Raw genomic sequence first — 144,179 nt, forward strand, 5'->3', positions numbered from 1 at the left:
GAGCCTTCAGTGGGCAGTTGGTGGCAAAGCCATCAGCAGGAGCCAGTAGGTTTGTGAGGTATGACCTTCCCTTCTGACTATTCTTGAGTAGGGTGAAGTAAATCACAAAAACCTTTAAACACCGTGGTTGAAGTAAAAACACAAAATGCTGGAGAAGCTCAGCAGGTGAAACAGTGTCCTTTATGTAGCAAAGGTAAAGATTCATATCCGATGTTTCGGGCTTGAGCCCTTCATCGAAGTATGAGAAAATGCCACAGATATCCGAACAAAAGAGTGGAGGGGGGGAAAATCCAGGAGAGACATAGAGAAAGGAGAGAGGGGACAGCATGAATGAGGGGTAGGAGGGATAGCTTGGTAGGTGGATTAACTGGAAAGATAGATAAGGGGGAGAGGAAAGAAAAGGAGAGCAGGTTTCGTGGAATGTAGTTCATGCCATCTGGCTGGAGAGTGACCAGATGGAAAATAAGGTGTTGTTCCTCAAATCTGCAGGTGGTCAGGGTAGGAGTAGGATGGTCCTTGAGTAGACAGTATTTCTCCAAATGCTCATAGATCATATCCTTAAGAATCCTCCCCAACAGTTTGCACACCACTGATGCAAGACTCACCTATCTATAAATCCCAGGATTCTCCCTATTACCTTTTTTGAACAAGGGGACAACTTTTGCCATTCTCCAATCCTCTGGCAACCCCCTCCTCCAGCATGGCCAAAAAGGACTTAAAGATCATAGCTATTGCACCAGTTAGATCTTCCCTCACTTCCCATAGCAACTTGGGGTATATTATGTCTGGCCCTGGGGGCCTATTAATCTTGATGTTTTTAAGAAGATCCAACACTTCATCTTCCTTAATCTCCACACCGTCCAGCACATAAACCTGTTCTATTCCATCCTCCAAGTTCCTTTTCACTTGTGAATCCTGATGCAAGGTATTCATTTAGGACCTCCTCTGCATCAGGAATTTTTCACCTCCTTTATCCTTTAGCAGCCCCACTGTCATCCTTCCATTCTTCACATACACTTAGAACACCTTGGAGCTCCCTTTAATCCTACATGCCAAAGCCTTCTCGTGCCCCCTTTAAACTCTCCTGTCCTTTTTTAAGCTCCTTCCTGGCTACCATACTTCTCATGAGCCCTTCCTGTTTCCTATATCTAATGTATCCTTTCTTCTTCCTCTTGAGTAGCGGCCTCGCCTGCTTCATCAACCACAGTTCCCTTTCTCCTGTCCCGGTGGGACAAACTTATTCTGAACCCAACACAAGTGGTCCATAAACTTCCTCCACATTACATCAGTTTCCAATTTACTCTTGCTAGTTCCTGCCTCATCCCCTCATAATTAGCCCTTCCCCAGTTAACCACTTTCCCATTTTGATTGTTTTTATCCTTTACCTTTTTTTAAAACTTTATTTATTGAAGAATCATTAATAGTAATACAAAATACATTCCATGAAGAAAATTTTATATAAGTATATATAAATAAATAAATGAATAAATAAACCTAGTCACCCCCACCCCCCCAATCAGCCAACTCTCTTAAGGAAAGCTAAAACTATATAAACAGAAACTAAAAGTATATAATAAATCAAAATATATCTAAATGTATATATTCCAAATATGGTAACCACTTATTAACAAAAAAATAATAATTGTCATGTAGATTAAATGTAATTTTTTTCCATAACAATACAAGCTTTCAATTCATTATACCATTGCATTATATTAATCACTATATTATCTTTCCATGTACTTGCCACACATTTTCGAGCTTCAGACAATGCTAAATATATAAAAGTAATTTGAAATTTATCCAACCCTAATCCCCTTAAAGGAATCATATAACACATTAAAAAATAAATGGATCTAATGGTAACTTAAAATTATATAATTTTTCCAAAATTAACTTAATTTCATCCCAAAATGGTTGTACATGCACACAAGACCAAACAGCATGTAAAAAAAGTTACAGTACATACACCACATCTAAAACAAAAATCCAAATTAGTAAAACCATATTTTTTCAATTTCTCTGGTGTTAAATACAACTGATGTAGAAAGTTATAATTAACCATTCCATACCGCACATTTGTCAATTTAGTAACACTATCATGACACGTATCTGCCCAGTAGTCTTCAGGAAAAACAAAAGCTAAATCTTTTTCCCATTAGACTTCTCCCATTCCGACTTATCCATATTGTCTTGTAATACTTGGTACATAACAGAAATATAACCCCTTTTTGGTATAGAAGAAATCAAAGACTCAAATTCTGTTAATACAGGCAAAATCATCTCTCTACCAAACATATTTTTCACCAAAGATCGAAGTTGATAATAAACAAATAAAGAATTTTCAGCAATATCGAAATGCTCTTTCAATTGATTGAAAGAAATAAACTGTCCTTCTACAAAACAATCCTGAAATGTTTTTATACCCTTAGAATCCCAACTCTTTAAGTGACTATTAAACATTGAAAAAGAAATAAGCTGATAATTATACAATTGGAGTTAAAATTGACAATTTACCTTTTAATCCTAAAATCTTATTTTTTTTATCCATAATTTTAATAAATGTTTTAATATCAGCATATTATATTCCCTCAACAAATTTACATTCCATTGAAATATAAATGGATACACCTCGACTTCAGAAATACAGGCCATCTCAACTTTAGCCTAACTCAGGGGCTGGTCCAAATCCATCAATCTACTAATAAATTTCAACTGGGCTGCTTCATAATAATTTTGAAAATGAGGTAATTGAAGCCCACCTAATGCATATTTCCAAGTAAGTTTATATAATGCTACTCGTGGTAATTTACCTTTCCATAAAAATTTTCTCGTAACTTTATTTAAATCCTGAAAGAAACTCTTTGGAAGAGAACACGGTATTGATTGAAATAAATATTGAATACGAGGAAAAATATTCATCTTAATACAATTAACTTTACCAATGAAAGTTAATGGAAGATCTTTCCACTTAATTAAATCTGCTTTAATCTTTTTTAATAATGGAACATAATTTAACGTATAAAGATTGATACTCAGTATTTACAATTATTCCTAAATATTTAATTTTATCAGACCATTTTAATATACTCTGAATAATCTCCTTCTCTGACTGGTAAAAATTCACTCTTATCCCAGTTAACTTTATATCCAGATAATGTTCCATATTTTAATAAACATTCCCGTAAATGTGGCAATGATTGTTCTGGGTTTGTTAAATATATCAAAACATCATCAGCAAACAAATTAATCTTATAATCTTCATCCCTAACTCTCATCCCCCTTATCTGTTCATTCTTCCTTATTGTTTGAGCTAACGGTTCAATATCCAATGCAAACTGAGCAGGTGACAATGGACAACCTTGTCGAGTTGAACGCATCAATTTAAACAATGATGAAACTTGACCATTTGTCACCACCCTAGGAATTGGGTTCATATGTAAAGCTTTAACCCAACCAATAAAAAAAGGCCAAATTTATACTTCTCCAATACTTTAAATAAAAAATCCCATTCGACCCTATCAAAGGCTTTTTCCACATCAAGCGTAACTATGCATCAATGCATCAACCAAACTAATCAATTGAAGAATATTATCTGAAGCATTTCTATTTTTAATAAAACCTATTTGATCAACATATAGAAATTTAAGTAAATATTTAGCAAGTCGATTTGCTAACACTTTTGCTATTATTTTATAATCCACATTAAATAAAGAAATAGGTCTATATGAAGACACTTTCAACGGCGCTCTATCTTTTTTTGAGATTACAGTAGTTAAAACACTAGACCAAGATTCTGGTAATTCATACTGTTCAGTTACTTGTTGTAATACCTCCCCAAACACCAAAGACAAATCTTCATAAAAAGTTTTATAAAATTCCACTGAAAACCCATCATCGCCTGGTGACTTCCCATTGGACATTTCCAACACAGCCGCCTTATTCTCTAATTCTGTAAATGGAACTTCCAAATCCATAACATCCTCCTCTTCTAATGCTGATGTTAACTTAGATAAACAAGAATCAATAGAACCACTATCCTGTTTCCCCTCAGAAGTATATAATTTTTTATAAAATGAATAAAACTGGTCATTAATTTCCTGAGGTTTATAGGTAACTGTTGAATTCTTTTTTAACACCATTAATAATCCATGAAACCTATTTCTTCTTTAACTGCGATGAAAGTACCTTATGTGCCCTCTCACCCAACTCATAATAACACTGCTTAGATCGATTAATTAAACATTCAAATTGATAAGTCTGCAACATATTATAACACAATTTCAATTTAGTCAAAGCCACTTTTTAAAAAATCTTCTGTCACTTCCTTCTGAAATTTATTCTCCAATTCATCAATTTGCTTTTCTAATTCAAAGCTTTCTGCCATATACTGCTTCTTAACTTTAGTGGTATAACCAATAATCTGTCCTCTTAAATAAGCTTTTAACACATCACATAACACAAAATGACTTTTTACTGAATTAACATTTTCAGAAAAAAAGTAATCTGTTCTTTAACAAAAATAACAAATTCTGTTTTTTTCAACAACATTGTGTTAAATCTCCTTCTAGAAGATGAACGTACCACTTGTGAACTTAAGAAAAATATAATAAAAAATGATCTGATATAACCCTACTTTTATATTCTGCTTGTGATACCCTTCCTTGTAAATGTGCCGATACTAAAAAAAAAATCTATTCTAGAAAATGAATCATGTCAAGACGAATAACAAGAAAAATCCTTCTCTGTAGGATTAACCCTTCTCCAAATATCCACCAAATTTAAATCCTTCATCAAGGCCCCAATTTGTATCGCCATCTTTGATTTCTTTATAATTTTTGGGGATCTATCCAACAAAGACACAATTAAAATCCTGCCCCCACTAAAATATTTTCATTAGCTTGATTTAATAACAAAAAATCATCTGAAATAAAACACTCATTAACCACGTTAGGTCCATAAACATTAAGCAAAGTCCAAGATTCAGTAAAAATTTTACAATTCACCTTTCACCAATTGTATTCACCAATTCTACCCTTCCAGCATTCCCTTACATAGTTTGCAACTCAAAAGACAAATTCTTATGAATTAGAATTGCTACACACCTTACCTTAGAATTAAATGAAGAAAAAAACACATGCCCAACCCAATTTCTCTTCAATTTCAAATGTTCTTTTTCAGTCAAATGTGTTTCTTGTAAATAGGCAATATCAATTTTAATTTTTTTGATATAAGGCAAAACTGGCTTTCGCTTAATCGGATTATTTAACCCCTGAACATTAAAAGTTGCAAATTTCAAATTAGACATCCTTACAAACTAACAATATAATCACTTACTACAAAATATCGCTCACCTTCTAGGAAATGAAAACCACTCTCCCTTTTTTAAAAAAAAAGAAAATATATATAGAAAAATTTTAATTATCCCCCCCCCAAAAAAAAACACTACCCAAAGGTAGTAATGCCTTAAAAAACTGTGTGTGGTAAACCCCACTGGTGGCAGATGACTATCAAAGATTTCAGTCCTATCCACCCCTCCCCAGTCAGAAATATATCATTCACATTAATACAATTCAATACTGTAAATATATTCAACCCAATGACTCCATTCCCAATGATTGTTCTGGATCGTCAATGTCAATAAGACTTTGTGTTAAAACCTCTTTCTTTCCATTTTTTCCATTCTGCCAATTTTCATTTCCACTCTTTTTGGGCGACAATGGTGAAACTATTCCACGACCTCGTAAATCCTGTAATAAATTAGCAAAAATTAATGCACCATGATCATTCTCAAAAAATTGAGATTTAAAGTTACCATAAAATACTTTTAACACACAGGATGTTGAAAAGCAAATTATATTAAATTCCTGTCATTACCTAATCACTTCTTGACTCAAATCTACGTAAAAAAATACTCTGTTATTTTGAATCATCAATGGAGGTTGACTTTGTCTTGCCTTCTGTACTGCCAATTATAATATAATTACTCTGTCTTGATAGTTCAGGCACTGAACTATTGGTTATCGGTTTCTTTCGTAATGCTCTATGTGCCCTCTCCAATACTAAACCTCCCGAAAAAAACGCTTTGCCCAACACCTTGGGAATCCAACTCTTGAAAAATTTTATTGTTTTCAATGTTTTCTGGAAGTCCCACATTTTCACATTGTTTCTCTGACTTTGATTTTCCAATGAATCGATTTTTTTCAATAAGTCTTTCTTCTGGATTCCCCAATCCACAAACGAATCTTCCACTTTCTCTATTTTTTCCTTATTACGTACAACTTGAATTTTACATTCTGAAAAAGCTGTTTCAATTTAAAAAAAATTTCTTGCACTGTATCCACTGATTTAATACATTTACTGACATCCCTCTTAAGTGTAGATATATCTTCAGACATATTAGATATTTTAGTTTTCATATCCAAAAATCCTTGAGTCATTTGTTTAGACATATTGTCCATATGATAGGCAATTCCTTCCAAAACTGTACAGTCTCCATTCCAGTTCCAGTTCCAGATCTTGAGGCCTACCTTCTCTAGACTCTACCTCCAATTGTTCCTGTGAACTGCTCATTAAAGGTAGGTCTTCTTCTTCTTCCGATGTTGTCAGGCCCTTCCCGGTGTGGCTGCGGGTCTGCACACCTGACGGCGGCATCCCAGTCCCCGCTCGGACCCCCCCACAGCCCACACGTGGTCCAGTAATTCACAAACCCTTAAGGCACTGCGCATGCCCTGCAAAGGCCAGGGACCACACAGAGGCAGCTTCCAACACCATTCTGCGTGCACCCGGCTCACCCGACAGCAGCCCAGCCTCAAGGGCCCTTCTCTCAGCCGGGTCGCCCATACGTCAGACATTGCGAATGTGCGAATCAAATCTGGCCGAGCTCGTCAACATGCCAGCACCATCTTGTGGAGACAAGGTCAGCGCCAGTGTAATACTCAGCCTGGCAGTTCTCTGTGCCTTGGAGGTTCCAAACGACAATTCTGTGGCTTCAACTAGACAGGTAGGCCTCGATTGTTCAGGACTTTTAAAAGGTAATTTCTTCTGTAATTGAGCTTTCTTTTTTTTAACATTAGTCGCCATTGTGACTCACTAATGTTCCCAAAAATAAAGATACAACTTTTATTCACTTCGATAAACTTTAAAGACAGGTGCTTAAAAAACTGGCTGAGGAGGAGTGGGATCGCACATCTGCCCTCTACACCATCTTGCCACGCCCCCCCCCCCCACCCTTATCCTTTTCCATAGCTATGTTGAAGCTTAGGGAGTTGTGGTTACTCTCACCAAAATGCTCCTCCATCTGACCAGGTGCATTACCCAGAATTAGATCCAGTATGGGCTCTCCTCTCATCAGCTGGTCCACATACTGTGTCAGGATTCTTGAACAGACAAATACTACCCCATCTATCTCTCTTGTAGCCAGGAAATACCAGTCAATATTAGGAAAGTTGAAATCACACATAACTGCAACTCTGTATTTCCTGCACCATTCTAAAATCTGCCTGTTTATCTGCTCCTTGGGGGCTATTTAGGGGGCCTACAGATTATTCCTAGCATAATGACAGCTCCCTTCCTATTTCTAACCTACCCATACGTCTCAGTATACACCCTGTGCAGCATCCTCCCTTTCTATATCCACGATACTATCCCTGACCAGTAATGCTACTCCTACATCCCTCCCCCACCCTTCACCTGCCATTGTATTCCTTTTAAAACACCTAAACCCTGATACCTGCATCAGCAAATCCTGCCCTTCCTCCAGTCAAGTCTCTGTAATGGCCACAATGCTGTAGTCCCACGTACTGATCCATACTCTCAGTTCATCCCCTTTATTCCTAATACTCCTAGCATTGAAAGTCACATTTCAACCCCTCTGACTGGCTATATTTATGTTTTGTCCCCTGCCTATCCTTCCTCACAAACTCAGAACGACTTTTGACATTCTTTCCTATTCTTTGCACTCACATTCTGGTTCCCACCCCCCTACCAAACTAGTTTAAACCCTTGCCTACAGCTCTCGTAAACCTGGCCATCAGGATATTGGCTCCTTTCCGGTTCAGGTGCAGCCTGTCTTTTTTGTATAGGTCAGACCTTCCCCAGAAGAGTTCCCAATGATCTACAAATCTGAACGCTGCTCCTGCCCTAACTGGCACAACTTCTTATTCCGACCCTCTCTGGCAACAATCCTGAGATTTACCACCCTTTTTAATTCATTTCTAACTCCCTTTACTCTCTCTACATACTATCCTGGAGTCTCGATCTTGTTCACAGAACCTCCTATCCACCTGCCTAACCAACGAATCCCCAATCACCATAGCTCTCCTCTTCTTTCCCCTTCCTTTCTGAACAGAGCACCTAGCCTCTGCATCAGAGACATGTCCACCATGACATATCCCTGATAGATTGTTCTCCCCTCCCAACAGTATCAAAATCAGTGTTCTTATTATTGAGGGGAATGGCCTATTCCCTTCCCTCTCTTAACAGTCACCCAGCTACCTGCCTCCAGAAATTTTGGGATGAATGTCTCCTTGAAGCTCTTCTCTATCACTGCCCCTGTCTCCCAAATGATCTAGAGGTCATCCAGCTCCAGCTCCCTAATTCAGTCTTCCAGGAGCAGGAGCTGTATTAACCTCTTGTAGGTGTAGACATCAGAGACAATTGTGCTTTCCAATTTCCCATATGTTGTATTCAGAACATTCCACTGCCCTAACTGCTGTCTCCATTAACTATTCCTAATTTAAATACAAAAATCTTACCTGGTCTCTCAGCCTCTTATCACCGAAGCCTCATAAGCCAAAGTCTCTAAGTCCCACTCCTACCCTGAGCCACTCACACATTGGCTGCTCCACCTGAGCTACTCCTTTTTTTATTTGTCACTTCCCCTCAACTTTATTACTCCTCCCACCTAAATTTAAAGCTTCCATAATATCAGTTATGCCAGAAAGTTCAGAAGATCCTGAATCACTGATATGATCACTTTAAATATTAGACTATAATATGCTTGCAATAAACTTTTACAAATGCTGAAAAATATAATTCCTTCCATATTATTTTACCTCATTGATAAATAGTAGATTTTTTTTGCTCACCAACTATTTAAATGAGAAACATCAAACATATAGCTTTTTATTTCCGGCCTCATTGTGCCATTTTGGAAGCATGCTTTCAGGCTCTCAAATTGGTCAAAAATTAACTTTTTACACAATTATGTGAAGTTGAATATATTTAGCTTTCCTTGATTTTTGGCTGGCTTTATAGGTATAAAATAGTTTGTTATTTTATGATTTTTTTAACTGTCCAAATCAGAACAATATGTGACAATGTATTTCCTAACAAATTTGATGCCCCTCTTTCCTCTCATCATCAAGTCCCACAGACCCAGATATCCTGTTTCTTCACAGAATCTCATTCCTTCAGATATGTCTTGCCATTCAGCAGTCCAAGAGTTCCTCAAAATCTTGGCGGGGCCTCAAGTGATGTAAACCTTTTGAAATTTTGTACTTGCACTAGCATTATTGAGCTGCAGTGCTGAATGAGTGGTTGCAACATCAGTAGTTCAGCAATCATCTTATAATTCCAGTAAACTCACCACCATCCAATATCAATATTAATTAGTGATTGATGATTCAGCCCAGTGAAGCAGTCAGCTGAGTTCCAGTACTGATTGAAATTAGATCAACAATATACAGTAATATTATGGCAGTGCAATACACAAAAGTGCTGAAGAAATTCAGCACACAAAAGTGCTACAGAAAGTAGAAACTGTTGGACAAGAAACTGCAGAAATATAATTTTCTGATGGCATTCTGACAAATGCAAGTTATGTCATATTTCAAAAATATTCTGGAAGTTTTTTTGATTTACTTTTGGTGGAAATGGCAACATTTTCAGAAGTTTGTTCAGAAATTAAGCTAATTTAAGGATCTCAGCTGAATATCTCAGTTGCTTGATTATTTTTAAAAAATCATCTATTCCTCATCCTTTGTGGAATGAGTAGAAGAAGCCACTTGCTGAATATCGTCTTGAAGGCCTGTGATGGTCAATTGGAACAGAATTAATTATCTCAGACAACTGATGATTGGGGAGACAGCTTGGCTCACTGAAAACTATCATTTGTTGGGAGTACTTCTACTAATTATGGCAAAACTCCATACCTAACATTGCTTTAGATTGAGACAGCTCTGTGAGCCTGATTGGCTCTGTGCCATCAATCCTACTTTGCACCTAAGTTCTGGCTTTCTATCTGGCTCAGATACAGTAAATGATAAGTATATAATTTTTTTTCAATATACAGCTTGTATATTATATGCAGAAAATAATCAGACAAATGAAAATACCAGTTTGGTGGTTTATTTGGGGGATGATGTTCATTATTCATATTTTTAATATAGCTAATATGCAAATACATTTTTTCTCGATGTTATGCAATTCTGAACTTTCAGAACCAATCTCTGGTCTTTCCTGTAGAATATTGTGGGAAGGATGCCAGCAGTTGTCCAATTTTTCATTAACTAGTGGGTCACTAAAAGATAATAATTTTAGATAAAACACTTTGATGCAACATTTACCAGAATGCATTGCAAATGGCAGCAATAGCACTCCTTCCTAATTGTGAAAATATGCAAAGCTGAGAGTTGGCTTTCTCCAAAGATTCAACAGCATGCAGTTTAGAGCATTTGGCAAAAGATTTTGTGAGTAAGCAAATAACATTTTTCACGTTCGAAGACAGCAGATGGTTCTGAGGATCCCCTTTAAGAAAATCTAACAAATCCAAATAAACTTAAATCAGAGCCTAAACTGTGCCAACTTTGGATTGATTTCAGAGCTCTGAATGTGTGCTTTGCTATTCTGAAGTTGCTTTATATTCAACATTATATTCACATTTTCAATGTTCATATTAATGAGAACACTAGTAAGAGAGACAGATTTCATGGTTTCACTTTATTGAAGGGATCTTAAAGATGGGCTCACATGGGTGTTCTGTCACAATCAGCCATGATGTATTTCCTCTATTTGAGGTAATTGAAACACTTGTTTTGGGTGCATCTGGACAACTTAAAGTTGTTACTTGCTTCTTAACTCTGCATGCCGAAAGCACTGGGTACAACAAGTTGGAGGCTTTATTTTCCATCGTTCTATTGCCCCATTTCGACCCTCACCAGCTAACATAAATGATAAGTTCAAGTTATCATCAAACTGAGGGGGCTTTATGGATTCTACTGGATGGTTAAAAGATGCTAAAATTTTGCCTGTGTTGGTTTCTAGTTTGGGTAGCTCCTGTGCAGCAACGGCTTCTGATGTTTTGTTATGGCCAATATCCTTAGATTCTACCATCAGAATGGTGGTTTTCTCCAGCTTCATAACTGCTGTTTTCTCAGGCTTATCTTCAGCACAACAGGAATCTTCTTTCCTCAACTGGACAACATCTCCAGAGCTTTTATGGATATTGTGGAAATGATAAGGATTAACCTCAGGTCCACCCTGCATTTTTGCTTCTGGAGAATTAAATGCTGAATTTGTTTCTCCTCTGGGATCCATTTGAGCAGCTGTGTGATGAAAACAAAAGATTCTTGAATATGAAACAAAACCCTATTCTGGGGACTTCATAAAGCTAATATTTACAAATGCCAAGGACGCCGTCCCAAACTAAAAACTCCTCAACGGTTAGTGCAACACTGTTACAACACTACTGATTGGGACTGGAGTTTGAATCCCATGCTGTTTGTAAGGAGTTTGTATATTCTCTCCATGCCTGCATGGATTTTCCCCAGGGACACCAGTTTCCTCCCACCTTTCTAAAAAACATACCGAGGTATAGGTTAATGGGTGTGATTGAATGACATGGGTACGTGGGACAAAAAAAAATTAAAATTTAAAAATTCTTTTGTTTCAGATTGCAGCCTTACCTTAGCATGGGGCATCCGATTTTTAAGCACTTTCTTGGGAAGGAATAATTAGCTTTTTTTAAAACAATGCATATCCTTTGCTGTTTAGCCTTCTCCATCTCTGAAGAGATTGGAAATACTTCAAGTCCTCCAGTGAGATTAACTCGAGGTTAGCATGCTATCTTTGCGTTTTATTTCCTACTTGGGAGGAAGAACCTGCTTTCCTGCCAGAAGCAAATTTTTGATCTCTGGTAATCATCAAAAGGGCAACTGAGATGTTAACTCAAATCCTATTTTGACATTTAATTTTAACATGATTGAAACAGAGACCAATCTACTGCTACTTCCTGGCAGTGAAATAATTTTCTACAAATTTCATCCATTATAACTCTTTACAGCTCCCTGAATGGAACAAAGTTTAATGATAGAGCATTTTCTGCTCACTATACTAAAATGTCCAAAATGGATGTCCAGATTTTTCAGCTTCAATTATGCAGGACAAACTCCTGCTGAAGACATAATAGGTGTGAATGAAGACAGGCACTTGTATATCTGCATTTGCCAGCACTTTCTCTCAAGCAAACATCCTAATTATATTCAATCAGCTCCATTAGGCAGGCCACAATGTCTGATTCCCCAAATGGTCATTCTATTGCAAGATGTAAAGAGATTGCAAGATGTAAAGAGATTACAAGACAGGCAGGGGAAAAGATTCAAGGATTCACTCATTGACTATTCAGAATTACTGGACAAATTCTGTTTGTAGTGGAGAGACATTCTGGATGGTTTTGAGAACATGTGTCCATGCATTCGAACTCAGGATAAATGATGGAAAAGGCCAACTAAATGATAGTGAAACCCATCTGCATGCCCTGCCATGCACCACCTACACGATTTGCTGAAGGTTCTACAGCCCTACACTGACCTCATCGGTCATCTTATCACCCACAAAATTTAAATGGAAACAAGGCATGTCTGATCCTAAGATATTGCCTAAAAAGGATTATGAAAATGACTTTGCAGTTCAAATTTGTTTTTCAACATTAACAAAGCTCTCTGTCACAATTTAAAATGAGAGAGGCACCCAAAATAAATGAGGGCAAGAAACTGAATTTGTGGGCAGAGAAGTGCTTTTTCCCAAGAACATCTGTACCTAATAATGATTTTACCACTCCCAAAAATGTTTTCCTTAAAAAAATCTCAATTCTAATAACAAAGAGAAAACTGATATGCTTTATTTAGACCTTGGCAATGCAACATAACTGGTGCTATGTACCAGACAGCAGCAAATTAGCCAAGACAATGTTATATTTAAAATAATATTTTGATTAACAATGATATAACAGCTTATCTAACTTATTTACACTTGTCTAAACTTATTGACACTTAACAACCCCTAATTATGCATGAATATATACTCGCACATGTGTGTGTGTGTGTGTATGTAATACCCCAAGCCATGACACCTCAAGGTCCAAAAGGCAGTTCAGAGTTTAGTTTCAGAAATTCAATGGGGGGGGGGGGGCGTGTGGCAAGATGGCATAGGGAAATGACATGCAAAACCAGCACTCCCCAGGAGTGGTAAAGCCCAAATTATAAAGTCTGGAAAACCTGGAAAAAGTTTCTGAAGATATTTGAAGACAAAAGATATACAAATGGCTGCAAATGTGAAGAAAGCTCAAAGTCAATTACAAAAGAAACTGCCTTTTAAAAGTGCCAAGAAAGAAGCCACAGAGTTGATTGAAGCTGCTTCCAAGTTGCAACATAGGCTGAGTATTACACCAGCGGCCATCTTGCAGCCGCAAAACGGGTGCCAGTCTATCTTCTACCCGCTCGGTGGAATTGGAAACGTGCGCCCGTATTGCCGGGCGCACAGACAAAGTAGCTGAGTGGTGTCTAGCGACATCCTCTTCTAGCCATCGCAAGCCCGTAAGCATGGCTGGCGGCCCAGCAGTCCACAGCGGTGTCAGAAGACACGCCTGTGCAGCTGTCAGGGCTCCCGGGCACGCATGGGAATACATGTGTGCGTGATCTGCTGGAACGCGTCTGGGTTGTGGGGTGACCCTTTCAGTGTCGTGCCAAAGAAGTTGGCCCAACATTGGTGGGGGTCCAAACCCGCAGCTGGACAACGCGCCCAGCAATGACTGCAGATGAAGAGGGGGAAGAAAGTTCTGCTCTGCTGGAAAAAGAGGAACAAGCAATCGTAACTGCAGCAGCCAAAATTAAGGAAGGCTCCTTAAAAGTAGTGTTTCAGCTGAGATGTCTCCAGAAATGGAAGAGGCTGGGATTGAAGCAGTCTTTACTGTTTTAGAAGGTATTGCTAAACAGATGGAGAATATGGCCTTTCAGATACCTTCACAGATGAATCAAGGATTTATGGATATGAAGGGTAGAATGAATAATATTTGTGAAGAAGTGTCATTTGTAAAAAAAGATATGTCTACAGTGAAAACTGATGTTAATAAGTGTTTGAAGGCAGTACAGGACAATTTTAAGAGGCATTTTGAATGTAGAGACGAAGTGGAACAAAATAGGGAAAAAATGGATAAAGTGGAAGATTCTTTCGCAGGCTGGGAAATTCATAAGAGAGACTTGTTGAAAAAGATTGATTCTTTGGAGAACCAAAGTCGACGTAATAATGCAAAGATAGTGGGACTTCCCAAAGATATTGAAGGCTCAGATGCGGTTAAGTTTTTTAAGAAGTGGATTCCAGATACCCTGGGTGCTGAGTTTCTCCCGATGGTTTGGAATTGGATAGAGCACATAGGGCATTAAGGAAGAAACCTTACCCAGGACAGCCGCCTTGGGCTGTCTTAATTCAATGTTTGATGTATCATGATGGGGAGATGATTTTGCAATCATCTGTTGGGCTGTTCAAAAAGCCCATCAAAATCAGGCTCCACTGAATGTTCAGGGTAATAGAGTATTCCTTTATGCAGATTTGAGTCAAGAGATAATTAAGAGATGTAAGGAATTTAATTCAGATAAAGTGGTATTGTGGTGAAAGGGGTACAAGCTCGCTTTTCGATATCCTGCTGTGCTGAAAGTTTTTTATGGGAATTATCAATCTCAATTTTTTCAGAGTGATCACGATCCATTAATTTTTGCTAATTCTTTGCCAGATGTGTGTACTCGATCTGATCGACCACAATCGCCTAAGAGGAGAATATCTGAGAAGAGGAATGGGAATTGGAAAGGGAAGAAGGAAGAAATGATGCAAAGTCTGCTTGATATTGAAGATTCGGAACAATCTTTGTCTGGACTGGAGTCAGTAGGATGAACTTGAACAAGATGATTAACTTTTTATAGAAGCTTACCTGGGGGGGGGGGGAGGCAGGGTGGTGGATGACTCTGATACTTCTGAAATCATCTGCCACTAGTGGTATTCTCCACACCCAGTTAATTGGGGACTTACTACATTTGTTGTCGTTTTGGGGAGTTTTATAATATATATTTTACTTTGTTTTTTTTTAGGGTTTAAATTTTTTTTTGTAGTTTTAGAGGGGAATTTTTATTTATGCAAGGGGAGCTTCTTTTTTTTATATTTGCATTTGCTGTGTGAGTTTTTTTTAGTAAATATGGGTAATTTGAATTTTGCAACTTTTAATGTTCAGGGTCTTCTTTCTTCTTCTTTGGCTTGGCTTCGCGGACGAAGATTTATGGAGGGGGTAAAAAGTCCACGTCAGCTGCAGGCTCGTTTGTGGCTGACCAGTCCGATGCGGGACAGGCAGACACGATTGCAGCGGTTGCAAGGGAAAATTGGTTGGTTGGGGTTGGGTGTTGGGTTTTTCCTCCTTTGCCTTTTGTCAGTGAGGTGGGCTCTGCGGTCTTCTTCAAAGGAGGCTGCTGCCCGCCAAACTGTGAGGCGCCAAGATGCACGGTTTGAGGCGTTATCAGCCCACTGGCGGTGGTCAATGTGGCAGGCACCAAGAGATTTCTTTAGGCAGTCCTTGTACCTTTTCTTTGGTGCACCTCTGTCACGGTGGCCAGTGGAGAGCTCGCCATATAATACGATCTTGGGAAGGCGATGGTCCTCCATTCTGGAGACGTGACCCATCCAGCGCAGCTGGATCTTCAGCAGCGTGGATGTAAGCGTGTACTGGTGTATATTAAAAAGATGAAGGTTGATTTCACTTTTTTTACAGGAAACACATTTGACCGAGAACATATGAAGTTGAAAAGGGATTGGGTTGGACATATTATTGCTTCTCTGTCTAAATTGAGAGGAGTGGCAATTTTGGTACATAAAAAGATACTGTTTGAATTGGAATCATTCTCTGTGATAGCAGGCAGAGTTTTGATGGTTAATTGTAAAATTTTTGCAGAAGTGTGGACACTGTTGAATGTTTACGCACCTAATGTAGACGACGAACGGTTTGTATCTGAAACTTTTTTGACGTTGAATCAGGCTAATGAAAATATTTTAATTGGAGGAGGTTTTAATTATGTTTTGAATCCATTATTAGATAAATCTCCAAAAAGTGTAAAGAAATTTAAGATGGCAGCTTTGATGAAAGATTTGAATTTGGTTGAAATTTGGAGAAAGTTAAACCTGATGGAAAAAGATTTTTCTTTTTATTCATCTTGACACGATCCTTTTTCGAGAATTGATTTGTTTTTAGTATTGGCACATCTTCAGGCTCAGATTATTCAGGTTGAATATAAGAGTAGGATTGTGTATGATCACTCTATGTTGTATATATCTTGTGTTGGTTCTGAAGTTATGGAGATGACCTATTGATGGAGATTTAATGCAATGTTATTGAAACAACCTGCATTCATTAGCTATATAGCTTTATCAAGGAACACATTGTATCCTTTTTACAGATAAATACTAATTTGGTTCAGAGTAATTTTGTTTTATGGGATGCTTTGAAAGCATGTTTGCGAGGTCAAATTATTCTACAAGAAATAAGAAATAATTTTTGGCAGAGAGTCAGACTTTGTTATTAGTTTTAGAAAAGGATTTTCAAAGGAATTCTACTGAAGATTAAAAAAAGCAGCATTGACTAAATTGAAAGTTCGTTATAATACATTGCAAACATATCAATATGAAAGATTAATACTGAGATCTAAACAATATTATTATGAATTATTGTTGAAGGCTGAGCAGGCTTCAAGGACAATTAATGCTGTAAAAAATAACTCAACGGTTACATAAACCTCAGGAAATTAATGATCAATTTCATTTATTTTACCAAAAGTTATATACTTCTGAAGAGATTAAAGAAAATGGTTCTACTGAGTCTTTTTTTTAATCTGCTTTAGACTTAGGTTTTAAAGGATGAGGATGTGAAGGAATTGAAGGCCCCATTTACAGATTTTGAATTTGAGGAGGCTATACAAACTATGCCGAATGGAAAATCTCCTGGAGATGATGGGTTCACTGCAGAGTTTTATAAGGAGTTTGATGAAGTTTTGTCTCCTGTATTTATGGATGTGCTTAAACAAGGGTCAGATGAGAAATCATTACCAGATTCTTTTTCAAGAGCAATAATTACAAAGAAATTCCAAAGAAAGACAGAGATCCTTTGAAAGTAGCTTCATACCGACCAATTACTTTATTGAATGTAGATTATAAAAGAGTAGCTAAAGTATTAACAATCAGACTTGCTAAATATTTACCCCAATTGGTACATGTTGATCAGGCAGAATAGATATGCTTCGGATAATATTTTAGACTGATAACTTTAATCAATGCGTCAAGGCATCAGCCCAACCAAACAATGATGGACTTGATGCAGAAAATGCATTTGACCGAGTGGAATGGTATTTTTTATTTAAAGTATGAGAAAAATTTAAGTTCGGGCCACTTATATAAAAATTCAGTTGCTAGGGTGGTGACGAATGGTCAAACTTCATCATTTAAATGATTGAGATCAACACATCAAGGTTGTTCATTGTCACCAGCCTTATTTGCATTGGACATAGAGCCATTACCTCAGGCTATCAGACAAAATAGTAATATCAAGAGAATAAAAATTGCAGAGGATCAACTTATTTGCAGATGATGTGTTGATATATTTAACACATCCGGAACAATCTTTGAAATATTTACAAGAGTGTTTGGAGTAATATGGAGTAATGTCTGGGTATAAAGTTAAATGGGATAAAAGTGAAATATTACCAGTTTCAGATGATGATTATACTGATTGCAAACAGATGACAAAGTTGAGATGCTCTAATAAAATTAAATATTTGATGTAAATTATCAATCTCTATACAAATTAAATCATGTACTGTCATTAAAAATATTAAGAGAGACTTGAATAAGTGGTAAGATTTTCCTTTAACATTAATAGGCCATGTGAAATTGTACTAAAATGAACATTTTTCCATGTATTCAATACCTTTTTCCATGTGTACTTCCAAAAGCATTTTTTCAAGAATTGAATACTGCGGAGAGAAGGTTTTTGTGGAAAGGTAAATTAGCTATTGCAGAAATTGACATGGAAATATGCTTTAGGTAGACTTCAATTGCCTCATTTTAAGAATTATTGAGGCGACGCAATTAAAATTTGTTAATAGGATGTTTGCTGTTACTCAACTTCCTGGGTGGGCTAAAGTTGAATTGGCTTGTATTTCTGAGCCTCAAGTTCATCAATTTATATTTAAATGGAATAGTTGTTTGTTACAGGGACATAATATGCCGGTTTTAAAACATTTATTAGAGATTTGGACTAAAAGAAATTATATTGTAGATTCTTGGGGCCCAAATGTCGTTATAACAAAATAAAGTTATTCCTTTTTCGATGAATGATCCATATTTAAGGATTTGGAATTCTAAGGATATTAAGGTGGTGGATGATTGTTTTGAAGATGGACAGTTTCTGTCTTTTATTAGACATGGAGAAGTTTGGGATTCTATCTAATTCTCCATTTGTTTATTAGATAAATCAGAAATGTATGCTTTGCTACAAGATAAGATGAATAAACCAGATTTAAGTAAATCTAGAATTAAATGGGAAAATTTATCGTTTGATATAACTCAGGAGGAATGGGAAATTATGTGTCAAGATAGTGTGACTAAATTAATAATGTAAGATATAGTTTAGTTAATTATAATTTTTTACATCAGTTATACTTGACTCTTGTAAAATTAAAAAGATATGGTTTTAGTAATGCAGATTTATATTTTAGATGTAGAATCCATACTGGAATGTTTTTACATGCAGTTTGGTCTTGTGATAAAGTTCAACTATTTTGGAAAAAAATTAAAAAGTTTTTGGAAAAATTATTTAAGATTAAATTACCATTGATCCATTAATTTTTCTGTTGGGTTATACTACATCTTTAGTTACTGGTTTTGAGTTGGATAAGTTTCAGATGGCATTTGTTTGTTTGGCATTAGCGGTAGCGCGGAAATATATTGCAATTACATGGAAAGATAATGTGGAATTAAATATAGCCCGATGGCATAATGAGTTAAGATTCTGTAATTTACATGGAGAAAATAACATATTTCTTTTCTTTGGCTTGGCTTCGCGGACAAAGATTTATGGAGAGGTATGTCCACGTCTCCTGCAGGCTCGTTGGTGACTGACAAGTCCGAAGTGGGACAGGCAGGCACGGTTGCAGCGGTTGCAAGGGAAAATTGGTTGGTTGGGGTTGGGTGTTGGGTTTTTCCTCCTTTGTCTTTTGTCAGTGAGGTGGGCTCTGCGGTCTTCTTCAAAGGAGGTTGCTGCCCGCCGAACTGTGAGGCGCCAAGATGCACGGTTGGAGGCGATATCAGCCCACTGGCGGTGGTCAATGTGACAGGCACCAAGAGATTAAGCAGTCCTTGTACCTCTGTCTCAGTGGCCATAGAACACGATCTTGGGAAGGCGATGGTCCTCCATTCTGGAGACGTGACCCACCCAGCGCAGTTGGGTCTTCAGCAGCATGGATTCGATGCTTGCGGACTCTGCCAGCTCGAGTACTTCGATGTTGGTGATGAAGTCGTTCCAATGAATGTTGAGGATGGACAGCACTGATGGAAGTGTTCTAGGAGCCGTAGGTGATGCCAGTAGAGGACCCATGATTCGGAGCCGAACAGGAGCGTGGGTATGACAACGGCTCTGTACATGCTGATCCTTGTGTGTTTCTTCAGGTGGTTGTTTTTCCAGACTCTTTTGTGTAGTCTTCCAAAGGCACTATTTGCCTTGGTGAGTCTGTTGTCTGTTTCTTTGTCGATCCTTGCATCAGATGAAATGGAGAAAATAACATATAATTTGCATGATAATTACTCTTCTTTGGTTCAGATGTGGTCACCTTATTTGAAATTGATGGGTTTGGAAATATCTTAATTTTTTAAAATTGTAAGTGTGACACATCACGCAGCATACGTAATTAACTGATGTATGGTTTTTTTTTGCTCTGCTTGAGGGGTCTGTTATGAGTGGGGGGGTGGTGGAGGGTGGGGGATGGTTTTTTTTAACATATATGTATTTTAAAATTATAAATAAAGTTTTCAAAAAAGGAAATTCAATGTTGACACATAGGCTTGAAATTAATGCGACACACAGGCCTGAGATGAAATTAGCAGTTCATGAAATGTGCAAGAGAGAGCAGGGGTGACAGAAAGTTTATTAACTCATGAAACCCTTGTCAAAGTGCTTCCAGCAAAATGTTCTTTTTAGACAAATGACAACCAAAACACCCCTCTTTGGTGTAGGGGTCACGCAGGGAGTGATGCTCACAAAGCTTCCAAAATCCTTTTCGTGGGTCAGCCGAATTCAGATCCTCACAAAGGTCACAATCCAAATAGAGTATTTATTCTGCTTCCAGAACTATTTCTGTGGATCAGCCAATCAAAGTGACCTTCACTCTTTTTGGTCACAGAGAGGTATTCTTATTTTCCTTATAATCTGGAGAAATCAGGCAGTTGTCTATAACCACAGTCAGCAAAGAATTTCCTCAAAGGATGCATCTCCAAGTAATGACTCCTCAACATGGCCACATTCATTCACCTGTAACATGGGGAAATCAGACAGATTGTTTATTATCACACAAGGTCACTTCAGCACAGCATCCCTTCAAAAGATGCTTCTTCAAGTGCTGCTTCCTTCAAATGGCTCCTTGTAGCGAGGTCGCTACGGCTCCAGCTAAGTTATAGCTCTCAGTTATAGGCCTAAGGCCGTAGCCTGAATCCGCAGGAGAAGAAAGACATACACACCAGTAGAGTGTATTTGTCACTGAGTTTATTCAGTGGCAGCCCTGCCTGCTATAGTCAGCTCGGCTGCGTCACCACTGCAGCGTGGTCGGCTGCCGATTGGTTACCTCGGATGCCCGTGCTCCGATTGGGCCCCTGGCGATCCACCAGCATGACTGGCAAGTTTCACTTGTCTGCGTTTCAGCCCGCACAATGCTTTGCCGGTTGCCGCATTGGATGGGCATTTCCTATGTTGGCCCACTACACGACCCCCACCCCACTCCGGAACCAGCCATCGAGGTGTTGTTTTTAGGAGGCTGACCTCTGCGCCGTGGGGTCAGAAGAGTGATGGGCTTGTCAAGTTCCAAGTAGGCCAGTTTCAACCAGTTGAGTGTGGAAGTCTCTTCCCTGCTACCAATGTCCAAAACACAGGTGGAGCCGTTGTGTCTGAGGACAAGGTATGGCCCCTTGTATGATGGCTGTAGAGGGGTCCGGTGAGCCTCGCACTGAGCAAACACGTCAGTAAAGTTCTTTGGGACGCAAGTGTAGGGATGGCCATGGGGTCTCGGTTTAGCAGGGGCCAGAGTGCCTAAGAACTCGTGTAGTTGGGACAATCTGGTCACTGGGGGCTCCCCTAAGTTCTCAGAGGATGCCATGAATTTGCCCGGTATAACTTGTATGTTTTTACTGGGTTCTGCCATGAGGGGAAAGAGTGGGCTCATGATGCAGGCCACTGCAGGTATGAAGTGGTGATGAAAGTTGACCAAACCCTTCACCATCAATGGCATGGGGAAAGAACAAATAGTACTCACCTTAGTGGATAATGGTCTGGCTCCCCGTTGGTCGATACAATGGCCCAGGAAGTCAATAGTCTCTCGGCCAAACTGGCACTGGCCAGGTTGATGTTTAAACCAAAATCGCTCAGCATGGAGAATAATTGTTTTAAGTGGGCAGCATGCTTGGTGCAGGTGTGATTGGTGATTAAAATGTCGTTGAGGTAAACGAAGGCAAAATGCAGATCCTGGCCCACTGCATCCATCAGCCTCTGGAAAGTCTGAGCCTTTTTTTTTTAACCTGAAGAGCATGCAGAGAAATCTCACAATCCAAGGGGATTATGATGGTGGTTTTTGGGATATCTTCGGGGTGCACCAGGATCTGGTGATAGCCCTTTGAGAATATCTGTTCTCCTTGCAGGTTAGCGGTGAAGTCTTGGATAAGGGGCACAGGATATATATCCGGTATGGTGGCCTCACTGAGGTGGCGGTAGTCTCCACATAGGCTCCAACCACCTGCTACCTTGGTGACCATGTGGAGAGGGGAGGCTCAAAGACTATTGGAGCACCGCACAGTGCCAAGTTCCTTCATCTTTTTGAACTTGTTCCTGGTTAAGTTGAATTTCCCATGGGGGATATGCTGCACCCTGGGGTGGAGGGGAGGGCACTCTGTAACAATGTGGTGCCTCACCCCATGATTGGGTTCTGGCAAATGGAAATGAGGCGTGGTGATGGAGGGGAATTCTGCTAGGATCTGAGTTAATTCATTGTCGGCAGTACTGAGTGACTGAAATGTCCAGGAATGCACCAGCTGGTGGCCCTTGATATCCACCAGGAGTAAGTTGGCCTGCAGGAAATCTGTACCCAGTAATGGTTGTTGCACGACCGCCACTATAAACTTTAAGTGAATTGTCTGTCCCCAAAGCGTAGGGGAATGGAGTGGGTGTCAAAAGTTCAGATGTTGGAACTGTTTGCTCCTCGGAGCTCCCGGCCTACTTTGCCACAGGGGGTCAAGCAAGATGGTTGGGGGAATGATGCTGTATTGTGCCCCAGTGGCAACCAAGAAATGTCGGTCTGACAGGGAATCTTGAATCTGTAGCAGGCTATGGAGTTGGTCAGTTGCCGTAGGCATTAACAATGGCTGGCCTGGGTGTTTCCTGGAACATGCAAGGAGAGCGGCATTGATGGGCCTCAGAACCCCACTGTTGGTGATAGAAACAGTAAGGCTCACTAGTGGGGCATGCCGTTCGGATACTTGGTTGGTCAGACAGTTGGTGGGTGGTCTTCCTGGTCGGGCGTTATTGATGCGGTGCTGTCACCTGCTCGAGCGAAGTGCAGGTGTTCCTCTTCGCTGCCCATAGCAGGTCTGCTTGGGCAGCCACCTTCCTGGGGTCATCAGTCTTCTTCCATGATGAGCAACCAGATGTCCTCAGGCAACCTTTCCAGGAAGATCTGCTGGAACAGCAGGTAGGAGGTGTGGCCATTGTTGAGAGCGAGCATGTTGTTCATGAGGGCAGAAGGGATTTGTCCCCTATGCAACAGTCAGGCAGTGTGCTCTGAGAGCCCAAAAATGTGGTTAACAGCTCTTTGATGGCCATTTACCTTCCTTGCTCTGCGGGCTGCTGAAGGAAATCAACATTGCAGCTGCGGCGTCCAAATTGAGGGCGCTGACCACTTGGCAATAGCGTGTGTCGTCAGCGGAGATCTGTCGAATGGCAAAACGTGCCTCGGTTTGCTGGAACTACACCTGTGTTTGCAACATTCAGAAGCCGGGCAGCTTCAACATTATGGAGTTGATCGCAGGTTGCTCTTCCATTTTTGTCGTTTGGACCATTCTGGGTCACCATTGTAGCAAGGTCGCTATGGCTACAGCTAGGTTATAGCCCTAAGGCTGTAACTTGAATTCACAGAAAACACACACATCAGTAGAGTGTATTTGACACTGAGTCATATTTAGTCGCAGGCCTGCCTGTGTCACCACCGGAGCCTGGCTTGAGCGGGCCGGCTTCCAATTGGTTATCTTGGATGCCCGGCCCTGATTAGGCCCCCTGCGGTCCACCCGTGGTGATTGGCCGGTCTCACCGCTTTGCTGGTGGCCTATGGAAATGGGCATTTCAGTCTGCACGATGTTTTGCTGGTTGCTGTGTTCGACGGCCTTTCCTGTATCAGCTCGAGGTGCAGGCCACTACACCCTGCACTCATTCTTGAAGCTGTTGGTCACATGGCCTCTGTGCCTAGGTTTCCTCTCTTTTCAAGATGTATCCAATATAAGAACATGCTGTCTTCAATCTGCCTTCACTTCACATTCACTTTCCTAAGCCTGCAGAGTTTTGCTAAATCTGTTCTCTTAAAGTGACAGTCCCACACAATTGAAAATGAACCGGGAGCACATAATACTGGTAATGGATGATGGTATTTGAAGCTATTGTGCTTCCATACACTGAGCTAGAAATTTAATTACTCCTTACCTGCACGATGAGGATCAACAAGTGAGAGGTTTAGATAGGTTGGACACCTCGCACCATTTTTCCAGAGCGACAATAGCAAATACCAGAGGCCATATATTTAAGGTGAGTGGACAGGAGATGTCAGAGGTAAGTTTTTTTTAATACACAGAGTGGTGGGTGCCTGGAATGCATTACTGGGGGTGATGGTGGAGGATGGTGCAATAGGGACATTCAAAGAACTCTTAGATAGGCACAAAGATGTAAAATAGAGGGTTATGGGTGTGAGGTTGGGAAAAATTAGATTGTTGTTAATTAGGTTTATGTAAGTTGGCATAATATTGTGGGTTGAAGGGCCTGTGCTATCATGTTCTATGTTCCAAGTCAATAATCTTTAGGAATCTCTTTGTTACCAAAGTCTTCATCTTCCTACAAGATAGTCCTGGTACTGAGACCTAGCATTAATCTCCAGATAAACACACTCGCCCATACAGACCCAAATTCAGTAATATTTCCCATTAATTCTATAATCTCCAGACTGCCCTCTAACCACAAACAAAATATGATGCTCTGACATAAGGCAGGATTGGCTGATGCAGATCCCTGGGTTTAGATGTTTCAAAAGGGATAGGAAGGGAGGTAAAAGAGTGGGGGTGGGGGTGGTGTGGGTTTGGGGGTATTAATATTGTTAATGAAGAGGCATTTTTACACAGCCACTGAAGAGTGGAAAATTTCTGCTCCAGTGGCAGTCTAAAAATGTCGGGACAGAATTTTTTATGTGAATTCCATCTCGTAATTTTTCTGCTCGTATCCCAACACATTTTTACAGGCTGCAGTGTAAATTGACCACAGCCACTCCGTAAGAAAAAGGCCTAATGAATAAAACGTTCCCCCTCTAACAAACTCCTCAACACAGGAAGCCTGTGTAGGAGTGCCTCTGAGTAAATGATCACATCGGGAAACAAAAGAAGTAAGTGCCAATTTTTAAAAACATAATTCTGAAGTTTCTGTGTAAAAATGCCAAGGGACAGAATTACTGTTGTAAGAAAGGGAGGTCATTGTGGAGGGATTTTCTACTGAATCAGTGTGGGTGGAAGTTGAAAGCAGGAAGGGAGCTATCACTCTTTTAGGAGTAGTCTATAGGCCCCCAAATTGCGCTCAGGACATTGAGGAGTAGATAAGCATTCACATTGTGGAATGGTGTAAAAATAGCAGGGTTGTTGTTATGAGAGACATCAACCTCCCAAGTTGCAAGAGGGATAGATAGCAGAGAATTTTTCAAGAGTGTCCAAGAAGGATTCCCAACGCAGTACGTTGACAAGCTGACAAGAGGAGAGGCCATACTTGATCCAGTACTGGGTAATGAACTTGGTCAGGTGACAGACCTCTTGGAGTTGGGGTCTTTTGATGACAGTGATCACAACTCCCTGACCTTTAGCATAACTGTAGACAAGAGGTCCTCCATCAGCCAGCTCCCCACCATGACTACCAGCCCCCCCACATCTCCATCGGGCACACAAAACTCAAAACGGTCAACCAGTTTACCTATCTCGGCTGCACCATTTCATCAGATGCAAGGATCGACAATGAGATAGACAACAGACTCGCCAAGGCAAATAGCGCCTTTGGAAGACTACACAAAAGAGTCTGGAAAAACAACCAACTGAAAAACCTCACAAAGATAAGCGTATACAGAGCTGTTGTCATACCCACACTCCTGTTCGGCTCCGAATCATGGGTCCTCTACCGGCACCACCTACAGCTCCTAGAACGCTTCCACCAGCGTTGTCTCCGCTCCATCCTCAACATCCATTGGAGCGCTTACATCCCTAACGTCGAAGTACTCGAGATGGCAGAGGTCGACAGCATCGAGTCCACGCTGCTGAAGATCCAGCTGCGCTGGATGGTTCACGTCTCCAGAATGGAGGACCATCGCCTTCCCAAGATCGTGTTATATGGCGAGCTCTCCACTGGCCACCGTGACAGAGGTGCACCAAAGAAAAGGTACAAGGACTGCCTAAAGAAATCTCTTGGTGCCTGCCACATTGACCACCGCCAGTGGGCTGATAACGCCTCAAACCGTGCATCTTGGCGCCTCACAGTTTGGCGGGCAGCAACCTCCTTTGAAGAAGACCGCAGAGCCCACCTCACTGACAAAAGGCAAAGGAGGAAAAACCCAACACCCAACCCCAACCAACCAATTTTCCCCTGCAACCGCTGCAATCGTGTCTGCCTGTCCCGCATCGGACTTGTCAGCCACAAACGAGCCTGCAGCTGACGTGGACTTTTTACCCCCTCCATAAATCTTCGTCCGCGAAGCCAAGCCAAAGAGACAAGGAATGGAGTATACAAATGATATAGTTGTGGCAGCACGTCGCCACGGGAATCAAGTCGGCGCTCCGGGCGGCGAGCACAACTAAAGGCCTGCAGTAAGCATGGCGGCAATGGCCCCAACAAGTGAACCGGCGGGTGGATGGCAAGGTCAGTTTAAAGGCCAACAACCCCAAAATGATGCTGATCTTGCTGCACAGCCAACAGTCAGGGACAGCGCGTGGGGAAGAAGGGATTGTTATGCAAGAAGGTACCTGCACGTGGGAAACCCACTTTTGTTATGCGGGTCATGATGTGAGTAAAAGGGTGAAACGGAGGTAACACGGCAAGTATAAAAATTGCTGTGAGCCCCTAATAAAACTTAACCTGACTACACTATGTGTGTGTGTCTTCCTTCGAGTAAGGTGTGGCTACGTTTGGTGACCCTGACAACTTAGATGGAATCTAAATCCAACAATGAGTGAACCGGCAGCAGTCTACGCAGGCGCTCTCAAGCTGCCAACCTTCAGGACGAATCGACCATGCGTGTGGTTTGACCAGGCTGTGGCACAGTTCCAGATCTGGCAGATCACAGCAGAGTCCATTTGGTACTACCGCGTGGTGAGTACCCTGGACCAGGACATTGCGAGTCAGCAGCCAACTTCATCCAGGAAGCCCCATTGGAAGGCACATACACTGCCTTCAAGGACTTGCTTATCGAGACCTTTGGGCTCTCACAGCGCGAGAGAGGGGCACGTCTGCTCCACCTGGATGGGCAAGAGGTCAGGCCCCCATCAGCTCTCATGAACGAGATGCTGGCCCTCCTGGGTAAACACGAGCCCTGGATCATATTCGAGCAGGCATTCCTGGAATAACTGCCCGAGGACGTCCAACTGCTCCTAGCAGACACTGACTTCAGCAACCCCCGGAAAGTTGCAGCACGAGTGGACTTTCGGTGGAAACAGAAAACAGAGTTCTCGGGGTCCATGGGGCTCATCACTAAACCCTGCAGTCAGACCCGTCGAGAGAGCAGCAACCTCACAGAGGAGGTGATGCCAATGACCAGTGGTGCTTCTACCACCAGGGATGGGGCTCCGGAGCCCGGCGGTGCAGGCTGCTATGCATGTTTCAGGGAAATGCCGGGGTCAGCCGTCGCTAATGGCCATGACGGCTGGCCAACAAGACAGCCTCCTGTACATTTGGGACCACCAGTCCGGATCACGTTTCTGAGGAGACTCAGGGGCAGAGGTCAGGGTCCTGTGTCTACGAGGATACCAGGAACAGGCAGTTAGGCCCCACGCTGAGGGCTGCCAACAACAGCACGACCCAGACCTATGGTACCTGCAAGGTCCAACTGCATTTGGAAGGCAGTCTTTTCTCCTGGGTGTTCACACTAGCCACAGTGGAACAGCCGCACCTCGGGGCAGACGTCTTGCATGCCATAGCCTGATTATGTTCCTTAACAGTCGGAGTTTGATCCACGCTAAGACTTTCCAAACTTTCCCCCTCAAAGACGCCAAGCTCCCAGCACTCCACCTGGACTCTATGTAGTGATCGACTGATGAACACGCCAAAGTCCTGGCTGAATTCCCTGCAGTGCTGACCCCCCCAATTCACCACGGCGATGCCCCAGCAGTGGAGTACAGCACCATATCCTGACCCAGGGCCCACCACTCTACATAAAAGAAAGATGCCTTCCTCCAGAGAAGCTTCAGTTGGCGAAGGAAGAATTCAAGAAACTGGAGGAGCTTGACATCGTACGGCGGTCAGACAGCCCATGGGCTTCTCCCCTGCATATGGTGCACAAAGCAACTGGGGGCTGGAGACCATACAGCAAATACCGCCAGCTCAACTAGGCCACAACACTGGATTGATTCTCTGTGCCACACATCGAGGACTTTGTGGCTAACCTGCACGGGGCAAAGGTCTTTTCCAAAGTAGACCTTGTGTAGGGATATCATCAGATCCCAATGATATCCCCAAGACCGCCATCATCACCCTGTTCAGCCTGTTTGAATTCCTTTGAATGCTGTTCGGGCTGAAGAACACTGCACAGACATTCCAGTGACTAATGGATGCAGTGGGCCGAGAACTGGACCTTCATGTACCTGGACGACATCCTCGTGGCAAACAGGAACCAACAAGAACACATGACGCACATCCGCAACCTCTACACCCGACTGAGCGAGTTTGGCTTGACAATCAACCCAGCCAAATGCCAGTTCGGGTTGGAGGCCATGGACTTCCTGGGTCACAGAATAACCAAGGAAGGAGCCACAACTCTACCCAGCAAAGTGGAATCTATCTGAAAGTTTCCTCGGTCTAGCACGTCCAAGGGACTACAGGATTCCGTGGGGTTGATCAGCTTCTACCACAGGTTCATCGCCTCAGCTGCCTGAATCATGCAGCCCTTGTTTGTCCAGATGGCAAGCAAAGCGAAGGATGAGGAGTCAGCTGAGGCCTTTGTGAAGGCCAAGGAAGCCTTGGCAGGTGCCACTCTTCTGGCACACCCCAGGGCAGAATCTCCAATGGCCCTGATGGTGGATGCCACAGGAGTGGCAATCGGCAGAGTTCTGGAGCAGCAGATCGAAGGAAGTTGGCAGCCGCTGGCTTTCTTCAGCAAACATCTGTGGCCTCTGGAATTGAAGTACAGTGCTCTTGACAGAGAGTTACTGGTGCTGTATTTAGCCATTTGCCACTTCAGGTCCCTAATTTTCATCTTGGCTAAAATCTCAAACCCCTGGCCAGCCTGCCAGCAACGACACCGGTCTTACACCTCGGAGTACACATGTAAGGCACATCTCCAGTGGCCGACACACTGTCCAGACAAAGCATCCACATGTTATCAAGGGGAGTGGACATCGTTGCAGAGGTGCAGCAGGGCGACAAGGAGATTCCCCAATCGAGGATTGCCATATCGGGACTGCAGTTCCAGGACATCCCAATCAGCACAGGTAACACCACCCTCCTGTGCGACATGGCCACTGGCCAGGTCAGACCTATTGTCCCGGCAGCTTGGAGATGGCAGGTTTTCAATTCCACCCTCGGACTGGTTCATCCTTCCATCAGGACCACAGTCCGGCTGGATACCAGCAAATACATGTGGCATGGATTGCAGAAATAGGACAGCATGTGGGTGAAGGCATGCACGCAGTGCCAAACAACCAAGTTACGGTGGCATACCAAGATCCCACCTCAACACTTCGAGCCCGTGGAATGAAGGTTCGACCACATCAATGTGGATGTAGTAGGACCCTTACCAGTATCCCAGGGTTTCTGCTACCTGTTCACGATAGTCGACCACTTCACCAAGTGGCCAGAGGCAGTCCAGCTGGCAGACACGTCCACAACCTCATGCGCCAGAGCCCTCATCTTATCCTGGGAGGCACGGTTTAGGTTACCATCCCACATCACATCCAACAGAGGGTCCCAGTTCACCTCCAGTCTGTGGTCTGACCTCGTCAGCCTGCACCCAGCTGCACCAAACAGCTTACCACCCACAGTCAAATGGGTTGGTGGTGCGCTTTCACAGACACCTCAAGGTTGCACTCATGACCAGACTCTAAGGATCTAACTGGATAGATGAGGTACCATGGGCACTGTTGGGGATCCACATGGCACCCAAGGAAGACCTCAACATCTCTTCAGCTGAACTCATCTATGGAGCTCCACTGGTGGTCCCGGGGGAATTCACAGGTGGACAGCAGGATGACTCAGCAGCTTTCCTCCGCAGGCTGAGGGAAAGAGTTGGCAATCTGGCCCCGACTCCACCTTTCCAGCAGGGACACGTGAGGACCAACATACCCAAAGACCTACAGGTCTGTGAGTACATTTACATTCGCAGGGGTCCACATCGTCTACTGCTGCAGAGGCCATATGAGGGTCTGTTCCAGGCCATCTGCAACAACAGAGTCACGTTTGAGCTGGAGGTCAGAGGCAAGATGGAAGTTTCACCACAGACAGGCTAAAGCCGGCACACCTGGACCCAGTGCGCCCGGTCAAGACACTAGCACCACGCTGGAGAAGCAGGCCACCAAACCCTGCAGAGACTCTGCCTCCGGGCACTAAGGACAATGCCACCAGTTCTGGGGGAGGGGGGTGTTCATGTGGTGGCATGCCGTGGCAGCAATCAAGACAGTGCTCCAGGTAGTGAGCGTAATTAAAGGCCAGCAGCCTGCGCAGCGCCAATGGCCCCAATAAGCAAACCAGCGGGATGAAAGCAAGGGCAGCTTAAAGGCCAGCGCCCCCCAAATGGTGCTGGCCTTGCTGCACAGCCAACAATCAGGGACAGTACACAAGGAAGAAGGGACATATGTGGTAAATGGGAGAGCATTGAGGAATACAGAAGAGCAGAAAGATTTAGGAGTAACGGTACATCGTTCCCTGAAGGTAGAAACTCAAGTGAATAGGGTGGTGAAGAAGGCTTTTAGTATGCTGGCCTTTATCAATCATTGCATGGAATATAGGAGTTGGGAGGTGATGTTGAGATTGTATAAGACGTTGGTGCGGCCTATTTGGAGTTCTGTGTGCAGTTCTGGTCGCCTAATTATAGGAAGGATATAAACAGAGTGGAGAGAGTGCAGAGAAGGTTTACCAGAATGTTGCCTGGGTTTAAGCATCTGGAGTATGGGGAGAGATTGGACAGATTAGGTCTTTATTCTTTGGAGCGTAGAAGGTTGAGAGGGGATTTGATAGAAGTATTTAAGATTATGAAAGGGATAGACAGAATGGATGTGGATAGACTATTTCCGTTAAGAGGAGGAAAGATTAAAACAAGAGGACATGAGTTAAGAATTAAGGGGAAGAGGTTTAGAGGTAACATGAGGGGGAACTTCTTTACTCAGAGAGTGGTAGCTGTGTGGAATCATCTTCCGGGAGAAATAGTGGCGGCGGAGTCAATTGTATTATTTAAGAAAAGGTTGGACAGGTATATGGATGAGAAGAAGATGGAGGGTTATGGGCATTGTGCAGGGAGGTGGGACTAGAAAGGGGTGTTTGGTTCGGTGCGGACTAGAAGGGCCTAATGGCCTGTTTCCGTGCTGTAATTGTTATGTTATGTTATGGATTGTTATGCAAGAAGGTACCCACACGCGGGAAACCCACATTTGGTATGCGGGTTGTGAAGTAGGTAAAAGGGGGAAACGGCGGGAACGCCTAATAAAACGGAGAACTTAACCTGACTACACTACGTGTGTGTGTCTTCCTTCAAGTAGTGCGCAGCTATATGGTGTTTAACTGGGGAAGGGCTAATTACAATGGGATTAGACAGGAACTGAGGAGAGTAAATTGGGAACAGATGTTCTCGGGGGAAAAAGAGAGAGGTAATGTGGGCGATGTCTTGGGACCACTTGTGCATGGGTTCTGGATAGGTTTGTCCCACTGAGTCGGATAAGGGAAACATGGTTGACAAAAGAAGTGAGACACCTACTTGAGAGGAAGAAGGCGGCGCAGTTGGCATTACAGTTAGCACAATGCCTTTACAGTGCCAGTGATCATGGAACAGATCAGGGTTATAGACTGCACTGTCTGTAAGGAGTGTGAACGTTCTCTCTGTGTCGGCATGGGTTTTCTCTGGGGACTCTGGTTGCTTCCCACCATTCAAAAAATGTACCAGTGTTATAGGATGTAAAATTGGGCGGCACAGACTTGTGGGCCGAAATGCCCTATTACCATGCTGTATGTCCAAAAAAAAGGAAGCATGCATAAAGATTAGGAATGTATCATGAGAATTAAATGGTAGCCAGGAAAGAACTGAGAAAGGACTCAGGAGCACTGGAAGAAAGCATGAGAAGGCAATGCTAGAGAAAGACAGCTAGTCAAACAGTGTACTTCATGTAGCAAAAATAAAGATACATAAACAACGTTTCAGGTTTGAGCCCTTCACAAGGTTTGAAAAAAATGTAGGTTTTCTTGTTTCACTTTTCGTGTTTTACTTCTATCTACTGCTAAACCTCTTTGAGGGATGCCTACCTAAAGAAGTTCTTTGATCTCTGAAGGGAGTTCTGTGGGATTCTCTCTCACTGCTCCCCATCTGTAATCCCTGCTGCTCTCAAGTTCTACGACCATGTACTCACCCAGACTCAAGTCACATAGTCTTCCTAGCTACTTGGTTCCACTACCAAGCCTCCCAATTTTGCCATTTCTTGAATTGGAGGTATTGACTGTTACTCTTTCTGCTTCTCTTGACGATTCCTATGCACCACCCTTGCAGAGATATCAGCAACAAATCGTTCTCTTGTTGCCACAGCTTTGGATCTCGTTAATCATGGCCTTCATGTGCTACTGGATCCATGTGCTCAAATGCCAGCTTTACACTTACTTGATGTCCATGAAGGATCACAAACTCACTTCCCTTGAGACTGCAGACTGTGACCCTCAACGAGGGGATAATCTTGGCCTCTGGCCGCCCGCCCTCTGGAGCTCCCGACACCTCGGCTGCTGACTCCAACCTAGGCCCAGCTGCCCGCCTATCTGAGCCCTTGACGTCTCTGCCACAGACTCCTGCTGAGGCTATGGCTGCTCACCTTCTGGAGCTCCTGATGCCTTGACAGCAAACTCTCACCTGGGCCCTGCCCGCTCACCCTCCAGAGCTCCCAACCTCTTGGCCTTTTTCCCCTGCCAAGGCCCCAGCTGCTCACCAACCTGAGTGCCGGCACCTGGACCCTGGCCTATTGCCTACTGGACCTCCTGATGCCTCACAACAAACTTTCACCTGGGCTCTGAGCATCCATACTCTGGGATGTACTCTTCCATCGACTCCTGCTAACGCCCTGGCTATTCGTCTACCAGAGCTCCCGGCACCTTGACTGTGACCTTAATCCTGCACCCCAGCCTCCTGCCTACATGAGCTCCCGATGCCTCAACCACAAACTCTCACCTGAGTCCTGGCTGCCCTCTGGCTGCATCTTCCAACACCAACTCTCATTAAGTGGCTACCAATGAAGCACTTATCACAAACCCGACCTCACTGCTGGATTCCACAGGCTTATTCCCCCCCCACCCCCACTCCTTACTCCTCCTTAATCTCCCTACACCTCTATCAATTCTAACCCCCATCTCCCTTTCTGAGCTCTACATTTCTTCCCACCCCAACCCTCCCTACTCTCTCTTTAGCCCCCCCCCCTACAATCCGCCTTCCTCCTCTGACATTCCCAACCCTAATCAACTTAATTCACTTCCTGCCAACTTCCTCCTGATTGCAAATTCTCCAGGTCCATTTCCAGCAACACACTCCCTTTCTTGATCTCTGCTTCATCTCAGGAAGACACACTTTCCAATGACATATTTTACCAACCCACCAACTCCCTCAACGACACAATCAGTCTCCTGCAAGCATTCTATTCCCTTCTCGCATTTCTCTTTCTCCACTGCATCTGTTCCCAAGATTCTTGTCCAGATCATCTGAAATGTATTTCTTCTTCCCCTCCACCACCACTCAGCTCTTACCTGCATCACTTTCATTTCCTGCCCATCTGCCCTGGCCCCCCTGCCCCCAGATGTAACAAACACAGGATTCCCCATGTCCTTAACTACTACCCCACTAGCCTCTGCATCGTAATTTCCACCACCTATAACATGATCCTACCACTCGACACATCTTCCCCTCTCTGCCTTCTATAGGGACTGCTTCCTCTATGACCCTCCCATCCACTCATCTTTCCATACTAACTACCCCCCCCCCCCAGCACATTTCCCTGTGGCCACAGAAAGTGCCACACTTGTGCCCACACCTCTTCCCTCACCACCATTCAGGGCCCCCAAGTAGGCCTTTCAAGTGAAGCAACACTTTACGTGTATCCATAGGATTGATTTACTGCATCTGATGCTCCTTTTATGGCCTTCCCTACATTGGAGACTGGTGCAGACTAGGAAATCGCTTTGCTGAGCACCCTCACTCTATCCACATTGGTGGCCAATCATTTCATTTTCGTGCCCCACTTTGATGACTGTCCATTGCCCATGTACTATGGCATCAAGACTTGATTTTCCTGTCAGGGCACTCTTCAACTGTATGACATTAGAATAGACTTCTCGGTTTCTGATAGCCTACTCTCCTTTCTCCCTTCCTTCTCTTCTCCATCTTCTTTCATTCAGCTCTCCACCCACTTACCTCTCCATTCACAGAGATCTCCCTGCTTGCTGGTGTGCTCTCCCTCCTTTATCCACCTATTATTCCCTGCCTTTGGGATTGTGCTCCTCCCCCTGCCTGTCCCTCCCAACCATTTTGTTTGGGTGCCTGCCATTATTTTTTTAATGACTTGATGAAGGGCTCAAGCCTGAAATGTTGGTTATGCATCTTTATCTTTGCTATATAAAGTAAAACTGTTCGACCAGCTGAGTTTCTCCAACATTATGCTTTTACTTCAACTATGATGTCTGCAGGCTTTCATGTTTTACTTCTGGGGGCATGAGAAGGCCTTGGCAAGTATGATTAAGGAAGACCCAAAGGTGTTCTATGGATATGTGATGTACAGAAGAATGGCAAGAGTAAAGGTAAGGTCACTTAAAGATAAAGGAGGTATAGAAGGTAGGGGAGGTCCTAAATGAATACTTTGCTTCAGTGTTCACCATGGACAATGTGAGGACAGAATAGAACAGTTTATATACTGGAGCAAATTGAGATTAAGGAACAGGATGTGCAGGATCTTCTTGAAAACATGAAGATTAATGTCCCCAAGACCAAGAAGTGAGGGAAGAGATTGCTGGGGCATTGGCAAAGATTTCTGCTTTCTCCCTGGCCACAGAAGTGGTAGCGGTAGTTTGGAGAATGGCAAATTTAGTCCCTTTGTTTAAAAACATGTAGTAGAGAGAATCCTGGGAGCTATAGAACAAAAAGTCTTACATCAGTGGTATGCAAACTACTGGAGAGGATTCTTCGGGACAGGATTTATAAGCATTTAGAGAAGCATAGTCTGCTCAGGAATTGTCAGCCTGGCTCTGTGAAAGGCAGGTCGTGCCTTATGAGCCTTTAAGGAAGTAACAAAAGAAATTGATGAAGGTAGGGCAGTAGATGTGGTGTAAATGGATTTTAATAAGGCATATAAAAAGGCCCACCTCATGAGGCTTGGCTGTGTGGATTCAGAATTGGCTTGCCTAAAGAAAGGAGGGCATAGTATTAGATGGAAGGTATTCTGCCTGGAGGTTAGTGCCAAGGGGAGTTCTGCAGGAATCTGTTCTGGGACCCCTGCTCTTTGTTATTTTTATAAACTATCTGGATGAAGAATTAGAAGGATGAGTCAGTAAGTTTGTAGATGACAAGAAGGTTGGAGGCTTTGTGAATATAGAGTTGGTAGAAAAGTAGCAAATGGAGTTCAATCTGAATAAGTGTGAAGTGATGTTTATTGGCATGATTCTTTAAAATGTGGAAGAACAGAGGAACTTGGGGTCCAAATTCATCGATTTTTCAAGGTTGATAGGATAGTTAAGAAAGTTTATGGTCTGCTAGCCTTCAATAGTAGAGGGGGATTAAATTCAAAGAGGTAAAGTTACAGTTCTTATAAAACTCTGGTTAGATCACACTTGGAATATTGTATTCAATTCAGGTTGCCTCATTATAGGAAGGATGTGGACACTTTAGAGAGGATGCAGAGGAGATTTACCAGGATGTTGCCTGGATTGGAGAACGAGTCTTATGAAGCAAGCTTTTTTCTTTGGAACTAGATCTATAAGATTATGAGAGGCATAGATAGGATGGACAGTAGGCACCTTTTTTCACCAAGGTAACAGTAGTAAATATCAGAGAACACCTGTTTAAGAAGAGGGGAGGAAAGTTTAAGGGGGACATCAGTGTTACGTTTTTTTTTATACACAGAGCCTGGAATGCATTGCCAAGGGTGGTGTTGGAGGCTGGAACAAATGAAACATTTAAAAGATTCTTGGACAAGCACATGGAAAATAGAGGGTTATGGGTATGAGTTAGTTAAGGTTTAGATTGTTGAGGAAGGTCGGCACAACATTGTAGGCCGAAGGGCCTGTACTCTGCTGTAATGTTCTATTGTCCTATTATCTCTCCATCAAACCCCAATCTTTGGGCAATCTCTTTCAATTCCACTCCTGATTTTCAGTCTGCTTCTTCCTTCCTGGCTTCCAAAAAGGCACAACCAGGGAACCAGGGGATATGATGCATTTGGATTTTCAGGAGGATTTTGATCTCTCACAGAGGCTGGCCAACAAGGTTAGAGAACACAGAATTGTAAATAATGTTCTTGTATATTATCTGTTTGGGAAAGATTTCTCAGAATTATCAAATTAACAATCTATAAACTAAATAACTTGGAGTTTCTTACCATAACTATGTGATTTTGACATTCGGCTACTTCTGTGATGTTTCATGCTCTGTTCATTAAAGCACAAAATTAGTTTAAAATGGCTGAAGGGTATTTGACATCTTGTATGTTTCAATGCGACTTTCCATTACACAAAATACATTATGTGTCAAATTACTTTAAGTTAGGCATCTAAATACTAAAATAAGTTGATGGACATTTCACTTCAATTATTCCCAGGGGTCAGGTGTAAATGGCACTTCATAATTTGTATATAAATTTAGAAAGCCATCAATTCATATTTATGTGCTCAAACAGACCAGAGGAAGTATGGTCAGGTTTCACTTTGTTGATTGCTATCCAGTGTTCCATACTGGAAAACTAGATTATGTAAATGCAAGTGATAATGCTGTTACCATGCATGATCAATAAGCCTGTTGGTGGACTTAATGAAACCAGAGAAGTATCTGGACAGGAATTATAATGGGGAGAACCAGTTTTAAAAAAAGGCAAAAAGTCAATTACTTTGAAAATCTGATTTATTTGCCTTCTTACATGGACACTTGTAAAGCATCTCTTGTAGCGGTCTACATGCGGAGACACGGACCGGCCCACAAAATGGACCTGGAGATGACACCGGCCATTGTGCCAGGTGACCTCCGTATGGCAAAAAGATGGGGAGCTCTGGCAGAAACACTGGCCAATCCGAGGCTTGTGCTCCAATGATGCGGGACCCTGACATCAGCACCAGGGGCCTATATAGCGTGATGGCCAGACAATAAATCAGTCTTGTTTTCCAAAGCTTTGGTGTGTTTTGCTCGTCACGCTCGTGTAGCGGGTACACTACATTATAATAATTGTGGTTATGATCTTGCCCCTTAACATGTGACAGGGCTTTTGTGAATTCACTGCAAAACCATATTAAGAAAATAAATCTGGAATTGAGTCCAAGTTCTCCACTTTTACACCTCTCTTGCGGAGCACAGATTTCTTGTAGAAAAACATGGCTTGTGGTTTCATTGTTTTTCATCTTATTACACAAATGAATCAAGAGTGTTATCAATCAGTAAAACATTCAGGTAAATCAAAGCAAATAACTCCTCCAATCATCTTATCGAATGCTTTGGAGATCATATGTATTAGGAGTAAAAGATCATTTGGATATCAACTTACCTCTCCATTCAATAAGATCATGTGCCTATCCAGTTTATCTTTTAGCTCTTTGCTTATTGAAAATCTATTTCTATTTCCCCCAAACAATACTGGTTCACTGTCCTATAAAGATATCCAAACAATCATGACCCTTGGAAGAAAATTTGTTTCATCTGCCTAAACAACACAGAAGCAGGCCCTTTGTCCTAATTTGTCCATGTTCTTTTTCAATATTTTTATTAGATTTTACAGAAATATTACACAAGTAAAAGCCATTAATCAAAGGTAATATATAAAAGGAATATACAGAAAAAAAGTTATATAAAAAAATAAAACTATTATATTCTTTCTTTGGCTTGGCTTCGCGGACGAAGATTTATGGAGGGGGTAAAAAGTCCACGTCAGCTGCAGGCTCGTTTGTGGCTGACCAGTCCGATGCGGGACAGGCAGACACGATTGCAGCGGTTGCAAGGGAAAATTGGTTGGTTGGGGTTGGGTGTTGGGTTTTTCCTCCTTTGCCTTTTGTCAGTGAGGTGGGCTCTGCGGTCTTCTTCAAAGGAGGCTGCTGCCCGCCAAACTGTGAGGCGCCAAGATGCACGGTTTGAGGCGTTATCAGCCCACTGGCGGTGGTCAATGTGGCAGGCACCAAGAGATTTCTTTAGGCAGTCCTTGTACCTTTTCTTTGGTGCACCTCTGTCACGGTGGCCAGTGGAGAGCTCGCCATATAATACGATCTTGGGAAGGCGATGGTCCTCCATTCTGGAGACGTGACCCATCCAGCGCAGCTGGATCTTCAGCAGCGTGGACTCGATGCTGTCGACCTCTGCCATCTCGAGTACCTCGACGTTATGGGTGTGAGCGCACCAATGGATGTTGAGGATGGAGCGGAGACAACGCTGGTGGAAGCGTTCTAGGAGCCGTAGGTGGTGCCGGTAGAGGACCCATGATTCGGAGCCGAACAGGAGCGTGGGTATGACAACGGCTCTGTATACGCTTATTTTTGTGAGGTTTTTCAGTTGGTTGTTTTTCCAGACTCTTTTGTGTAGTCTTCCAAAGGCGCTATTTGCCTTGGCGAGTCTGTTGTCTATCTCATTGTCGATCCTTGCATCTGATGAAATGGTGCAGCCGAGATAGGTAAACTGGTTGACCGTTTTGAGTTTTGTGTGCCCGATGGAGATGTGGGGGGGCTGGTAGTCATGGTGGGGAGCTGGCTGATGGAGGACCTCAGTTTTCTTCAGGCTGACTTCCAGGCCAAACATTTTGGCAGTTTCCGCAAAGCAGGACGTCAAGCGCTGAAGAGCTGGCTCTGAATGGGCAACTAAAGCGGCATCATCTGCAAAGAGTAGTTCACGGACAAGTTTCTCTTGTGTCTTGGTGTGAGCTTGCAGGCGCCTCAGATTGAATACTAATTTCAAAAATTACAGTGCAGTGCATGCAACATTCATGATTCAGTTTATTGTCAAAGATTACCCACAGCAAAATATTGCCTAAGCACCTTACATTTCTTATTGTCAGACTACCTGCAGGACAGAGAAAATATCACAAAATTAAACTATCTCTTGTACACAGATAACTACTTAAAAAGGCATGTAAGAAAACAATGCCACAATACATTGATTTCCAGAGGCCAGGCCATGGTTACAGAAAAACTTTTGAAATATGCCTTGGTGTTAAAATGTCCACTAGAGACTGTTCACCCGATCCAGAGGCCGCTGGAGGAAACTACCGTTCCACCATCAAGGCCATATTTCCAGGCATCTGCTAGACTCATTGATGTTAAATTTGCTCGCCAGCTTTCTTTTAAAAGGGAAACCACCTCACAGATCATCATTTCTTGAGATTGAAGCCATAGCATCTCCCCCACGAGGCTCCAGCAATCCTAGACACACATCTTCAGTGGACACGCATCTTCAGTGACCTCGAACTGGGCACATGACTCTGCCACTCCGAACTCCTCAGGACACCTCCTCCGGCTTCGTCACTCCAAACACCTCAAGACACTCCTCTGACTGTGCCATACCTTTCTCCACAACTCCTGGCAACAGGAAATGTCAACTCCGGTGCTAAAGACTGAAGGCCACATCGCCCCATCAGAGGCCTCGATCTCCTCATCCTTTCAAGTCCGGGTCATAAGCTCCGTTCTCAGGTAGTCGAGTATGTGCACTTGATGGCCTTTTTCTGAGGTTTTCTCCTGCTTGACATTCCCCAAATTTCACCAGTCTTCCAGTCTCCATCCTCGTGCACTCAAAGATTGTACAGCACCTACTTGGGTGAGGGGGTGGGGGATCCTACAGCACCAGTCTGGAGTGGCTGCTGTGGGCTACAGCTATGCCACAATCTTGAGTTTGAACAAACACAACAACCTCTGGCCTGCAGATGGCCCTGTTAGACTAGAAAGTACAGGTCCAAAAGCTGGAACTAAAAAAAATACAATTAAGCACATGGCAACACAAAACAGAAACACCCATGAACCCAGCCCTGTCCTCTCCAGTTCCACCAAACCCCCCCTCCAAGACTGCTGAATGGACCCACTATCTTCCAGGAGAGTAGATGTTCCCACTCAAAAGCAAAATAATAAACATCACCCCTGCAGCTGTTCATACCAGACCAGAAGTGATGTTTTGACGAAATCACAATGCACATCAAAAGAAGTTTGAAGACTTCTCATAAAGTTAAAAAAAAAAATCTATTAGAGGATTATCATTTTTATCCTATTTTGATTTCTTTGCCTTCAACCACTCTAAATTAAGTTGACTGGCAATAACAATGCTTTTCCTGTGAAAGCCTTAAAAACAAATGAATGAACCTCTAACATATTAAAGTTCAATCAATGGCCCAAAACCTCCATTCATCAGAAAAAAAGAGAAAATGTCATTCAAGGCTTGGAGTGGGATGTTTGAAAAAGTACTTCCAAGCCTCATCCACTGTATGAAACCATTTCATGACCCTGCTGGAAGAGAAATGTGAAGACATGCTGGATACAGCAATGAAGGCTTACACCCATGCTTGAATAGGTGTGACATAACTTCCCTGCAAACAGCCCACTGCTTCATAACTTCAGGACAGTAATCTTCCATGATTCTAAATTGTTTGCCATGATATTTCAGTGTACCTTTACCACAAACTTCATGGATCAGAAGTTCCTTCATTTGATAATGGTGTAGGCATATAACCAGCGAACGTGGTTTTTGCCCTGATTTAGGCTTAGGCAACAGTGAACGATGCACTCTATCAAGCTCTTGTGGTGCTAGAAACATCTCTTTCCCAAACACCATTAGCAGGTCAGAAAAAAATGTAGTTAGCGTGCCAGCTTCAGTATCTTCTGCCAAACCCATGATACTCAGGTTCTGTTATCTACTTTGACTTTCCAGATTGTTAATTCTTGCCATTAACTTCTTGTTATAACCTTCCAGGTGTCAAACCTAGTCGCTCAAATTAAAGTAGATTCTGCCGAGGTCATACGCTCACTTTGTTTGTAAGTAGAACAACAGACCTGTGCAAGTTGATTTTCTAATGCCAAAAACCAGGCATTTAGAACTTTAAATTCTTCAGCAATCAACGATTTATCCTGCTCAAGTGCATCAAAGAAGCCTTCAGTAATCAGGTTTGCCAGTGGGTTAGTAGGAGTTTCATGTTCCTTTCCATTTTTTCTGTTTTTTCCGACCTTGCCACAATTTGTATCCATTTCAACTTATATAAAAACAAAAGATAGGAAATTCGACACCTCTTTGAAAGTTTTAAAAATGTAAAAAGGGGAAAAAAAGATTCTGAAAGTACAGAGGTGTGATAATGACTACTCCACATCACACCTAACCGGAAGTCATGATAGAGGAATTAGGGGATATGGGGAGAAGGCAGGTAGGTGGAGTTAGTTCATAAATTAGATCAGCCATGATCATATTGAATGGGGGAGCAGGCTCAATGGGCCATTTTTGGCCTACTCCTGTTCCTACTTCCTATGTTCCTATGTTTCCATTTATAGTTAACTAAAAAGGTAAAGCTAGGCAAACAAACCCAAATTAGAACAGTGTCCTTGTGTCTTCAGGTAGAAGATCAAAATACCTAGTTATGACTTCTTAGCCAGCATTACTACTTTTGCATTTCAAACTCTTCTTACTTTCACCCAATTGGAGATCATACATTTTTGCCTTCATCACCACAACCACCAATCACTCCCACCTGCTGCTCACATCTGCAGACAGAAACACCTTTCTCTGTCTTTAATTTTTTTCCAGTTACAATGAAAGGTCATTAACACAAAATGTTACATTTTTCTTTTTCCACAGAGAATGCCTGACCTGTTTAAGTATTTGTTTTTATTTCAAATTCCCAAAATACTGTAGATACTGCCTTTGGATTGTCACTTTCCCTATATGTTTTTTGTCCAGAATAAATGTAAACTGGAACTCTTTTATCTTCTTTAAATTCTAACCAAATTTTTACTAGTAGAAACTTGTGTTCCTGCACTTTCTGAAGAAAATAATTTGCTTGGATTATAAAAATCACAGGAGGATTGCAGCTGTCCAATAACAAAAGAATATCTGAATACATTAAAAATATTAATACTATTGGTGTATGTTTCCTCTGAACAACACCCAACTGTGATTCACCTTTTATTCAAATGTGTTGGTCTAGTTTATTCTGGGAAATCTTATACCAATGGTATGGTGACAAATTCCACTTCTGAATGATCACAGATCCTACTAAATCATGATCATATTTTGTGAACATCACTATTTAACAGCCAATTTGGAAAAAAGAACAAAAAAATTTGTGAGATGTACAAGACACCCCCCCCCCCAATCTTATAACAAATATGCATACAAAGAGAGAAAATTTTTAAGGAACTCTATAATAAAGCAAACTAAACAGAGGAGCTCACTAAGGAGCTGTAATTTACAGCATTTACTATGAGCAATGGAATTTTCACTGATTTCCACCTCCTCACTACTACAGGAAGAAGGTACAGAAGCCTGACATCAAGCACCTCTAGATTCAAGAGAAGTTTATTTTCCCCACAGTTGCTATCAGGGTCTTGAACCTCCCCATTCTACCCAAATCATAAGCTACACCAACACCACAAAAAGACTTGTTTGCACTATAGAAAGACCACTTTTTTCTTACACTACTGAAATTACGAATATTTATCATCTATATTTTATATTTATTACCTCTTTCTACATTGTAATTTAATGTATACTATAGGACTTTATTTTACAAATTTCTGTTTGGCTATAAAATGTAATAACCTACCATCCCTGCATGAATTAGTGCTGTCCAGGTATATTATCTGGAGAATTGAATATTACTCCTAATAATAGCATAACGTACCTTAAACTAACTTCTGCAAAGATGTCATAGAGTAAAACAACAGCATTTCCATAAAACAATACCTTCGTGTCTGTACCAAACCATTTTTATTGTCTAGTCCCACTGACCTGCCCTCCATACTTCTCCCAACATGTACCTGTCCAAAATCTTAAATGTTAAATTTGAGCCCACATTCACCACCTCAGATGGAAGCTCATTCCACACTCCCACCATCTCTGTGTGAAGAATTTTCCCTCAACGTTCCCCCTAAACTTTTTCCCTTTCACCCATAACTGATATCCTCTGCTTGGTATCTCACTTACCCTCAGTGGGAAAAGCCTATCTACATTTACTTTGTCAATCCCCCTCATAATTTTGAATACCTATATCAAATCTCCCCTCATTTTTCTACACTCTAGAGATTAAAGTTCTAACCTGTTTAACCCTTCCCTGTAACTCAGTTCCTGAAGTCCAGGCAATGTCCCAGTAAATCTTCTTTGCACTTTTTCCATCTTATTTGAATCTTTCCTATAGTTAATGTGACCAAAACTGCACACAATACTCTAAATTTGGCCTCACCAATGTCTTATACAAGTTCACCATAACTTCCCAACTCCTATACTCAATACTTTGATTTATGAAGGCCAATATGCCAAAATCTCTTCACAACCTCATCTACCTGTGACGTCACTTTCAGGGAATTATATATCTGTATTCCCAGATCCCTCTGTTCCACCATACTACAATTTACCATGCTTGTCCTTTCTTGGTTGATCCTTCTAAAATGCAACACCTCACTCTTGTTTGCATAAATTCCATGTGCCATTTTTCATCCCATTTTTCCAGCTGGTCCAGATCCCTCTGCATGCTTTTAAAACCTTCTCAGCTGTCTCCAATGCCTTTAATCTGAGTGTCATCTGCAAACCTGCTGATCCAATTTACCACGTTATCATCCAGATCATGTTGACTATCCCTAATCAGTTCCTGGCAATCCAAATAATTGTATATCCAATTTCTTAGAACACCTTCTAATAATTTACCGACAGTGACATCAGACTCACCAGCCTTATCATTTCCAGGATTACTTCTGGAGCTTTTTTTTTTAAAACAATGGAACATTGCGAGTTACCCCACAGAATCACACCTGTGGCTAAGATCATTTTTAATATTTCTGTAAGAGCCCCTGCAATTTCTACACTAGCCTCCCACAAGGACCAAGGGAATATCTTGTCAGGCCCTGAGGATTTATTCACCCCAAGCACTTCCTCCTCTTTGATTCATGATCGCAATGCTTGTTTGTTTTCCTTACTTCTCACAACTCTGTGCCTGTTTCCTGAATGAATATGAATGGGAAAAAAATTACGATCTCCCCCCATCTCTTTGGGGTCCATACAAAGCCGACTACTCTGATCTTCAACGTGACCAGTTTTGCCCTTTACTTTCTTCTTGCTCTTAATATAGTTGCAGAACCCCTTAGAATTATCCTTCACATTGTCTCCAAGCAACCTTATGTCTTCTTTTAGCCTTCCTGATTTACTTCTTAAGTTTTTCTTGCTTTTTTTTTTAAATACTCAAGTACTAATTTGCTCCATGTTGCCTATACCTGCTATACACCTCTCTCTTCTTCCGAACAAACTCCTCAATATCCCTTGAAAACTAAGGTTCCTTAAGTCTGTTAACTTTGCTTTTGATCCTGACAGGAACATGCAAACTATGTATTTGCAAAATTTAACCTTTAAATATCTTCCACTTAACTAACACATCCTTTCCCAAAAACGACATCCCAATCCATGCATTCTAAATCCTCTAATTTCTTCAAAATTGGTCTTTCTCCAATTTAGAATCTCAACCTGAGGCCCAGACCTATCCTTTTCCATAATGGCATTAAGGCCACTGGTCCCAAAATGTTCCATTACACATACTTCTGTCATCTGTCCTGTCTTGTTCCCATTATGAGATCCAGTATTCTCTAGTTGGTACCTCTATATATTGATTAAGAAAACTTTCCTGAGGACATTTAACAAACTCCAAGCCATCCAGTTCTTTAGCAGTAGGGGAATCCCATTCAATATGTGTAAAATTAAAATCTCCTTCCATCACCATCTTGCGTTTCCTGCAGCTGTCTCCTGTCTCTCTACAGATTTGCTCCTCCAATTCTCGTTGTCTATTGGGTGGTCTATAATACAACCCCATGATTGTGGTCATATCTTTCCCATTCCTCAACTCCACCCATATAGCTTCAGTAGATGAGCCCTCCAGCCTGAGCACATCTGTGATATTTTCCCTGATGAGCAATGCCAATCCTCCCCTTTCATCCCTCCTGTTCTATTGCAAATAAATCAATGGAAGTTCAAAACATTAAGCCGTCAGTCCTGCCCCTCCTGCAACCAAATTTCACTAATGGCCACAATGTCATAATTCCATGTGCCAATCCACACTCTAAGCTAATTTGCCTTTCCTACAATACTCCTTGCATTGAAATAGATGCACCTGAGAACATTTTCACTACATAAAACTCATTGACTTCTAATGGTGCATGCAATTTTCACATCATCTTTTCCCTTCTGCACTCCTCTATCTGCTCTGGCACTCTGGTTCCCCTTCCCCTTCAAATCTACTTTAAACCCATTGGAGCAGCACTAGCAAACCTTCCCGCAAGGATATTTGTCCCCTCCAGTTCAGATGCAAACCATCCCATTGGTCCCACCTTCCCTGGAATAGAGGGCAATGATCCAGAAACCTGAAGCTCTCCCTCCTGCACCAGGTCTTTAGCCATGTGTTTAGTTACATTATCCTCCTATTTCTAACCTCACTAGCACATGGCACAGGGAGCAATCCTGAGATCACAAAATCCTGGAGGCCCTATCCTTCAACGTAGAAACCAACTCCAGAAATCTCCTTGCAGGACCTTTCTACCCACATCATTGGTTGCAACATGGATTATGACATCTGCTGCTCACTCTTCTTCCTGAGAATGTCATGAACTCAATCTGAGATATCTCGGGTCCTGGCACAAGCAAGGATTCTTGATCTCTTCCACAGAACCTCTTATCTGTCCCCCTAACTATGGAATCCTTTATCCCTACAGCTCATCTTCTCCCTTCCCTTCTTAGCCACGGGACCAGTGAATCTGGTATTTTAAACAAGCACTTGGAAACTAGGGCCCTAATAAATTTCAAGTTAATTCAGGAAGTGGCGCTCCAGTGAGCTTCAAGGAATTCAGGAACTGGGGCTTAATTTAAAGTTTATTTAAAGAGAGGATGGGAACCAGGACTCCACTGAGTTTCAAAGGAGCCCGTAAGCAAGGCTCCAATGAGTTTCAAGGGAGCAGAGAAACTTGGCTGCTTATAAATTTCAAGGAATTAAAGGAACTGCTGCTCATGTCCCTGCAATGAGTTTTAAGCAACAAGGGCTCAAGTGAATTTTTAGTGAGTGCAGGACACATAACCTGGTGATACAGACACCAAACTGTCAGGACTTCTGAATATTTGGATACTGGACTGAGTTTCACAGATTGTTAACTTCAAATATTAAAATCCTCTACATTAATACTTTTCTCTCTCTGCACCAAAACACCAACTCCATTCTTTATAAATGGAAGATGGATCACAAGAAGAATGAAAACCTATTTACTCACAGAGCTGGGCCCTTCAGTAGGTAAAATCTCATGAGTCATTCCATATTTCAAAGAAGCTACTTTATCCTTAAACTTATCAAACACAGACTGAGGTCTCTCCTTGGACAGCTCATATGCACTTGCTGTCATGTTGTCACGTAGAAACTGAAAAGCAAGTTGTATCTGGCCTCTGTCTTTTACTGGTTTGTTTGGTTTTGACTGTAAATCATACCACCTGTAAAGAAACAAAAAGAAATGACTTTTAATACTTCTCAACAAAGAAAATAAGTACAATTATCACAAAAGCATTTACCCTAAATACAAATCTATGCCTGATACAATCCATACCCCATCATAGCTTTAATGTCTTATGCATTCCTATTCTCAGGGAAAAATTCTGCTCTACAGATTTAAATTAAATAACATATTTGTCACTGAAAACAGTGACAAATATCATACAATCTCCTAATGGCCATTTCCTTCAGTTTTCAGCATTTTTCTCTTTAATATAATTACTTCAGCATTTTATGTACATACACCAACAGAAGATGTCAAAAATTAAAAACACCTTTTTAATGTGCTTTGTGCTGCCACAAATAGTATGGGAGATTTATTTCAAATCAATGTCCAAACAAATATCAGTACTACTATGTACAATCAAAAATTATTGAGAAATTAGATTTGCACATAAACACACAGGTACAAATATCACACTTGCCAAGAAATTGTTTTTTAAAAAGATAAGGTGCAAACATATTTTTGTGTTCTGCTAAGTTCTGTCCCTTCCATTAATCATAACAGAAAGGGCTCAATCCAACGAAAACAGATCGAAGCATCTGTAGAAACACTTGCAGGATCCATATAAAGCAAACGACAGTCAATATTTTGGGGTGGGACAAAACAAAACTATGAATAGCCCCTTTCAAATTACAGAACCTGCGTAGCCCCCCCGGGACCTTGGTGTGATTACTGAGGCAAAAATGCTGGAAGCACTTTTCAAATTGCAGGGGGATCCTACTCATTAAATCGCCAACCCTGCAATTTAAGGGGATCCTGCCCCCGCAATGACATAGAGAATGATGTGTCACACACTTACCAGAAGCGCTGCTGGAAGTTTAGAATCAAAGTTCTAATGGCGAATGGAAAGGACATTCAGATGTTGGCTGCCGCAGTGAAGCATGCAAGCAAGCGCTGATATCACTGGAATAAGCAGGTCGGCCATTTTCCTTTTCAAATCGGCCATGGACTAGACCTAGGTAAATTTTACTGGGTTCTCTATGACTGCCTCGGAGGTAGGTCAGGGTCCTGGTTGGGTTTCGACTGAGTTGACCCGGTTGGCCCCTTTCAAACTGCCGTGTAACTGGGGCGCTAATCATGCAAATTGCCTGGTTAACCCCATTTTACATGGCAGTTTTAAAGGGCCTAATGAGAGGAGGACTGGTTAGAAAGCAGCAGGAGAGGTAGGCATTCATTTGAATTTCTCCATTGGTCAATGAGGTATAGCTAATAAAAAGGGAAGCTCAAGCAGAGAGGCCAGTATGCAAGTGGCCCAATGTAGGAGTGAAGATTTGGACCAAGAGGCCTCAACAAGCAGAGGCTGAACTCATACAACAGCTAAGGTCATGTAAGATCTATGCAAAGAGTAGGTAGTGGAAATGGCAACCAGGTCAGCGGAATGCTCTGAATGCAGCATGTGGGAAATCTGGGAGAGCACAATTATCCCTGATAACAAAACCTGCAAAAGGTACATACAGCTGTAGTACCTTGCAGATCAGACTGTGTGAGGGAGCTGGAAGTGGATAAACTTCAGATCATTCAGGATAAAGAGCGAGTAATAACAAAAGCAAGAGGGAGACAATTACATCCAAGAGGCAAGTAACTGGGTGACTGTTAGGACAGGGAAAGAGAATAGGCAGTCAGTGCAGAGCACCTCAGTGGCCATTGCCCTCAACAATAAATATACAGTTTTGGATACTTTGGGGGAGGGTGGGATGAGAAACATCTACCAAGGACAAGTTGTAGTGGTCAGGTCTCTGGCCCTTCAGCTAAGAATGAAAGGGGGAAGAGGAGAGCTATAGTGGGGGGGGGGGGGGGGCTGGGGTGGGGGTGGGGAGGAGGGGAAGCGGGTGGTAATGAGAATGTGAGTGCAGGGAATAGGGCAGAAGGTGAAAAGCATGATGCAATGTGTTGTGGCTTTGTGAGGAAGCACAGGCAGGAGAGGGTTTGAAATATGTCTATTTCAACGCAGAGTATTAGGAAAAAAGATGAACAGAGCATGAAGCAGTGCATGGAATTTCGAGGTTGTGGCCATTACCAAGGCTTGGATGATGCAAGGACAGAATTGGCTGATGCAGGTACTGGGATTTAGATGTTTTAAAAGGGATAGGATGGGAGCTAAAAGAGGGGTGAATAGCATTACTGGTCATGGATAGTATCACAGCTGCAAAAATGGTGGATGCTGTAGAAGGAGTGTCAACTGAGTCGGTGAGGTTAGAAGTCAGAAATAGAAAGGGAACAATCATTGTAATAGGAGTAGTCTATGGGCACCCAAATGGCCCTTGCAGCTGTGAGGAACAGATAAGTAGGCAGATTTTGGAATGGTGCTGAAAGTACAGAATTGTAGTTATTGGAGACTTCAACTTCCCAAATATTGAATGGCACCATCTTACTGCAAAGGCTAGATGAGGGAGAATTTGTCAGGTGTGTCCAAGAAGGATTCCTGACACAGTATGTGGACCAGATGACGAGAAGAGGTCTGGATCTAATTCTGCGTAATGAACCTGATCAGGTGGTGGACCTCTCAGTGGGGGAGCAATTTTGTGAGAGTGACCACAACTCCCTGAGCTTTAGCATAGTTATAAGGATAAAAGCAGACAAAATGGTATAGTGTTTAATTGGGGAAGGGCTAATTACCATGGGATGAGGCAGGAACTAGTGAGAGTAAAGCACAGAAGTATTGTGGAGGATGTTTATGGACAATTTGCACAATGGCCCGTTGAGACAGGGAAAATATAGGAAAAGGGAACAGCGGTTGTCAAAACTGGTGAGGCAGCTAGTTAAAAGTAGCAAGGAAGCATACTTTAGATTTAGGAAGCAAAAAACTGGAAGGCCTCATGGGAACTATATGTAGCCAGAAAGGAACCCAAAGGACTTATGATAGCTAGAAGGTGTGTTACAAGATCAAACCAGCAACCACAAAGAAGGCATATCACACAGAGGTAAAGATGAACAATTACTTTTTGAACAAAAAATTCACCTTCAAACTTTAATTCAAAATCCCCCCTTTTATAACAATGCCCACTGGTTACTATGCAAATTTCTATAACAGTGTAAAACTAATAAATTCCCCAGCCTAAATATAACATATGTAATTAAAATCTAAGTTATATTTCCAACCAGCCCACAGAAAAACAGACACAAAACACACAAGACTCACAAAACTTCGATCTCAACTGAAGCAAAGATCATGAACAAAATTCAGTTTGCTTGGTAAACTGAAGCTAGAAGATCTTTGAGAGAGAGAGAGAGCACAAAATTCGAAGTTGTCTTCTTGTGTGCTTGCAGAGAGAGGAACAACTGGCTTGGTCTGGATCCTTCTGGCTGCCTTCGGAATGTTCATCCCTTTTAAAATGCACAACATTCTAAACTGCCTCCCAGACAATGACTCTGCTTGGGCCTCCTTCCACTCCACAGCACCACCCAGTGGTGGTTTATCATCCAAGTCCAGAAATTTTTAGATCATTTTCTGCACATGCTCAGTCCTTCTCCCACTCTCTCAGCAGTCCACCTTCACCTTGGCTCTCTAAAGCAAACTGTCACTTTTTAACATAAAACCACAAAACACATAGGCCAATACACAACACAGAACTCTGTAACAGGGGGAAATGAGAAGGCCTCATTGGCCATGAAGAACAGAAGGATGAAAATAGTTCAGGCTGCTCAAGGGTAAAGGAGGCAAAGTGTGGCTGGAGGCAGAGGAGATTGGGGAGATCCTAAATGAATACTTTGCTTTAGTATTCTCAACCTTGTCAAGGTGAGACTTACCGGGACTTGGGCTCAGAAAGGTCAGACTCGGGGTCGGAGGAGACAGCGAGTCAGTGGCTGGTGATGGGTGAGAGGAAGAGGAGCCAAGAGACAGCATCAGAGGGTGAGTAGCATAAATAGCTGCACTTACCGGGACTTGGGCTCAGTCAGGTCAGACTCGGGATCAGAGGAGACAGTGAGTCAGTGCCTGGTGTCGGGTGAGAGGAGGAGGAGCCAAGAGACAGCATCAGAGAGGTGAGTAGCATAAATAGCTGCACTTACCGGGACTTGGGCTCAGAAAGGTCAGACTCAGGGTCAAAGGAGACAGTGAGTCAGTACCTGGTGTCGGGTGAGAGGAGGAGGAGCCAAGAAACAGCATCAGAGGGTGAGCAGAATAAATAGCTGGACTTACTAATTTGGCTAGTCCAATCTATATGTAAATTCGAGCTGGGAGTCGAAGGAGGAGAAGCTCGGAGAGAGTGACGTGGAGGTAAGCAGTTAAATACAAGGGCTTACTGGGGCTTGGGCCTACTCAAATTGGGCTGGGAGTCTGAGGAGGTAGCAGCTGGAGTTTGAGCTGTGAGTCATAGGAGTAGGAGCTTGGAGAGAGTGACTGGGTTAATTGGTCAAGGTTAATTGGTCAAGGGGCCAGTAAAAGGAGTAAAAGGGGAGGGAGCGGCCAGCGAGGAGTGGGGCACTGAAGGGGTGGGGCACTGAAGGGGTGGGGCACTGAAGGGGTGGGGCACTGAAGGGGTGGGGCACTGAAGGGGTGGGGCACTGAAGGGGTGGGGCACTGAAGGGGTGGGGCACTGAAGGGGTGGGGCACTGAAGGGGTGGGGCACTGAAGGGGTGGGGCACTGAAGGGGTGGGGCACTGAAGGGGTGGGGCACTGAAGGGGTGGGGCACTGAAGGGGTGGGGCACTGAAGGGGTGGGGCACTGAAGGGGTGGGGCACTGAAGGGGTGGGACTTCCAGCCTTTAGCTCAACAGGCTTAGGCAAAAGCAGGCGAGGAGAAGGGTAAGTGGCATTATTTTAGCTCAGTCATGCCTATGGGGTTAGTGCTTTGTACTGGATGTCAGATGTGGGAACCATGGGTGAGTCCCACCCTCCCAAATAGCCACATCTGCGTCAGGTGCACCGAGATGCAGTTCCTTAAGGACCGAGTTGGGGAACTGGAGCTGCAACTTGAGGACCTACGGCTGATAAGGGAGAGTGAGGAGTTGATAGATTCAACTTTCAGGGACTTAGTTACCCCAATACCAGATGTGTCAGGTAAGTGGGTAACTGTCAGGGGTGGGAAGAAAAATTCCAGGAAAATGGAGAGCACACCTGTGAATATCCCTCTCAGTAACAGGTATATTTTGTTGGATGCTGTTGAGGGAGATGACCTGACAGAAGCTGGCAGCAGTGACCAGGTCGCTGGCACTGAGCCTGGCATGGTGGACCAAAAGGTAAAGAGGAATGCAGTGGTCATTGGGGACTCCATTGTCAGAAATACAGACAGGAGATTCTGTGAGCCAGATAGGTATGCCCGCATGGTGTGCTGCCTCCCTGGTGCAAGGGTGCGGGATATCTCAAATCGGTTCCAGGGTATTTTAAAAGGGGAAGGCGAACAGCCTGATGTCTTGGTACATGTGGGTACCAATGACATAGATTAAAAAGGAGGAAGTACTGAAAAAGGATTACAGAGAGCTAGGACAGAAACTAAGAAATAGGACAGCCAGGGTGGTGATCTCTGGTTTGCTACCTGTGCCAAGTGCAACTGAGGACAAAAATGGAAGGTTAAGAAAAATGAATGTGTGGCTGAGGAGCTGGTGTAAAGGACAAGGTTTTGGCTTCTTGGATCATTGGGATCTCTTTTGGGGAAGGCATGACCTCTACAAGAAGAATGGGTTACCCTAAACCCAAAAGGGGTCAATATATTGGCAGCTAGGTTTGGTACAGCCGTCGGGTGCGGTTTAAACTCATTTGGCAGGGGGGTGGGAACCTGTATGATAGGGCAAAGGACACAAAAGATAAAACAGGAAAAGTTAGGTTAGGCAGCGAAAGTAAAAAATCAGAAAGAGCAAGGAGGGTGGAAAAAGCAAATCTGAAGGCTTTATATCTTAATGCAAGAAACATTCGGAACAAGGTAGATGAATTAGCTGTGGAAATTGAGATAAACAAATATGATTTGATTGGGATTACAGAAACATGGTTGCAGGGTGGGCAAGCCTGGGAACTTAACATCCTGGGGTATACGATATTTAGGAGGGATCGGCAAGAAAGAAAAGGGGGTGGGGTAGTATTGATGGTGAGAGAAGGGGCCGACACTATTGACAGGAAGGATATTAACTCAGAAGATGCGGAATCTATATGGGTAGAACTGAGGAATAGCAAGGGGCGGAAAACGTTAGTGGGGGTGGTATATAGTAGTGTAGAGGTGAGGGAAGGCATTAAAAGAGAAATTAGAAAAGCGTGCAATAAGGGAACAGCTGTCATCATGGGAGACTTTAATTTGCATATAGATTGGACTAGTCAAATTGGTAAAAATACAGAGGAGGAGGAATTCCTTGAATGTTTACGGGACGGGGTAGGAGCGATCACAATATGATCGAATTCTCACTCGACATGGAGTGATGAAATTAAAACTGAGACTAAGGTCCTGAATTTAAATAAAGGGAATTATGATGGTATGAGACGGGAGTTGAGTAAGATTGATTGGGTGGTGTTTATGGGGGAGTTGACTGTGGATAGACAATGGAAAGCATTCACAGATCTAATGGAGAAATTGCAAAAATCATTTATACCGGTTTGGCATAAAAATAAACCAAAAAAGGTGACTCAACCCTGGAAAAGAAGGGAAATTAGAGACAGCATTGGGTCCAAAGAGAGAGCATATCAATTGGCCAAAAATGTACCGTAACCGAAGACTGGGAGCAGTTCAAGATGCAGCAAAGGAGGACAAAGGGATTAATCAAGAGAGCAAAAATAAATTACGAAAGTAAGCTTGCGGCAAATATAAAAACCGACTGCAAAAGCTTTTATAAATATGTCAAGAGGAAAAGATTGGTGAAATCCAGAGTAGGTCCTTTGCAGTCGGAATCAGGGGAATATATAATGGGGCATAAGGAAATGGCAGACCAATTAAATTCTTACTTTAGTTCTGTTTTTACAAGAGAGGATACAAATAACCTCCCAAGGATGTTGGGAAACATAGAGACTAATGCAAGGGAGGAACTGAAAGAAATCAGTATCTCTAAGGACATGGTCTTGGGGAAATTGATGGGATTGAAGGCAGATAAATCCCAAGGGCCTGATAATCTACATTCTAGGAACAGGAAGTGGCCATTCAGATAGCAGATGCTTTAAGAATTATTTTCCAGAACTCGATAGACTCAGGATCAGTACCCATGGATTGGAGGGTAGCTAACGTTACCCCACTATTTAAAAAGGGGGGTAGAGAAAAAGTGGGGAATTATCGGCCGGTGAGCCTTACATCAGTAGTGGGCAAAATGATGGAATCCATTATTAAGGATGTAATAGCGGAGCATATAACTAGCAGAGAAGGGATCGGACGGAGTCAACAAGGATTTACAAAAGGTAAATCGTGCTTGACAAATCTATTGGAATTCTTTGAGATGGTGACAGGTAAAATAGATGGGGGAGAGCCAGTGGATGTGGTGTACCTGGACTTTCAAAAGGCCTTCGATAAGGTCCCACATAAACGACTGGCTTACAAAATCAAGGCTCATGGGATTGGGGGCAAAGTATTGATGTGGATTGAGAACTGGCTGGCAGGTAGAAGACAGAGAGTTGGGATAAATGGCTCGTTTTCTGAGTGGCAGGCGGTGACCAGTGGGATACCACAGGGATCTGTACTGGGACCCCAGCTGTTCACAATTTACATTAATGATCTGGATGAGGGGATTGGATGTAATATCTCCAAATCTGCAGATGACACTAAGCTAGGAGGGCTTGTGTGCATGGAAGAGGGGGTCAGGAAGCTCCGGTGTGATTTGGATAAATTGAGGGACTGGGCAGATACATGGCAAATGCACTACAATGTGGATAAATGTGAGGTTATCCACTTTGGTAATACAAACCGGAAGGCAGATTACTATTTGAATGGCAATAGATTAAGAGATGGGGAACTGCAGATAGACCTTGGGGTACTTGTACATCAGTCTCTGAAGGCGAGCATGCAGGTACAGCAGGCGGTTAAAAAGGCAAATGGTATGTTGGCCTTCATATCAAGAGGGTTTGAGTTTTGGAACAAGGATTCCTTACTGCAGCTGTACAGGGCCTTGGTGAGACCACACCTGGAGTATTGTGTGCAGTTTTGGTCACCTTATCTGAGGAAGGATGTTCTTGCAATGGAGGGAGTGCAGAGGCGATTCACCAGGCTGATACCTGGAATGGCAGGAATGACTTATGAGAAAAGATTGCGCAAATTGGGATTGTACTCCCTGGAGTTTAGAAGATTGAGAGGGGATCTCATAGAGACATATAAAATTCTGGCAGGACTGGACAGAATGGATGCAGATGGGATGTTTCCAATGACGGGAAAATCCAGAACTCGGGGCCATGGTTTGAGGATAATAGGCAAACCATTTAGGACCGAGATGAGGAGGAATTTCTTTACCCAGAGGGTGGTGAATCTGTGGAATTCATTGCCACAGAGGGCAGTAGAGGCAGGTTCATTAAATATATTCAAGAGGAAATTAGATATATTTCTTCAGTATAAGGGTATTAAAGGTTACGGAGAGTAGGCGGGGACGGGGTACTGAACTTTAAGATCACCCATGATCTCGTTGAATGGTGGAGCAGGCTCGAAGGGTTGAATTACCTACTCCTGCTCCTATCTTCTATGTTTCTATGTGAGGTCAGAGTAGAACAAGCTTATATGCAGGTCCACGTTGAGATTAAGAAAGAAGTGCGAGATCTTCTTAAAAACATTAGAAATGATATTTCCTCAGGACCGAATGATCTATATCCAGGTTGCTATGGGAAGGGAGAGAAGAAATTAATGGGACACAGGAGGATTGGAGAATGGCAAATGTGGTCTGTTGATTTTAAAAAATGTATTTGGGGAAATACTGGGAAATTTTGACCAGTGACTCTTTCATCAGTGGTGGGCAAACTATCGGAAAGGATTCTTAAGGTGAGGAATTACGAGCATTTTGAGAAGAACAGTCTTTTCAGAGAAAGTCAGCATGGCTTAGAACATGCTTAGAACATTTCCATGAAATGACCCAATAGATATAGTTCTGGGTTGCCAATGAAGGCCACTCCAGTTACCCTGGTTAATTTTTCTGCGATTTCTTGACAAAATAGCCTCACCTTCACGCACAACCATGGGGCTTGTAGAAAAATTCCTGTCTCAATCCCACATCTGAAACACATCTCTGAAATTCATAGTATTGTTGTTGTTTTTAATAGCTTTTTCTGTCTTATGCTTGTATTGTTAGATCTTAGTTTTTTATTCTCCAGTAAACTGTATTCTTCTTTTAGTCCTGTTCTTTGATTTTTTTTTTCTAATTCTTTAATATCCTTCTCCAAACTGTTTACTTCTGCCATATGTTCCCTCTTAAGATTCTTTATATAGAATATAATTTGTCCCCTTAAATATACTTTAGGCATGTCCCATATCAGAAAACTTATTAGTAGACAGCAGATTTGTTTCACAAAATATTTCTGTCTCTACAAATTCACAGGTCTATTCTTTTAAGCAATGTAGTATTGAGACATCAACTGTATACATTCTCTTGTTTTTCCATTTAAAATTTACGGAGAATGGTCTGATAGAAGCCTCACTAAATATTCTGTTTTTAATTACTCTTTTTTTTAACTGGGCAGACATTAAAAGTCAATCCTTTGTGTGAGCTGTGCACCCTTGAGTAAAAAGAGTAGTCTCTCTCTGTGGGATCTAATTGGCTCCATACATCGATATAATTTCATATATGAAATTGTAGTTTTTGCTGCTTTTGCCCTTGTTATTGTTCTTGTTCATTTATTTAGCATTGAGTCCAAGCAGAAATTAAAGTCTCCTCCAACCAATATATTTTGTCTTTCCTGTGCTGTTTTTAAGATGTCTTTCATAAAGACTTCATCATTCTAATTTGGGGCATAAATATTCATAAATGTCCATGCTTCTCCATAAATGTTAGTGTGCCATTACATACCTTCCAGCTTGATCAGTCAAGGTATCTTCTATTAACACTGGTGTATTTTTATTAATTAGAATAGTCACCCTTCTTGCCTTTGAACCAAAGGAAGACTATTATTTGTCCCACCCATCCTCTTGTTTTAATTCATCACATTCCAATTTGGTAAGATGTGTTTCCTGCAAAAAGATTTTAATTTCTTTAAGTATGCCAAGACTCTCTTCCTCTTCACCCACCCATTTATTCCGTTAATATGAAGACTAATAAACTTTAGTGTTTTATCCATACCATTTTTCACACAAATATTGTATAACAATAATATCTTCCCAATTTTCTAAACTCTGTCATAACATTCCTATTAAAAGACATTTCCAACACATACATTTCCCTTTTAAGAAACACACACACAGTGACATTGACTATAGTACCCAGAAGCCCATGATAAAAGATTGCAGGTTGTTCTTCTTCTTACGAAGAAGAAACCCTCCCTTTGGCACCAGCTTTTTAAAATCACTCCTTTCCTGGCACCATCTCCCCCCACCCCCCCACCAAGTCAGAGTTCCAATCCTGCTGCTTTCCTTACCAGCTTTGTCTTTTCAGAACTCTCCATATAAACCAATGATTTCTTTTTCTTTTAACATTGAAAACAAGACAGCTTAGTACTATTAGTATCAATAAAAAGATACGTCTTTCAGTTCGTCCTGTTTTGAAATGGTATTTTCAGCCCTTTCAGCTGGTGACTTTAATCTTTTCATAACTTTCTTAAAAATTCTTCCACTATTTTCTTGAAATTTCATCAATTTCCTTCTGAGACATCCACCCTCAGCTTGGCGGGATAAATCATTGAATATTTAAAGTTTTAAGATCGCATCTCTTTCCCAGTAACTTGAAAGTCTTACCAGGACTGGTCATAGTCGCTATTCGCCGGTTCACTTAAGTCTTCTACAACTTCTTTAATTTCCATGACCTCTGATTTATCACTGATTCCATGCTCATAAAACGACCACATAAAGTTTCCATCATGTCAGGATAGAGGCTACATCTTGGGCTGACTCCCCAGCTCTGCTAGCTTCAGCCAAGGCCCCTGCTGAGTCACTCCTCATCAGGTTTCCACTCGATGGTCCTGGCTGAGCTGTCACTTCTTCAGTTTTTGTTCTCAGTTGCCTCAGTCGTTTAGTACTTGCTTTATCCATTTTTGATGACAAAATTCTGTTTATTAAGCTTTTAAATTGTCTTAATACATTTTCAAATACATTTTTAATACTCTTTTAAAACACCTGCTCAGCTCATTAGAATGGCTACGCTCCCATTTGCCACTTTCTGCCCAACTCTGCCTCCTGTCTCTACCTTTTGTAATCTATGCCAACCTTTACCACTATCCACAACTCTTCTAATCTTCCTTCTGCCTCTTCATCTTGGTCATTTATAAAAATCACAAAGAGCAGGGATCCCAGAACAGATCCTTGTGGAATTCCATTAGTCACTGACCTCCAGGAAGAATACTCTGCTTTCTACATGCAAGCCAATTTTTAATCCACATAGCCATGATTCCATGGATCGCATGCCCCATCACTTTCTGAACAAGTCTCTCATGGGAGACCTTGTCAAATGCCTTACTAAAATCTATTTCTTTTTCTTTTCTTCTTTGGCTTGGCTTCACGGATGAAGATTTATGGAGGGGTATGTCCACGACTGACAAATCTGATGCGGGACAGGCAGTGGTTGCAAGGGAAAATTGGTTGGCTGGGGTTGGGTGTTGGGTTTTTCAATCTATATACACTACATTTACCACTACATTTTTGTTACCTCCTCAAAAAACTCAATGTCGAGCTGCAGATTGTCAGGGACCGTGTTAGTGAACTAGAGCTGCAGCTCGATGACCTCAGGCTGGTTAGGGAAACAGAGGTAGTCATAGACAGGAGTTACAGCCAGGTGGTCACGCCAGGGCCACGGGAGGATGAAAGGTGGGTAACTGTTAGGAGAGGGACAAAAGAACGTAAGGTGCCAGAGACGAGCCCTGTGAATGTAACCCTCAGCAATAAGAACGCCTCTTTGAGCACTGTTGAGGGGGACATCAAGGTTTGGGGGAGTGACAGTGGCTGTGCCTCCGGCGCGAGGTCGGCCCCTGTAGCTCAGAAAGGGAGGGAAAGGAAGAGGAGGGCAATTGTGGTAGGAGACTCCATAGTTAAGAGAACGGATAGGGGATTCTGCGGACGCAGCAAGGAGAACCGGATGGTGGTTTGCCTCCCTGGTGCCAGGGTCCGAGATGTTGCTGCTCGTGTCCCAGATATCCTAAAGTGGGAGGGACAGGAGTCAGAGGTCGTGGTACATGTAGGTACCAATGACATAGGGAGAATTAGAGAAGAGGTCCTAAAAAGTGAGTACAGGCAGTTAGGTAGGGAGTTAAAAAGGACCGCAAAGGGGGTAATCTCTGGATTACTCCCTGTGCCACGTGACAGTGTGAATAGAAATAGAATGAGGTGGAGGATTAACACGTGGCTGAAGGGGTGGAGTAAGGGGCAGGGTTTTAAGTTTCTGGATAACTGGGACCTTTTTTGGGGGATATGTGACCTGTACAGTAAGGACGGGTTACACTTAAATCCCAGGGGGACCAGAATCCTGGCAGAAGTATTTGCTAGGGCTACTCAGGATCCTTTAAACTAGAATGGTTGGGGGGAGGGAACAAAATAGTACAGAGCAGTAAGGAGAAGGTTAGAATGCAAACAATGAAAGTTTGTAGTAAGTATTTGAATATGGATGGGCAGGTGATAGAGAAGGGAAATGCTCTGGAAGAAGATGAAGGGCAATTGGCAGGAAAAGTAAATAATGTTGTTCTTAAAGATGAGGGAAAACAGGGATTAAAAAATGGGAAATCCCTGAAATTCATATATTTTAATGCCAGGAGTATTGTAAAAAAGGTGGATGAGCTGAAGGTGTGGATTGATACTTGGAAGTATGATGTGGTAGCGATTAGTGAGACATGGTTGCAGGAGGGATGTGATTGGCAACTGAATATCCCTGGGTTTCGTTGTTTTAGGTGTGATAGAGTCGGAGGGGCAAGAGGAGGTGGGGTTGCATTGCTTGTCAGGGAAAATATTACAGCGGTGCCTAGGAAGGATAGATTAGAGGGCACATCCACGGAGGCTATTTGGGTGGAACTGAAGAGTAGGAAAGGAGAGGTTACACTTGTAGGGGTGTATTATAGACCACCCGGAGGGGACCGAGACCTAGAGAAGCAAATCTGTAGGGAGATAGTAGATATTTGTGATAAGCACAGGGTTGTAATTGTGGGAGATTTTAATTTTCCACATATAGATTGGGAAACACATTCTGTGAAAGGAATGGATGGGTTAGAGTTTGTGAAATGTGTGCAAGATAGTTTTTTACAACAATATGTAGAGGTGCCGACCAGAGAAGGAGCAGTGTTAGATCTACTGTTGGCAAATGGGATGCGTCAAGTGACGGAGGTTAGTGTTGGCGAGCACTTCGGGTCCAGTCATCATAATGCCATCAGCTTCAATGTCATTATGGAAAGAGAGAAATCAGGGCCAAGGATTGAGGTTTTTGATTAGGGAAAAGCTAGATTTGAGGAGATGCGAAAGGACTTGCAGGGTGTGCATTGGGACAATTTGTTTTATGGGCAGGATGTAGTAGAGAGATGGAAGTCTTTTAAAGATCAGATTTTGAGAGTGCAAAAGCTTTATGTTCCTGTTAGATTAAAAGGAGGGGCAAAAGGTTTGAGAGAGCCGTGGTTTTCAAGGAATATTGGAAACTTGGTTCGAAGATAAAGGGAGGCGTACATTAGATATAAGAAGCATGGAGTTAAGGAGATGTTTGAAAGATACATTGAATGTAAGAGGAATCTTAAGAGAGGAATTAGGAAAGCTAAAAGAAGGTACGAGAAAACTATGGCAAGCAGGATGAAAACTAATCCAAAAGAGTTCTACAAATATGTTAATGGTAAGAGGAAAGCTAGAGACAAAATTGGTCCCTTAGAAAATCAGAGTGGAAAACTGTGTGTGGAACCTAGAGAAATGGGGGAGATATTGAACAGTTTCTTTTCTTCGGTATTCACTAAGGAGAAGGATATTGGGAGATGTGGGATAAAAAAAGCAAATTGGGTAAATATGGGGAATATAGAGATTACAAAAGGTGTAGTTTTAAGGCTTTTGAAGAATATAAAGGTGGATAAGTCTCCGGGACCAGACGGGATCTTCCCCAGGACATTGAGAGAAGTGAAGGAGGAAATAGCAGAGGCCATTTTTCAAATGTCATTAGATATGGGGATAGTGCCGGAGGATTGGCGCATTGCGCATGTGGTTCCGTTAGTTAAAAAGGGTTCAAGGAGGAAGCCTGGCAACTATCGGCCTGTAAGTTTGACGTCTGTGGTAGGTAAATTAATGGAGAAAATTCTTAGAGATAGTACTTATAAACATCTGGGTAGACAGGGTCTGATCAGGAGCACTCAACATGGATTTGTGGGAGGAAGGTCATGTTTGACCAATCTGATTGAATTTTTTGAAGAGGTGACTAGGAATGTGGATGAGGGTAGCGCAGTGGATGTTGTCTATATGGACTTCAGTAAGGCCTTCGATAAGGTACCACATGGAAGGTTAGTTAGGAAGGTGCAGTCTTTAGGTATAAATTTTGAGATAGTCAAATGGATTGAACATTGGCTGAAAGGGAGAGGCTAGAGAGTGGTAGTGGATAATTGTCTGTCAGGTTGGAGGCCGGTGACCAGTGGTGTGCCTCAAGGATCTGTATTGGGCCCATTGTTGTTCGTTATATACATTAATGATCTAGATGATGGGGTGGTGAATTGGATTAGTAAATATGCAGACGATACTAAGATAGGTGGAATAGTGGATAATGAAGAAGGTTTTCAAGGATTGCAGAGGGATTTGGGCTGCTTAGAAAAGTGGGCTGAAAAATGGCAGATGGAATTTAATGCTGATAAGTGTGAGGTGCTTCATTTTGGTAAGAAGAATCAGAATAGGACATATGTGGTAAATGGGAGAGCATTGAGGAATACAGAAGAGCAGAAAGATTTAGGAGTAACGGTACATCGTTCCCTGAAGGTAGAAACTCAAGTGAATAGGGTGGTGAAGAAGGCTTTTAATATGCTGGCCTTTATCAATCATTGCATGGAATATAGGAGTTGGGAGGTGATGTTGAGATTGTATAAGACGTTGGTGCGGCCTAATTTGGAGTTCTGTGTGCAGTTCTGGTCGCCTAATTATAGGAAGGATATAAACAGAGTGGAGAGAGTGCAGAGAAGGTTTACCAGAATGTTGCCTGGGTTTAAGCATCTGGAGTATGGGGAGAGATTGGACAGATTGGGTCTTTATTCTTTGGAGCGTAGAAGGTTGAGAGGGGATTTGATAGAAGTATTTTAGATTATGAAAGGGATAGACAGAATGGATGTGGATAGACTATTTCCGTTAAGAGGAGAAAAGTTTAAAACAAGAGGACATGAGTTAAGAATTAAGGGGCAGAGGTTTAGAGGTAACATGAGGGGGAACTTCTTTACTCAGAGAGTGGTAGCTGTGTGGAATGATCTTCCGGGAGAAATAGTGGCGGCGGAGTCAATTGTATTATTTAAGAAAAGGTTGGACAGGTATATGGATGAGAAGAAGATGGAGGGTTATGGGCATTGTGCAGGGAGGTGGGATTAGAAAGGGGTGTTTGGTTCAGTGCGGACTAGAAGGGCCTAATGGCCTGTTTCCGTGCTGTAAATTGTTATGTTAATTAGGCTCATGAGGCACGACCTACCCCTCACCGAGCTATACTGACTATCCTGAATAGACTACGACTCCAGAAGCTCATAAATCCTGACTTTAAGAATCCTCTCCAATAGTTTTCACACCACAGGCAAAAAAACTCTCTGATCTGCAATTCCCAAGATTCTCCCTATTACGTTTTTTTTAAAACAAGAGGATCACAATTGCCATTCTCCAATCCTATGGTACCTCCCTTGGCCAGAATACAAAAATCATTTTCAATGCCCCAGCTATCTCTTTCCTCTCTTCCCGTAGCAACAATTGCCTCTGGGTAAAAGATGGCTCGACAAGTACAAGCTGCAAACCTAACCCACCTCCTAAAGATCTGTTCAATGTCCAGGTGTGCAGAGTTAATACTAAGTGACACATTTTACAAATTACACTGGTGGCATAACTAATTCTGCTACAAAATCTTGCTTGCACCTCTGAGGCATTTTACCACAATTATAGTCTGGACTTGACTTTCAATCTGACAGGGTAACCAGCTCAAAATGAAGCATGGATGGGATGTGTGATGTTTGAATCTCCAAGTTAGCTCAGTTCCTCTGAATATTGGCTAATAATGTACATATGCTCATTGTGTATTGACTCATAGACCTCAGAATATTTGCTGATCATACAATGGAAGTAATAGTTCTCTTGAATAAAATAAACTTACACTCCCAAACTCTCTTTTGCAATCAGAGAACAACTACAGATATTTCTGTGTTAAACACAAAAGATAATTATGAAAATAGTCAGCAGGTCAGGCAGCACCCTGTGGGAAATGAATTTTTTTAAGGAGGTAATAAAATAAATTGATGATGGTAGATGTGGTATATATACCACATTTGACAAGGTTTCCTAAGGGAGACCCATTCAGAAAATCATGAGGCATGAGATCCAAGGATCCAAGGTACCAGATTTGGTACCTTTGGCACCAAACAGCAGAAATTTGGCACTTTCATCCACCAACCGATTCAAGAAAGCTCGGGATTTTTATGAAGATTTTTAGGCTCCTTTTGGTTCTGTTGGCGCTTTTTAAAACTTAAAAAAAAAATCTGGCACCACACCTGGCAACTCTGCTTGGCTGTGTGGATTCAGAATTAGTTTGCCTATAGAAAGCACAGTAGTAGTAGTACATTCTGCCTGGAGGTTAATGACTAGTTGAGTTCCGTAGGTTCTGGGACCTCCTGCTCTTTGTGATTTTTAATCAATGACCAGGAAAAAGTAGAGGGATGGGTCAGTATATTTGTGGATGATATGAAGGTTAGAGGTGTTATGGTTTACATTGAAGGGTTGTTGTAGCTTATAATAGGATGTAGAAAGGAAGCAGAAAAGTGGCATCCACGTAAGTGTGAGGGGATATATTTTAGAAGATCATCTTGAAGGCTGAGTACTGTATATGGTTAATGGCGTTACATGAAGCTTTGATGCATCACTTCAATTGTGATGTCATCACAATGATTTGTGCCACCTGCATTTTTACAGACAGTATGCACAAGACTACAATTAGGCCATTCAGCACCCTGAGTCCGTTTTGCCATTCAAATCACAGCTGATGTATATTTCTTTCCAACCTTATTCTACGACCTTCTCATCATAATCTTTGACACCCTTAATCTATCAACCTCAGCCATAAATATGCCCTTAATCAAGAACCTATCAACCTCAGCCATAAATATGCCCTTAATCAAGAACCTATCAACCTCAGCCATAAATATGCCCTTAATCAAGAACCTATCAACCTCAGCCATAAATATGCCCTTAATCAAGAACCTATCAACCTCAGCCATAAATATGCCCTTAATCAAGAACCTATCAACCTCAGCCATAAATATGCCATAAATGACGGCCACCACAGCCATCTGTGGCAACAAATTCCGCAGATTCACAAACCTCTAACTGAAGAAGCATCTCATCTGTTTTAAAAGGACATCCTTTTCTTCTGAGGCCATGCCCTGTGGTCTTACTCTCCCACTACTGAAACCATCAAGGGAAAAATATCCTTCTGGAAACTATGGAGGCATCCCACCCCATTCACAATTTTGATGTCCCATGTCTAACGTCCTCTCCACCCCCTCTCCTCTTCCTGATTTCCCTCCACTGCACTGGGCTGATTCCCAGCAGGTAATGTGAGTAATCCCAGGGATGCTTGCTTAGTGATCAACTGCAGTCTGTCAAAGTCCACATTTAAAAGAACATTATAACTAACCCTCCACCAAATATGCTTACAACCACAAAAAGGGGAAAATTCAATTTACATGGATGGGCTTGGAGAAAGGACAGAATCCTTTTCCAAGGCAGCCTGTACTGAGAATTTATTAATAAAAATTAATTGTCTGGTCTTCAGTTTACCTATCTCGGCTGCACCATTTCATCGGATGCAAGGATCGACAACGAAATAGACAACAGACTCACCAAGGCAAATAGCGCCTTTGGAAGACTACACAAAAGAGTCTGGAATAACAACCAACTGAAAAACCTCACAAAGATTAGTGTATACAGAGCCGTTGTCATACCCACACTCCTGTTCGGCTCCGAATCATGGCTCCTAGAATGCTTCCACCAGCGTTCTCTCCACTCCATCCTCAACATTCATTGGAGCAACTTCATCCCTAACATCGAATTACTCGAGATGGCAGAGGCCAACAGCATCGAATCCACGCTGCTGAAGATCCAACTGCGCTGGGTAGGTCACGTCTCCAGAATGGAGGACCATCGCCTTCCCAAGATCGTGTTATATGGCGAGCTCTCCACTGGCCACCGTGACAGAGGTGCACCAAAGAAGAGGTACAAGGACTGCCTAAAGAAATCTCTTGGTGCCTGCCACATTGACCACCGGCAGTGGGCTGATATCGCCTCAAACCGTGCATCTCGGCGCCTCACAGTTCGGCGGGCAGCAACCTCCTTTGAAGAAGACTGCAGAGCCCACCTCACTGACAAAAGACAAAGGAGGAAAAACCCAACACCCAACCCCAACCCACCAATTTTCCCCTGCAACCGCTGCAACCGTGTCTGCCTGGCCCGCATCAGACTTGTAGCCACAATCGAGCCTGCAGCTGACGTGGACATTACCCCTCCATAAATCTTCGTCCGCGAAGCCAAGCCAAAGAAGACCACAAAGAGAAAATAAATAAAATTAAATATAGTCTGGAAGGGAAAATAATTATACTAAGACATTTATAAGCCTCTTCAAATTTAATAGAAGTATCAAATGTATGACTCCTAACTTTTTCTAAACATGACATAATTTGCAAGAACTATTGAGTCAAAGTAGGTGGGTTAGAATCTTTCCATTTAAACAAAATAGCTCTTCTAGCCAACAATGTAGAAAAGGCCACAACTCTGTGTGGAAGTGGGAACTCGTCCATTTCTGGAACTATAATTCTAAAAAAAGCAGTCAATAGGTTAGATTGCAAACTGATAACCAGTATAGCCAACAAAGTCTTAAAATTATCTATCCAATATCTCTCCAACATAGGGCATGGCCAAATCATGAGTTAGAGAAGATGCATCTGATTAGCACCTATCACAAATAAGACTAACATTAGAAAAAAATACAAGCCAATTTGTCCTTCAACACAAGCCCAATTCACTTTAAACTGAATCAAAGAATGACGAGTGCATATTGAAGAGGTATTATCCAATCCAAAAATCTTCTCCCATGATTACTCTGGAAGTTGTAACTGAAGTTCCTCTTCCCAGGCCCTTTTAATTTTGTCACTAGAATTTGACTGCAATCTTAATAACTTATTATAAATGTTACCTATTCAACCATTATGAGAAAGGTTCAAATGGAAAAAAAGTATCAATCAAATCTGGTCGATACAATGTTGGAAAGTTAGGCAGTAAAATATTCAGGAAATTTCCAATTTGGAAGTATCTAAAAAATGTGACTTGGGTATATTTTAGCGGCCCGCGCACGGAGACATTGTCCGGCCGACGAATGTGGCGACTGCACAGATCTGGAGGTGATACCAGCCATCGTCCTAAGTGATGACCCGCACAATGGGAAGATAGTGAACTGTGGTGGGAACACCGGCCAATCCCAGGCCAGCGTTCCGATGATGGGGTGCCCTGACTTCAGCACCTGGGGCCCATATAAATATAACGGCCAGTGCAATAAACCAGTCTCAACTTCAAGGCTTTGATATGCATGTCATTCTTCTCCATGCTCGCGAACGCTACTTTGGTGACCCTGACAGGTCCAACCGGCAGTTGGACATGAAGATGAGAGGCCAGGCAGAGCCAGCAGTCTGACTCAGGCTCCAAAAGTTTTGGGTTTTGCAGCCTCACGTATGGTTCGAGCAGGCCAAAGCTCAGTTCCAGCTTTGACACACCGCGCCGACATTGCGAGCACACTTGGTCGAAATACACTGGCAAGGGTCATAGACTAAAGAGCTGTTAGCCCACACTTTCGGGCACTCCCGGCACAAGTGCGCTGCCCAATTCCTGCATATGAACTAATTGGGGGACAGGGCCCCATCCACCCTAATGAGCGAAATGCTCACTTTGAGTGCCACAAGCCTTGCCTGCTCTTCGAGCAGATCTTTCTGGAGCAAGGATATCTGACTCTTGTTCATGGACAAGGACATCAGCGACCACCCCTCCCCCTCCCATTTAGAGGGTGGCGTCACATGCTCTGGAGACCGAAGAGGGATACCAGCACCGTTGTAGACCAGGTCAGCAAGCTCCACACACAGCCGTCTGCTCAGCCAAGACCAGTGGAGAGGCAAGTCAATACCCTGGGCCAATTCTGCTATTATCATCATCCATAGGGTGTGAAGGCCCATCAATGCCGCCCACCCTGCGGGTTTCCCGGAAACACCCTGGTCAACTGTTGTTGCTGGCTGCAGCAGTTGGCCCATGTGTTAGCCTCCTCTATGTTTGGGACTCCTTGTCAAGCTGGCATTTCCTGTTTGACACTGCGCTGAGATAAGTGTCTCAAAACCTGCTACGGCAAACAGGGCCCAGCACTGAGGGCAACTAACAGCTCCTCCATCTGAACTTTTAGAACCTGCACCATCCCCCTTCACTTTGGCAACAGCCGGCTTACAGGGACTTTCAACCTCACAGCAGTGCGTAACCACTCCTGGGGGCTGACTTCCTTCATGCCCACTGCCTTCTCATGGACCTCAGATCTTTTCAAACTCTACCTCTGGGGGAAGCCAAACTACCCACCCCCCACCTTGACTCTATAACACTTTCAAATGAGTTTGCCCACATCCTAGCAAAGTTCCCGTCAATAGTGGTGCCACAGTTCTCTGCAGCCGAACCAAAGCACGGGTTAAGGCACCACATTCTGACTGAGGGTCTCCCACTCCACACCGGCTCCCTCCTGAGAAGCTCAGCCTTGTTATGGAGGAGTTCAAGAAAATGGAGGAGCGAGGGATAGCGCAGCATTTCGACAGTCCCTGGGATTCCCCCCTCCATATGGTGGTGAAAATTGCAGGGGGGGGGAGGCCATGTGGTGACTACTGTCACCTCAATGAGGCCATCACACCTGACAGATACCCTGTGCCCCACATCCAAGACTTCACTGCTAACCTGCATGGGGCACAGGTGCTTTCCAAGGTGGACCTCATCCAGAGTACCACCAGTACCCCACCGGGATGTCCCCAAGACCACGATTATAACCCCTCTTTGGGCTGTTTGAATTCCTACACAGGCCCTTCGGGCTGAAAAATGCAGCACAAACTTTCCAGTGGCTGATGGACGCAGTGGGTTCATCTATTTGGACAATATTCTCATTGCTAGCTGCAGTGGCAAAGACCACGCCACCTATCTGAGACAACTGTACACCCAGTTGAGTGAATTAGGCTTAATAATTAACCCTGTGAAGTGCCAATTTGACCTGGACACTATTGATTTCCTGGGCACAGTATAAACAAACATGGGGCAACACCCCTCCTCAAAAAGGTCGAGGTGCTCCAGCACTTCAGCAAGCCACGAACAATAAAGGGGTACAGGAATTTGCCAGTATGATAAATGTTTACCACAAATTTATACCAGCAGCAGCCCGCATCATGCATCCCCTCTTCGCGCTAATGGCAATACCTGGGATAATGGGTCTTCAATGGCGTTCCAGAACACCAAAAACATGCTGGCCAAAAACATCCTGATACACTCCAGACCAGAAGCAAGTACTGCACTGGCAGTTGATGCCTCCAGCACAGTGGTAGGAGGCATAATGGAACAGCTCATTAAAGGCCAGTGGTAACCCCTGGCCGTTTTCAGCAGACACTTCTGCCCCCCAGAGCTCAAATACAGAGCCTTCAACTGAGAGCTATTGGCGTGGTACCTGGCAGTCAATCACTTTTATAACATTTTGGAAAGTCGGCAATTAAAGGTTTATACCAATCACAAGCCATTGACTTTCACCTTCCATAATGTATGGGATCTGTGGTTGGCCAGGCAGCAGACATACTTGTCCTACGTGTCACAATTTACCATGGACATACAGCACGTGGTGGGGAAAGCAATGTGCTAGCCAACGCTGTGTCATGCCCCGCAATTGAGTCGGTCCATGCCATACCAGGGTGTCGACTACATGGCCCTCACCAAGGCTCAGCAGCAGGATCCAGAGATCCCCACCTATAAGGGGGTCTCAGGGTGAAGAATGTCCCTATTGGCCAGGTAATCTGATACTCCTGTGTGACGTCTCCACCTCTGCAGTCCTCACCCATTGTCCTGGGGCCAGGTTCTCAACCCCATACACAATATGGCACATCTGGCCATATGAGCCACTGTCAAGATGGTGGCTAGCCGATTTGTCTGACATGGCCTCCAGAAGCAGGTCAGCCAGTAAGCCAAGACCTGCATATACTACCAGTCTTCAAGAGTGCATACTCACACAAAGGCGCCCACACAGACTTCTGAACCAGCACGGCGCAGGTTCAGAAAAATGGTATGTACAATAAAATGGGGCCACTACCAGTTTCCCGTGGGGTGAGATACCTACTCACCATGGTTGACTGCTCCATGAAGTGGCCTGAGGCAGTCCCGCTGGCTGATGCCATCACAGAAACCTGCACCAGTCACTCATTGACATGGGGGTGTCCAGAACCAGAGCACCTAACCTCAGACAGGGGGACACAATTTACTTCTGGGCACTGGGCAGCACTGGCTAACTTTCTGGGGACACAGCTCCACCACATCACAGCATATCACCCTTAGGCCAATGGGTTGATGGAGCAGTTTCACAGGCACCTCAAGGCAGCCTTGATGGCTCAGCTCAAGGGTCCCAACTGAGTAGATGAACTGCCTTGGGTCCTGCTGGAGATTTGCACCATGCTAAAGGAAGACTTCAATGGCTCAGTGGTGGAGATGGTCTACAGGCCAACTTTAATCACACTAGGCGAGCTCCTGGCCCCTGACAAACACCTGGAAGATTGCATGGCAACCCTTGTGAACTTGTGGCAAAAAATGGGGTCCCTAGTCCCGCAACAATCCCCATCACATGGCCAACCAAAACATATCATCCCTAAGGACAAAAACTTGTTAATACGTGTTTGTGCAAAGGGACACACACCGGCCTCCCTTACAACAACCCTACAGGGTCACCAGGGAGAACTGCTCCACTTTCATTTTCAACATCAGTGGTAAGACCTTTTTATCTAGACTGTAACCAGCCGGTCTCCACTCCTACCCTGTGTCTCAAGGGCAGACCACCCATGTCAATGGACGACTGCCTGATCACTGGTTCTGGGGTGGGGTCGTGTAGCAGCTTACGCATGGAGTCGCAGATTGGTCCACTAAATGGCCAATGAACATGGCAACCGCGCAGACCATGGGGGTGACACTGGTTGTCATCCTGGGTGACCTCTTGCATGGCAGGAAGACAACTGTGGTGAGAACGTTGGCCAATCCCAGGCTGGCCCTCCGATGACACGGTGCCCTAGGGTCCATATAAACATGTCAACCCATTCAATAAACCAGTCTCGACTTCAAGGCTTTGGTGTGCATGTTGTTCTTTTCCATGCTCGTGTAGCACAAATACTACATTATATTTATTGAATAATTGTTCAAAAGACATTAAGCTACCATCTACAAACACATCTGAAAAATAAACAATTCCTTTAACTTTCCAAAAAGAGAAGGCTTGACCAATTATAGATGGTTGAAAAACAATTAAGAAAAATGGTACTAGATAAAATTAAAAAATTCAAGTCAAAGAACTTCTGAAATTGAAACCAAATCCATAATGTATGTTTAAGTATTGGGTTGAAGGTATGCCTACTAATCTTAGGAAGTGTAAAAGGAAGAACACCACCCAATAAAGAGGCTACATGAATACCTCTGCACTGAATTCAATTCCAAATCCACCCAATAAGGGTGTTCAAATTGATCAGAATAGTAAATCCAGAAAATAATATAGCAGATGTTAACTGCCCAATAAGGGATTCTAAGATTAGGTAAAGCCATCTTTCTTTAATTTCTGCAGATGGGATTTACTCAAACTGGCATTCTTTTTATTCCAAATACAAGAAGATATTTTAGATTTTGGAATAAAAACTGGGACTGCTTGAAATAAATACAAAAACTTAGGTAAGATTATCATCTTAATATAACCTATTAAAGATAAAGCCAATGGAGACCATTTAGAAAGAGACTGATTCACGTAATCTATTAAAGGAAGAAAGTTAAATTTATTTAGATCTTTAAATGGTTTGGTAATTTTATCCCCAAGATAGGAAAAATGATCTTTAACCACCCTAAAAGATGTGTGATTATGAACAGGCTCATGCATGTTTATTGGGAATAATGCAATCTTATAAAGATTTAATTTATATCCAGAGAAATTACCAAATTGGGAAAGCAAAGACAACACTGGAGGAATAGATTTCTCAGGATCTGAATTATATACTAAAAGGTCATCTGCATATAAAAATATTATCTCTATTAATTATCCGATTGTGACTGAAATCCCAAAGTGTTATTGCTGAGGGTTCCAAAGCAAAATTAAATAATAAAAGTCTAAGAGGACAATCCTGTACAGTTCCTCAAAATGAACTAAAAATTGAAGATTTTTGTTTATTCATCTTGTTAAATCAAGTTAAACCAAGAGTAAAACCAGGGCTGAAATTAAATATTTTCAGAAGATATTTCCATTCCACTCTAAGCCTTTTCTGTATCTAACACTGAAGTTTTAAATGGTGGGGAATAAATTATATTGATTAATTTACAAATATTAAAGTGTGAATATCAATTGTTTATAAATCCTGTTTGGTCTGTAAAGATAATCTGAGGAAGAATATTTTCCAATCTATTAGCTAAAATCTTAGAAAGAATTAAGAATCAACATTCAATAATGATATTGGTCTATAGGAAGTTCAATCAGAAGGGTCCTTATCCTTTTTTAGGAATTACGGACATTGACGCTTCATGAAATGTCTGTGGCAAGGTTCTAAAAATAATAGAATCACTAAATACCTGACAAAGTCAGGTTAAGTATATTAGCAAAACATTAAAAATTCAGGCACGTGAGGTCACAAAAGAATGGAAAAGAGCTGAGCGCTTACGTGAGCAAGGAGGGTTTGGGGGTCGGGGGAGTTGGGCAGCAGCCCCCATTTGAAAATTTACACACAAAATTACCAGTTTCAAGCCTGGTCATTACAAAATAATGTGAATGTTACTGTATACTAATTACATTTTTATTATTTTTATTGACTGAAAATATTTATACTTAAAGTGATTTATCAATTTATCCTTTTCCTTCTCCATGCCTTTTTGTTATCTTCATGATGTGTTTGTATTTTGGTTAGGCTGCTGTGATAACGTCCTTCTTGGATTGGGCATTAGAGGTGGGATCTGAATTTGGGGACTTCATAATCCAATAACTTTTGTTACAGAGTCCAGAGGACCCCAAAAACCAGCAGAATAGATATGCACTACAACACAGGATTATTTAAACAAAAGTAGTTTTTAATTATATTCAAACAAGAAAACAGAATTAAACTTTTATTATTTAACCTACCTACCCCTCTAATTCTAAGCGCAGGTGTGTGTAATGTATATATAAGATTAGAAAAGTTGTTTGGATCACAGTCCAATCTTCCTGATTGCAGGCAATTCTTGTACTGTGCACAGAAGTTAGCTTTAACAAAATTCACCAGGTTTTGGAGCCTGCTAAGCACTCAGGAGGGTTCTTGCTGGTTTTCAGAGAGAGATTCCTTTTCCAGGACATCCACAACTGATTCCTTCTCAATCAGTCTTGCTGAGGAAACTTTCTCCCTTCAGGGTTCTCCAGATGGTCCTCTTTCTTTCAGGTCACCTTTTGGACTGCAAGTCTTCTCCTTTGACCAGGCAGCCTTCCAAATTTGCCAGCTTGTCCCTCTGGAACTGATTTCTGTGACTCCTTCTCTCTCACTCCCTCCCTGAGAGCAAAGCTGTTCTGTCTCTGCCTGCAAAAATCACCTGCTCTCCCAGCAAGCTGCATGTCGATACTTTGTTGCTCCTCTTCAAAAGTCCTGCAAAAATTCTGTTTTAAAATGTGTGTGTGCAAACTGCTCTAGCAATTCCTCCCAACCTACCTCTAAATACTCGGTCACAATGTCCTTCTTTTCTCTACTACAGCTTTTTCCTTTTCCTTCTCTGCTTGGTATTCTTTGTAGGCCTCGTTCATGCTCCTACATCTTGCATCTACTGGGTCATGCAAGAAATCTTTCTGTGCAAAGTACTGACAGGCAGTTTTTTTCCCTCCACACTCTTCAGATGATATCATGTTATCATCTCCTGCCTTTGCCACTCTCTCCTCACCACCCCAATGTTTGGATTCTCTTTTCCTGTCTAAATTTGTATGTGAATGGGTAAACTGTTTTAATCTGTCTGATATTTCGCTGTTCAAATTATCCACAAAGATATTCCAAGATCAACTTTAAGATAACATAACCCTGTCTCCTTTCAGAGCAAAAAACCTTTCCTCTTATTATTTGCAAATTAAACTCTTTTGTCTGTCAGTCTGTACTCCTCTCCCCTTCATCCCCCTTTCTCTCTCCAATTGTTAATTCAGATGCCTGTCTGCTTTTTGCTTGTACCTTGATGAAGGGCTCAGGCATGAAATGCCAGTAATATACCTTTGTCTCCTATGGCCACTGCGAGACAGGCTGAGTTCCTGTCTGTTTTTAATCATAATCACAGCATCTTCAGACTTTCATGTTTCACTCTCCTCAGCCTATCGAGTCTGCCCCTCCATTTAACCATCTCTACCCAACAAACTCAATGTCCTCCTTGTATTAGAAAGACTCAAATCGCAGAGACTAATTTCTTTTTCCTTCCATTTTCTAAACAACAGCTAATTCAAAACTAGATTGTTTCCTGCAAGTGTTATGGGATGGCCCCATTTAATGCCTCTTCTTTCTGTGGTCTCGGTCGCTTCTGAGTGTGGTAGTATGTGTTGAAGCGGTTCTTTTGGTTGCAGCACCAGACTCCTCCAGGCTGAGGGACACGTCGCGGCCGCTGAGTCTTCATCAGTTGGATCTGCGTTGCAGCATTTCTTTGCCTTGGTGCTCTGCTGTCTCCCTGCTCTGTTGGTACCAGGCCCAAGCTCTACTGCTCCTGATCCTGCTCCAGTGACTGCTTGCTCACCGTTTAACAGAGCCACCAGATACACTACCATGGTCACCCTCTTCCTTGCCTCCTGTGAGAGGATGGTGCAACCTCCCTGCCTGCATGTCGGCTCCAATTTCGAGACTCCCTTGAAGCTCAGGTACTTCGACCAGTGTTGGAGACTTGCTGTACCTGACCCCAAAGGAGCAGGTACCACCACCTCCTTTCATGATTCAGTCCCAGCAATGGCCCCAGTCCTGTGTCCTCCCCCCCCCCCCCCCCCCCGGTTTGTGCTTCGCTGACAGCACATCTCTCCTCACTTTTTTAAAATCTGGGGAAATAATCTGTGAGCTTGACCTGCGTCATGGCAGCAGGCCTGGAGACAGCCATCCGCCCGCCGTGTTCAGTTCCCTTTAAAATGACTGCACTCCAGGAGAGGTGATGGGGTGGTCCTGGAAGCAAAGTGCTCCTTGGTAATTAGCTCCAATCCGAGTGGAAAGCCTGCCCCTTCCTCTGGCGATGGGCCCCAATCCAAGCTCCTGAATGCAGAAATCTTTGCAAAAATGTGGAAAATGGATTTTAAAAAAGCGGAAAATTCATATGCCTGTATAACTATCTGGATCTGGCGCTTTGGCAGATTGAAGGGAGGAATTGCTTTAAAAATTTCCATCCCTGAAATTGGAGCGTCTAATAAAAGTTGATCATCAGGAGAAATTTTAGGGATATTCAACCATTGCAGGAATCTATTCATAGAGATAGAATTGATGGGAAACTCAGATTTATACAAATCAGAATAGAATTCCTGAAATGTCTTATTAATTTCAACAAAAACAATGCTACCACCTTTTATATGAATTTTAGTAAATGGACAGAACCCTTTTGTGGAAGCATAGCTCTTGTTGAATATTTCCAATATGAGAAAGGGTCTGATGAAAAATAAATTAACTTTGATAAAGTTTATGGGATACAATTCCCTCTGCACAGACTTCCAAATGACCAAAAACTATTCAACAACAGGATGAGGTGACATTACAATTAATTTTTGGAGGCGACTACCAAACCTTCTCTAATTTGGAGGGGACTCCCAAACCTTCCCTAATTTGCTTCAATTCCTGATTCAAAAATTATTGGAATGCAATTGGATTTTATTTAAGAGACACAATAACTATGAATATTAACAATCCTTCTGCTACAAATGGGTCAGCAAGAAGGATAGAATAGCAAATGAGTACACTGTGAAAAGGAATTAAGCTTATTATTAAAAAGTACTTTACTAGATTAATGTGTAATTGTTCAGATGACCTGTCCTTCCCCATCTGTGAGAAATTTTAAATCAGATCTAACTTCCAAATCAGACAAATTTTTTTCTACTCACTTCATTACTTTAAAAGCCTTCACTGAATCCCCAGAACTATTCCCAGCACTTTAAATTCTTAAGCATAATATTTACATCTCTAACATCTTCTCACGAGTTTACACTGTGTACTCTCCTTTTAATCATATTTTTTTCAGAGACTTTTAATCACCCTTTTCCAATTTTTAAAATTGCACTTATGAACATCTTATGTAAATTTATTCTTGCATTGATTCAAGGCATCCTTCCTAGAACAGAAAATATGAAGGTACAAATTTTGCTTCAGGATCTAACAAGTACTGTAATATCAAAAGGATCACCTTTTGGAAGAGACTTTAAACAAATCCCCATCTACTAAGGTGAAAGTATTTGCATCACAGGAGGTCATTTGGCCAACCACATCTACACTAACACCCCATATATTAATCCTGCCAGTTCCCTTTTTCCATTTTTTCTCCATTATCTTGAGGAATATTTGCCTTTGAAAAAAAAACACCGATTCATATTATTATTATTACCCCTTCTAACATGTGAATTCAAGATTATGACTCAAATTGCTGCACGGGCCCAATTCTGTTTGCAAAACCTAAATTAAGAGTATTTCAAATGAGAGTTTTGAAACATTTTACAATGCCAACTTTCAGTTTGGTTTATGACTACACTATCTAATTTGCTCAGTATGCTTTCATATCTTAATAATGAAACCGGAAACAAATCTCCAACAATGAAAATAAAATGATGCCATGACTTTTAAGCCTATATTTTTTTCAATCTATGAAGGGCCAGATGACATATAGATTGATAATTATGAAAATTTAGCTCCATATGAAATAGCCTTCTGAAATGTGAAATTTATGGGATCCTGCTGTGTTTCCAAGAAGATTTTGTGAAGGAGTGTTCTGGCATAAATCTCTTCAGAACATTTCTTATACAGTTTACTCTTACAATACTCCTTGACATATATCCGCGTTCTGTTCTGGATGACCAGTCTTATCTCAGAATTCCCCTGCCTGTGATACTGAAGATTGTTCCTTCCGTTCTCAATCTCTGAATCCTTCTCATTCTCTGTGTTGCTGCAGACCCCAAGCACCCTGTGGACTCTAAAATCTGCCTGACCATCAGAATATTGATCCACTGAATCAGAAAAAAATCCGGTCACAAGAAGTTAAAATGCAGTGAAATATCTTAGCATGGCATCTTCCAAGGCTAGCTCACGTGAGGTTTGCCACCACTGCCAACCTCTCGCAAGAGGCATTATTTTCCATGGATAGGCCCGATTTTATATATTTTTTAATTTAAATTTTGGTCATATGTGTGGATGGACACAAGTCGCATGAGTCTCAAGTCAGGGAGTACCTGTGTCAGATTATGTTGTGTTGACAAGAATTGGTGTGTTTTAACTGATCAAAGTGCTGCAGCCTTGCATGCTAAACTGGATCTGATAATCCACAATCTGAAAGGGAGCTGTAACTGCTTCAAAATGGGCTTCCATAAAGGAATGAACAGATGCTAATACAGAATGCTTCAAACTAAATTTCTCCAACAAATATTGAAAGTTAAAAATTAAAAAAAATATAGTATATTCAATCATGAACTTTATAGCAAAAATTAAATTATAATTTTAGACACTTGCTCTTGATCAAAATTGGATCAGCCATTTTATGGAAAGTGAAAAGTTATCCACTGTAGCTTTTCAGGCATATTGCCTTGTGACCAATTATTGAAGTGAACTCTTAATACATATGGATAACATCCCAGCCTTTTTTCCAGAAATTCCCAGAATTTTCATGGCTGCCTTTCTTTCTACTTATCACTAATTCTAAGAATCTAATTATGCAGATACAGTATTGAGAACATAGAACATTGCAGCAGAGTACAAGCTCTTCAGCCTACAATGTTGTGTCAACCTATGGAAACCTACTCGTGGGCTGGAAGCGTCTGTTATTGTGCTGTACGTCTATATTAAATATTTTTAAAATATGTTTTCCCTCCATTACACCTATAACCCTCTATTTTCCTTACATACATTTGCCTATTTATCTTTTGAATGCCTCTACTGTACTAACCTCCACACCACTCCAAGAAATGCATTTCAGGCAACCACCACTCTCTGTGTTTAAAAAAACTTACCTCTGACATCTCCCCTAAGCTTTGCTCCATTCACGTTAAACTAGTTGGGCAGGGATTGGAACCAGATCGAGAGGGCAGTGAATAGGGAATTGTAGAGCGAAATTATGAGGGTGTGGCGGCACACTCTCTCGCGGTGAACTGGTCCCACTTGTACCGCTGCGTGGTGGGGCAGCCATGAGAAGATGGCATCTTCAGGGGTTCTCCCTTGCCTCATGTTTCCAGCTCAGCGTGGGCCCCGGGCAGCCATTGTGATGCCACCACATATGCAGTGGCTGAGCTCACACTGCCTTAATGGGGCGCACGCGGGATTTGAATAGAAGTCATTGAGTGCATCCAACATGGTGGCTGTGAATTTCTTTGCTGTAGCTACTGCTACATTGGTGACCCCGACAAACCGAGACGTTTTTCTGGTCTCAAAATATGGATCCTGTCAAGATCAACGCCGTTGCTATCAAAGTGCCCCCCTTCTGGGCCCATTGCCCATGTACGTGGGCCTCAGAAACATTTCCGCAAACGCCACAATGTTTACCATGTTGTGAGCGTGCTTGACGAGGAGACGGCAGCCAAGGTCGACGATCTCATCCACAACCCACCAGCTGAGGGTAAATACCCTGCCCTCAAAAACCTCCTTCTGAGCACATTCGGTCTCTCCCCACAACAGCGGGCCTCCAGACTCCTGCATCTGGACAGGTTGGGAGATCAAACGCCATTGCCCCTCGTGGACGAGATGCTGGCACTGGCAGAAGATCACAAGCCCTGCTTCTTATTCCACCAGATCTTCCTGGAGCAGATACCCGAGAACATTTAGCTCCTGCTGGCGGACAAGGACGTCACGGACCCACAGCGAATCACGGCCCAAGCGGACACCCTCAGGCGCACCAAAAGGGAGAACGAAAGCCGCCCTCAGCTAAGTCACCCATCCAGGAACCAGCTGGCCGCAGCACCCCCCGCAGCACAAGCCAGAGGAGCACCATCCCACCTGGTGTTTCTATCATCAACCCTGGGAGTGCAAGTGCAGGCAACCTTGTACCTACCAGGGAAATGAGTCGACCAGCTGCCATTGATGGCTGCAATGGCTGGCCATGAGAATAGCCTCCTGCACGTGACCGATAAGTCCACCGGCCCACGTTTGCTGGTGGTCACTGGAGCAGAACTGAGCATCTTGCCCCCAACCGCCCTTGAGACATGCACCTGAGCTCATGGTCCCACCCTGCAGGCAGCCAACGGATCCGCCATCAAAACCTTTGGCACCCGCAGGGCGCAGATCCAGATCGGGAAAGAGAAATTCCGCTGGAAGTTGGTGCTGGCCTTAGTGGGTACCGCGCTGTTTGGGGCCGACTTCCTCAGAGTGCATGGCCTACTAGTAGACATGAAGGGCAAAAGACTGGTTAATGCTCGCATGTTCCACTCGGTTCACCTCAATGCCATGGACGCCTGCAAGCCCGAAATCGTCACCATCACCGCTCCCAGGGACGAATATTCCAGCACACTCGATGAGTTCCCCTCCATCCTGCAACCACAGTTCAACGCTGCCTTACCCCAGCATGGGGCATACCATCACATCTCCACACAAGGCCCCCTGCTGCACTCCAAGGCCCAGCAACTTAGCCAAGGAGGAGTTCTCTCACCTGCAGGGATTGGGTATCATCCGCCACTCGGACAGCCCCTGAGCATCCCCTCTTCACATGGTCCCCAAATCCTCCAGAGGCTGGAGATCCTGCGGGGATTATCGACGCCTGAATGATGCGAACATTCAGTCAGGTACCCTCCACGGCACCCAGGTCTTCTCGAAAGTCGACCTGGTGCAGGGTTATCATCAATTCCCAGTCCATCCTGAGGACAATGGTAAGATGACAATCATCACCTCGTTCGACCTTTTTGAATTCTTGCACGGGGCATACTATCACATCTCCACACAAGGCCCCCCGCTGCACACCAAGGCCCAGCAACTTAGCCAAGGAGGAGTTCTCTCACCTGCAGGGATTGGGATGATTGGGTATCATCCGCCACTCGGACAGCCCTTTGGGCTTAAGAACACAGCCCAGACTTTACAGCACCTCATGGATGCAGTGGGCAGGGACCTGGATGATATCCTTATCGCCAGTCGCAACCACGAGGAGCACAAGGCCCATCTCCACACCCTGTTTGCCTGCCTGGTGGAATTTGGCCTCACAATCAATGTAGCCAAGTGCCAGTTCAGTAAGCAGACGCTGCAGTTCCTGGGCACACCATCTCTGCAGCAGGAGCTGCCCCAGCGCCAGAAAAAGTCACGGACATCTGGCAGTTCCCCAAACCCACCACCCTCAAGGGCCTGCAAGAATTCGTGGGTATGGTGAACTTTTATCATCAGTTCAATCCTGGCAGCGCCTGCATCATGCAACCACTGTTCGCGTTGATTGCCGCTAAAGATAAAGTCCTGGTCTGGTCAGAAGAGGCAGAGGGCACTTTCGCGGCAACGAAGGACGCTCTGGCCAGCACCACCTTACTAGTTCACCCGCGCTCAGAGGCACACTCCGCGCTCTCAGTAGACGCATCAGCCATAGCCGTGGGGGGGCATACTTGAGCTGTGGGTTGATGGACAGTGGCACCCTCTGGCCTTCTTTAGCAGGTACCTTTGCCCACCGGAGCTCAAGTACAGCGCCTTTGACCGGGAGCTCCTGGCACTGTAACTGGCCATTCGGCACTTCCTGGATGGCAGGCCATTCACCGACCACAAGCCCCTCGTGATGGTCAAGGATCTGTGGTCGGCACGCCAGCAACACCATCTATTCTACGTGTCAGAGTTCACTACTGACATTGGGTATAGGGTAGGTAGAGAGAATGTCACACTCTCCCGACTGGCAATCAACACCCTCATCCCCGGTCTCGACTACACCTAACTGGCGTAGGCGCAGAGAGAAGACGCAGGCCCTCTGGACCCCCATTTCAGGGCTTAACCTCCAGGACATTCAGTTGCCAAACAGGCCAGACACGTTGCTCTGCGATGTTTCTACCGGTTCACCATGCCCGGTAGTCCCGCCGCAGTGGAGGTCACGGGCCTTCAGCATGGTCCATGATCTAGCACACCCCTCGGTGAAGGCATCAGTGCATATGGTGGTGGAGCATTTGATGGCACGGGTTCAAGAAGGAGGTGGCCAAGATGGCGAGGAGCTGCACTCAGTGCCAGGCCCAGATTCAGCAATTCGACCCTGCAGTAAAGAGATTCCAGCACATACATGTTGACATCGAGGTCCAGGGAGGCATGCTACCTGCTCACGGTGGTCAACCGAACCACGAGATTGCTGGAAGCCATCCCCATCAAGGAGGCTTCCGCCGAGACATGCGCAAGGAATCAGCCACTGGATCGCCAGGTTCGGCGTTCCGGCGCACATCACCAGTGACAGAGGTGCCCAGTTCATCTCTGTCCTCTGGTCTCAACTGGCAAGCCTTCTGGGGGTCAAATTCCACCACACCACAGTGTGGTCTGGTGGAGAGGTTTCACCGCCACCTGAAGTCAGCCCTCATGGCTCACCTCACACGCCTGGTTGGACGGACAAACTATACCCTGGGTCCTCCTTGGCATCAGAACAGCACCCAAGGAGGATCTACAGGTGTCATCTGCAGAGTTGATGTAGACTCATCACACTCGTTGCCTGGTGAGTTCTTCGGCTCGGAACCCGGCTCTTTGCCCGAGCACCCAAACCTGCTGGCGAATCTCCGCAGCAAGCTCGCTTTGCTAGCCCCCCTGCCTCCCACACATCACGGCGCCCGACAGGTCCATCTTCCCAAAGAGCTGGACTCGGTGTAATTTGTTTTTGTTCGACGTGGACCACACATTGCACCTTTGCAGCGTCCATACGAGGGCCCGTACAAAGTCCTTCAGCGGTCCATCAAAACTTTTACATTGGAGGCAAAAATGAACTGTTCACTGTAGACCGCCTAAAGGTAGCACACTTGGACCTCTCTTGGCCAAACCAAAATGCCGAGGTTGTCCACCCAAGCGACGGGACGTGTAAGCCAGTTCTGGGGGGGTGCTGTGTGGCGGCACACTCTACCATGGCGAAATGGCCCCGCTAGTACCACTGTGTGGTAGGGCAGCCATTAGAAGATAGTGCCGTCAGGGGTTCTCCCTTGCCTCGTGTTTCCAGCCCAGCACATGTCCCGGGCAGGCATTATGACATCACCATGCATATGGTGGCTGAGCTCAAGCTGCCCGTAAAGGGGCGCGCGCAGGATTTCAATTAAAAAGTTGTTGAGTGCATCCCACGTGGTGGCTGTGAATTTCTTCACTGTAGCTACTGCTACAAGGGACAAAATTGCAAGTTTAAGATTAAAGATTTAACTTGGGGTATATTGGAAACAAAATTGAATGGGCTGATGAATACAGCACTGAAGGTCTTATAGTTAAAGTTCGCAGTACAAGAAACAAGGCTGATGATCTTGTAGTGCATCTGGAGGTTGGCAGGCATTGTGGCCATCACCAAGTCGAGGCTGAAAGAAGATCACAGCTGGCAACTAACTATCCCTCAAGGAAACCCTACTGGCTTTCGACTATCTTGCAATCCATGTCCAGGTACTCCATAAACTCATCCTTGACAATCGACTTCAACATCTTCCCAACCACCAACATTAGGCTCAAAGATCTATAATTTTCTTTCTGATACCTCCCTCCCTTTTTCAAATAACAGTGACCTTTGCAATTTTCCAATCCTCCAAAACCATGCCAGAATCTATTGATTCTTGGAAGATCATTCCACAATCTCTATAGCTACTTAGTTCAGAAACTGAGAGTGTATTCCATCTGGTCTGGGAGACTTATCTACCCCTAAGACCATTCAGCTTCCAAACCATCTTCTCTGTGATGATTGTGACTGCATTCTTCTCCCTGACATCCTTAAAAGTTAGGTGTACTGCTAACATTTTACACTAAAGACTGATGCAAAATGCAGTACTACTCCGATCATCCAAAATCAAATTCTCTGAAATCCTCATTTATTTGATTTTTAAGAAAATTTCAAATTTATCCTCATTTCTAAAAATTTTTTCAGAGCCGAACTGACTGGGAATCTCCGGTTCCTTACCGCAGCAGGGATGTCACTGCAGCACGGACCTTGGGCTCCTAACGGTGGCAGCAGACACCTTAGGTTCCTGGCCAGGGGCAGGAACCTCAGGATCCCAGGCACGATCGGGACCTCAGTGGGGAGGTGTCAATGACTGACATTCTGGCCAACATTTTTTTGGTGAGAAACATTATTTTAATGCTTAAAAAGCCTTCCCTTGTTGTTTGTTGTTCAAACACTGTTACAGGTAATTTGCTGTTGCTCCTGGGCTGTTTTTAAAAAATGACTAGTTCTTAGAAAAAAAATTATCCGATATAGGCCCAGTCCTGGCCATTTTGGATAATTGGAGTTGTACTGTACTCATTCATTTCCTCTTCCACCTCCATGTCTCCCATTATAAGTTCTGTAGCATCATTTTCTATTGGTATTATATTTACTTGCATCTTTTTTTGCTATTCATATACTTTAAAAAGCTTTTGGTATCCTTTTTGATATTATTTACTAGCTTCCTTTCAAAATTAATCTTTTCTTTCCTAATGACCTTCTTAATCACCTTCTGTAACTTTAAAAAGGTTCCCTGTCCTCCTTCTTCCTTCTAATTTTTGTTTCCTTTCATGCCCTTTCTTTTGCGTTTACTTTGGCTGCAAATTCTTTTGTCAGCCAGAGTTATCATTTTCCATTCAACTATTACTTTTTTTGGAAATTACCTGTCCTGCATTTCCCATTTATTGCAGAAACTCCAGCCATTGCTGCTCTGCTGATCTCCCTGCTAGTGTGCCTTTCCAACTAACTTTAGCCAGTTCCTTCTCAAATCTTTCTCGCCCCCTTTATTCTACTGGTATATTGACACATCTGATTTTGTTTTCTCCCTCTCAAACTGCAGGGTGAATTCTCTCATATTATGATTACTGCCTCCTTAGTGTTCCCTTACCTTCAGCTCATGTATCAATTGTGAATCATTACATAATATCCAAACCAGAATTGCCATTTCCCTGGTTGGCTAAGTCACAATCCTGAAGGCATTCAATACATTCCTTCTTTTGGTTTCCAGCGCTAACTTGGTTTTCCCTATTCAACCTATTGAAATCCCACGTGACTATTGTAACGATGCTTTCCCTATTTCCCTGTGTAGTTTTCAATCTACTGTTTGGGTCCAGTATACAACTCCAATTAAGGTCATTTTACCATTAGAGTTTCTTAATTCTGACAAACCAGCTGCAATTTTTTGAGGAAACCACATGTGGGCTGAACAAAAGAAATGCAGTGAAGGTTGTATATTTAGATCTTCAAAAAGCCTTTTGAAGGTGCCGCACATGACGTTGCCTTAACAAGATTAGGAGTCTATGGAATTAAAGGATGATCAGCAGGAACCAGAGTAGAAATAAAGGGACCCCATTCTGGTGGGCGACCAGTTACCAGTGGTGTTCTGCAGAAGTTGGAGTTGGGACTGCTTTTTTCATTAAAAGTTTGGATTGTGGAATAAAAGGCTTTGTGGCTAAGTTTGTGGAGAATATTCTTTGGCTTGGCTTCGCGGACGAAGATTTATGGAGGGGGTAAAAAGTCCACGTCAGCTGCAGGCTCGTTTGTGGCTGACCAGTCCGATGCGGGACAGGCAGACACGATTGCAGCGGTTGCAAGGGAAAATTGGTTGGTTGGGGTTGGGTGTTGGGTTTTTCCTCCTTTGCCTTTTGTCAGTGAGGTGGGCTCTGCGGTCTTCTTCAAAGGAGGCTGCTGCCCGCCAAACTGTGAGGCGCCAAGATGCACGTTTTTAGGCGTTATCAGCCCACTGGCGGTGGTCAATGTGGCAGGCACCAAGAGATTTCTTTAGGCAGTCCTTGTACCTTTTCTTTGGTGCACCTCTGTCACGGTGGCCAGTGGAGAGCTCGCCATATAATACGATCTTGGGAAGGCGATGGTCCTCCATTCTGGAGACGTGACCCATCCAGCGCAGCTGGATCTTCAGCAGCGTGGACTCAATGCTGTCGACCTCTGCCATCTCGAGTACCTCGACGTTAGGGGTGTGAGCGCTCCAATGGATGTTGAGGATGGAGCGGAGACAACGCTGGTGGAAGCGTTCTAGGAGCCGTAGGTGGTGCCGGTAGAGGACCCATGATTCGGAGCCGAACAGGAGTGTGGGTATGACAACGGCTCTGTATACGCTTATCTTTGTGAGGTTTTTCAGTTGGTTGTTTTTCCAGACTCTTTTGTGTAGTCTTCCAAAGGCGCTATTTGCCTTGGCGAGTCTGTTGTCTATCTCATTGTCGATCCTTGCATCTGATGAAATGGTGCAGCCGAGATAGGTAAACTGGTTGACCGTTTTGAGTTTTGTGTGCCCGATGGAGATGTGGGGGGGCTGGTAGTCATGGTGGGGAGCTGGCTGATGGAGGACCTCAGTTTTCTTCAGGCTGACTTCCAGGCCAAACATTTTGGCAGTTTCCGCAAAGCAGGACGTCAAGCGCTGAAGAGCTGGCTCTGAATGGGCAACTAAAGCGGCATCATCTGCAAATATTAAGGTATTAAGGTAGGTGGAAAGGCAGCTCATGTTGAGGATACAGAGTGCATGCAGAGTCACTTAGATAAATGAGGAGAATAGGCAAACTAATGGCAAATAAAATACAATGTTCGAAAATATATGGTCATGCAGTTTGGTAGAAGGAATAAAAGCACAGATTTGTGGCAGTGCACAACCTCGTGGCGAACCGGCCCCACTTATACCGCTGCAAAGGCGGGGCAGTCGCAAGGAAATCGCGCTATCGGGGGACCTCCATGACTCGTGGCTTAAGCCAGGGCATGCGCGATGATGTCACCGTTGATGCGGGAGCGGAGCTCACACCAACCTTAAAGGGCGCGTGTGAAGTTTGAATAAACAGTTCGTTTGAAACCTCCAACATGGTAGTGGTGTGTTTTATTCCGTGTAGCCATCACTACATTGGTGACCCCAGCGGGTCTGGCCTCCCAATATGGATTCTGCAGCAATCAACGCAGTCGCAGTAATCAACGCAGTCGCAGTGAAACTCCCCCCTTCTGGACGCATCGCCCATGCACTTGGTTCGGGCAGGTGGAAGCGTAGTTTTGTCTCCGAAGCATCACATCAGATGTCACGATGTTCTACCATGTCATGTGCACGCTCAATGCAGAAACTGCAGCCACGGTGGATGACCTCACCCACTGGAGGAAGGTAAATACCTCATTCTCAGAAGCCTGCCTCCTCCTCGGCACCTTCGGCCTCTCCCAGCGGCAGCGCGCCATCAGTCTCCCACACCTGGATAATCTGGATGACAGAACCCCATCTGCCCTCATGGATGAATTGCTAGCGCTAGCAGAGGGCCACAGACCCTGCCTGATGTTCGAATAGGCTTTCCTCGAATAGATGCCTGAGGATATCCAACATCTGCTGGCAGATGAGGATTTCTCAGATCCACGCAGAGTCGCAGCCCACACAGACGTCCTCTGGCGGACCAAGCGAGAAAACAAGGCTGCCCTCAGCCAGGTCAGCCGCCCAAAACCCAATTGGCCACAAGTGCCCCCCCCAAGCACAAACTAGAAGAATACCATCCCACCTGGTGTTTCTACCATCAACGCTGGGGAGCCCAAGCCCGCAAGTGCTGGCAGCCCTGTTCATTCCAGGGAAACAACCCGGCCAGCCGCTGTTAATGGCTGCAGCGACTGGCCACCCAAACAGCCTCCTGCATGTGATCGATAAGTCCAGTGGCTGACGTTTCTGGTAGACACCGGAGCAGAACTGAGCATGCTCCCTCCGACTGCCCTCGAGACCCGCACATGGGGACCAACCCTACTGACGGCCAATGGATCCTCCATCAAGACTTTCAGCACATGCAGTGCACAGATTCAGACTGGCAAGGACAAGTTCCGCTGGAAGTGGGCACAGCGCTACTGGGAGCCAATTTCCTCTGGGCACACAGCCTGTTAGTGGACATCAAAGACAAGCGGTTGGTACATGCCCGTACCTTCCAATCAGTCCGCCTTAACTCCACAGACACTGTGGCCCGGGAATAGCTTCCATCAGCACCCCCAAGGACGAGTATTCTCGCATGCTCAACAAGTTCCCCTCTATCCTGCAGCCGCAGTTTACTTCCGCCATGTCCCAACATGGAGTCTGCAACCACATTTCGACCCAGGGCCCACCCCCTCCACGCCAAAGCCAGGCGGTTTCCCCCTAAGAAGCTGCAACTGGCAAAGGAGGAGTTCTGGGGATCGTCCGTAGATCGGATAGCCCTTGGGCCTCCCCCCTCCACAAAGTCCCAAAGGTTGGCGCCCATGTGGGGCCTACCATTGCCTCAAAGATGCGATCACACCAGACCGATACCCCATCTCGCATATACAGGATTTTACGGCCAACTTGTACAGCACCTGGGTTTTCTCCAAGGTCAACTTGGTACGTCCACTCCGATGACGTCAGCAAGACCATGATCATCACCCTGTTCGGTCTATTCGAGTTTCTGGGGATGCCCTTCTGCCTTAAAAATGCAGCCCAAACATTTCAACGCCTGACTTGGACTTCGTGTTTATCTATCTTGACGACACCCTTATCACGTCGGGACCATGATAAACACAAGGTCCATCTCCGTGCACTACTTGCCCGTCTGGCAGAGATCGGCCTCATGGTCAATGTGGCCAAGTGCCAGTTCGGCAAGCAGTCCCTGCAGTTCCTCTGTGGATGGCTCCCGAGAAGGTCGCAGCCGTACGCCAGTTCCCGAAGTCTGACACCCTCAAAGGTCTACATGAATTCGCCGGAATGGTCAATTTTTACCACCGTTTCATCCCAGGGGTGACTCGCATCATGTGGCAGTTGTTTGCACTGATCGCCGCCAAGAACATAACCCTGGAATGGACGGAAGAGGCCGAGAATGCTTACATGGAGATAAAAGACGCCCTGGCGAGTGCCATCCTACTAACCCACCCGCAGCTGGACGCCCACACCACACTCTCAGTGGATGCTTCAGCCATGGCTGTCGGGGGTGTCCTGGAGCAATCAGTCAATGGCCAATGGCACCCGCTTACCTTCTTCAGCAGGCACCTCTGCCCCCCGGAACTGAAATACAGCACCTTCGACAGGGAACTTCTGGCCCTGTACCTGGCCATCAGACACTTCCAGTACTTCCTGGAGGGCAGATCATTCACCATTTTCACCAACCACAAACTGCTCACTCAGACCCTCGCAATGTCAAAGGATCCCTGGTCAGCGTGCCAGCAGTGGCATCTGTCCAACGTATCAGAGTTCACCTCCGACATCCGACAATGAGTGGGTAGGGACAATGTCGTTGCAGACGTGATCTAAGCTTTTCACACTGCCATCATGGGCCTCCAGCTCCAGGATCTCAAACTGCCAGACAGCCCTGACACGCTGCTTTGGGAGGTCTCCACTGGCTCACAGTGCCTGGTAGTCCACCACAATGGAGACAGCAGGCCTTTAGCATGGTCCACAACTTGGCTCACCCCTCAGTCAAGACCTCGGTTCGCATGGTGGGGGAACAGTTTGTGTAGCATGGCCTCAAAAAACAGGTAGCCCGGATGGTGAGAAACTGCACGCAGTGTCAGGCCTCCAAAGTCCAGCACCATGTAAAGGCCCTGGTACAGCAGTTTGACTCCATGGCCAAGAGGTTCGAATACATACACATCATGGACCCCTGCCGGCATCCGGTGTGCCCGCTATTTGTTGACAGTGGTCGACCGCGCGACAAGGTGACCGGAAGCCATCCCGCTGAGAGACACTTTCGCTGAGTCCTGTTCCAGGAATCTACTCACCCATTGGATCGCCAGGTTCAGAGTCCCGGCACAAATGATGAGTGATAGGGGCGCCCAGTTCACATCTGCCCTCTGGTCACAGCTGGCAAACCTCTTGGGGATCAAGCTCCATCACACCACCACATATCATCCCCAAGCCAACTGCCTAGTGGAGCACTTCCACCGGCATCTAAGTCAGCCCTCATGGCTCACCTCACCGGCCCCAACTGAATGGATGAATTGCCCTGGGTCCTTCTTGGCATCAGAACGGCTCAGAAAGAAGACCTACAGTATCAACCATGGAGTTGGTCTATGGAGCACCGCTGTCACTACCCAGGGAGTTCTTCGGCCTGAGCGTTGGTTCTGCGACTGAGAGTCAGACCTTGCTGGCAGACTTGCGGGTTAAGCACGCCTCACTAGCGCCCCCACCGTGGCAGCCGCCCTTCCTGTGTCCCCAAAGAGCTGGCCATGGCTGATTTCGTTTGCGTCTGGAGAGGCCCACACACTGTGCCCCTGCAGCTCCCCTACGAAGACCCCTACAAAATCCTGCAATGCTCAGGTAAGACATTCACCCTGGATATCGGGGGCAAGAGGGAGCTATTCACAGTCGACAGACTCAAGGCGGCACACCTAGACCTTAGCCAGCCAGTAGTGACGGCCCGGCCGAAATGAGGAGTTCAGTCGTCCAGGCGGCAAGCTGCGTAAGCTGGTTCTGGGGATGTGGGGGGGGAGGGTTGTGTGGCGGCACACATCGTCGTGGCGAACCGGCCCCACCTGTACCACCAGAAAATGGTGCTTCAGGGGACCTCTGTGCCTCGTGGCTTAGGCCAGGGCGCACGCCTCGGGCGAGCTTGGTGACGTCACTGCTGATGCGGGGGCACAGCTCAAACTGCCCTTAAAGGGCGCATCTGACGTTTGAATAAACAGTTTGTTGAAATCTCCAATGTGGTAGTGGTATATTTCATTCTGTGTAGCAGTCGCTACAGATTATAATTTGGATGGGGAGAAAATTCAAAATTCAGAGGTGCAAAAGTACTTGGGATTCCTCATGCAGGACACCCTAAAGGTTGAGTGAGTGGTGAAGGAGAATACAATGTTGGCATTCATATTCAGGGGAAAAGAATACAAGAGCAAGGATATGATGTTGAGGCACTGTATGCAATACAGTTTTTGGCTCATTTAAGAAAGTATTTGCTGGCATTGGAGAGTTAATAGGTTCACAAGAATGATTCTAGGAAAGAAGGAACGCTTGACAGCTCTTGGACTGTACTTCTGGGTGTTCAGCAGAATGAAAGAGAATCTCATAGAAGCATATTGAATGCTGAAAGACCTGGACAGTTGATGTGGCAAAGTTGTTTCCAGCAGTAGGGGAGTTGAGGACAAGAGAGCACAACAGGATTGAAGGGCACCCATTTACAAAAGAGATGTGGAGGAATATCTTTAACCAGAGAGGGGTGAACCTCTGGAATTTGCTACCATAGGCAGCTGTGGAGGCCATTGTTGGGTGTATTTAAGGCAGAGATTGATAGGTATATGAATATCAAGAGTATCAAGGGTATCAAGAGTTATGGGGAGAGGCAGGGGAGTGGTGGTGAGAGGGAGAATGGATCAACTCATGATGGAATGGCAGAGCGGACTCTATGTTGGCAGAATAGTGTACTTCTGCACCTCCAGCTTAAGGTCTTAAACTGATGTCTGTCATGATAATGAATATGTATGAGATGTACCGGAAGTCACGTGGTATGAGAGAGAGATAAGAGCACAAGCAGGAGAACAAAGGAAACTGGAAAATAAAGACTCTGAGAAGTTTACATGATAATACTTGTGTTCGATGTTTTATTAACTTCACATTTCGGGCCACAAATGTGACATTGGCGACGAGGATGAAAGAAGCTTGAAGAAAATTAAAGACTAAAGAAGATTACAGAGGATTAAAGAGAACTTCAAGGTGATAAGAATTTTCTCTTTGACTCAGTACTTTTGGGGCTGGAATATTTCCTCATGGCTGGGGTAGATGGTGACTTTCTAACACAGTGGAATTGCTCATTTTGACCCAACGGGTGATGCAAGCACTGTAAGTGTGAAATGGAAGGCATGGCTGGAAGAATTTGAATCCTACGCCGACAGTCGTGGCCTATGTGCAGAGAAGGGCGTTACTTCTTTTCAATGCAGGACCCGCAGTTCGGGAAACATTTAAGACACTTTTGAATACTGGAAGAAAGGATGAGTACCGGAAAGCGGTAGATGCATTAAATGCACACTATGTAGTGACACCGAATGCTACATTTCAACGCCATTTGTTTCGGAGAACGAGACAAGAAGATGGCCAGACAATTGCTCAGTACGTGACGAGACTACGCCAGCTAGCTGTTGGATGCAATTACATGCCAGCTGATTTGGATAATCAATTATTGGATCAAGTTGTACAGTACTGCAGATCAGATAAACTCAGAAGACATCTACTGGAAAGAGGGAGTGAGTTGGAACTCACCGATGCTTTAGCCATTGCTGCTGCATTAGAGGCTGTTGAAGGGCAATTTCATACCATGACCCTGAAAGACAACTCAAGCCAGCAAATTAAGAGGCTCTCACATCGCCATAACCAGCCAAGATGTACGTCGACACAGGACGTGGAGTGTTATCGATGTGGAAACCGAGGTCACTTTGGAAAAGACCCATATTGCCCGGCCAAAGGCAAAGTTTGCAGAAAGTGTGGAGGTAAGGACCACTTTGCAAAGAAGTGCAAAAGCAAGTCCAATGCAGACCAGAAGAGGAAGAGTACAACTTCCAAAGGCAAAGCCTGGGGGAAAGGAAAGTATCCTGGAAAGAAAGATACCATTCGCCAGATAGACGGTGACGATGATGATACCAGGAGGGACAGAGTTGTTACCAATTTACGTTGAATGATGTACATCATGAGAAGGTACCAGTGATCATTGGTGGAGTGACAGTGCAGGTCATTGTAGACTCAGGCAGTGACAGTAATGTGATTGATCGACATTTATGGGAGAAGTTGAAAAGGAAAAAGATCATCTGTACCTCAAAGAAGTGTTCCAAGAAACTGTATCCATACACAGCAACCAAGCCATTGCAGACCATTGGATGTTTTACTGCAACTGTTGAAGCTGGAGATAAGTACACCGAAGCAGAGTTTATGGTCATAGAAGAGAGGGGAGAACCATTGCTGAGTAGAAGCACAGCGCAAAACCTGGCAATACTTCATATTGGAGCTTGTGTCAATTCAATCATACGAGGATATGAAGCAAGAATTCCCCGCAGTCTTCCAAGGAGTAGGAAAGCTGAAAGGTCGACAATTGAAGCTAGCGGTAGATGAAACGGTCAAACCCAAGGCACAACCAATGCGCCGAACTCTGTTTGGACTTCGTGGGAAAGTCGAAGCCAAAATTAAAGAATTGATCGAACAAGACATTATTGAACCAGTGGAACATTCGACACAATGGGTCAGTCCCGTAGTGATTGTGCCCAAACCAAAGGGTGACATAAGACTATGTGTTGACATGAGAATGGCCAATGAAGCTATAATTAGAGAACGACAACCTATATCAACAGTGGAGGAAATACTTCAAGAACTAACTACCAGCAAGGTATTCTCAAAAATTGATCTGAAGTGGGGCTATCATCAATTAGAGCTGGATCCAGGTTCCCGAGATGTAACAACATTTGTGACTCACTGTGGATTGTATCGTTACAAGAGACCATCATTTGGAATTAATGCAGCTTCAGAGATCTACCAGTATGAAATCCATCGAGTGATTCAAGGCATTCCTGGAGTTGCCAACATTTCTGACGACATCATAGTCCATGCACCAACGAAGGAAGAGCATGACAAATGGTTGAGGCGTGTACTATCTAGACTACAGGAGGCAGGCCTTACCGTGAATGGAAATAAGTGCCAGTTCGGTGTGTCAGAAATGGACTTCATGGGACACAGACTTACATGGGAAGGACTAAACCCTGCAGAGGCCAAGGTGAAACCTATTGCAGATGCACGTGCACCTCAGAACGCAACAGAGGTGAGGAGTTTCCTGGGATTGGTTAATTTTTGTGCAAAGTTCATTCCTAATTTCGCTACAGTGGCAGAACCACTAAGGAAACTAACCAGGAAAGGTATACCATTTCATTTTGGATCTGAGCAGAAGAAAGCGTTCACAGCGCTGAAGCAAAGCCTGACAGATGCAAAACCTCTTGGATATTACGATCCGGTGGCATCAACCAAAGTCATAGCGGATGCCAGCCCGGTTGGTTTAGGAGCCGTGTTGGTCCAGATGTATGATGGAGGACCAAGAATCATTGCCTATGCCAGCAGATCATTATCAGATGTGGAAAGAAGATACTCTCAGACAGAGAAAGAAGCACTCGGACTTGTATGGGCCTGTGAGAGGTTCCATGCATATTTATACGGCATTGAATTTGAACTCATCACAGATCATAAGCCATTAGAGGTGATCTATGCACCTAGATCTAAACCATGTGCCAGAATAGAGAGATGGGTACTCAGACTACAACCCTACAAATATAAAGTAATCTACATTGCAGGGAAAACAAACATTGCAGATCCGCTGTCCAGATTGGTGAAGGATGGTGGTCCACAATCCAAGTCAGAATTGGGAACAGAAACAGAGAGCTTTGTACGCTTCGTAGCTATTCAGGCGACACCGAAAGCTGTGACTACGAAGGAAGTCGAGAGAGAATCCGAACGTGATCCAGAACTCAGGGAAGTAAGAGAATGCATACAGAGTGGACAATGGGACAAGTGTACTCACAAGGCTTACATTCCCATTAGAGACGAACTTTGTTGCATCGGACAGTGTATATTAAGAGGTTGCAGATTGGTGATACCGCAAAGATTGAGACCAAAGATCGTATCCTTAGCGCATGAAGGACACCTAGATATTGTTGGTACCAAGCAAAACCTCAGGACCAAGGTATGGTGGCCAGGTTGTGATAAGGACGCAGAGAAATTTGTTAAAACTTGTCACGGATGTCAAATCACAAGTAGGAGTAATCCGCCAGAACCGATCCGGAGTACGCAACTCCCGACAGGACCATGGATCGACGTAGCTGTTGATTTTCTTGGACCTTTACCGACGGGTGAATCAATTATGGTAGTGATAGATTACTACAGCGGATACTATGAGTACGTGGTGTTGAAGTCCACAACCACTGAAAAAACAATACAAGCGTTAGCAGAGATATTCGCAAGATATGGATTACCTGTTACATTATACTCTGACAATGGTCTACAATTCATTTCAGAGACATTTGCGGAATACATGAGGACCACAGGTATCCACCACCATAAAGTAACTCCGAAATGGCCGCAAGCCAACGGAGAAGTAGAGAGACAAAATCAGTCCATTGAAAAACGATTGAGGATTGCACACTCTGAAGGACAAAATTGGCGAGAAGCATTGTTATCTTATGTGGCTGTCTATCGAGCAACGCCTCATGCAACCACTGGAAAAAGTCCTGCAGAAGCATTTTTTGGGAGAAAAATCCGCACAAAAATGCCAGAAATAAAGGAAATCCTAGACGACCAGGAGATGAGGGACCACGATGCTGAAAAGAAAGGTGCAGCAAAGCTGTACACAGATTTGAAACGTGGAGCCAAGTACTCAGACATCATGCCAGGAGATAATGTTCTAGTGAGGCATGAAACTGGTGGTAAGCTAGACACACCTTATTACCATCAACCCTATACTGTCGTATCCAGAAGTGGCAATATGGTGACAGTCAAGTCTCCGACTGGAGTCCTGTATAAGAGAAATGTATCAGGTGTAAAAAGGTACCAGTCCAGAGATACATCGAGCGAAGAGGTTGAAAGGCCAATACGAGATGCTGAAACTGAGAGACCTGATGATGTTCCAGAGGCAGTTACCAGCACTCCTGATGAAGTGACTAGAGCGCCAGAAACACCCGAAGCCGTGGCGAGCAATATTTCCGACGCTGAGAGTGAACAACCGAGAAGCGACGACAATATCGCAGGCAGGCCGAAACGAAACCGGAAAGCACCCAAACGATATGAAGACTTTGTGTCATAGTTTTAATAAGAACTTTGGGACAGTATTTTAATCTTATATCATAAAGTGCATGTATGAGTGCTGTAGGAAGTCAATTTTATGTAGTTGAGTTATAGTATTACCATTAGTTACGATGTTTGTATGTTTCCGAGGGATATTGGTAAGTGAAGGTAAAGTTTATTTCTGATTAAAGGAGGGATGTCGTGATAATGAATATGTATGAGATGTACCGGAAGTCATGTGGTATGAGAGAGAGATAAGAGCACAAGCAGGAGAACAAAGGAAACTGGAAAATAAAGACTCTGAGAAGTTTACATGATAAAACTTGTGTTCGATGTTTTATTAACTTCACATTTCGGGCCAAAAATATGACAATGTCCTCTGGTATTTGCTATTGTCATCCCTGGAAAAAGCTGCAGGTTAACCACCTTATCTAAGCCCTTCATAAATTGTACTCAAGAAAATATATGTAGACAAAAGAGAGAAATGTAAACAATGAAAGAATTGTAAACAAACAGACTGTGAAATACAGAACAAAATTTAGTAATAAATTATGTGCAAATTAAGAGTCCTTAAATGAGTCTCTGATTGAGTCTGCTGGTCGAGGGTTAGCAACTGTTCTTGAACCTGGTGGTATGAATCTTGTGGCTCCTAAACCTCTTTCCTGATGGCAGCAGTGAAAACAAGAGCATATCTGGGTAATGTGGGAGCTTGGTGATTGCTGTTGCTCTCTGATGGCAGCATTTCAAGTACATTTTCTCAATGGTGGGAAGAGTTTTGCCAGTGATGAGATGTTTCAACTACATTTTGCAAGACTTTCCACACAGAGGTAATAGTGCCCCCATACCACTGTGAAGCAGTTGGTCAGTACATTTTCCACACACATCTGTGGACATTTGCCAAGGTTTTTGATGTCATACCAAACCTATGCAAACACCTGAGGAAGTGGAGGTGCTGACATGCCTTCCCAGGAATGATCTTCCGATATAGCAACTCCCGAGAATTTAAAATTGCTCTCCCTTTCCACCTCTGATCCCCCAATGATCAATGGATCATATACCTTTGATTTTCAACAGCAGCCTCTCAAAACACTTCATCTCTGTGGATGTGAGTGCCATTGGTTGGTAGTCATTTAGGTAGGTTACCACACTTCTTGGGCATGGGTACGATTAAGGCTTGTTTGAAGTAGATGGATACCACACCCTGCCAAAGTGGAATGTTGAATAGATTGGCAAGTTGGTCAGCACAGAATTTCAGTACCCAGCCTGTACTCCATCCAGATGCTTTCCTTGGATTCACTCTTATGAAGGTTGCCGCTCACCATCCTCAGATGCAGACAGTTGGGGGAATCATCAAAGCACGAGGGTGCACAGTGGCCCCTCCTTGTTCTGGTGGCCAAACTGGGCAAAGAAGGCATTGGGCTCACATGAGAGTGATGCTTTGCTCTCCCATGCTGCAGTAGATTTAGTTTTGTAACAGGATATAGCAGTAATCCTGATCAGTCCAAAAAAATCTGAAAATTCTAATAGACTTGAGCAAGCCAATGTCAATGACTTGAAGCACAGGATTTGTTGAATTTAACTCCTTAATCTTCCTCAAAAACTAGTTGACGTTGATCCTGCTTTATATGTAAAAAAAAACCTCCCGACTATTCTCTGCCCTGCCAAGTCCACTGAAATTAACTTTTAATACATGGTTCACATCCCAGGTTGCAAAGACCAAGAAATCCTTTAACAGACTGACTACACTACTGTAAACTACAACTTAATGAAAGCTAACATATTATTGGGATCTACATTCGCCTGGCTGATGATTCAAGAATTCCAGTGGATCACTAGTTTTACACAATAGCTAGACGCAAGAAATCTTTATAATACCAATATTTATGCCATATAATTTTATACTGACAGAGAAACAAAAAAATGAAGTGACTCTGAATCTTGATGAAACTCCAGTGACTTTCATTGGGAACTTTTGCTGCATAGATATGAAATGAGAATTCACTGTGCTCAACAGAATATCATCAAAATTGAACAATGCTCTTACACGATTGTCAACTAATGAAAATACGTTGCTACAACAATTCTTAACTTTTCTCAAAATCCCAAATTTAATTCACAGGTGGAAACAATGAAATCTGAGGTTCCATATTCTTTGCACTATGAAACAGAAGAAACTTCTCAGTCTACTATAATTCACAATATGGGTGAGAATTTAGGGTGCAAGCAGCAAATGCCTTTCTGGGTATCTCAAGTTGTACACATTAGGACAGATCATGAGATAACAATACTTGTTATCCATTTATTTTTAACTTTTCTTTTTCAGCAAAAGGATGACATTTCAGGCTGAGGGGGCACATACTGGCAGTGGGGTTGTCTCAGAAGTAAACTTCCCAGCTGTATCTTCAACACTGCACCTTTATCTCCACACAAAACATCCTTGCCAAACAAGAGATCTGAGGATCCAATGGCTCTGCATTCATCCTCTATATCTAGTCTAAATAGCGTCACAAATGTTCATTCTTAACTCTATGTGGTCATAAGCCACAGATTTCAGAGTCACTGGGAATGACATTGAGTTCGTCCTTAAATCTCTGCCTTCGTGAGCTATGTAACAGTCATAGAGAGATACTTCACAGAAACATAATCTTCAGTCCACCAATGTAAATGAGAAAGATAACAGATGCTGGAAAACTAGAGTAACACAAGCCCCTTTCACACTTGCATCCCACTAAATTGGCTGTTCAGTGTCCGAGGATAGGAATGGAGGTTTGGCTTTTCACACTTGACCACTCCGAACTGGGCCACTGAACGCTTTCACACTTGCAAGGTGCCATCCCTGGGGTTAATACTGTTCTACCTTCTAGTGGTGACGTCATGACACATCGAGTGATGGTGAACTTGCCCTAAATCCTGATCAATGTATTATGATCTTATATTTGAACAAACTTAATCATAATTATAACATTATTAAGTTTTATGTACAGCACAGTATGAGCCCTTCAGCTCCTGTTATTGTGCTGACCTACATAAATCTTTATAAGGGACTGTGGGAAAATGTGAGCAATAAATAGTAATGGCGGACAATTTTTAAACAGGGTGGGGAAGTTTGTAGCGTTATAGTGCTCAATTTATATAGCGTGGGAAAGATGGTAGCACAATAACGTACTATTTATAAATATCATGGGAAAAAGCGATGGTGGACCTGCCCTCTCCAGAATTCCATGCAACGGAAAGAGGGCTTTATGCCCAGCTGCATACATGAACACTCAGAGGGGTTTGTCTGCCACATGGAATTCTGGGAAGTCAGGCCCATCATTGCTTTCCCCCCCAGTCTTTATAAATTGTGCACTTATAGCGCTACCAATTTTCCCATGCTGTTTAAAAACTGTCCACTATTGCTATTTATTTTCTCTCTCTCCCACTTACTTTCCCATGGCAAAGTTTACATCTTCATTTTAATTTTTTTTTCTGCAATCAAACAAAAACTTGGGTAATTTCAATCCCACAATGCAATTTTCCCTTTCACACTTGCCTGATTCCAACGCTGGTGTTTGCATACGCCAGAAGGGGTTGAGACCGTCAATCCCCAGCGTGAAATGACGCCATCTTACGCCAGGGTTGAGCTGATTTTGCTTTCACAATTGCTACTTTAAAGGCTAATTGGCATCTGATTCCTGGGATTACTTGCAAGTGTGAAATGGGCTACAGACTGCTGATGCTGGACCCACTCTCTCTCTTTGGCTTGGCTTCGCGGATGAAGATTTATGGAGGAGTAATGTCCACATCAGCTGCAGGCTCGTTTGTGACTGACAAGTCCGATGCGGGACAGGCAGATATGGTTGCAGCGGTTACAAGGGAAAATTGGTTGGTTGGGGTTGGGTGTTGGGTTTTTTCCTCCTTTGTCTTTTGTCAGTGAGGTGGGCTCCGCAGTCTTCTTCAAAGGAGGTTGCTGCCCGCCGAACTATGAGGCGCCAAGATGCACGGTTTGAGGCGATATCAGCCCACTGCCGGTGGTCAATGTGGCAGGCATCAAGAGATTTCTTGAGGCAGTCCTTGTACCTCTTCTTTGGTGCACCTCTGTCATGTTGGCCAGTGGAGAGCTCGCCATATAACACGATCTTGGGAAGGCGATGGTCCTCCATTCTGGAGACGTGACCTACCCAGCGCAGTTGGATCTTCAGCAGCGTGGATTCGATGCTGTCGGCCTCTGCCATCTCGAGTACTTCGACGTTAGGGGTGTAAGCGCTCCAATGGATGTTGAGGATGGAGCGGAGACAACGCTGGTGAAAGTGTTCTAGGAGCCGTAGGTGATGCCGGTAGAGGACCCATGATATGGAGCCAAAGAGGAATGTGGGTATGACAACGGTTCTGTATACACTAATCTTTGTGAGGTTTTTCAGTTGGTTGTTTTTCCAGACTCTTTTGTGTAGTCTTCCAAAGGCGCTACTTGCCTTGGCGAGTCTGTTGTCTATCTCGTTGTCGATCCTTGCATCCGATGAAATGGTGCAGCCGAGATAGGTAAACTGGTTGACCATTTTGAGTTTTGTGTGCCCGATGGAGATGTGGGGGGGCTGGTAGTCATGGTGGGGAGCTGGCTGATGGAGGACCTCAGTTTTCTTCAGGCTGACTTCCAGGCCAAACATTTTGGCAGTTTCCACAAAACAGGACATCAAGCGCTGAAGAGCTGGCTCTGAATGGGCAACTAAAGCGGCATCATCTGCAAAGAGTAGTTCACGGACAAGTTGCTCGTGTCTTGGTGTGAGCTTGCAGGCGCCTCAGATTGAAGAGACTGCCATCGTGCGGTACCGGATGTAAACAGCATCTACATTGTTGAGGTCTTTCATGGCTTGTTTCAGCATCATGCTGAAGAAGATTGAAAAGAGGGTTGGTGCGAGAACGCAGCCTTGCTTCACGCCATTGTTAATGGAGAAGGGTTCAGAGAGCTCATTGCTGTATCTGACCCGACCTTGTTGGTTTTCGTGCAGTTGGATAACCATGTTGAGGAACTTTGGGGGGCATCCGAGGCGCTCTAGTATTTGCCAAAGCCCTTTCCTGCTCACGGTGTCGAAGGCTTTGGAGAGGTCAACAAAGTTGATGTAGAGTCCTTTGTTTTGTTCTCTGCACTTTTCTTGGAGCTGTCTCTGGGCAAAGACCATGTCAGTAGTTCCTCTGTTTGCGCGAAAGCCGCACTGTGATTCTGGGAGAACATTCTCGGCGAGACTAGTTATTCTATTTAGGAGAATCCTAGCGAAGATTTTGCCTGCAATGGAGAGCAGCGTGATTCCCCTGTAGTTTGAGCAGTCTGATATCTCGCCTTTGTTTTTGTACAGGGTGATGATGATGGAATCATGAAGGTCCTGAGGCAGCTTTCCTTGGTCCCAGCAGAGCATGAAAAACTCATGCAGTTTGGGGGAATTCCATCCATACCTGCTGCTTTGCCACTTTTCAGTTGTTCAATTGCCTTATATGTCTCTTCCTGGGTGAGGACCTCATCCAGCTCTAGCCTTAGGGGCTGTTGAGGGAGCTGAAGCAGGGCAGATTCTTAGACTGAGCGGTTGGCACTGAAAAGAGATTGGAAGTGTTCTAACCATCGGTTGAGGATGGAGATCTTGTTGCTGAGGAGGACTTTGCCTTCTGAGTTGCGAAGCGGGCTTTGGACTTGGGGTGAGGGGCCGTACACAGCCTTTAGAGCCTCGTAAAAACCCCTGACGTCGCCAATGTCCGCGCTGAGCTGGGTTCATTTGGCGAGGCTAGTCCACCACTCATTTTGGATCTCCCGGAGTTTGCGCTGAAGATGGCTGCATGCACGACGGAAGGCTCATTTCTTCTCTGGCCAGGACGACTTTGTAAGGTGAGCCTGGTGGGCAGCTCGCTTCTTTGCCAGCAGCTCCTGGATTTCCTGGTTGTTTTCGTCGAACCAGTCCTTGTTTTTCCTGGAGGAGCCCAGTACCTCTTCAGTGGATTGCAGTATAGTAGTCTTCAGCTGATCCCAGAGAGTTTCGGGGGACGAGTCCATGAGGCGGATTGCATCCTCGAGCTTTGCTTTGAGGTTTGCCTGGAAGTTTCCTCTCACTTGTCTGACTGCAGGTTTCCAACATTGAACTTCTTTCTGGGGGCTTTACTATTCCTGGACTTTGGCTTGAAGTGAAGGTTGAGCTTGCAGCAAACCAGCCGGTGGTCAGTGTGGCATTCCATGCTGGGCATTACCCTGGTGTGGAGCACATCTTGTTTGTCTCTTTCTCGCACCAGGACGTAGTCCAGGAGGTGCCAGTGTTTGGATTGGGGATGCATCCAGGTAGTCTTCAGGCTGTCCCTCTACTGAAAAAGGGTGTTTGTAATGACAAGCCGCTGTTCTGCGCAGAGCTCCAACAGGAGGCGCCCGTTGTTGTTGCACTTGCCGACACCATGCTTGCCCAGGATTCCTGGCCAGGTTTCTGAGTCTTTGCCGACACGAGCGTTGAAGTCGCCAAGGATAACAACCTTGTCGGCTGTAGGGGTGCGTTGAATGAGGTTGCACAGATCAGTGTGGAACTTGTCCTTTTCTGCTTGTTCCGCCTGGAGGGTTGGAGCATAGACATTGATGAGGGTGATGCGATGCTTGTTTTGAAGGGGGAGTCGCATGGACATGATCCGGTCCGAGTCGCCTGTTGGGAGGTTTTCGAGTTTGGAGGCAATGGAGTTCTTGACCATGAACCCTACACCAGATAGGCATCGTTCATCCATAGGCTTGCCAGACCAGTAGAGTGTGTAGCCCACGCCGCGTTCTTGGAGGCTGCCTACATCTGAAAGGCGGACTTCACTGAGAGCAGATATGTCGATGTCGAGTCTGAGGAGTTCATGTGCGATGAGGGTAGACCGACGTTCAGGTCGGTGGCTGTCAGCCTTGTCTAGCATGGTTCTGATGTTCCAGCGTGCTAGCTTGAGTTTGTGAGCATCTTTTGAGGGGGAGGACGTGGAGGGGGAGGACGTGGACCTGTCCTCGGGCCTGCGCAAAGGAGCTTTTAGGAGGAGTGCAGTGTGCGCAGTACTGGCCCCACCCTTTACACCCATGGTTCGTGTGCCATGGCCAAGCAAGCTGGGACGTGGCAGCGAGGTCCTTGGGTCATAGGTTTTATATTGGAGTGGCCTTCTCCTATGCAGGTTTCTTACCCGGGCTGGAGGGGCCTGCCTCCCCTCCTAGGTCGGACCATACTGCCCGAACCAGGGCCGGGGCCGGCGTTGCTTTCCCCGTGCCCGGACCAGGGCCGCCGCCTCCTTCTTTCTGCCCGGCCCTGGTCCAGGCACAGGGAAAACAGCGGCGGCCCCAGTCTGGGCAGAGGGTAGGCGGTGGCGGCCCCGATCCGTGCAAAAGCAAGGGGGAGGCGGCGGCCCCGGTCCAGGCACAGGGAAAGCAGCGGCGGCCCCGGACCAGGCAGAGGGTAGGTGGCGGCAGCCCTGGCCTTGGTCGAGTGAGGCAGGCGGAGGCCCCGATCCGGGCAAAAGCGAGGGGGAGGCGGCGGCCCCGGCCTCGGTCGAGTGAGGCAGGCGGAGGCCCTGGTCCGGGCAGAAACGAGGGGGAGGCGGTGGCCCCGGCCTCGGCAGAGCAAAGCAGGCAGAGGCTGGACCCACTATGAATGCACCAACTACCCATTTTCACCCATACCACCCTAAACCATTTAATTTTCCCTTTTTTGCTATCAATTCTCCTCCAACTCTCAGGTATTTAGGGCATAGGAGAAAACGTAAAACGTTACACACGAACGGCACCTAAGGTTATGATTGGTAATGATTCTATTTGCTGCAACACAGAGCCATCACAACTACTGACAGAATGATAATGGTGGAGCTCTGAATATTGAAGGGGCAATAATGAGGGAGCTCTGAATGTCTGAAGATGCAGTAATGAGAAAGCTGAAATATAATCTTCCTATGACAGCTTTGAACCTGCTTCAGAAGTCTGGTTTCGCTGTACATTCTGTGTGAAAATTACAACCCGTCCATTGGTTGGCAAGGCTGTAAAGGCTGCCCAGTACATGCACCCTCATTTGCTCACACACACATATGATTCGCTGTCCACTGCCTTCCTCTTGGCTACTCGTTCCTTCCTTGCCCACACTAGTTGCCAGGCAACATTCCTGGTTTCTGAACACACATCCACCAGTATCCAAATACAGTTCACTTCTAGCCATGGCTCTGCATGCATGCTAACCATTTTCTGACCCACAAATTCACTGCACAGACTCCTGCTGCAAATTAAATCACAATGTGGTATCTGGCTCTGGCTGCACAACCATATTCTTGCCCTTGGCTTTAGTGGCCGTAAAACATCATTCTCATCCTGGATCTGGATGCGCACGAAACCACAATCTGGTCGCTGGCTCTGGATGCATGCATGTGGCTACATTTTTCAGCTTCATTACACACCAAACCACACTTATCCCTGCATCTAGCCATACCCAAGAACAGACTTGCAGTGGAGGCAATGGAGAGGTTAATTTGGTGTCCTGGGATGAAAGGATTGACATATGGGGAGAGCACTTGAAATTGCTTTGAATAAGAAAGCAGGCAGGATCTGATGTCATATTTGTTCTCCTGTTCCTCATGAAAGTGTCTACCAAAATTCCTTTGTAAATATTCTGCCTTGCCTACAGGAAAAAGAATCTCAGGGTTGTACTCTGATAATAAATCTGAAATCGATTAATATAAACTATAATGTATAAATTACAATGCAATGCAGTTTAACGTTTGTATAGGGCGGGGAACTGTCTAACATGCCTCCACGTCAGTTTGGGTGGCCAGACATCTTGTTTTAGCCGGACAGTCTAGCGCCCTCTGTCCAGCGCCACCTCGAGCTAAACATTAATTTGTCCTCCATTTGGGAGTGTAGGCCCTACAACCCCAAATGGAGGACAAATTAAGGGACAGAAACTGCAGAATGGGCGAGGAAAGGGGGCACTTGTTAAGCATGACGTCTGGAGGCCATGCTTCTTCTTGTGCGCATGTGTGAGTGCCATCTGGCACTTGTGTCATGGATTGGAGTACCAGGGCCAGCTGGTGCAGGGATGGTGGGCTAGTTTATTGGGGCCTGTGGGCACGTGCGTGGTGGGCCCGAGACGGGGGAACTGGCACGGTCTGCAGCGCTTCGATGTCGAGTGGAGTCCTGGCGAGCTCTGAGTATGAGTGAGCCTCCGTATTCACTTCTTTCAGTTATTTATACTGCATGAATTAATGTATGTAATATACAGAATGATTAATCACTGAATAGGGAAAAGGGCTCCAGCAGAAACTCACTGATTTATGTTGAAACAGTTAGGCTTTTCAGGGCTGGCGCGAAGGGGGGGTATTGGCGGGAACTGCTGCCCAAACGAGTTATTGTGTGGCCTCCCCACACCGGCGAGCAGTAGTCGCAGCATGTCCCTTCCCACTGAGAGAGTCTTGTACGCAGTTTTTGCCCTCCCTCCCCGTCACCCCAATGCCCCCATTAGACTGGTTCTGACGCCGACCCTGTCTGTCCTTGTTGGATAGTGGCCACCCGAACGGCAGTAATTACCCAGTTATACCGGTCACTCACGGGCCGGTTGCTCAAACGCTCGCTCGGGGATGGCACGGAGGGAAGGGTCAGAGCGGCTGGGGCTTACTGGTTCCTCCTCCTGCTCGTGCTGCCGTAGAGTGCGCCGACGGGCACGGCCACGTGCCCCAGGAAGTGGTCGAGCGGGAAGCGCGCGCTGCTGTGCTTCACCGTCAGGTGCAAGGTCCACCTGTTGGAGTTGTCGAGGACGGGCGGCAGCGGCAAGGTGCACTCCTCCTTCCACTCGGGGTTCAGGGTCCCTCCCTTCACCGAAGTCATGTACTTCTCCGGTCCCAGGCGGATCACCGTGTAGCAGTCGCTCAGCCCTTTCTTGCGCTTCGCCCTCAGATTTCTGGCGCCGATAACCGTCACTCGCAGGTGAGTGGGAAACCAGTCCCCTTCGACGGACGACATAAGGGCCGGCTGGCCGGAGGCGGGTCGAGTGGAAGGAGAGGGCGACGGGGAAATGAACGCGGACCGGCCAACCGCTGAGGGAGCCCTGTGAACGTTATGAAGCATTGTTGGCACCCGCCCGTCCGCGGGCCTCACCGCTTGTGACGTCACGCATCCTCGCCACGCTGGGCACCTGGCTTCCCGCCCTCCCGCCTGGCATGCGCAGAGCCGGAACCAGTGCCAGACCATTACGCCCCGAAGCAAGTTTAGGTACTTGGATGATCCCCCGCCATTGCAAACTTCAATCTGAAAAAAACATGTGGAAAAAAATTGAAAGCACATAACTTCTCCCTCCCCCCCCTCTCTCTCTCTCTCTCTCTCTCTCTCCCCCTCCCTCTCCCCCCTCCCTCTCTCTCCCCCTCTCCCCCCTCCCTCTCTCTCCCCCCTCCCTCTCTCTCCCCCCTCCCTCTCTCTCCCCCCTCTCTCTCTGATGGAGGGGGATGCTGAAAAAGGCTGTTCAAGAAAGGAGGTAGAGCAGAGGTAGGGAAATTGAGTAATGTAGTACCAGGGAAGGAGCAGGCCAGAATTAAGCCTGAGCAGCATTCATGTTATGATGCATTCTGTAAGTCTAATTTTGATTTTACAGCTGAAGTTTTTGAGAACAAGGGAGACAAGACAAACTTCCTTAGTCTTTGATGAAAGCAGAGGCATTGTTGCACTTGCTTGACTTATTTGTACAAAGTCAGGTCTTTGGAGATATTTATTCCTAAGAACCCAAAGATATATACTCATTTGACTTCAGGCCTTTTAAATGGGCAAGGTTTTAAACTCTGCCCCTTTTCCTGAAATAAATGATCATCTCCCTCATCCTATTGATGTTGAGAGGGAGGTTGTTATCTTGATACCATGCTACCAGACTTTCAATTCTTTCCTGTCTTCAGCCTCATCACCATTTAATACCTGACCTACTACTGTAGAGTTGGCAAATCTGAAGGTGTAGTTGGAACAGAATTTAGCTGCACATTTCATTGAGGAGTCTGAATGGTGGGACATTATCACAGTCCAAAAATAGTGATCGTGATGGTAAAATGATGTGGACAGGATGATATGTCTGCATCTGTCACTGTGCTGCGTGACTGGAAAACATATGTGTCCATGCAAACATGTGCCTGAGTCTAAGCAGTAGAACCTGATCTCCAATCGTCTTGGAACTTCTTGCCAAGAATCAAGTCTTCTAGGTCACGTGATGAGGAGGGAGTAGCTGGACATTGACCCCTAGAGTTCCCAGACCAGGAGATTCAAAAACAGTTTTAAAAGAAAAAAAATAAATGTCAAAAATAATAAAAACGGGAAAATAAAGATCCCTACCTGAAAATAATGGGAAAGAAAAATGTAAGCCAGACAAAGGCAGCCAGCAAGGTAGGAGGAATGGTCAGCATCTGATGCAGCCTGCGTTGTGGAGCCTAAGATGGTGACACCGGGTCTAGGCCTGAAGCCTGGGAGGTCCCATCGATGGAGGTGCTACTCGCCAAGCGTGGTCAAAGCTTGCCCGAGAGGGCAGAAGGAGATGAGACTGACCCGGGGCGATGCGGTCCCCAATTGATCATCGGGGAGGGGCCTGTGGAGAGGTCTGAGCCTTGGGGAGGAGAGTGCATCATGTCCCTCCGCCCCACCCCCGAGGACAACGAGAGAAGAGCGCCTGGGAGCAGAAAATGATGGGCGATAAGAGCGACTCACAGTAGGACTGGGAGACTTTGGCCTCGTGTCAGTAGGAGGCTCCAATGGAGATCCTAGCGAGGTTGGAAGCGATAAAGAGATTGGAGGTGGCATCGAGAGAAAACCGCAAAGAAGACCCGGAATCTACGAGGGGAGTGTTGGCAAGAGGGGGAGGGGGCCTGGAGCCCTCACTACAAGACATTTTAAAGGCCATCGAAAGAATGGAGGAGAGACTGGCCAGAGATTTAAGGGAGAAAACAGGGGAACGATACAACAAAATGGACAGATGGGAAAATGCTCTAATTGGACTGTCAGGAAGGGTGTCTGAAGTAGAAAAAAGAACTGGGGACAATGAGGACAAAATAATTAAATTGGAGAGAGAGGTCACCTCCTGGGAGGCAGAAAGGGGATACCTCTGGCAGAGAATTTGACACTTTGGAGGAATACCATAAAAATTGTGGGTTGTTGGAAGGTCAAGAAGGGAAGGATCTCATAGCATTTTTTCAATGCTGGTTGTCAGAAGTCTTGGGAAAGGAGAAACTGGGGGAATCAGTGGAAGTAGAGAGAGCCCATTGTTCCCCCTTCCTGCTTCTGGGCCCTGGTCAAAGACCATGCTTGGTGCTGTGAAGTTCCTGCGTTACCAGGACCAGGAGAAAATTCTAAGTGCAGTGGCCGTCAGGGCAAAAGTGAGGAGGGCAGATGGAGCTGGAGGGAAATAAGGTTTTATTTTACCCAGATGTAAGTGTGGCCCTCCTAAAACAAAGAAAATAATTCAAGCCAATATAAAGAATGGCCTAGAAGAAATGATATGAAAGTGTCCTTAGAAATCCGACAATTCTAAAAAATAAATCTTAATTCCAGGGGAAAAAGAAAGTTCCTGTCGGAGGTCAAAGACACCTGGGAGTTTGTAAAACAGCTGTGTATAGTGCCAAATGGATAATGCCAACATTTTGTTGTATGTAAGAATACATTGCAAGTAATAGCTACATATGAGAATAGCAATAGTGGGTTTAAATTTGTTGTATAAACACACAACTGGGAGAATTTGTAAAAAGGGAAATAGTATGAGGGTGCTTGGAGGTTGAGGACAGAGAGGTGTGGGAGGTAGATTGGTGTAAAATTTACAGTCTTTTGTAAGAAGGGGGATGGTGATGACATGGAAGGTGAAATTACCAGATGTGGGGTGGGGGGGGGGGGTGGAGGGAAGAGGGAGGATTAAAGGGAAGGAGATATAGATAGGGAATACATATTGGCAAGGGGTCATAGTTCAATGTTGTACTTTGTGGTATTTTTGTTCGTTTTCCTTTCTATTTTTGTTGAATTTTTTTTCCTACTTGTCCTTTTGGGGTTCATGGTCCTTGTTTTTGTCTTATTTTCCCAAGGTTTGTCATGGACATGGCAGGTTGGAGAGTCTCTGGGGCAATGGCTAAGAGTATAAAGTACATTAGTTTCAATGTTAATGGCTTGAATGGGTCGGTGAAGAGGAAAGGAGTCTTGGCGCATATAAAAAAGGGAGCAGATCTGGCCTTTCTCCAAGAAACACATTTAACAGAGTAGGAACACCAAAAACTAAAAAAGGGATGGGTGAGCCATGTATTACCCTCCTCGTTCAGCTCAAATACAAGGGGGGTGGCAATTCTGATAGGAGAGAGTGTTTCAGTGAGAGTTCAGAATGTGATCACAGACAGAACAGGAAGATTTATACTGGTGCACTGTTATTAAGAGATTAATAAGACCTTCAGGGAATTCTATGAGGGTTTATATAAATCAGAGTTAATGGGGTCTGATAAAAACCATAGGGTTCCTGTCTAAATTAGAGTTACCAAATTTAAGACCTAAAAGAATAAGAGGGCCTAGATCTTCCCCTTATGGAGAAAGAGATAGGGAAAGCATTAAATTTGCTGGAGACTAACAAGTCTCCAGGAGAGGATGAGTTTCCACCTGAGTTTTATAAGGAATTTAAAGATTTACTGGTGCCTCTCTATTTGAAGGTGTTAAACCAGGCAATGGAGACCCATACCTTCCCAGAATATTTTTTGTCAGCAATCATTACAACAATACTTAAAATAGAAAAAGATCCACTAATGGCATCTTCTTATAGACCTATTTCATTGCTAAACACAAGTTATAAGATACTTGCCAAAGCCCTGACAAATTGATTGGTGAAATATTTGCCAAAACTAATAAATAAAGACCAAGTATGTTTTGTGCAAAAAAGACAGTCTACATTGGTAAACTGTTGAGTATAATACATCTGGCACAAACCAGAAACGAGATAGGTCTCGTTGTAGCCCTAGATGCAGAAAAGGCATTTAACAGATTGGAGTGGGATTTTCTATTCAAAGTGCTGGAAAAGTTGGGTTTAGGGCCAAATTGGATAAGGCCACTGTACCATATTTAGCCCAAGGCTAAAGTTATGACCAATGGATACATTTCTCCAGCTTTTCCACTGACAAGATCAAGTAGACAAGGGTGCCTGTTATCTCCAGCCCTGTTCATACTAGTCATGGAGCCACTAACTGAAGCCAGTTGCCAGGATCCAGGCATCAAGGGTTTTAGAGCAGGCCAGGAAGAACATAAAATCAAGTTATTTGCTGACGACGTACTGATATATCTGACAGATCCACCAAACTCGTCAAAACTGTGCTCTACTCTGGAGAACTATGGGGAGATCTCTGGCTACAAGGTTAATTGGCACGAGCAAAATCATGCCACTTACTCAGGGGGATTACAGTCAATGTCAAGAAATCAGTTATTTAAAGAGGCCACAAAAAAGGGATCAAATATCGAGGAGTCAGTTTCTATAAATTATTCTTGTCTATTCTAAATTATACCCCCTTGCTTGAGAGAATTGAGGAGGTCTTAAATAGGTGGATGTTTCTGCCCATAACCTTAGTGGGCAGAGTCAACTGTACTAAAATGAATGTGTTGCCGGGACTTCAGTATCTCTTCCAGACACTACCCATGTCCAAAATTTGCTCACACGAATTAGAACATTTCTATGGAATGGAAATGTAACCAGGGTCTCTATGGAAAATTTGATCTGGGATTACAGTCTGGGCAGATTACAAATGCCAGATTTCAAAAAATACTATGGGGCTGCCCATTCGAGGTACATCGATTCACTCTTTGAAGGGGGAGATGTACCATCCTTGGCACAAATTTTAAAAAAATTAAACCACAATTACATTTATCAATTAATACTGAATTATATAGAAAAACAATACATGTGGTATATGTAATGCTAATCCCCCCTCCCTCTCCATCACCCTCCCCCATCCCAGGCTTCCCCTAACCCCTAAGAAAGAAAGACGAGAAGGAGTTTATCAAAAATATATACATAACTTCAAATCAACTTCTGTGGAGCTGAAAATCACCACCAGGATGAGTTATTGAGAGTTCTCCAAATCTTCAAACCAACATATTGTAGATATGGACTCCATATTTAAAAAAAAATGATATTTATCACATAAACTATAATATTTTTTCAAGTGGAATACAAGATCTCAACTCTGTATGCCATCTTTGCATTTCTAAATCCATATCAGATTTCCAAAGTAATAGCTAAACACTTCCTAGAGATAGCTAAAGCTAATCATTAAAATTTTAAGACTAATCAGTTTAATATTCCCCAATAATTATAACGTCAGATCCAGTGGGAGTTTTACCTTTAATATTTTCTCCCAAAATATTTTAACGTATCCAAAAAGGTTTAACCTTAGTACGTTGCCAAGTAGAATGACAAAATGAACCTATCTCTGGACCACATCAAAATATAAATCTGATGATATTAAATTAAATCTTTTTAATTTTTGAGGAGTTAAATATAATTTATGTAAAAAAAATTATATTGTACCAATCTATATCTTACATTAATATTATCTTTACATTTTCCAATCATTTTCATCTATCTTCCTATCTAACTCAATTTCCCATCTCAATCTTGATTTATAACCATATACAGCACAGAACAGGCCAGTTTGGCCCTACTAGTCCATGCCGGAACAAATCCCCACCCTCCTAGTCCCACTGACCAGCACCTGGTCCATACCCCTCCAATCTTCTCCCCTCCATGTAATTATCCAGTCTTTCCTTAAATGTAAATAACGTCCCTGCTTCAACCACCTCTGTCGGAAGCTTATTCCACAACCCAACCACCCTTTGCTTGAAGATATTTCCCCTCATGTTCCCCTTATAATTTTCCCCCTTCAATCTCAAACCATGGTCTCTGGATGGAATATCCCCCACTCTTAATTGAAAAAGCCTATCCACGTTGACTCTCTCTGTCCCTTTTAAAATCTTGAACACCTCCATCAAATCCCCCCTCAATCTTCTATGCGTAGAGAAAAAAGCCCCAGGCTGCTCAACCTTTCTCTGTAACTCAAACCCTGACATCATGTCAACATTTTCGTGAACCTTCTCTGCACACTCTCTATTTTGTTTATATCCTTCCTATAATTTGGTGTCCAAAACTGCACACAGTATTCCAAATTTGGCCTCACCAATGCTTTGTACAATTTCATCATAACATCCCAACTCTTGAATTCAATACTCCGATTTATGATGAATATCTAATTTAGGTGTTTTTCTTTGGAGTAATTTGTACATTTCTGAAATAAATTTATTTGTATCTCCATTAGTAATCAATATTTCTAATTCAGTCTGTCTAGATAATCTTAAATTTTGACCTAATTTATCAATTAAAAAAGCTTTAACCTGATAATAACAAAAAATGTATTATTTGGAAAATTAAATTCTTCCATTCTTTGAAAAGAAATAAATCTACCAGCTTCAAAAAAATCTTTATGGTTTTAATCCCCAATTGATTCCAGATCTTCAAAAATTGATTATTAATAGTAAAAGGGAAAAGTTTATTTTGGTATAAAGACATTTCACGCAAAATCAAACCTCTCCAACTTATTTCATAATATATTTTATTCCATAATTCAATTAAGTGTTTCTATATAGGTGAATCCTTAGTACCAATTAATAATTTTAATTCCATTTATAGATAAATTCTTGTATAAATTTTTCATCCATTTTACCTAATTCTATTTTTGCCCACGTTAAAGACTTATCTAAATCAAACGTTCCATTAATAAACTTCAGTTGGGCAGCTTTATAATAATTTTGAAAAATGGAAGTTGTAAGCCTCCTAACTCAAACTTCCAAGTTAATTTTTCCAAACTCTAACCATTTTCCCTTTCCACAAAAACTTCCTAATAATTGAATCTAAGATCCTGAGCACCTGGCGTTAGGTGCATAGAGGACTGTTACGAGCAGGGGCAACTAATGTCATTTGAACAACTCAGACATAAGTATGATTTATCAACTAAGACGTTCCACTGCTACCTTCAGATAAGATCTTTTCTGCGGACAAATTAGGTCCAACTATGGCCCTACCAAAGTGCAGTGACATAGAGACCATGATTAATGGGGAATACATGAAAGTTCATCTTGGCAATGTATTTATTGCTCCAAGCAAAAGGACCCAAATCAAGGCAGGGGTGGGAGTCAGACTTAGGAATAACAATTGATGAGCAGTGCTGGTCTGACCTATGTCAGACAAGCATGACAGACTGGTGCAGTACAACTTGCTACACCAGCTGTTACTGATGCAGCAAAAATTTAATAGATCTAAACCAGAATTATCAGACCAATGCTTCAGAAGCGGCATTGATTCAGGTATCTTTGAGCATGCAACCTGGACATGTATCAAGGTGAGGCCCTTTTGGGTCGAACTAGGTCAAGTCCTAGGAAAAATTATAGGTAAAGAATTCCCACAGGATCCAGAGGTGACCCTGTTGGGAAACATAATTTATAGAAGACAATAAATCTGTCCACATTTCAAATCCAATTTATAATGGTCACATTGGCAGTGGCCAGGAAGTGCATAATGATCACCTGGAAATCCGACTCCTGCCTGAGCATTGTGTGCTGGAACAGGAAAATGCAAAGTTGTGTTTCTCCTGGAGCAAATTACTTACAACTTAATAAAAACGTATGATACTTCTTAAATAAATTGGCAACCATACTTAAATTCCATAGGAGCACAATTATAGTGTGGACCATCGTGTCTCACCGCCCATCATCCCCGACTACTCTTCAATCGGTGGGGGGTGGGGGTTCATCCCATCCCAACCAGATAAAGTCAAGAAAAGAAAGTAGCCTGAGTTCTGGCTGCTGTGCTGTGACAAACCCACAAAACCCTGGTATATGTTTCACACCTTTGTTGTGGGTCTTCAATGTCGTGTGTAACTGTGGTTGGTCAAGTGTTAAATGTTGAGGATGGGGAGGGAGGGTAAAAGACAAAAAGAGCTTGAACTCTGCAGAGAACTTTATGTAGAATTGATACAGGTACACAATCCTTTATCAAGACATCTAAAATGCAGAAAGCTCCAAAATCCAGCAAGTGGGAGAGAGATGGCAGCACGAATCGGGCAGGCAAGGGGGAAAGACCGGCAGCACGAGTCAGGCGGGCGAGGAGGAGAAACTGCAGCATGAGACGGGCGAGCGGGAGACCGGCAGCACGGGGCAGGAAACCGGCAGCGCGAGAGACTGACAAGTGATGTGGGGGAGGGGGAGAGACTGGCAGCGTGAGTCAGGAGTGGGGGAGAGACTGGCAGCACGAGTCAGGCGGGCGAGGGGGGTAGACGGCAGTGCAACTGGAAGGTGGGGGGGTGTATACAGGAGCACAAGTCAGATGGGCTTAAATCTGGCTTTCCAAAATCCAAAAAAAATTCCAAAATTCGGAGCACACTGTCCCCCAAGGGTTCCGGATAAAGGATTATGTACCTGTAATTGTAAATTGTAGTCAATCCTGATACTGTTAACATTGACACTGATAATGTTGATAACTGTTTGAGTTTAAGTTTGGAATATCATAAATAAAATATACAAAAAAAAGAATCGTCTTCATTCTGTCAAAATAGTGTGGCAATGTCCACATCGTAGAAAGACAAGATACGCATCATGGAACTGAAATAGAAGCAAGTTATTCTTAATCTTAAGGCACTTCATAAGGATTCTTTGTATTGGAAGTTGAACTACAGAGAAATGGGGCATATTAAATGTTCACTATTTGATAAAGGTATGATATTGGAAATATTGCAAATTTTGCACAAATAGAATGAAGAAGAGAACAAAGGTAAACAAAATAGATAAAGAGTTTATTTTTGTTATGGAAATAATTTTCTTCTTTTAAAAATAAATGGGGGATTGAGGTGCTGCTCCAGATAGCCCAATTGTTATGTCCTGGTCTGAAGTTTGTTTTACTTCAATCATCACATAAATTTGATTATGTATGTTTCCAACTAGTAACAGGTCTTCCAATAACAGCTTTTCCCTCTACCTGTCTCTTAACCTCTCACACCTTCTGTCCTATCACCTCTTGGCCCTTTCCTCAGCTTCTTTCACCCTTTCTTTGTAATTGTAGAGGGTTTTGACTCAAAATGTTGAATATTTATACCCAGGATGCTGTTTCTCCATGCTCAAGATCCAAGCATCTACAAGTTTGGTTGAGCACTGTGAAAAACTTCTTTGAGAGTCTCGCACTGTTCCTCAACTGCCCTCTGACCTGTGTTTCGAGCCTACACTACCCAACTCCTCTCTTGTTCCATTTTAATTTCTCTTGTTTTGATATGATATACTGGGTCCATTTGTATGAAAATTCAATCAGGGTACATTCACTCTTACTGAGAGGATCTCTAACTCCAAGATCATTAATTTTCCCTATCCCATTGCACAGAAACAGATTTAAATAGCAGGTTCCCTTGTAGGTTCTGCAATATGCTGCTCAAGAAAACTATCATGGAGGTATTATATGAACACCTCCTCAAGACTGCCTCAAGTAAATTGATTGTTCCATGACAACTGCCATTCCATTCTTATATGCACAAGATATTTCTTGGTTTATTTCCTGTGCCACTGTAATATTATTTGGTGGCCCATAAACTATTCCCACTAGTCTACGTTTGGTACCACAAGAGATGAGTGAGATTTTAAATGAATATTTATCATCATTCTTAACTGTGGAGAAGATTACGGAAGTCACGGAATTGTATGGAAATAAGTTGAGAGGTCCTCGATTGTAAAATAAAGGGGCCATATCCTCAGGGCCTGATAAAATGGATCTGTCCTTCTTGTGGAATAGGACAAATTAGCGAAGGTGAGCAGTTTGGGATATATGCAAGGCATTAGTAGTTTTGACATATCTTCTGCCCTCAGCTCTTAAGCGTGTAAATTGACTAGGTGAGCATATAACTACTTGTTTATAACTAAAATCCTTATCTTTACCTGGAAGAAAATTATAAAAAAATATCCAAAGCTGCCTTAAAGATGGAAATAATAATTGCAAAAAGAAACATTTATGGTTTAATCCTAAACAAAAGATGGAAAGGATAAGTCATGCCCAAAGTTAATCAGTGCACTCTTTCTTTTCTATTAATAAGTATGGCAGGCAGTTTTAACAATCTGTGTTGAATTTGCTCTCCTGTCTTCAGATAGATTATAGGATAGACTTCACAATAGCCATAGATCAGATAAGTGGAGTTTTAGGTTAGGAAACTATTCCTGGACACAAAAATCTGAGTGTTCATCAAAGCACCATGGGAGCCTTTTGAATATGAAGTCCCAAGGCTTCAGGCAATGTTTCACAACATTACTTTCTTTGTTCATGATTATTAAAGAACAAGTTGTCCAATTACAACATTCCAGTTAAAAACAAATTTGAGCTAATCTGCTCACTCAGGTCTGGAGCAGAATTATTTTACCTGATGAAAATGTATTTTCTATTTCCTCATGTTAAAAACAAGGGAAGAGACCATTGTTTTGTGAAATATTGATTTGGTGCATTTACATTTGTTGTGATCTGGAATTTTTTTTAAGAAAAAAAATTAACAAAAAATCTCTTGGTGCCTGCCACATTGACCACTGCCAGTGAGCTGATATCGCCTCCAACCGTGTATCTTGGTGCCTCACAGTTCTGCAGGCAGCAACCTCCTTTGAAGAAGACCGCAGAGCCCACCTCACTGACAAAAGACAAAGGAGAAAAAACCCAACACCCAACCCCAACCAACCAATTTTCCCTTGCAACTGATGCAACCGTGCCTGCCTGTCCCGCATCAGACTTGTCAGTCACCAATGAGCCTGCAGCAGACGTGGACATACCCCTCCATAAATCTTCGTCCGCGAAGCCAAGACAAAGAAAGAAAAGATCTGGAATATTTTCAGTTGCAACCCTTTGTGAGTGTATGCTTTTGCTCAGTTTGCTCAGAAGCTTCATACTGTCTTTATCAAAAGCAATGAATTGTTTCCTTTTGGCTTTGGTTTTGAGATATGAGGTTATTTTGATTACATTGTTTGCATTGCTAGTCATAATTGTTATTTTTAGCATCAGAGCAATGAAAATGACATGGTTAATTTTCCTTCTCAGAGGCAGCAAGGTTTACCCAATATTAACTAATAATATGGAGGGCTGTGGCCTGGGTACAGGTCAATAGGACTAGACGGATTAAATTCAGCACGGATCTAATGAGATGAAGGGCCTGTTTTGCTGCTGTTATTTTCTATGATTCTCTTTTGCTTCTGGAGGAAACTTGATAACTTGCACCAAAACACAGTGAGCAATGAATAATGTTATTCACTCAAGATTGTAACATTTTTCTCATAGAAGTACAACTATTGTCAAATATTTAGTGAATGCTCAACCTGTTAATTATCACAGAAATGCCTGTGTAAATTATGTTTGAATTGATAAATATGATACGCAGTAATCTCCCCTAATCCGCAGGGAATATGTTCCAAAACCCCCCCCAGTGGATGGCTGAAACCATGGATAGTACAGAACCCTATACAGGTATGTGCCGCTTAACGTCCACGATATGTTCTGTGAAATTGGGCATTATGTGATGTGGACGTTGTGCTAACACCATATTGTATATTTAGCAAAGTATTTGTAAATAAGGATCAATGTGGGGACTGACATAGGGCAGTGGGCAGAGAGTGGGGCAGTGGACTCAATGTGGGGACTGACACGGGGCTGGGGGAGGAAGCGGGGCAGTGGGATCAGTGTTGGGACCAACAGGATACATGGCTGTTGGGAGGGACCAGGACAGAGGGCTCAGTATGGGAACCGACACAAGGCTGTGGAGAGAGCAGGGCAGTGCAATCAGTGTTGGGACTGACATGGGGCTGTAGGGAGAGAGTGAGGCAGTGGGATCAGTGTGGGGACTGACACAGGGCTGTGGGAGAGAGAGTGGGGCAGATTAGTTTTGGACCACGATTGATCGCGGGTAACTGAAACCGTGGAAACCGGATAAGGGGGGACCACTGTATAGGAATTGAACTTTGAAAGTGCAGTGTGAAAATCATATGCTGGTATATTGCATTTTTAGCTCAAATAACCAAATAGATTTTTTAAATCTCTTAGAATGAGAAGTGAGGCTGATTAAAAAAAAAAATTCAATGATAATACCTGAATACAATAAAACCCCAAGTATCTGGCACCTATGGTGATTGGTAGATACCAGATAAGTGAACTTTCTGGCTGCTTGAGACTTTCTCTTACAACTAATTCACCTGCATTAAGAATAAACAAAAGACAAAAATACTGTACTTACAGTGAATGAACGTCACTTGAATTAATATATAAACCTTAAAACATTTTACTGTAGCGGCACACAACTATGCCATGACGACCAGCCCCGCTTGTTATGCATGGTCAGCAGGGCAGTCGCGACAAAGATGGCCACACACATTCGTCTCTTCTGCTCCAGAACAGAAGTTGGCATGCGCGCTTGCATCAGTGTTATGCAAGCGGCGGGATGTATGCGCAGTCCGACTGTTAGCCTAATAAGCAAGCGTACGAAGTTTGAATAAACATTCTGTTGTAACACTCAAGCTAACATCCTGCATCTTCAGTCTCTACAACCACTCTCTCACAACGCACATTACTTTATTTTGAAAACATTTAACTATTGCTACATCTGCAGCTTCCTCCACCTCCACTGAGCCTCCCAAAAGATGAACGGTAACATTATAGTTAATTAGCCCCCTCCCCCAAATTTATAGATAAAGCCTCTGACCAGAGCAACTCTTGCTTAGCAGGAATAAGGAGACACCTTAATCGAGTCACCCCACGGCAAATGGAATCAATCAACTCTTCATCCTGGGCAATAGCATTTTATTCAAACACAACTTTATTCAAACAGCTGCTATGATAAAAGCACAACGAAGGCACTCCACTGGCTGAATCTTTGTTCTTATAAAATTATTTTGTTATTTCAGAGAACATTTACTTTTACAATTTTAAACTTGCATATGTTTTACCTATTATTTTTATTTATTTTAATATTTTTAATTCATTTTCCTTGATTTCTTTTGCCAGTTACTTGAATTCTGGATACCAGGGGTTTTCATGTACATGAAATATAAATCACATAATGCAATAGTCACAGCGAAGCCACGACTTTGAGTTCCTAAGGTCTTATTTATTTCATAGTTGTTTTCAATGTTTGGAGTGAAATTGATATAAAATCACAGAATAGGAAGAACAAATTAAATTTGGATGGTGTTAAATACTGAGTCTTCATTGCAGAATTCTCAATGTTCATAGAAAATATACCAACTTTCAGGAAAGAAGAGAGGAAGAAACAGCATTAGTGATTTGGGATGAAATCACTTCTGTGTTGGGACAGGATATAATGAGAGAGGTAGATAGCAAATGGAAACATGTTTAGAACAAAGAAATAGGGTACATGTGTGCATGTGTGTGTATAAATACAGTGTATACCAATGTATATGTGTGTGGGTTGGTGTATACACTCTGTATATGTGTATACACACATACACCTACATCTATGCTGTTATGAACTATCAAGGCCTAACAGGAAAAACAATGAAAAAGTCACATGACAATGGTAAATTTAAAAAAATGTATTTTAATCAAACTATTCCTAATACATATTGATGTTTAAAGTTCTCAGCTATCTCTAAATATTGAGAGATGTTTAGAGTTATTTCTCAATAACTAAACACAATGCTAAATGCTAAATTAACCCCCACTATGTGCAAGTGTGTGTCTGTGGTTTCAAAGTCCAAACTAATACAAGGGCTTGCTTCAGAAAACATAAATTTTAAAGTCCCATTTCAAATCTCTTGTTGAATGCCAGAATATTTTCTTTAAATTATGTTCCAGAAGTTCTAAAAGAGCAAGTATGGAGCACCTGCTTTCTTACAGACTCATACATCTTTCGATGAGTACGCTTTTAGAGAGAATTCTTCTCATTGGTGTATTCACATGCTTTCCTTCACCCTGCCTTCCACAAAGGGCAGGTTTAATTGCCTTCATTCTGCCCTCCACAAAGGATAGGTTTAATTGCCTTCACCCTGCCTTCCACAAAGGACAGGTTTTATTTGCCTTCACCCTGCCTTCCACAAAGGACAGGTTTTCAGTTTCGTGTGCTCTCCTCAAAACAATATGTTCTTCAGCCTTCTTTTTCATGTCTCTCTTTTCATGTGACCTGACATCACACAAGTTCAGACTGGCCTTGTCACTCAAAATGGATCTAGGATTTGCAGCACTGCCAGCATGAGGCTGAATGTAACCTTAAAGCACACATTGACCTGACATCCCTTATGATCCATTTTAATTCCATCATTGTCTGCAATACATGGCATTTCCAAACTAACATCTCACAAGATAAGAGAAAGGAACAGAAGTAGGCCATTTGGCCCATCAAATCTGCTCTTGTTCTCTCTTTGTGTCATAATGTTTGTCAAATGTGCTGTGGTGTGTGTACCTCTGTAACCAAGCCCACTACATAGCCCAAGATATATAAATTTATGTTAACTTTAAATATTATCAACTTATCTGTTACAATGCATATACTGTAAACACACACAAAAATCTATTTATTTATTTATTTAGTTATTTATTTATACACATATAAACACACACACATATATATATATGTAGCAAATAGATATGAATGATTTATTGCAAGATTTTAACTTCTGATACATTAGAATGATTTAATCAGCGTATTTTTAGAAGCATAGTAATTATCTTGAGTGGGTTGAAGATGATGTGCTGTAAAAATGTTCCTCATAATTGATATCCTGTTAGGGAATGAGACAGGACAGGTGACAGAGTATTTGTCAGGGAACATTTTGGGTCCAGGGATCATAATAGCATTAGCTTCAGGTTAATTATGGAGCAGAATAAGTCTGGGCCTCGGGTTGAGATTCTAAATTGGAGAAAGGCCAATTTTGAGGAAATAAGAAAGGATCTAGAAGTGTGGATTGGGATAATGTTTTTGGGCAAGGGTGTGTGAGGTAAGTGGAGGACCTTCAAAGGTTAAATTTTGAGAGTATAGAGTCTGTATGTTCCTGTCAGAATTAAAGGCAACGTTAGCAAGCATAGGCAACCTTGGTTTTTGAGGGATATTGGGGATCTGATTCAGAAGAAGAGAGAGGTTCTAGGCAACACAGAGCAAATGAGGTATTTGAGTATAAAAATGAAAGAAAAGTTTCAAGAAAGGAATCAGGAAGACTAAAAGAATACATGAGGTTGCTTGGGCAGACAATGTGAAGGAAAATCCTAAGGGTTTCTACAGGTATATTAAGAGCAAAAAGAAAGTAAGGGGGAAAATGGATCCCCTTGAAGATCAGAATAGTCAGCTTTGTACGGAGCCAAAAGAGATGGAGGAGTTCTTAAATTTTTTTTTCATCAGTATTCACTCAGGAAACAGGCACAGAATTGTGGGAAGAAAGGAAAACAAGCAGTGAATTCATGGAATTATACAGAATAAAGACGGGGAAGTGCTTGCTGTCTTAAAGCAAATAAGGGTGAATAAATCCCCAGGGCCTGACAAGATATTCTCTTGATCCCTGAGGAAGTCTAGTGTAGAAATTGTAGGGGCTCTGGTAGAAATATTTAAAATGTCCTTAGCCATAGATGTGGTGTAGGAGGACTGGAGGGTAGCTCACATTGTTTAAAACAGGCTCCAAAAGTAACTAGAAATTATAGGCTGGTGAGCCTGATGTCAGTTGTAGGCAAATTATTGGAAGGTGTTCTAAGAGATCAGATGTACAAATATTTGGATAGCCAGGGACTAACATAGTTTTATGCTTGGTAGCTCTTGTTTAATCAGTTTTAGATCGTTTTTTTTGAGGAGGATACCAGGAAAGATGATGAAGGAAAGACTGTGGATGCTGTCAACATGGACAAGTATTGCTTTTTACGGGGTCCCAAAAGGTTCAGACACTAGGTGTTCATGGTGAACTGGATTCAACAATAGCTGGACAGGAGAAGCCAGAGGTGGTGGATGATTGCTTCTCAGAGTGGAACCCTGTGACTAATGGTGTGCCTCAGGGATAGGTGCTGGTACCATTGTTGTTTGTCATCTATATCAGTTATTTAGATAATAATGTGGTAAATTGGATCAGCAAGTTTGCAGATGACACGACGATTGAAGGTGTTGTAACAACAAATGTTTTCAGAGTTTGCAGAGGGATCTGGACCAGCTGGAAAAATGGCTTGAAAAATGGCAGATGGAATTTAATGCAGACAAGTATGAGGTGTTGCATTTTGGAAGGTCAAACCAAGAAAAGACATACACAGTAAATAATAGGACACTGAAGAATGCATTAGAACAGAGGGATCTGTGAATATAGATATATAATTCCCTGAAAGTGGCATCACAGATGGACAGGTTTATAAAGAGCTTTCTAGCATATTGGCCTTCTTAAATCAAAGTATTGAGTATAGGAGTTGGGTTGTTATGGTAAATTTGTATAAGACTTTATGAGGCCAAATTTGGAATATTGTTTGCAGTTTTGGTCACCTAACTACAGGAAAGATATCAATAAGATAGAAGGAGGGCAGAGAAGATTTACTAGGATGTTGCCCAGTCTTCAGGAACTGAGTTATAGGGAAAGGTCCAAGATGGCGGCACAGCAGCAGCCCACAGCAGCCTCTCAAGACTGGGTGCTACTGTAACTTGAAGCAAGGCACTGTGTACAATTTTTAATTGTAAGGAGGTAGATGGTAAAGCATCATGAGACAATTGCTGCAATATGGAAATCGCCGGGCAAAAACAAACCTTCGAGAAGAAGGTGTACAAGTGCACAGCCTCAACTGTTGTGAAGATCGAGTCTTTGCTGTGGGGATGAGGCCTCCAGTCTTCGGTATCGCTTGTTGCTGGTGGCCGAGGTGAGGGCGTCGAGGCGTGTTTTACGAAGGGTGTCTCTGGTGTTTGAAGCGGCAGGGTCATGTGTCTGGTTCAGAGGTCCTGGAGGATGCGCTGTCTTGGATTACAGGGCTCTGTGGCAAATGGTGTCGAGGCTTTCATGCTCCTATGGATTGTGAACTATATGGCGGTTTCTTCACTCAAGCTATTAGATTTTTAAAAGCTAGAGTCTATTAGATTCCTGCAAACTTGATCGAAGATGGCGATATGCAGCATCCTGCAGTGGCCTCTCACTTAAAGCTACCAGATTTTTAATATCCAGAGTCTATTATTTTGTAGCTTGTCTCTACTGTGCCTGTGGTTTAGGGTTTTTATTAATTTTATTGTTGCACAGATTTTTTATTTACTTTATGTAGCTTTGTGTATGTTTCAGTCTTGTTTAGTTTTATGTTTGTCTTGCGTAGTAATAGTGTAGACTTGTGTTGTCTTATGATGTTTTTGTGTTGTCTCATGTCATTTAATGTAGCACATGGTTTGGAGAAACATATTGTGTTTTTTTAACTGGTTAAAACTGGAATGTAGAAGAATGAGGGTTGCTTTGATAGAGGTATTTAAAATTATGAGGGGAAATAGTCAGAGTAGTAGGCTTTTCCACTGAGGGTAGGGAGATACAAATTAGAGGATATGGGTTAAGGGTGAAAGAGGAAAAGTTTAGGGGGATGTTCACACAGAAAGTGGCAGGAGCATGGATGAACTGCCAGCTGAAATGGTGAATGTGGACTCAATTATAGCTTTTTGGAAGAATTTGGACAGGTATATGGATGGGAAAGGTATGGAGTGCTATGGACTGGTTTGGCACATACTAGAAAGGTTGAAGGGGCCTGTTTCTGTACTGTAATGTTCTATAGTTTTATGAGAGTCAGCCATGCCAGATGCAGTTATTGTTAGTTGTTATCTTGAAAGAAAAGTGAATTATATAGATACAGCTGCCTTTATCTTCACAGGACAGTGACTGTTCAAGTTAACCAAACTAAAACAAAACTGTAAAATAAAAAAAAATGTTTCAGGTCAGACCCTTCCTCTAAATGAGGAAAGAGTTCATGTTAACCTTGGCAAGTCATTTAATGATAAACACTGATCCTGTAGATGCCGTAATTTTGAGTGAAGCTGGAGGGACTCTGGCAACTTCCATGGAAGTTGGTCAGACAACATTTTGGCTCTTAACGGTTTGGTAATGCTAAAACTACCTTGCTGAAATGGCGTGTCTTAATTTCTGGGTTTGAAATTACGTTTATTATTGTTTTGGAAAATAACTAAGGAAGAAATCCAGCTCATTTTTTGAATTTGTTTATAAAAGGATGCCTTTCTAGATATCAGCAATCATTACATTTTGCACCAAAGAAAGGGTACAGTAAGGTTTAGAGATATTGAATGAAAAAGCACAAAAAAGATGAAGAATAAAAGCAGTATGACACCCATTGAGATGCATTATTATTGCAGTTGTACTTCCTCATCTCCGTGATTGCGCTCCCATACCTTACATTGAACTGAATGTCAACTGGAAACTTTACTTTAACCCCAATTATAAGTATTATTGGCATTAACAGTTCATTACTGAACAGAAATCATGCAAGGAGAGATTCTATAGAACAGAAACTGAACAAAAGTAAGTGTTTAACTGGAGAGTGTGAATTGCCTTTCACAGTAGACAGATTTTCTAGTCCATTACAACTCCAGCTAACATTTTAGTACAAATTTTACACTTGTTGTGATGATTGCACTGTCTCGTGGTGGGATAATGAGAACATTAGTTCAGAGATGGATTAGCAATTACATTTTGCGCTATATTGCAGACAGATGGTGTATAATTTTAAGTGAGGGTTTGTGGCTTTGACACTCTTCTATCCCATATGCCCATGATCTGCTAATTATGGTTCTGTTATGAGTAAGATGCACTGAAGGGACATGAAATTGGATCCAATGAATAATTACATGCTTTTTGATTGCAGACGCAAAGACACAACACAACTTAATTAGACAGGGTTTTGTAAAGGAGCAAAACTATTCCTCCAGTCCTGGCTGTGAAGCAAAGAATCATTGTAAAACTGTCCTGAATTTGAAGGATAGTAGTATGTCATCACCACAAGGAAGCTTCACAAGCAAGATATACAACACCACCCATGTGCCAAATGCCTTGCAACATTTATAGAGATGCATTTTAACTATTCCCCTTCTGGATTAACAGTAATTACATTGTTACACAATTGGAAACCCTTATCCCACTGCACATGCAGAGTAACAGATATTTATTCGATTGTATAGGTTGAACATTTAGCTTGTTTTTCTTTTGACATCTTTCCATATAATGCATCATCATTGCCAGATGGGAAAACATTCTCAATCGTTGTGTGGTTAGAGCTGACAGACAATCCTGCATCATTCTCTCGTTTATTCTAACTGACAGCAAAACAGCATTTTCCCAAGGGAAACCACATTAACTATCAGCTTGCTGAATAAACAATTGCATTTGGTTACATAATGTGACTAACACTTGGAAACTTTGTCTTCAGAGTCACAACATTAGTATAGGGAGAGTATAATGTTGGGCCATTAAATCTGTGATCAACATAAAAATCTACCTTGATAAGTAAGGACAGTGAGCTCAACAAATAATGTAATGTGTGAGTTGACATTGGGTAAAATGGTTTGCACAAGTCTGACTTGTTTACAAAATTACCCTCATCCAACCTGACATACAAGTAGGACTGGTTAATCAACTCATTTTCATTAGATTGACTAAAGATGGGCAACAATAAAAGGGGAATATGCAAAGCACAGACATAATCTTCCATAGACTTGTAAATTTTGAATTCCTTTGCACCTCCTTGCTGCCCAGTTGTGTTGCACATTTCAAAAAAAATTTTGGTTTTTTTTTGAAAACTTGGATTGTACTTGTGGTTCAATAGGGAAGACCTGCAATTCTAAATCGTCAACGTACAATGTCTGTCCATCAGGACAAGATACCAGTATCTTGAATTACAGATGATCTTCCAACATTTGTGAAAATTTCTCTATGTTGAACACACAAAGCTGTGACATTGATAATTTAGAGTCACATGACAGTTATGTGCATCTCACACTCTGGCCTGTCAAGCTGCACAGCATGCTCTGCAGATTGTGAGATTAGTACCACAACTAATTGTTGTTGGCATCTCTGCAGCGTAGCAGGTTACTCTGCCAGCACTCTCTGCCACAGCATGTAGGATGGAAGTTTGCTCCTGTGACTCTCCTGTGGTGCTCACAAGGTGAAGATCATCACTGGAAAGGATGAAGACAACTTATTTTTCAGGCAATAAGACCCAGGATGACTGAAGGTGATAGAATTATGTTTAGAAATACTGCAAGAATGACATTCAGAGAATTTATATGGTTTGCATTCTTTGAATTTTAAATAGTTTACTTGATGTTAAATGTAATTGAATTTTTGATTTGAGTTATGGTTGGTATTATTGATTCAATTTTTTTTTGGATAATATGATTGGGTCGGAATAGCAGTTAGCGCAATGCTGTTACAGTGCCAGCGATCAGGCTGGGGGTTTGTCTGTAAGGAGTTTGTACTTTCTCCCAATGTGTGTGTGTGTTTTCCCTGGGTGATCTTGTTTCCTCCTACTGTTCAAAACATACTGGGCGTGTACATTACTTGGGTGTAATTGGGTAGTATGAGCTATTGGGCAAAAATGGCCTATAATCATGATCTGTGTCTAAATTAAAATAAAATGTTACAGTCTGAGGAAATACTAACCGACTTATCCTGTTATAACCATTATTGCCTCCTTGACATTGGGGAGACTGGAATATTATGGAGATTGGAAAAGTGGCTGAATGGTGGACAACCTTGGACTCAAAGTCACCAAAATCAAGGAGCTGATCATTGTTGGTGGTTTTAGAAGATGTTTTAAATCTTTTTGATTTTGTTCACTCTTTTTACAACTTTTTAAAATTTTAAAATTTATTTAATCTGGCAACATGACAAAATTAAGTTCTTGGGAGTCACCACATCAGAGAATCTTTCTCGGACCAATGCCTCTACTTCCTCAATAGTTTGCAGAGGTTGGTATGACACCAGAAACCCAGACAAATTTCTCCAGATTTATGGTTGAAAGTGTGCTGACTGGCTGCATCATGGTCTGGTATGGGGAGACCAATACCCCTGAGCATAAAGACCTGCAAAAGTTAATAGACACAGCCCAGGACATCACAGGCAATGCTATCGAGAGCACTGCCGTCACAGAGCAACAACAATCATCAAGGATTGACACCACCCAGCACACGCTTTCTTCTCACTATTGCCATCAGGAAAGAGGTATAGGTGCCACAAGACTTACACCACCAGGTTCAGGAACAGCTGCTACCCCTCCATCATCAGACTCCTCAACAACAAACTCAATCAGGGATTAATTTAAGGACACGTACTTGTGCACTTTATTGATTTTCTTTTCATCTCTCTTTCTTGCACAGTTTGTTTACATTTGTTACCTGTTTACAGTTGTTTAGATGTATACAGTTTTTTTTGCACTACCAATTAGTTGTAATTCTGCTCCCACAGGAAAAAGGAATCTCGGGTTTGTATGTCATGTATGTACTCTGACAAACAATCTGAAATTTAATTGAGCATCTTCACTCTGTCTGCTGCAATGGCCTATCTGCTGCAATGGCCTATCTGCTGCAATGGCCAACCATTTCAATTCTGTTTTCCACTTCCATGGCAATGTGTCTGTCCATGGCCCCTTGCATTGCCAAACTGAAGCCATCCACAAATTGGAGGAACAACACCTAGTATCCCATCTGGGCACTTTCCAACCAGATGGCATTCACATTGACTGCTCTGATCTCTGTTCATCTCCCTTCATCCATCTCTCCATTCAGAGAACTATCAAACAGACTTGTGGGCCAAAATGGCCTGCTACCATGCTGTGTGTCAGTATGCCAAAATTTAAACAATATTTATTTTTATATATTTATATTGCTTATGTGTTTATGTAGCACGTCTGGTTGTGCGTTTGCATGTTTTGCACCAAGGACCAGAGAATGCTGCCTTGTTCAGTTGTACATATGCAATCAGATAAATAAACAAACTATCACCTCCCCCATCACTTTCCAGTTTTTTTCTCCTCTGCCTTCCCACCCATATTCAACTATGACCCCTTGCCTGTGCTCCTCACCCCAACATTTTATTCAGGCCCTTGCTTGCACATTGCTCATACCTTGACAAAGGGCTCAGACTTGAAACATTAGCTATGTTGAATGCTCTGTGAACTGGTGAGTTTCTCTAGCACTTCTGTGTATTAAGCTACAATCACAATGTCTGCACTTTTGTTCCAAAGATTCAATATTCTTGAGTGTAAATCTTAGTAATATCAGAACTAAATAGTATACCCCTTTATTTCATATTGTTCAAGAATCTCTAGCTGAGGAAGAATCCTTTCTACACTTTCTAAGAAGTTAATACTTTCTAATGAGATCACCACTCATCCTTTTACATGTAGAAAATAGAACTCAAGTCTAGTGAGTCTCTCATATGACAGATCTCATCTTTGGAGCCAATTTGGTAATTCTATCATTTTATTAGGTAAGGTGAACAAAATTATCCACAATTGTCATAATGTCATCTCATGAAGACAGGATAATTGTAATAAAGTCTTATTGTACCAACATACCATTTGCCTTTGTAATTGTAGCACCCCCATATTAGATTTTTAATCTCTGAAAATGGATAATCTCTTATTTTTTCCCACACGAATTCTATTTATCCTGTGGTAACCCACTCAATTATTCCCTCAAAGCCTCTCTGCATCCTCATCTCTATTCTGTGCCATCAATATTCTTGCGAATGTTACATTTAGTTCCCTCAGCCAAATTGTCGTTATAGATGGTGAATATTTGGGGTTCAAGTTCCGATCTGTGACATTCCACTAATTGCTACTTATTGATTTTTTTTTAAAACATGAAGTGTAAAAGCCTTACATTTTCCATTAAGCACTTCTTAATCCACACTAACTCTAATTTTATCTGCTATAACCATGTTTCCCCATATTCTGAATGAACATAGTCAAAACTTACTGAAAATCCAAACATACCATATCCATTAGTTCTTCCTCATTTACTCTATTAGATACATTCAGAATTAGAATTTATTGTCATGAACGTGTCAGGAAATGCATTGTAATGCAGCAGCATCACAGTAAAACAAAATTCTCTAAGATCTGCAATAGATTAATCAAACACGATTCCCTTTTGAATCTCCTTAGCTACTTTTTGTGACTTTTGTTGTTGATTCCAACATTTTCTACAATATGGATATCAGACTAAAGGATGAATGTCCTAGTTTTCATTCTCTCTCATTCCTTAAATAACAAGGATATATTTCCTACCTTCCAATCTGCCAGATCAAAAAAAAATCAAATACCTCAGTATCTAAAACTAGAGTACCATTACCTACACAGTCACATCTTTCTGAATTCTGGAGTGTATATCAGGTCCTCAGGCTTGATCAGTTTACAGGCTCATTAATATCATTTTTCAGTTAATTAAAACTTTGTACTAGAACTTTTAGTTTTTTAAATTTATATTTTAAAAAATTTAAATGTTTAAAATTTAGACATATAGCACAGTAACAGGCCATTTTGGCCCACGAATCCATGCCACCTAATTTACACCCAATTAACCTACATCCCCAGTACGTTTCAAATGGTGGGGGAAAACTGGAGCCCCCGGGCAAAACACATGCAGACACAGGGAAAATGCACAAGCTCCTTTCAGACAGCATGGGATTCGAACCCAAGTCATGATTGCTGGTGCAGTAAAGGTGTTGTACTAACTGCTACGCCAACTGTGTCACCAAATATTCTTCATTATTTCTAGATAGTTTTTCATGTTGTCTTTTATGAAGACAGGTATAAAATATTTCTTTAATTCTCTCGTGTTCTTTCCCTCCATCATAAATTCTCTCCTCTGTCTACAAGTGTCCCAGAATTGCCCTTGTTAATCTTTTCCTTCTTGCATTTCTGTTAAACCACTTACAGATTGCTCTTGTTTATTGCTAGCTTATTCTCATATTCCCCTTTTTAAAATCAGTTATTGTCATTTGCTGAATTCTAATATTTTCCCAATTTTCAGCCTTCTCCATAAAATTAACACTGCCTTTAATTTCTTCTGTAACCCATGGTTGTCTTTCAGGTAGCTTTGAACTCTGTAGGAATATTGTAAATTATTATTTTGTTGAATGCCAACTATTGCTTGACTGCGGACCTTCCCTTTCCTTTAGTTTATTTATCCACTCCAGACACCCTACTTCTCTTCTCTTACCTTCATGATTTCCATATTTAGATGGAAAACTGTGGTTAAAGATTGAATGACATCACTGTTACCTGTTTATAAATATATTATATTATGGAGACTAAACCTCCCCCCCCCCCCACCTCCAACAGTTTCTCTTACAACTAGACTATTAATTAATCCTTTCTCAATGCAGCATGCTGAATCTAAACTAGAATGAGGTATTCCATAATTTAATTTTTTATAGTAATTGAAATGTGTTTTTAAAACCCTAAATTTAAAAACTGGTTATGAAATGTATATTTCTGAACTGTGCTGTCAGAGAAACATTCCACTACAGACTTGTTTCATCTTACCTAGACTCTTGGCTTTTCTCTTCAGGTCCATTCACTCCCCACCTACATCTGCAATACATCACATCGCCTCCATCTCTTCAAATTTCCCGAAGTGGACCACCTCATCTTTACTATGGGTGCCTTTACACCTCCATCCCCCATATAGAAGGTCTCAAAGTACTTTGCTTCTTTCTGGGCAAGAGACCTGAGCAGTCACCCTCTACCGCCACTCTCCTCCACCTGGCAGAATTTGTCCTCACTCTAAACTTCTCCTTTGAATCATCTCACCTCCTTCAAGTCAAAGGAGTAGCCTTGAGTACCTGCATGGATCCCAGCTACAGCTACCTGTTTGTGAGCTTTGAGAAGCAATCCTTGCTGCAAGCCTACATAGGCAAAGCCTCTCCACACTTCCTCTGCTATATTTTTGACTATTAGCGAATTTTTGAAGATAATTTTTTTAAGGATAGGATCTATGAGCATTTGGAAAAGTACAGTCTACTTGACAATAGCATGGCTTTGTGAAGGGAAGATAGCATAATTGAGTTTTTTGAGGAGGTAACAAAGGAAATGATGAGGGTAGGGTGGAAGATGTAGTCTGTATGGATTTAATAAGGCATTTGACAATGCCCCCCATGAGAGAATTTCTGAAAGTCATGAGATCCATGGAACCTTGACTGATTGTATTAAAAAATTGGCTTGCATGTAGAAAGCAGAGCATAGTAGTGGAGTGAAAGGATTCACCCTGTAGTTCAGTGACTAGTGGAGTTCCACAGTGATCTGTTCTGCTCTTTGTGATCTTTATAGATGACCTTTATAGGTGAAGTTTGCAGATGATACGAAGGTTGGAGGTTGGATGGTGCTGAAGGTTGTTGTAGGTAACCAAAGGATATAGACAGGGTTCAGATTTGGGTGGAACATTGGTAAATGGAGTTCAGTCTAGATAAGTCTGATTTGCTTTGGAAGGACAAACCAGAAGGCTGAAGATGTTACCTAGATTGGAAAATAAATCATGAGGCAAGCTTAGCAGAGGTGGGACTTCTCTTTGGAGTATGGAAGGATGAGAGGTGACTTACAAGATAATGAGAGGCATAGATACTGTGGATAGCCAGCACTTTTATCCTAAGGGTAGGAATAGCAAACACCAGAGGACATGTGTACAAAGTGAAAGGAGAAAAGTTTAGGGGAGACATCAGGGGTAAGTTTTCTTTCACAGAGTGTGGGTGCCTGGAATGCCTTGCCAGGGTTGAGGCTAAAACACTAAGGGAATTTTAGAGACTCTTTGACAAGCACGTAGATAGAAAAAAAATAAGAGGGTTATGGAGTAGGCAGGGTTTAATTTTTTAAAAAGGAATATATAGGCCAGCAAAACATGGAGGACTGAAGGGCCTGTTCTGTGCTGAAGTTTTCTTTGTTCTATTATATGACTACATCAGGGCTGCCTCATGCACCCATGCTGAACTCATCAACATTCACTTCGCTGCCAACTTCCAGCCTGATCTCAAACTCACTTGGTCCATCTACACTCTCCTTTCTTGATCTGTCTCCATCTTCAGAAACAAGCTTTCCACTAACATTTTACAAACCCACCAACTCCCACAAACACTCAATTATACTTCCTCATACAAAGTCCCCTGCAAGGATTCTATTCCCTTCTCGCAATTTCTCTGTCTCCACCACATCTGTTCCCAAGACGAGGTCTTCCAGTCCAGATTCACTTTCTTCCACAAACATGGCTTCTCTTCCACCACCATCAACTCAGCCCTCACCCACATCTCCTCCATTTCTTTCTCATCTGCCCTGACACGTCACAGGATTCCCCTTGTCCTTACCTACCAACCTACCATCCGCATCTAACACATTATCCTCCATAATTTCTGGCACTTACAAGATCCCACTACCAGACACATCTTCCCCCCTCCTCCTTCTGTAGGGACCACTCCCTCTGTAACTCTCTCATGCACTCATCTCTCCCCACCAATCATTCCCTCCCCTCCTCCCCCCAGCATCATCCCCCTTGGCTGTAGGAGGTGCCACCTCCTCCTCCCTCACCACAGTTTGGGGCTCAAACAGACTGCAAGGGTTAAAATGATTTGCAAGCATATTCTGCAAACAGCCAGTAGATATTTGCACATTCTTTGAGTGTCTCCTAGTAACAGCCAGCTTCAAGGTTAGGGTAACTTTCTGCATATTTTGAGATAACCTTTAGTTTCAAATTTCCTTTACTCTGCATAGATGGATGGGCTTGAAATAGTCCAAAAACTTTCATTGAAAATTTTAACCATTATTTAATTGTTTTATCATAGTTTTAGTACCATATCACAAATTGTAATAATGTAGTTATTGATATACAAGGTTTAATAAATCATGAAAAACAACTAAATTTTAGTACAGACTATTTGTTTGAATGATAATCAAGACTCTCCAAGCAATTATCAAACAAGATAGTCACAGTAATGCCCTTTCAAATTAAGCAAAACTTAACTGGTGTATCATCAGGAGTGATCTACTGCATTCAGTGCTCCCTTTGTGGCCTTCTCTACATCGAAGAATCTGGGTTCAGATTGGTAGATCACTTCGCTGTGCACCTTTGCTCTGTCTGTATCAGTGACAGCGAACTTCCAGTATCCAACCATTTCAATTCTGCATACCACTCCCATACTCACTTGACTGTCCATGACCTCATGTACTATCCCACCAAGTCCACCTGATTTTCCATCTGGGCACTCTCCAGCTGGATGGCATTAGCAACAACTTCTCTAGTTTCTGCTAACCTACTCTCCATTCTCTCTCCTTCCCTTACTCTTGTCTTCTTTCCCTCAGCTCTCTACCTCCTTCCTTCTCTATTCACCTAACCATAGTTTCTCCTCATTTGCTGCACTCCCCTCCCTCCCTTCTCCACCTATTACCTCCTTCCTTTGCAACCATGCTCCTCCCCCACCCCTCCCCTTATCTTTTTGATCAGACGCCTGCCGACATCTTTCCATACCTTGATGAATGGCCCAAGCCCAAAAGGTTAGTTATGTATCTTTATCTTTTCTTTAAAATATTTTTATCGAGTTTAGCATAAATCCTACATACAAAGTCATCTAATAATAATAATTGTCAGGTCATAACATATACATATTAAATATATCTTCTTTGGCTTGGCTTCGCGGACGAAGATTTATGGAGGGGGTAAAAAGTAATATTAAATATATAATGTACATCAAAACCTATCCATAATTGTTTATTTAACTTATTTCTTTAAAACATTAAATTCTATCAATATGATAATTAACAGTTTATCCCTTTCTCATAATATATCCCAATATTGTTCTGGATAGAAAATAGATGAGACTAAATTAAACAATTGTTTTATATAGGGTGCATTCTATCTGATATGATCCATGACAACCATATTAAACCCAAGTTTAATTAATCTAAAAATAGAATGATAAAAAGAAAAAAAAAAACAAATTCTTGGACTAATCTAACCCCTCCCTCTAATCAAGGGTATCTTTACAATTTTACAAGTTGTGAATCGAATGATGACCTTCAGACACCACACAGTCTCCAGAGCATCCAGACTTCTTAAATCTTCCAATAATAATAGTAAACTATCAATGGACCCCACATCTTGTCAAATTAAAACTTCCCATCTTTATTTAATTTCCTCCAATCTTAAACAGGATATAACATCATGTAACCATTGGGCATGAGTGGGTGGAGAGTCATCCTTTCATTTCATTAAAATTGCTTATCTAGCTATCAGTAAGGTCAAAGATAAAATTTTCCCATGGATTGAAGTCAAGAGTATATCCTCTTGAGAAAAACCAAACAGCAATGAGAGGGCCTGATTCTAATTTGATCTTTAGAAGCTTTGATAAAGTCTGAAAAATAACTTCCCAATTTTTTTCTAAATTAGGGCATTCCCAACACATATGAATCAATGAGGCTTCAAAGAAGATCAACATCCTAGTAAAAACAAAATAATTTGACTTTACACATACGTATGCTATGCACCACCTTAAATTGTAACAATGTCATGCACAAAATGAGGATTCATCAATCAAGAGTGGAAACCAATCTTGGTCTGAAAAAGATATCTTCAAATCGCGTTCCCAATCATTCTTATTCCCATTCATTGAGAAGCTTCCTTCATTACTTTAATAAGGCTAGTATATCTCTTATTCTGAAAAAAGGGAGAGATCCAACAAAATGTACATCTTATAGACATATTTCATTACTTATTGTAGATATGATTTTATCTAAAGTTCCAGCTCAGATTGGAAAATATTTTACTGTGGTGGCGCACATCCTCATGGTGAACTGGCCCTACTTGTATTGCCACATGGTGGGGCAGCCATAGGGAAATGGCATTGTCAGAGGTTTCTCTCTGACTCCAGCATCCCTTCCAGCGTGCACCCTAGGCAGCGATTATGATGTCACAATGCACCAGGTGACTGAGCTCATGCTGCCCTAAAAGGGGCATGCTGAATTTGAATAAAAACAGTCCTTAATGAGTCTCAGCATGGTGGCTGTGTTTCTTCCACTGTCACACTGCCACATTACCATTAATTATTGATTCTGATCAAACTGTTTTTATTAAATATCATTATTGTTATAACATAGATTATTGAATGTAATCTATTTACCTCCCACCCCAGTGATGAAATGTGTTCTTTCATTAGATGCTGAGAAAGCATTTGATAGGGTGGAATGGGAATATTTGTTTACCACTTTAGAAAAATTTAATTTTGGACTAGATTTTATTAAATAAATTAAATTATTATATTCACAATCTATGGCTTCAATTCACTCTAATTTACAACATTTGAAACTTTTAAGGATTTATAGGGGAAACTTAGCAAGGTTACCCACTAAGTCCTTTGCTTTTTGACGGTATTGGAACCCTTTGCTGTTGCATTTTACAGGAATAACTAGAAATGGAGTTGAACATAAAGTATCCTTATATAGGGATGATCTTTTGCTCTCTCAAACTCTGAGGTCTCAGTACCAAATATATTAACTTCACTTACCCAAATTAGCAAGTTTTCAGGTTATAAATTAAGTTTGCATAAGAGTGAACTGTTACCACCAAAAGGATCTTTTTCAAGATATTCCAATTTCCCATTTAAAATAGTGACAGACCAGTTTAGGTATTTGGGAATTACAATTACAAGAAATCATAAATATCTGATGAAAGAAAATGTTTTAGCATTATTTAATCGGACTAAATAAAATCAGAATGGTCACCTTTATCCATTACAATGATTGGATATACCAATTTGATTAAAATAAATATTTTGCCTAAATATCTCTTTCAATCTTTATTCCTAAATCTTTTTTGGTTTTTTGTTTCAGTAGATTGATTTATTTCCTCGTGCATATGGCAAGGAAAACAACCTTGCGTAAATAAAGCTCATTAAAAAAAACTAAATGGAATGGGGGAATTATCATTTCCAAATCTTAGATTTTACAATTGAACGGTAACTATTTTTATTTGTACATTTTGATAAACTAGTGAACCTTCCCTCTCAAGTAGAAATGGAATTTAATTTCTCTAAAATTTCATCTATGTTAAGCTATTTTCAGATTACTCTTTACCCTTCTACTCTTTCTTTTCTTTGGCTTGGCTTCGCGGATGAAGATTTATGGAGGGGTAATGTCCACGTCAGCTGCAGGCTCGTTTGTGGCTGACAAGTCCGATGTGGGACAGGCAGACACAGTTGCAGCGGAAAATTGGTGGGTTGGGGTTGGGTGTTGGGTTTTTCCTCCTTTGTCTTTTGTCAGTGAGGTGGGCTCTGCGGTCTTCTTCCAAGGAGGTTGCTGCCCGCCGAACTGTGAGGCACCAAGATGCATGGTTCGAGGAGAGATCAGCCCACTGGCGGTGGTCAATGTGGCAGGCACCAAGAGATTTCTTTAGGCAGTCCTTGTACCTCTTTGGTGCCCCTCTGTCTCAGTGGCCAGTGGAGAGCTCGCCATATAACACGATCTTGAGAAGGCGATGGTCCTCCATTCTGGAGACGTAACCTACCCAGCGCAGTTGGATCTTCAGCAGTGTGGATTCGATGCTGTCGGCCTCTGCCATCTCGAGTACTTCGATGTTGGTGATGAAGTCGCTCCAATGAATGTTGAGGATGGATTGACACATAATCCCATAATGAGAAATAGGTTGAGGCTATGGACATAATTTAGGAATTTTTTTGGCTATAATGGTTTTTCTCTTACCAGTCCTATTATAGATAACCATCTTTTCCAACCTTCTTTGTTAGATGCAGGTTTTAAGGAATGGTCTGGATTAGGTATCAAAGCTAGAAATATCTTTTTATTCAAAAGAATTTTGCTTCTTTTGAACAATTGAAAGCCATATTTAAACTTCCCAATAAACTTTTTTTTTTAAAAAGCTATTTACAAGTTAGGCATTTGATTCAGTCTAAACTTTGATTTTACTCAAACCTTGGAAAAAATATTGATATACTTTTTTAGTTGCAGTTCTCCCTGCAAGGATTTATATCAATTATTTATAATAATTTATTAGATTAAAGAGCAGCCTCAATGACTGGCAGTAAGAATGATTGGTTATGTATCCTTATCTTTGCTATATAAAGTACACTTTTGACCTGCTGAATTTCTGCAACATTGTGGTTTTCTTCAACCTGGAAACCTGCAGATTTTCATCTTTTACTTCCACTTCATATAATTACAAAGTATAATCAACCTTTTACAGTTAATAAACAACACAACTTGCACAAATACTTCACAGACCAACTGTGAACTATACAGACCATATTAATCTAAAGGCAAATTATAAGAAGTTGGAAAAGGAAATTGGAATGGTCTCAGCAAAACCTAAAAGAAATATCAGTGGATCAGAATCTGATATCATAATTAAAATGAAGCCATGAATTTTGACATCTGGATTTTGCAACTCCAAGTTGTGTAGCTGGCATGATGCGAGGAAGATGTAACATCAGATGGACAGCAGAAAGAGGTGTTCATAATTCAAAGACAAGATTTAAATTCAATGAAATTACTGAAACTAGCAGACCATGAAATAATAGGAGAAACACTGGCATCATTTGGAGGGGGCTGGGGGATACGGACTGCACCAGGAGTCACTAAAATGACTATTAAATCTTTGTGCAGTGTTTCAGCAGAAATTTAGTTGGTTATAACTACAAAAAAAATTTTCATAACCCCAGCTTACATGTATCAATATAACTACAAGGCTAAAACTCTATGCTAATTTACTATTTGAACCTTCTAATGCTCTCCGGTCAGAGCTGTCATTATTACCCAATTACAATGGTGTTTTGAATCCTATGGTTTTGACTGCACATGCTACAAGCACACACTGTTGGTTTCGTTGCTGCTTTTATCAATTTTTCTGGTGTTTTAGCTATAATATTGTGGTAATTAGAATTTGTGAACCTATATCAATAACTTTTTTTGAGAATGAAATAATAATTAAAGGAAAAGGAAAAAAATCAAAAAAGTTTAGTGCTACAGATACAACATCCAAATTTGCAACAAGGTGTCAGAAGTGGTGGAAACTGAGCCAAAAAATGCATAAGCATGAGACATCTGAAGAGCACCTATGTTGCCTTGAAAAGTGGAAAATATTGGCAGCAGGACTGAGGCTGCACAAAACCTTTGACATTGAAACTATTGCTTTGATGAAAGTGGAGAAAAATAAGTTGAGGGACATCTTGCACAGATTGCTTGAATTCGCTTTATTTCTTGCCAAGCAGAATTTGGCATTCCTTGGCCATAAGAAAGATGAATTTTCATTGAATAAAGAAAACTTTCTTGAGATGGTTGCAATGTTTTCAAAATATGATCCAGTGCTGAAAGAGCACCTAATGAAATTAAAGCGGAGCACATGTAACCTTAAAGTATCAGTCTCTTATCTTGCACCAAAAACTCAGAGTTTATGTGCCCTGGCAAATCATGTGAAAGAGAAGCTTGTCATGGACAAAGTCTGCAAAGTACTTTGGGATCATGTTTGACAGCACACCTGCCATGTAAAAATCAACAATGGGAAAGTTGAAGTGAAAGGAGTATTTCAAGGATTTTTCCCTTTAAAGGGGAAAAAAACTGCTGACCTCAGTTCTGACATTCTTAAACTGGAAAGTGGTGGACTGAACAATGATGAGCTGTGGTGAAAGTTACAATAATGCTGCCACAATGGCTGAAACCCATGGAGGTGTACAAGCTATTCTTAAAGGGAAAGAACAAGAAAGCTATTTTTAATGGCTGTGTGGACCATTTGCTTAACTTGTGTGGTCAACATTCTTTGACTGAAAATGCATAATGTATGACATTTTTTGGAACTCTTGGAACAATGTTTTCTTTCTTTGCTGCTTCCACCAATCAATGCGATGTATTAATTGACCACACTGGAGTATCAGTGAAAAGACTCAACAACACGCCGGAATGCTCATCATAGAACAATACCACAGAGTACAGGCCCTTTGGCCCTCAATGTTGTGCCAACCCATATATTCGCTGTCAAAAAAGGACTAAACACTCTCTTTCCCCCATAATCCTCTATTTTTGATGCTGTTAAGCCAGATAAAGAAAAGTTTAAATAGTTTGTGGTGGCAATTGTGAAAATTTGGACACAGGAGGAGCAGTACTAGCTCTTTTGCTGCTGTCTGTGATTTCACTTTTCTGTGCTTCCTTTACCTCAGGAAGTTAATTTTACATGGCAGTACCTGCAAACTAAGGGCTTAATTCTCAATAAGGTGGTAACAAAGCTAGAGGCACTCAGACTTTTTCTCAACAAGGAGTGCAGTTACCTTGTGGACATTCAATTGGAACAGGCGCTTTTAAAAATCAGACAAGTATGGAATTGCAGTAGAAAGAAGAGCCAGGTTCAAGAAGAGGATGGCAGGGGAGTAGGAAAGTGATGCTGGACCCACTCTGCAAAAAGAAAAAAAAAGGGCAATGCTTGAGTGCATTGATTGTTTTCATTCTGAACTCCAGATCAGATCAAGAGCCATCAAGGAAGTAGCAGCCATGTTTGAGGATCTCCAAGCAAAGTGTCTCATATGTGCCATTAAAAAATTGACCACTTTCTATGATGAGGTATCCAAGAGTGAGCTTTTAATAGAAATACCAGGGCTGAGAAGGAACCTGAAAGCAGCAGAAGAGATTGATCTGGAAGAAGCCAAAGATTGGGCAACATAAGACATTTTGACATTCATAGCTGAATGGGACTTCGTAGAATCTCTCCCAACCATTTCACTGTCCAAAATTGTTTCTGACGATCTGTGTGTCTGTGGCTTCAAGTGAGAGGAGCTTTTCAAAGCTGAAACTTGTAAAGAACTATTTGCGAACTACCATGGGACAGTCAAGGCTTCCTGATCTTGCACTATTATTAATTGAAAGTGAGTTGGCGAAAGGCATTGATTTCGATTAAGTGATTCTTAAGTTTGCAGCTTTGAAGCCTCGAAAAGGAAGATTTGGAATTAGTCAACATGTTCACTAAGTGCTGAAATGTTTGTGTATTTGTTCATGTTTATTTTTATGGTATTAATTCATTTAAGAATATATCTCCATATATTTCATATATGGAATATATTTCCATATGCATTTGTCTACAAGTTCTACATTATTTGGCCATTTGATTATGAAAACCAAAAACCATTTATGTTTCTCACGTAATAATTAAGTTTAACATTAAAATCAACATAAAATGTTTAAGAACTACATCAAAATTATTTTGAATTCTATTGTTTCTGTTCCAAATTTTAAAGTGAAACGAATGGGATTTGTCAGTTAACTACATGCAACCTCATGTTGAGCCCACCTCACTGTCAAGACAAAGGAGGAAAAACCCAACACCCAACCCCAACCAACCAATTTTACTTTGCAACCGCTGCAACCGTGTCTGCCTGTCCCGCATCGGACTTGTCAGCCACAAACGAGCCTGCAGCTGTCGTGGACATTACCCCTCCATAAATCTTCGTCCGCGAAGCCAAGCCAAAGAAACATGCAACTATGTAAATGTAAATACATTTAGGCTGTGCATATGATACTATATTGAAATTTAAAGGTGTAATTTTAATTTTGCTTGTTGTTTATCTCACTACTATCACCATTACATTCAATGATGTATGGGAATTATGATTTACAAGTAACATTCGTACAAAAAACCTTACTAAAGATTCTGTATGATCTGGTATGGGAGAGGTCCATGGTGGGGGTGGGGGAGGGTGACACCATTAGTAACTGCGCTGAGTGACACCAACCCTCATTATGCCACTGAGGAGAAACAGGTTCACATCCTGTGCTATCTGTAAGAAGTCTGTACGTTTTCCCTGTGTCTGTGTGGTTTCCTCCAAGTGCTCCGGTTTCCTCCCACCCTTCAAAATGTACGGGGTTTGTTGGTTAATTAGAGTATTTGGGTGTCATGGGCTTGTGTGCCGGAGGGCCTGTTACTGTACTGCATGTCTAAGTTTAATTTTAATTTGTTAAATAAAGAAAGAGAACAAATTATCTCGAGTTGGAGAATTCAATATTGAGTCCAGAAAAGGAATGTGACCAGACAGAGGTTGTTGTGTTCTGATGAATGCCTGTGAGTGTTTGGAAGACTTTTGGATAAGTTTATGGATGGGAAAGGTTTAGAGGGATATGGGCCAAATGCAGGCAAAAAGGACGAACTCAGCCAGGAACCTTGGACAGCATGCACTAAAATTACACAAAAAGATTAGTTTCCATGTTATATAATCATGATTTTATATTAATTACATAAAAGCCTTATTGCAGATAGAAATATGATTGTTCATCATGCTTTAGCTGAGATAATAGATTTTGACTTCAGTTTCTGAGTTTAAAATCAAACAACCTTGTAAACGGGGGCGTGGCAAGATGGCGTAAGGATCAAACTTGCCTTCCAGTCCTCTCCTGACTCTATCTTATTGTTTTGTCTAGAAATGCCCGTTAAAATTCTTTAAAAGTTTAGACAATTTCAGTGCTGTTAATTTAACTTATGATGGTACAATTGGTGGAAAAGAGCAAAAAAAAACGACAACAGATCATCAAAAAACTACATTTTCTAAAAGTTCAAGTTTTGGAGCCTACCTACAGGAAAGACACCGGGACTCAGCGTGAAATAGATCCCAGGAGAGAAGTACAGTGTTCGGATGTAGAGCTCTATGTTACATCGGTAGAGCCCCCTAAAGAGGGCGCCAAACAGCCTTTAGAACAAAGAGTTACTCAAAGACATTTGTCAACTGTAGAGGTGGCGCTGCAAACTGCATCTCTTGAGATAGAAAAACCTATGCAACTTGATGGACTGGGAGAACTTAATACATTATGGACTGGGGAAAACCCCGGCCAGTGTCCTCCAGTCATTGCTGGAGAGGATGTGGCTGGGGTTTCCACACGCAGTCATACTACAAGGAAGGCAACCAGAATGAAAGAAGGAACAGAAGATCCTTTGGTTATGCAGAAGAAGCAGGAATCTGTTGAGCCAAAATCTCTTCCAATTGAAAAGATTTTTGTGAATCTTGAATCTAAATTATCTTATACAATGCAGGGATTATCCAAGATTATGACTGAACTTGGTACTAGGTTTAATACTCTGGTGAAAATACATTCTCAACAGATGGCTGAGTTTGGAGCTTTTAAGCTTGAAGTGAGAGATAAATTTAATTCGTGTGAAGAAGATATAGACGAAATACGGGATCAAGTTTTTGATGTGACCAAAATGGTCGAAGACTTACAAACTCAAAATAAAAATTTGGTGAAAAAGACTGATTATTTGGACAACCAATCCAGACGGAACAATATAAAGATTATTGGTTTGCCGGAAGGTATGGAGGGACCAGACCCAAGAAAATTTTTTACTGAATGGATTCCGCAGGTGCTGGGTCAAGAACATTTCCCGGAAGGTATAATACTGGAACGTGCTCACAGAGCCTTGCGTAGAAGACCTATTTCAGGTCAAAGTCCAAGACCTGTTTTGGTTCGTTGCTTGAATTATTACGACAGAGAAATAATTTTACGAGTGGCTATTAGAAATGCACAACAGAGAAAATCACCCTTGATGATTCAAAATAATCGAGTTTTCTTCTATGCGGATTTGAGTCAAGAAGTTATGTTCCAACGACGGGAATTCAATCCTGCTAAAGAGTTGTTGTGGAAGAAAGGTTACAAGGCAACCTTTAGATATCCAGCTGTTTTGAAGGTTTTCCAAGATGGTTGCCAACCAAAGTTCTTTGATTCTCCAAAGGAAGCTATAGCATTTGCTCAAGAGCTGCCAATTACTCAGTTTCAACAGAGACATAGTCCGCCGCGATCTCTAAGGAGACAAGAGTTGGAAGAAAAGAGCCGTGCTCCAAGAAGGAATGGTTGTAATGGTGACTCGGCAGTTGAAGCTGATTAAAAGAAGAGTTGTCCTTTTTTTTCTAATGTTTTTTTTTAAAAAAGGGATATTAAATAATGATGATGTTAGTTTAAGATGAAGTGAGAGTTGGGGGAGAGAACTGGATAGGCACCATTTCCTGAAAGTCATCTGCTACGTGTGAGTTATCTCACAACCATTTTTTTTTGGGAGTTACCGCATTGCGCGGTTTAACATAACATAACATAACAATTACAGCACGGAAACAGGCCATTAGGCCCTTCTAGTCCGCACCGAACCAAACACCCCTTTCTAGTCCCACCTCCCTGCACAATGCCCATAACCCTCCATCTTCTTCTCATCCATATACCTGTCCAACCTTTTCTTAAATAATACAATTGACTCCGCCGCCACTATTTCTCCCGGAAGATCATTCCACACGGCTACCACTCTCTGAGTAAAGAAGTTCCCCCTCATGTTACCTCTAAACCTCTGCCCCTTAATTCTTAACTCGTGTCCTCTTGTTTTAATCTTTCCTCCTCTTAACGGAAATAGTCTATCCACATCCACTCTCTCTATCCCTTTCATAATCTTAAATACTTCTATCAAATCCCCTCTCAACCTTCTACACTCCAAAGAATAAAGACCTAATCTGTCCAATCTCTCCCTATACTCTAGATGCTTAAACCCAGGTAACATTCTGGTCAACCTTCTCTGCACTCTCTCCACTCTGTTTATATCCTTCCTATAATTAGGCAACCAGAACTGCACACAGAACTCCAAATTAGGCCGCACCAACGTCTTATACAATCTCAACATCACCTCCCAACTCCTATATTCCATGCAATGATTGATAAAGGCCAGCATACTAAAAGCCTTCTTCACCACCCTATTCACATGAGTTTCTACCTTCATGGAACGATGTACCGTTACTCCTAAATCTTTCTGCTCTTCTGTATTCCTCAATGCTCTCCCATTTACCACGTATGTCCTATTCTGATTCTTCTTACCAAAATGAAGCACCTCACACTTATCAGCATTAAATTCCATCTGCCATTTTTCAGCCCACTTTTCTAAGCAGCCCAAATCCCTCTGCAATCCTTGAAAACCTTCTTCATTATCCACTATTCCACCTATCTTAGTATCGTCTGCATATTTACTAATCCAATTCACCACCCCATCATCTAGATCATTAATGTATATAACGAACAACAATGGGCCCAATACAGATCCTTGAGGCACACCACTGGTCACCGGCCTCCAACCTGACAGACAATTATCCACTACCACTCTCTGGCCTCTCCCTTTCAGCCAATGTTCAATCCATTTGACTATCTTAAAATTTATACCTAAAGACTGCACCTTCCTAACTAACCTTCCATGTGGTACCTTATCGAAGGCCTTACTGAAGTCCATATAGACAACATCCACTGCGCTACCCTCATCCACATTCCTAGTCACCTCTTCAAAAAATTCAATCAGATTGGTCAAACATGACCTTCCTCCCACAAATCCATGTTGAGTGCTCCTGATCAGACCCTGTCTATCCAGATGTTTATAAGTACTATCTCTAAGAATTTTCTCCATTAATTTACCTACCACAGACGTCAAACTTACAGGCCGATAGTTGCCAGGCTTCCTCCTTGAACCCTTTTTAAATAACGGAACCACAATCCTCCGGCACTATCCCCATATCTAAAGACATTTGGAAAATTACCGCCAGAGCCTCTGCTATTTCCTCCTTCACTTCTCTCAATGTCCTGGGGAAGATCCCGTCTGGTCCCGGAGACTTATCCACCTTTATATTCTTCAAAAGCCTTAAAACTACACCTTTTGTAATCTCTATATTCCCCATATTTACCCAATTTGCTTTTTTTTATCTCACATCTCCCAATATCCTTCTCCTTAGTGAATACCAAAGAAAAGAAACTGTTCAATATCTCCCCGATTTCTCTAGGCTCCACACACAGTTTTCTAAGGGACCAATTTTGTCTCTAGCTTTCCTCTTACCATTAACATATTTGTAGAACTCTTTTGGATTAGTTTTCACCCTGCTTGCCATAGTTTTCTCGTACCTTCTTTTAGCTTTCCTAATTCCTCTCTTAAGATTCCTCTTACATTCAAATTAGACGGGAGGGGGTATTTTTAACTTCCTACCTATTTTTTTTCCTTTTTTTTTGTATTATTAGATTAAAGAGTGAAGGGTTTTGTTTTGTTTAAATATAAAAAAAAAGCATAAGAAAGTATTTGATTGTTTAAAAAACTAAAAATTGATGTGGTTTTTTTTGTAAAGTTTATTCAGTAGATAAAGAATATCTGAAATTTAAATGTGAATGGGATGGATACGTTTCTTTTTATATTTTTTCATTAACTTTAAGGTGAAGGAGTGGTAATTCTGGTGTATATTATTTTGCTATTTTAATTATAGAACGAAGGGAATAATGGTGAAAGTTATAAATTGAATTGTACAATTCATAATGAGGCTTGAATTTTGTTTGTGGTTTATGCTCCATTTGTTGAAGGTATAGATTTCGTTGTAGATGTGTTTTTATTATTTGGATATCTGAATTTTAACGTAATAATTGGGGATATTTAAATGTGGTATTGAAGCTTTTATTGGATAACTATTCAAGAGTAAAAGGGAAAAATGGTGG

The 144,179-nt window shown here is 42.7% G+C and overlaps 1 protein-coding gene and 1 long non-coding RNA gene across 4 annotated transcripts in view; both read right to left on the reverse strand.

The window, feature by feature from the left end:
• Nucleotides 1-5,745, reverse strand: part of LOC138743678 (uncharacterized) — an 8,010-nt gene extending 2,265 nt beyond the window's left edge. For both annotated transcript variants that reach the window (XR_011345003.1, XR_011345004.1), the window contains exon 1: nucleotides 5,661-5,745. This is a non-coding gene — a long non-coding RNA (uncharacterized lncRNA). The remainder of the gene's footprint in view (nucleotides 1-5,660) is intronic.
• A 5,181-nt stretch (nucleotides 5,746-10,926) lies between these two features.
• Nucleotides 10,927-104,878, reverse strand: LOC138743679 (rab11 family-interacting protein 2-like). Of its 2 annotated transcripts, none has more exons than XM_069899256.1 (4): nucleotides 104,292-104,878; nucleotides 46,907-47,120; nucleotides 36,829-36,877; nucleotides 10,927-11,546 (listed from the first exon to the last, which is right to left on the reverse strand). In XM_069899256.1, the coding sequence occupies exons 1-4, from the start codon at nucleotides 104,861-104,863 to the stop codon at nucleotides 11,065-11,067; spliced, it is 1,317 nt and encodes a 438-aa protein (XP_069755357.1). In that variant the 5' UTR covers nucleotides 104,864-104,878; the 3' UTR covers nucleotides 10,927-11,064. The 2 variants fall into 2 exon arrangements, with proteins under 2 accessions (XP_069755357.1, XP_069755358.1); XM_069899257.1 differs by lacking the exon at nucleotides 10,927-11,546 and adding an exon at nucleotides 20,433-20,833.
• Between the last annotated feature and the right edge of the window lie 39,301 nt (nucleotides 104,879-144,179).

Source organism: Narcine bancroftii, chromosome 9, assembly GCF_036971445.1.
Source record: "Narcine bancroftii isolate sNarBan1 chromosome 9, sNarBan1.hap1, whole genome shotgun sequence".
In the NCBI taxonomy this organism is placed as follows: domain Eukaryota; kingdom Metazoa; phylum Chordata; class Chondrichthyes; order Torpediniformes; family Narcinidae; genus Narcine; species Narcine bancroftii.

What these genes read in the sequence shown, in the direction of transcription:
- LOC138743679 (XM_069899256.1), bottom strand. Translation starts at nt 104,863, where the DNA reads ATGGTCTGGCACTGGTTCCGGCTCTGCGCATGCCAGGCGGGAGGGCGG. An exon ending in CTACTGAAGGGCCCAGCTCT is followed by an intron (nt 36,878 to 46,906) that starts GTGAGTAAATAG and finishes TTTAATGAACAG; the next exon opens with AGCATGAAACATCACAGAAG. An exon ending in GTCAAAATCACATAGTTATG is followed by an intron (nt 11,547 to 36,828) that starts GTAAGAAACTCC and finishes TTCATCACACAG; the next exon opens with CTGCTCAAATGGATCCCAGA.